General features: G+C 38.9%; 2 protein-coding genes across 9 annotated transcripts; both read right to left on the bottom strand.

The window, feature by feature from the left end:
• Positions 1-22250: 22250 nt before the first annotated feature.
• On the bottom strand, positions 22251-27219 carry LOC5569120 (eukaryotic translation elongation factor 1 epsilon-1). The gene is made up of 4 exons (XM_001652673.2): positions 27003-27219; positions 26729-26941; positions 22518-22613; positions 22251-22452 (listed from the first exon to the last, which is right to left on the bottom strand). The coding sequence occupies exons 1-4, from the start codon at positions 27081-27083 to the stop codon at positions 22300-22302; spliced, it is 543 nt and encodes a 180-aa protein (XP_001652723.2). The 5' UTR covers positions 27084-27219; the 3' UTR covers positions 22251-22299.
• An 11531-nt stretch (positions 27220-38750) lies between these two features.
• On the bottom strand, positions 38751-128401 carry LOC5569121 (mucin-17). 8 transcript variants are annotated; one of them, XM_001652674.2, is made up of 14 exons: positions 128013-128401; positions 118276-118546; positions 64258-66007; positions 52934-53048; positions 52101-52738; positions 51915-52038; positions 46721-48143; positions 46492-46659; positions 46018-46429; positions 45788-45956; positions 45497-45723; positions 44639-45414; positions 44311-44550; positions 38751-39440 (listed from the first exon to the last, which is right to left on the bottom strand). In XM_001652674.2, exons 3-14 carry the CDS (start codon positions 65724-65726, stop codon positions 39367-39369), a joined length of 5835 nt encoding a protein of 1944 aa, XP_001652724.2. In that variant the 5' UTR covers positions 65727-66007; positions 118276-118546; positions 128013-128401; the 3' UTR covers positions 38751-39366. The 8 variants fall into 8 exon arrangements, with proteins under 8 accessions (XP_001652724.2, XP_021700153.1, XP_021700158.1 ...); XM_021844461.1 differs by having other exon boundaries at positions 38938-39440; positions 118276-118563; XM_021844466.1 differs by having other exon boundaries at positions 38938-39440; positions 52101-52696.
• Positions 128402-130086: the final 1685 nt, after the last annotated feature.

Below are 130086 nucleotides of genomic sequence, written 5' to 3'. Positions count from 1 at the left end.
GCATCGGTACGTGTGAATTTCGTCTAGGGGAAAGTGGGGCAATTTGGCCATCTTAAGAAAAGTCGTTAGAATTGCAATTTTTAGATCAATACACTAGATATGCACGATTCCCGTTGTCTTAAAAAAACCACGAATGAATTTTTCGTCGATTTTTTTGTCGATGGGGTGATATGAGCACCCTATTTTATGTTGTGAAATTATCTCATAGAATCTAACAAATTAAATTATATTATTCACTAAACTGGAAAGTTTAGAAATGCAATACTCTTTCGAAATCTACTGAGCTCATATTTAGCTTAAATATGTTTCTTATTGCATAGTTTTAGAAAATTCGAAAAACGGAAATCGAACCCAGACACCTTCAGCATGGCTTTGCTTTGTAGCCGCGGACTCTAATGTCTCTGCTAAGGAAGGCCCCTGTAAAACGCCCATGCCAATGTGAATCATTCCACCCCATTGGCGAAACCGCCCCGACTACCCCTATTTGTATTCTGCACTGTTCATACAATACAAGGGCTAGTTCGCATTATTGCTTGGAATCAATAAGTTTTAAGCAAATCAATTAATGGTATCCACTAATGCCACGGGTAACTGAAACTTATGTTTTTTTAAGCAAAAAAGAAACCTCAGAAGAACCTAAGGGTCATCCATAAATTACATCACACAAAATATGGCCATTTTCAATCCCTCTCCTCCGTACTATCATACTTTTTGTCTGGAGGCTTCGTAAATTATGTAGGGATCGTAACGTTTCCGTGAATCATTTCCCGAGAATGTGTCGTAATTTGTGGGGTCTTCTACAAATTACGACATATGTTGTTTTTCCAATAATTCTATATGGATTGTATAATATAAATTTGAATCATAAACAAGTGTACATTGGCAATGTTATGTGTGGTTCATTATGCTAAGTCAATTTTGTGCGCACAAATGTATAGACTATTTTTTGGGGCTGTGCATAAACCACGTGGTATTTGCCCCGTAAGGGATCGTCCATAAATGACGTAGCATTTTAGGGGGAGGGGGAAGTTTACGATTTTGCTACGAACTATGTATTAAGTATGGAAAAATAGGCTACGAAGGAGGAGGGGGTGTCAAAACTTGGTCAAAAAAATGCTACGTCATTTATGGACGCTGCCTAAGTGGGCTTTCCTGATATTCCGCTTGTACATGAAACGTATGTATGCATGAAGTTACTTTTCAGAGAAATAGACAAATGTGAAGACGGACATAGCATGATTTATTTGTCTGTTGTTATACGAAGAACAGTGCGCGGAATTAGGGCATTATGAAAAAAAGACGTAGCCTAATTCCGCGCAATACTTTTTTGAATAAAACTAAAAAATTATGCTAATATTTGATAAGATTTCATAGAAGCACCATGAAACATATCTGTAGCAAGTAGTTGCATATCATACTTGGTAAGTAGGCCTTGACCAGGCAACACGGTTTTTTTCTTCGCTTGTCATTTTTTCTCCAATTTCAGATTCAAGATTTTCCGAGGATTTCAATTTGGGACGTTGATGTTGGTTACGTTGTTTCCTGTTTTCAACTTACTTTCAAGAGTTGGTGTTCAGAAACCGGGACTCAAAAATTTCAAGAATTTCTTTATTTGTGGAATTATTCATCGGAGGACCGTCTTTAAAAATCTAAGTATCGTTTGTATTTGTTTTGTTCCTTACGTTATTTCTTATTCTATTCTGTTCATTACTGTTTTTATTTAGTTTATATTATGGAAACTGACGGAGGGGAAGGAGATTCGAATGATAAATCTCATTCTAAAGAGTCTCCTCCTTCAAAACCATTTCAGATAAAAAATTATCCTTCTACTTTTTCGGGTCCATTTGTTGTTTACTTTCGTAAAAAAGAAAGACCCATTAATGTTTTATTGATTTCTTCAGAGGTTTATAAAATATATAAATCTGTGAAAGAAATCAAAAAAATTTCTTTAGATAAATTAAGAGTTGTTTTTGGATCTAGAGAGGATGCCAATGCCCTCTTAGAATCTAAATTGTTTGTAAATTCATATCGTGTATATGCTCCATGTGATTCTTGTGAAATCAATGGAGTTATATACGATGAAGATTTAAACTGTGATGACATTAAAAATCATGGTTTAGGTGTTTTCAGAAACAAATCCATTGCACCAGTTCAGATTTTGGAATGCAATCGATTATCCAAATTATTTTTTAATGGTAGTGATTCTAAATATATTTTTTCAAATTGCATAAAAATTACATTTTCTGGTTCTGTGTTACCAGATTATGTAATGATTGATAATGTAATTTTTCATGTCAGGCTTTACTATCCAAAGATAATGCACTGTGAGCGTTGTCTCCTATCGGTCATACTGCTAGTTTTTGTTCAAACAAATTAAAATGTTCTAAATGCGGAGATGGGCATCCGACCTCAGATTGTAAGGAAAATTCTGGTGTTTGCATTCATTGTAGAAAAAACATATTTCTTTTGAACAATGTCCAGTTTATATTGAAAACCAATTCAAATTGAATCAAAAAATTAAAAACAAAAATCTCTTATCATATGCAGATATTATGAAATCATCAGACAATATTAATTCTCCAAATACTTATGAAATTTTACCAGATAATGATGATAATGATTTTGGAAAACAACAGAATTTCACTTACAATCCTCCCATTAAAAGAAAAAGAACACATAATAATTCATCAAAAACTAATTCGTTTAGTTTTGAACCTCAACCATCATCATCTTATAATACAAATTTTCCAGTACTTAAAAATTGTAGTCAGCAAAAAAATATTCCTGGTTTTAAAAAAAATAATACTTCTTTTGATGAACAATTTAAACAAACCGATAAGATCAATGATAATGAAAATTCTGACAATTCAATTTTGAAAATATTAGAAGAATTAGTTGATTTTTTGGAACTTAGTGAATTCTGGAAAAAAATAATTAAAATGATTCTACCTTTCTTGGCTTCTATTTTAAATAAATTGAATGCAGTTGGACCCATCATTTCATCTCAATATTGAATTTAAATATTTAGATTTATCGGTGGAATCTCAAATTGAATATGTAGCTGTTTCAATTACAAAAAATGGTTTTACTTTTTGTATAATTTGTTTCTATATTCCTCCTAATGCTTCTTTTTCAGTATCCCAAATTAAAAACATTTTAGATTTGATTCCTTTCCCTTTCTATATTTTGGGAGATTTTAATGCTCATAATATAGCATGGGGTAGTCACAAATCTGATGGTAGAGGTTCATTAATAATGAATTTGATTGATGAATTAAACTTGAATATTTTGAATGATGGATCTTTCACTAGAATTGCAGTTCCTCCTAGTAATCCTTCATGTATTGACTTATCCCTTTGTTCAAATAGTTTATCCTTGATGTCTTCTTGGAAAACTATTAATGATCCAAATAATAGTGATCATTTACCTATTTTGATTGAATTCCAAAATAATAGATGTGACAAATTTACACAAGAGACTGTTGTATTTGATCTATGTAAAAATGTAGACTGGACTAAATTTGCGGATTTGATGTCAATTTCAATTATAAGGAGTGATATTTCTCTTTCTGCAATTGAAAAATATAATCTTTTTTCAAAATTGTTGTTTGAATGCTTACATAAATCTCAGGAAAAGAAGGTTATTACAGGAAACTTAAAGAAAAATCGGCCTTCCTTCTGGTGGGATGATGAATGTTCAAATGCTTTGAAAAAAAAAAAATCTGTTGCATTTAAATTATTTCGTAGATCAGGTCGTAGAGAAGATTATTTTTTGTATTGTAAAGCTGAAGCTTTATTTACAAGAATTACCAAATTTAAGAAAAGAAATTTTTGGAGACATTTTGTTGAAAGTCTTGATAAAGAAACTTCTTTATGGTCTGTGGCAAGAAATTTGCGAAATTATGATTCTTCAGATCCGAATGTATTGGAATACTCTGAAGCTTGGATTGAACAATTTGCATCTAAAATATGTCCTGATTTTGTTCCTTGTGTTGTTAATTTTAAAAATCAAACTGTTAATTATTTTCCTGAGCTTTGTGTTCCTTTTTCTTTAGAGGAATTACATTTGGCTTTATCACTCACTAAAAATACTGCCCCAGGTATTGATAATATTAAATTCATAGTTCTTAAAAAATTACCAGAGGATTGTAAGGAATTTTTACTTTCAATATATAATTTATTCCTTTCTCAAAATATTATTCCTTTTGAATGGCGTTTCGTGAAAGTAGTAAGTATTCTTAAACCTGGTAAAGATCCTTCATTAGCTGATAGTCGAAGACCTATCAGTTTATTATCATGTTTACGTAAACTCATGGAACGTATGCTTTTAAATCGGTTAGAATTATGGGCAGAGAAAAATAATATTTTTTCATCTTCCCAATATGGATTCAGAAAAGGTCGAGGTACTCGTGATTGTACCGCTCTTTTAGCATCTCAAATACAACTTTCATTTAATAAAAAACAAGATGTAGTTTCTACTTTTCTTGATGTTTCTGGTGCATACGATTCTGTTTTGATTGATTTGCTTTTCAAGAAAATGAACAATTTAAAAATTCCTAATTTAATTTCAAATTTCTTGTATAACTTATTTTCTTTGAAGATAATGCATTTTTTCCATAATGGGTCATCTAAAATTATTCGTCATAGTTGTTTTGGGTTACCTCAAGGATCAAGTTTGAGTCCATTTTTGTATAATTTATTCACATCAGATATGATGAATATTATTCCTAATGGATGTGTTTTAATACAGTTTGCTGATGATAATGTTTTATCTATTAGTGGTAAAAATAGAGAAATTATCAGACATTTCATGCAATCTGCGTTAGACAATATTGATACCTGGGCATTTGATAATGGTTTTACATTTTCAGTTCAAAAAACTAAATTTATGATTTTTTCAAGAAAGCATTCAACAATTAGTATTAATTTATATCTAAATGGATATGAAATTGAACAAGTTTTTGATTATAAATACCTTGGTATATGGTTTGATTCTAAATTAAATTGGGCAAGTCATATTTTATATATTCAAAAAGTTTGTTCGAAAAGAATAAACTTTCTTCGATCAATTACTGGTACTTGGTGGGGTGCTCATCCGTCTGATTTAATAACGCTTTACAAAACAACTATTCGCTCTGTGATGGAATATGGATGTTTTACATTTGGTAATGCTGTTCAAACTCATTTTTCAAAACTTGAAAAATTGCAATTTCGTTGTTTAAGAATTTGTTTGAAGCTTCTGAATTCAACTCATACTCAATCTATTGAAGTGTTGGCTGGAATTGAACCTCTCAAAATTCGATTTCAAAAATTAAATTGTAAATTTCTATTGCAATGTGTTTCATATAAACATCCGATTATTGATAATTTAAAATCGTTATATGAAATCAACCCGTCAAGTAAAATATTAAGCTCCTTTTTATATTGTTTAAATGAGAATTTAACGCCAATTTCTTCCTCTGGATTCCAAAATTACAATATTAGTATTCATACTTTTCGACCCCTTATTGATTTATCTTTATATGAAGAATTGAAACAAATTCCAAAAATTGAACATCCGCGTTTTGCAAATTATTTATTTAAACGTAAATTTGAAGGTATCAGTCGTGATCAATTTTATTTCACTGATGGATCTTTAATTCAAAATGTTGCTGGATTTGGAGTATTTAATAATTTTTTGGCTCACTTTTTTAAATTAAAAAATCCTTGTTCTATATTCATAGCTGAGATAACTGCTTTATATTTTGCATGTAACTTGATTAGACTTTTTACTCCGAACTTATTTATAATATGTTCTGATAGTTTGAGTTCTCTTCATGCTTTGAATTCCATAAACTTTAATTCAAAAACTCATCACATTCTTTTGGAGCTTAAACATCTTTTGTATGATTTATATACTCAAGGGTTTTTAATTAAATTTTTGTGGGTTCCTGCTCATTGTAATATTTATGGCAATGAACAAGCTGATTCTTTGGCCAAATTAGGGATTACTCGTGGAATTATTTACAATAGAGAAATTTGTGCTTCAGAATATCATTCAAAACTTAATAAATATTGTATTGATAATTGGCAACATTTTTGGAATTCGAGTGATAAAGGACGTTGGTGTCATTCCATTTGTCCGTTTGTTGATAAATTCCCCTGGTTTAAAAACATATCTGTAAATAGAAATTTTATTTGCACTTTTTCACGAATAATGTCGAATCATTATATATGCAACAGTTATTTATATCGCGTTGATATGAAGGATTCAAACTTATACGATTGTGGGGAATTTTATGAAGATATTGATCATATTGTGTTTGTATGCACCAAATTTATGATACCTAGAAATAAATTCATTAAAAGTTTGGAAATCTTATACCAAACTCCTCCTACATCTGTTCGTGACATACTTGGAAGTAAATTTTACCCCACTTTGAAACTATTATATAATTATCTAAATGAGATATCATATATTGTTTGATTTGTATCCGCCTTAATTTTCTTTGTTTTTTTTTTCAGGATTGAAATATGAAACATGTACCAAGAGAGATTTTTTCCCTTTTTTCTGATTGAACGTTTCAGAAGATCAAGAATCTGGCTCTGTTATGGTTCAATCCGAGTGAGCCTTTAGTTTATAAGATATTTATTATAACGTTTTAAAAAAAGATGAAGAGGTTTTGTGCCTTTTTGAGAAGATCTAATTAAGTGATCACTCAAAGGGGTTTTTCCCTCTTTCAAAATTTTAGTTAAAATAAATAAATAAATAAATAAGTAGTTGCATGGAATATTGCATAAAAATAAAACATTTTTGATAAAGAAATCGCGTTTGTTGTTGTCCTACAGTCTTAGCACGGACGCTAAGAAAATTAGAAAAATGACGTTTACTCCGACGGGCCTTCACTGATTATTTTTTTATGCCGCGAAAAAATGCCTTATTTGTTTTTATTTTTGATTCAAACTTATGCTAAATCAAAGTAGCCTCGAATAGCATTAAAAGTTGCTAAAATATTAATGTGTATTTCCATATATAAATAATTTTGTATGAAATGCGCGGAATTAGGCACTGCGCTGAATTAGGGCACTAAATTAAACTAAATTTAAACTTCATTGTAAATGAGTGGTATGAAATAACATAATGTGTTCTTTCAATGAATATGGATATAATGGTATGTAAATATTGTTTTGTTTTACAAGGGGGGAATCTGCAAACAGAACCCCCTAAGAAGGTAACTCAGGGAGTGTGGAGATGTCGCACCAACGACGACCCACTAAAACCAGCCCATGCACTTCTTGTTGAATTGCTCAAGCGCTGTACAGTATACCGACATAATCCTTGGCCACAGCCCCTTATCTCCCGGAAGCAGCTTACAGTATTTCTTCGGAGAGGGGCCAGCTCATATAGCACAACACATGTAGCAGAAGTAGCCTAGGCTGCTTCTCCTGCCGAGTTAAAAAATGTCACAAAGGACTAACATAATGTGAGTGACAGCCGCAGTTACTGCATTCCAGCACTCGGCATCCGCACACATTCTTTCTAATATATTATCGAGAAACGTGTCCCCTCCGCATGTAGCGATCTCTCACAACAATGAAACGGGGGCAATCGAACACGACATGCTCCGCTGTTTTCTCCACACCAGCACAATGGGGGCACGCAGGAGATTCTGAGTGCCCGAACCTATGCAGGTACTGTCTATAGCAACCATGTCCTGCCAGAAACTGCGTCAGGTGGAAGTTCAAGGTGCTAGCGAAGCAGAGCTTGTTATCGATCATTACCCTAAGATGCCTAAGGGATCGCTTGGACTCTATGATGCAATCACCTACCGAGATAAGCGCCCGTTGCTCGGACTTGCGGTTGTTGACCACCACCACCTCAGTCTTGTGACCTGCCAGTTTTAGTTTCCTAGACTTCATCCATTCCTATGGCCTTCGGCGCCGCATTTTCTGCACATCATACTTCTGTCAGGACCATTGCAATTCCACGACTTATGGCCCTTCCCGAAACAACTTCAGGAGGCTGTTGTATGCTCAGTTACCAAACCGACCAGCCTACCTTAAGTATACCCAAGTTTTTCACTTTGTTGGCCTCTACAACCGGCAGCCTGTTCGCCGCCACCTGGGTACCCTGAGGGCCTTTTCTAAGGTGGATTTTATACCACAAAACATCAAAGAAAACTGGTCAAAGTGGTTCATCCCGAACAGAAACAAAGGTGGATGGCCTTACTGGCTACGTCGATGTCACACTGCTCTTTGAGGGCAGCCGAGACCTCCGCTGAATCGGCCCACTTCAGAGCTGGATTGACGATGGCAGCTTCCCAGACTTCAGTGTAGTTCCGGCGGATAGAATAGAACTACGGACGACCTGTTCCGGTGGTAAGAGTCCACCAAACGGGGTAACCCCAATTCAAGGTGTGATGCGAAAAACCGTGCTGAGGAATGAATGGTCGATGGGGTGAAAAAGATGTTCGGCCATTAACGGAGCCTGTGGGGCACCTGGGCACCCCTCACAGTATTTTGTCCCTTACCGCGTTAATGCAGGGCTCTGGCGTGGTGGACCTCTTTTCCCGTGCTACTCGTGGGATTCAAAAATGAGTACAATATTTAATCAAAACAATAGTAGTAGTGCAGGTAGTAGCAGTAGTAGGGAAGCGAACCCCTTCGCAAGAAGTGGGTTAGCTAGGTCTCCGTTGAGGAGAGTGGAAGCAGGAGGAGTGCACGTAGTGCCAGTGCTGGAAACCATATTTCATCCCCGGCTAACGCATCGGGTGAAGTTATGGATGGAGCGTGGTTGATGAGGGCCATCAATAAAAGTAGAGAAGGGCTCTCTGCGATGGAAGTGGCTGCACAGCAGCTCGACTCCATAATTGACTTTGCGTCCTCGAAGTCTAACATCAGCAAGGACCTCAAGCAGGCCTTGTTCAGACTTCGTAAGTCAATGTTGGCGGCCAAGCAGAACCATGCTGAACCCATGGTGACTGTGGCTGCGGCAGAACCCGTGGAATTGAAGGTGCCGAAGTCTACCCAGACGGAGCCCTTCGTCTTCGCGGGTAGCCCCAAAAGCGCCGAAGCGAATGCTTACAACAAGCAATCGCAGAAGCGCGCGAGGCAGCCGTCAGGGGAGGAGCTACCCGGCGGCGCTCGCAAGGCCAGGTGGATATTGACCCCGAAAACCGGCAGAAGTGCCGGAAAATCGGACCCCAGCCAGGTGTCCCGGAAAGCCGAGAAGGGTGGGCCCAAAAAGGCTGGCCCCTCACGGAATGATGGGAACAGGGGGTTCGACCTTTGAGAGGCCCTCAATCACCACAGGTTAGAGCGGATCAGGGGGGGACGCCCTCTGGACAACCGTAGTGAAAAAGAAGAAGAAGAAGAAGCAGGAGGTTCTTCAGCAGGTTCAGGAGCGCAGGGATACCAGGCCTAAGAAAGGCAGGAGGGTAGGTACCAAGCGCGAAAAGGGTGATGCGATCATCATCAAGACAGAAGAGTCCAAGTATTCGGAAGTCCTGAAGGCGATGCGCAGTGACGCCAAGCTCGTAGATCTAGGAGCCGACGTACGCAGTGTCAGACGCACTCGTACAGGTGAAATGATCCTCGAGCTTAAGCGCGACAAGGAGCGCAAGGGCGCCGCCTACAAAAGTTTGGCGGAAGAGGTCCTTGGCGAAGGTGTTGAAGTGAGGGCTCTGACGCATTCAGTGACTCTGAAGGTGATGAACCTTGACGAGATCACCAACGCAGAAGAGCTCGTCACGGCACTGCGGCAACAGTGCGAAGTTCAGGTGCCCACCGCCGCCGTTCAGCTACGGAAAGGTCCGGCAGGTACTCAGGTGGCCTTAGTACACCTACCTGTGGCGGACGCAAATAAGTCCGCTAAGGTAGGTAAGATCAAGGTTGGTTGGTCAGTATGTTCACTGAACATACATGAGCAACCGGTGATCTGCTTTAGGTGTAGGGAACCTGGACACAAGTCCTGGGGCTGTAAAGGCCCTGATAGGACCAAGTTGTGCAGGCGTTGTGGTGAGGAAGGTCATAAGGCACTAGGCTGCAAGAACCCTCCCAAGTGCTTGATTTGTTCCGGCAAGTCCGTGAACAACAATCATCCAACGGGAGGCTCAAGGTGCCCGTCCTTCAAACGAGCCATAAACGAAAAGTCACAGTGCAGGTAACGCAGCTGAACCTGAACCACTGTGACGCAGCTCAGCAACTGCTGTATCAGTCAGTTGCTGAGTGGGGGACGGACATCGCCATCATATCGGACCCATACCGAGTACCCGCCGGCAACGGCAACTGGGTCGTGGATGGATCCGGAAAAATGGCGGCGATATGGACAACGGGTAAATACCCTGTCCAGCAGTTGGTGTCTACTACCTACGAGGGCTTCGTGATCGCCAAGGTAAACGGGGTCCTCTTCTGTAGCTGCTATGCGCCTCCGAGTTGGTCGACCGAGCGGTTCACGCAGATGCTGGACTGCATGACGACCGTCCTCTTCTGTAGCTGCTATGCGCCTCCGGGGTCCTGGACTGCATGACGACCGTGCTGACAGGGCGAAGGCCAGTAGTAATAGCGGGTGACTTCAATGCCTGGGCCGTGGAATGGGGAAGCCGTTTCACAAACCAGCGAGGTCAAATCCTGCTAGAGGCACTGGCCGTGCTAGATGTCGATCTGGCTAATGTTGGTACCAAAAGTACCTTCAGCCGAAACGGAGCGGAGTCAATTATCGACGTTACTTTTTGTAGTCCTGGCCTAACGAGTAGTTCGAACTGGAGGGTAGACAATGCCTACACTCACAGCGACCACCTGGCGGTTCGCTACAGTATCGACTACAACAACAGCAAGCAGCGGGTTGAGGAAGCGGCTAGGTCAAGGCCAAGCCCTCGTAGGTGGAAGACATCGTACTTCAATGATGAAGTACTTAGGGAGGCGCTCCGCCGTGAGCGTAACCTACTCGGCCTAAGCGGGGACGAACTGGTAGCGGTGCTTACGCGTGCATGCGATGCGACCATGCCTAGAAAAGTCCACCCTAGGAATGGGAGACCACCGACGTACTGGTGGACTCAAGCTATTGCGAACCTGCGCCGTGCCTGCCTACGGGCCAGGAGACGGATGCAGCGAGCACGTACCGAGCAGGAGCGTGAAGAACGACGGGCGGTGTTCACCGCTGCCAAAGTCGCGCTGAAGTCCGAGATAAGGGCAAGCAAAAAGGCCTGCTTTGAGGGACTCTGTCAGAGAGCCAACGCGAACCCGTGGGGTGATGCCTACAGGATCGTTATGGCGAAGACAAGAGGTGCAATTGCTCCTACTGTGGGGTTTAGAATTCATCGTGGCAAACGGGAGCTCCATCGAAAGCTCGACGCGCAGCATCTGGCGGTCGGATGTCATCTTCATATTCTATGGCTACTAGGTTGTCTCTTAGGGTTATCAGAACGTCACAGAAAGCATAGGTTTACAACAATGCGGATCAATACTACACATCCTCCCTCTTCTCAGGAATAAAAAATGTTTGAAATCCATGATCATGAGCAACAAATCAGCATTTATTTTATTTTAATTTTCACAAAAATATATATTACCAGTGGTCCTGGCCCACTTCATTTTGCCATCAAGTATGATGTTGAAAATGACATGCAATCTTTCATACAAAACTATTATAAGCAAAGGCATCAATTTGCAGGATGGTGTAGTTTGAATCGCCTAGTGGTGAAGCCTTAAAAAAAAGTATTGTTTCCTCATTCTCTCGTACTTTCTATTTTGAAAACCAATTGTTTGTAAAAAACGAGTTGATTCACGTGAAGGATTTGGGTATCATTCTGGATTCTTAACTAACACGCATGCATTATAAGTCCTACGTGACCGTGAATGCTTCTAGGATTTAAGGACTTGTATACTGGCTCAAATCTCTCTACAGTCCACTTGTATATGTGATTTTGCAATATTGTTCTGCTGTTTCGTTGCTACAGTATCAGGAACGGTATTGAAATGATTCGATCGGTTAAAAGTTGCTTCGCACTTCGTCAACTTCCTTGACGCGATTTACATTGATTACCAAGCTATAATTTTAGATACCTTGAAGAGCGACACTCATGCCGAGACATAAGTGCAAGTGTATGAAATGCACGCTTCCGGACCATGAGAGCTTTTTTTTTGTCCATTACTTCCACCTCTAGGAGGAAATAATTTTTGACAAAATATTTCTTTTTTATGGACAGCAAAGCATGTACAACAAAGTAGCATCAGCGTTTGACTTTCATTTTTCTAGACATAAAATCCGCAGTAATTTAATGGAAATACTTACTCAAAGAACTGTTTCACTTTTTTTTTGCTTGTTTTGATTTATTATATCTTTAACTATTTAATTGTATACTTAACAACAAATCTGCGAGCACTAGCCGTGATAGAAAATGTCCACCACCATTTCATGGAACTAATATGCGACCACCAGTCGCGTTAACAACTTCAATAACTCTCACTTGAACAAATTTTGCGACCACCAGTCGTGCAAACAACGTTAATAACACTTTTTAGGAACTAATTTGCGACCACCAGTCGCGTTAACAACTTCAATAACTCTCGCTTGAACAAATTTTGCGACCACCAGTCGCGGTAGCAAGTGTACACCACCTTTGCTTGAAAAAATATGCGACCACCAGTCGCGCTAGCAACGACTATATTACTTGCTAAGAACACATTTTACGACCACCAGTCGCGGTAGCTAGTGTACACCACCATTGCTTGGAACAAATATGCGCCACCAGTCGTGCCAACAACGTTAATAACACTTGTTAGGAACTAATTTGCGACCACCAGTCACGGTAGCAAACGTACACCACCATTGCTTGGAACAAATGTGCGACCACTAGTCGTACTAACAACGTCAATACTATTCGCTTGAAACTAATTCTGCGACCACCAGCCGCAGTAGTAAATGTACACCACCTTTGCTTTAAAAAATGCGACCACCAGTCGCACTAGCAACGTCAATAATACTTGCTACGAACAAATTTACGACCACTTGTCGTGGTAATAAATGGTAATATTATTTTCCACAAAAATAATCCATATTTTTATCTATTTTGTTTATTGAAAATGTATATCTCATCAACTATAACTGTTGTTAACAAATGTAACAATTTGCAACTTATATCAGTTTTTTTTTTATACCGAACCAGCTATCGTTTTCTTCTTAATTGATATTATAAATTCTGGAAATATTCATGAAAAGAAAGCAAACATAATATAATACGTTGTTTATTTGCTTGTTTTGCAGGAAACCATTATCATGGTGCACACTTAAAATACTTCACATAAAGCTTTTACAGTTTGATGCAGGCAATAAGTCCAATAAATCAGCTGAATCGGATAGTTTCTGACCGTATTTTAGTTTAAAATATATTTCACAAATATCTGAAAAAAAACATGCGCATCAATAAGACCAAGTAGAACGTTCCTTCAACACTTGTAAAAGTTGATGGTTTTTGTGTCACGTAAAATGTATATTTTTCTTAGCGTTGCGAAGTAATGACCGCACACTCCTAGGCATAATCGGATCATTTTAATGAAAATTTAGGCTTGACAGCATCCTGACTGCTTGTTGATATCCAGTTCGCACCCCCTAGATTTGCATGTTTCTGTTCTTTAAGCTCAAGAGTGACAGATCATACAAGATTATGAAATTTTGTCGATAAAAATTCCTCATGCCAAAGTGAACCATGGACGTGCCCAAGTAGTTCTGTACCCTATAATAACATCCAATATCCATTTTTAAGGGAATGAAAGCGGATTATAAGTAAAAGTTAATTCGATCCATTGAAATTACAGTGTAATCTATTTTATCTGCTATTTCCAACCGTGCATTTTAGTGAATTTTGCTAACACGTACCATTGTCATGCCGTGTTCAAAAAATAAACGCATCCAAGTAGGCCACTCGCACGTACGGGTACCTGTAGCGTATTTGTTTTTTTTTTTAGCAATTATGGCACGCAAATAAAAATGTACTTCAGCGACCAAAACTATTCGCAACCCAATAAATTCGCGAAATAATCGCCGAAATATAATGATAATTTTTTTTTTTTAATTTCAGAGGCACGTGGTATACGTACTGCGGTGAATTCTGGTGAGCCTTGGAAAATGATCACAATTCGTGAAATGCAAAATGCTTTGCGTTTTCATCTTAAAAGCTTCTCAGGAAAAAACGGAAAACAAAGCTTCTATTATTTAGTTAGCACTCTGTCTTCTAACACACAAATAAGAAGATGTTTTTTTCTACTTACAGAAAACAGCTTCCACATTCCGATTTGTCTGCCATAGCCTACCCGGAGTGAAAATATTGGCAGCCAATCTTCAGTAGCGTGTTGGCAGTAGATCAATCAAACACTGTGCTAATATTCCTGAATTAACACATAACTGCACTCCGAAAGACTTCACTCACACACTTTTTTCACTGTTTAATTCTTGTTTAAAACATCACTCACTTTTCTTTCCACAAACTATTATATTTTTTTTTATTTGAAGGCAGCGTCAGCAAAAAATAGTGGACACTCCCGTTTGCTCATAGATGATAATTAGGGTTCCGTAGAAAACACTAAAATTTGTTACTGTAACAAAATGACTGGCAGGATTCGCCAAATGTGGGGTTTAGAATTCATCATGGCAAACGGGAGCTCCATCGAAAGCTCGACGCGCAGCATCTGACGTTACTGGAAGAGTGAGGTGTTCGTTTCCGCTATGCCTACTTGATTGCCTGATTGGCGGTCGGATGTCATCTTCATATTCTATGGCTACTAGGTTGTCTCTTAGGGTTATCAGAACGTCACAGAAAGCATAGGTTTACAACAATGCGGATCAATACTACACACCTACGGAGCAATCTCCACAGATGCTGGAGGGGATCATCGAGGGGCTCTTTCCGCGTCACAACCCTAGCCCATGGCCTCCTTTTGTAGGACAGCCGGGGATTGGGGCTGGCGATGAGGATAGAGTAACCGATGAGGAACTTGTAGGGATTGCAAAATCCCTAAGCATGGGGAAGGCACCAGGTCCGGACGGAGTTCCAAACCTGGCCCTCAAAGTCGCAATCTTGGAGGCTCCCGGTATGTTCAGATCTGCTATGCAGATATGCCTGGACGAGGGAGTATTTCCAGATGCGTGGAAGAGGCAGAGCCTGGTACTATTGCCAAAGGCGCGGAAACCACCCGGTGACCCGTCGGCGTATAGACCAATATGCTTGATTGACATGGTGGGGAAGGTGCTCGAGAAGATCATCCTCAACAGACTGTCGAGGTACACCGAGGGTGTAAATGGTCTCTCAAGCAACCAGTTCGGCTTCCGGAAAGGGAGGTCCACCGTAGACGCTATTCTGATGGTTAAGAAAACCGCTGAGATAGCACTCCAGCGTAAGAGGAGGGGTATTCGCTACTGCGCAGTAGTGACTCTGGATGTAAGGAACGCATTTAATAGTGCCAGTTTTGCGGCTATTGCTGATGCGCTCCTGCGTCTGGGAATACCCGAGTACCTGTACAAAATTCTCGGAAGTTACTTCCAGAATCGGGTATTAGTCTATGACACAGAGGTGGGTCGGAAGTGCTTCACATAGCCTCAGGAGTCCCGCAAGGTTCCATCCTGGGTCCGGTGTTATGGAATGTCATGTACGACGAGGTGTTGAGATTAAAATTCCCGGCGGGTGTGGTCATCGTTGGCTTTACCGACGATATTACGCTTGAGGTCTACGGTGAATCGATCGAAGAAGTGGAATTGACTGCAGCCCACTCGATCGCAATTGTGGAGGAGTGGATGAGCTCCAGGAAACTGGAATTAGCTCACCACAAAACTGAGGCGGTTGTTGTCAACAACCGAAAGTCGGTGCAGCAAGCGGTGATCAGTGTAGGCGACTGCACGATCACTTCGAAGCGCTCCGTCAAACACTTGGGGGTGATGATCGACGACAAGCTTATCTTCGGTAGCCATGTCGATTATGCCTGCAAGAGAGCCTCCACAGCTATTGTGGCACTGTCCCGGATGATGTCCAATAGCTCTGCGGTGTACGCCAGTAATCGCAAGCTTCTGGCCAGTGTCGCCTCGTCCATACTGAGGTATGGTGGCCCGGCTTGGGGCACGGCTTTGAGTACCAATAGCTACCGTAGCAAGCTAGAGAGTACTTATAGGCTAATGTGCCTGAGGGTTGCGAGCGCGTACCGTACCGTGTCACACGATGCACTCTGTGTCATCACCGGTATGATGCCTATTGGTATCCTTGTCATGGAAGATATAGAGTGCTTCGAAATGCGCGGCACAAGAGGCATACGCAGGACTGCCAGACTGGCCTCCATGGTCAAATGGCCGCGTGCGTGGGACAGTTCCACCAAAGGAGTGTGGACTCACAGGTTGATTCCGAGGTTGGATATCTGGGTCAATAGGCGCCATGGAGAACTAACATTCCACCTAACACAGGTCCTTTCAGGCCATGGATGCTTTAGACAGTATCTACACCGTTTCGGTCATGCGGGTTCTCCCGAATGTCCAGTTTGTGCAGGTTTAGAGGAAACGGCGGAACACGTTTTGTTCGTGTGCCCGCGATTCCGCACAATGCGCGACCGCATGTTTGCCACATGCGGTCGGGACACGACTCCGGACAATTTGGTCCAGAGGATGTGCGAAGACGAGTTTGGCTGGAATGCCGTTTCATCGGCTATCACCCACATCGTCTCGGAACTCCAAAGGAGGTGGCGCGTGGACTCGAGGAGTAACTAGTGCAGACGCTAAACAACAGGTGGTCCAATGGTTCGCAGTCGGCTACGTAGGTCATACCGGTGCCCTACGGTCGAAATCGACCCTTACAGCGATTAAGTGGCCGCGGGGAGAACATCCTGGTAGCGCTGCTGTCGTGGCGTCGGCCTACTGGGTTGGATACGAGCCTCTGGTTGTTCGGGGCAGGTGGAGGCCCCTTCGTCAGCAATCCCAGCTGGTGCTAGCTGATAGGGCCTGAGCCTTCAGTAGGTCAAATTGCGAAGCCCGCAGTATCAGTTCTTGATACCTGCGGTGCAGCTGGGCGCGGGCTTAGTGGTCGACCCTGCCCGCTTTCAGCGGACAACGGGAGGTGAGGACCACCCGGGAAGCTGGCAATGCGCCAGCATGCTACCTTGGTGGACCCCCATAAGCGTGTCATCGATGTTCGTTGCTGCATGGCTACGCAGCTAACCTGGAGGATGCGATGTGCAATAGCCCCTCTCCGAAGCAATGCCTTCTTGGTGGTCCCGGAGAGACGAAGGGTTTGGCGGCAATGGAAATGGTTTAGTGGGTCGGGGGTGTAGTCCTGTTTACTGCTTGCATGTAGTAAATGGTCCCCAACCCCACACTCCCGGACCTCGGTCCGGAGTCTGTTGAGCAGATTATCCCCCCATTGCACAGTGGGCAAAAACCGACCCAAAATCGCACTTATTTCGTGCCGCTGATTTCAGGAGGTGGGAAGTAGCTATTTTCATTGAAAAACATGCGAGGAATCGAATGGCGCCATTTTCATTCACCGCACGCCATCGGAAGTACCTCATTTTGCCCCATTTTCCCCTTTCTGCTATGAAAACTAGAGTTTTTAGGAGTTTATTTGCTTCTGCTGATTAAAATCGATGAATTATGTAATTGAAAACCCATCGGAAAACCAAATATGTATATGAAAAATAATATTTTTGTACCAGTTTACCCTTTTTTCCCCTATAATTTAGACATTTTGATAGTTTCAATAAATTCCTCAAAACTGACACTTGATTTACAATTCATAACTCGCAAACCCTTCCATTAAAAGTTTGCGAAATGGACTGAGAGATAAATCGAACTATGCGGACCACGACGAATAGCTCATTTTACCCCTTTTCCCCTAACATTTCTTCATATATGGCAGTTTTACGATATTTCATATTACTGCCGCCAGATTTTCAATTCAAACCGACAAATCCTATTGTAAAACAGTAGTATGTGAAAGCAACATATGCGTGAATCATGATTTACGAACCATGATAAATAGCTCATTTTGCCCCATTCCCCCTATAATTAGCTTTATACGAAGATTCACTATTCTTCTGAATACTGAAGTTAGATTTTAAACTTTAAACATATAATTTATTTTGTAAAATAGTATGGGAATTTGACAGATACATATGTCAAGTTTAGCGTACCATGGTGAATAGCCCATTTTACCCCTTTTCCCCTACACTTCGATACATATGAAAGTTTAACGATATTTCAAATTACTGCGGCTAGATTTTCAACTCAAACTACCAAATCCTTTTGCAATACAGTAAGTAGAAGCAACATATGCGTAAATGGTTTACGAACCATGGTAAATAGCTCATTTTCCCCTTCTCCCCTATAATTAGCTATATAAGCTCTCCTATAATTAGCTATATAGCTTCTCCCCTATTATTAGCTATATAGCATATATGAGGATTATGAGGGGAAAAGGTCAAAATGAGCTATTTTCCTTTACTGGTTAAATAGGATATATGTATATGTCGCTTTTACTTACTGTGTTGCGAAAGGATTTGGTAGTTTGAGTTGAAAATCTAGCGGCAGTAATGTGAAATATCGTAAAATTTCCATATATTCCGAAGTATAGTGTAAAAGGGGTAAAATGGGCTATTCACCGTGCTACGTTAAGCTTGATATGTGCATCTGTCAATTTTCCATACTATTTTACAAAATAAATTATATGTTTAAAGTTTAAAATCGAACTGCAGTATTCAGAAAAACCGTAAAACCTTCGTATATAGCTAATTATAGGGGAGAAGGGGGAAAATGAGCTATTTACCATGGTTCGTAAACCATGATTTACGCATATGTTGCTTCTACTTACTGTATTGCGAAAGGATTTGGTAGTTTGAGTTGAAAATCTGGCGGCAGTAATATGAAATATCGTAAAATTGCCCTATATGAAGATAAAACAAAAAAAAAATGAGCTATTCGTCGTGGTCCGCATAGTTCGATATATCCCTCAGTGTATTTCGCAAACTTTTAATGGAAGGGTTTGCGAGTTATGAATTGTAAATCAAGTGTCAGTTTTGAGGAATTTATTGGGCTCCATCCCATTACCCCGAACGCCATTACCCCGAACGCCAGTACCCCGAACGCCACTACCCCGAATGGGTCACTACCCCGAAAGCCATTACCCCGAATGGGTCATTACCCCGAACGCCACTACCCCGAATGAGCCATTTCCCCGAATAGTATGAGATACAGTACAGTATCTTGTTTTGCGTGCAAAAATGCATCTCTAATGAAGGCTGGAAATTAATGGCACGTAAAATTCGTCGGTAAAATGTTCATCATATATTTTCCCTTCTTTTATATACCAGCTATTCTTTCGAAATATCTTGATGGCAACTATATTCTTCTCATTCTTTCTGAGACAGTGCCTGTTTATCAGCTCAGTGGACACCTTCGCAATTCAAGGGGTCATTCACAAATTTCATTTCGCCAAAAATTTCCATTTTTAACAACTACCCACCCCCTCGTACTTTTTTTGTATGGAAATTCTACATATTGTGAATGGGCTGTAACATTTTGAGGACAACCACCCACAAGCTCTTTTGCTCCCCTCAGCGTTACGAAATTTGTGAATGGGCTTTAACAAAATAAGCCTTTTATTGACTGAAAGGAATTGGAATCCATAACCCTCAATATGGTGTTGCTTAACAGATGCGTAATCACCGGTATTTGGACTTATTGGTGGTGTTCATATTTCAATTTTGTTTTTGAACAAATATTTTTCTTTCTTATGAATAAAGGTTGTGTCATAGCATCACGTTGTTACAGTGATCATTCACGTCATAGCTGCAAACATTTCACCAGAAATTTGCCCTTCTTTTTTAAATAGGCTGCTCTTTCACGTTTTTGTTGGATAAGCTAGTCACTAATATTTCCATATAGAACAGCTTTTTATAAAGGAGTATATCTTGAAGGCATTCACTAAAGTGATTCCTGCTATAATTCTAATCGGAAATTTTCCCTTTCTTTTATCTTCTTGTATTAAAACAGACAGGTCTCTTGTGGATTAACTCATAACTTTTCTGCCATCATTATTTCTTAATTATCTTGAATCAAAAAAATATTTTTTTTGTGGTTATCTCACAAAAATTCAAATTAATGACCCCACAAATCAACAAAAGTTCTTACTGTAGCGTCAATCAGAGGCCGCCGATTTTTCTAACATGTACAAGTGTACAAGTGCGATAGCGGAACGGTCGTCTATTAGGTTGGTTTTTAGGCGGGTTCCATAGAACAACACTTGCAGCGACTATCTCAGGGTGAACTTCCATTACCATCGTTTACGAAACAAAATCTTTAAGAAGATCTTAATCTTAATGCCCGACACCTATAAAAATGAGTAAAGGAAGTGGCTACCGAGTTCCAATAAGAGACTTTACTACATCCTAAATTTGTGCATATTATAGCTATCCTTCTCATAATAAATTCACCCTTCTTTTCGAAATAGGCTGTTCTCCAGAGCATTGCAATGTGGCTGTGTGAATCTTCCCAAAATTAGAGGACAAAACTTAGTGTGTAAAAATTATTTGCTGAACAACTAGCTGCTTTTTTATCTTCTAATATTTGAAAAATACATTTTTGAGCCAAACTCGTGAAATACTCATAAAGAATCGTACCATTATCTCCCCACTCTCTAACTAGAATATGTCTCAAAATGTTATCCATTCGGGGTAATGGCGTTCGGGGTAGTGACCCATTCGGGGTATTGGCGTTCGGGGTAATGACCCATTCGGGGTAATGGCTTTCGGGGTAATGGCGTTCGGGGTAGTGGCGTTCGGGGTAGTGGCATTCGGGGTAGTGTCATAGAATCATTTATTGAAACTATCAAAATGTCTAAATTATAGGGGAAAAAGGGGTAAACTGGTACATTGGTCAAGTTTGTCCAAAAATATTATTTTTCATATACATATTTGGTTTGCCAATGGGTTTTCAATTATATAATTCATCGATTTTAATCAGCAGAAGCAAATAAACTCCTAAAAACTCTAGTTTTCATATCAGAAAGGGGAAAATGGGGCAAAATGAGGTACTTCCGATGGCGTGCGGTGAATGAAAATGGCGCCATTCGATTCCTCGCATGTTTTTCAATGAAAATAGCTACTTCCCACCTCCTGAAATCAGCGGCACGAAATAAGTGCGATTTTGGGTCGGTTTTTGCCCACTGTGCATTGCTTAGAAGGAAAAAAAAAAAAAAAAAAAGACTTCAGTGAGCGACAAAAGTTGATACTACTGCCAAAGCCGTAGAAACCACCGGCGTATAAGCCGATATGCTTGCTGGATACGTAATCCTGAACAGGCTTACGAAACACGCGGAGAGCGAGAACGGTCTGTCGAATACGCAGCTCGGCTTTCGTAAAGGAAGGTCTACTGTGGACGCCATCCAAACAGTTGCGGAAACCATGGAGACAGTTCATAAGCAAAAAAGGCAAAGAAACCGTTATGGACCTATGCACAGGTTCACTATTTGACGTTTTAGAGGTGCCGAAGAAATACTGTAAGGTGGTTCCGGGAGATAAGGGTCTGAGTCCAAGGGTCATGTCAATACACTGTACACCACTTGAGCAATTCAAAAATAATTGCTCAGGTACAGTGCATGGGCTGGTTTTAGCGGGTCGTCGTTGGTGCGTCATCCCCGCATTCCCTGAGTTACCTACTCAGTGGATCTGCTTGCAGATTTCCCCCTTGTGAAAAACAAAAAAAAGAGGTGCCGTGTAGTGGAAAGCGATGAACCGGATCGCCGAAGCGTCAACGAAACGGAAGTCATCCTAAAACCGAAATTGTCGGCTTCGGCCCTTGGATGTCAGCCTGACGATCAAAGAAGAAGAAATGAGTGCGATATGGCCTTGGGTCGTTGGGGCGCCGATGAACCGGAAGTCGTTCCCCAATCGAATCGTCGGACCAACCTCAGCGCACGACAAGCCAGCCGAAGAAGAATGAAGAGGTGCTTTGGGTAAGCAGGGAAACCGATAGTGCGTCATCCTCAAACCGGAACTGTCGGACCACTTCTGCAACTCGAAGACGAAGAATGCGCATAGCGTGTAATTTCCCAGGACAGAAAAAAAAACGCGACGGAACTTACTTAGAAAATGCTGGAAGAATACGTTAGGCGGATCAGGTTTATGGAACGCAGATGAAGAGAGGCAGCTAAGCATCGAAACGAATGACGTGGAACTTCATATTGAGCTTACGGGAATCTCGCTATTACCGTTGAGGATATTTTGTATCAAGAGGTCGTTGTGAAATTATTTCTTCAAGTCGTGTCTATCTTTATTGATTTAAATTCGCATAGTTTTAAACATGGGTGCCAGTAGCCCAGCCTAGTAAATGTAAGGTTGAGAAATTAATCAAACTCTCGTCCTGACGTATCGCCTTTTGCTGCTGTAAGTGATCGAACCAACGAGAGATGTTCAAATAATGCTCCTTGTCCAATGGTTGTAGGTTGACCTGCACATAGAACAATAGGTGATTAGTGAAATGTTTAACAATTTATATGTATAAGATATATTTACCATTGTGTCTTGAATAGCGTAGAAAACCACAACGTCTGCCAAGGTTAATGTGTGTTTCACCAGGTAGGAACGGCTTTCCAGATATTTGTTAAGTTCCTTTATTGAAAAAAACATCAAATATTAAGAAATTTCTATGAATAAATGATAATAAACACAAATCAGTTACACGCTACCGTAATCCGGGGTATCATTGATCAGCGGGGTAACATTGATCGGAATGACTCATCTGGTGAAATGTTCGTATCATCATTTTTTGATGGCACATTTCTAAATCATGAATGGTGCTTCTCTTTCTTATATTTATGAGCTAATAAAAGTGAAAATTTTTGCGAAAATTGCGTTTACTTTATGCGTAAATTTGTCACCTTTTTGAAACAATGATTTAAATGGGTAAGGATGACGCTACCGAAGATTCATGTCTCTCATAAGTTCTGCAAACGATATGAGCAACGAAAATGCGGTTCTTACTAAAAATGGCATCGCCAAAAACGATTCCGTTGTCAAAATTTTCATAAGTATGCACAATTAGGCAACATTGACGAATTACTGTAAACAATATAGAATTTCCTTAGGAAATTGCCTACCTTGAGGCGTATTCCGTGGTTCGAGGTGTTTTTAATTTTATAATAACTCAAAAAGTAAATGACTTGTAAGCGTTTGGCCTTCATATTCGGCTTCAGGGACCATGATTTAAGTAAGTAACGACATTTTCAATGTCACCGAACGTAGTTTACACAGGTGATCAATGTTACCCCATATCAGCTAAATAAAAAAATCACTCAAAACATTTTTTTAAACATACTCAAATCTTTCAAAAAACAAAATGCAGTATATAGTCACGAGCTATAGGTGGCAGTACTTGTTTTAAAAATATAAAACTTGCAACATTTTCATTTTCAAACGAAATATTTAAGAAATATTCAAAAAAATGATCAATGTTACCCCGGATTACGGTACCAGGAAACCTCAAATTCGTATACTGCCCCTATTCGAATAACTGTCCCATGTGTATAGGAAATATCACAGACTATGGGACACTTACGCGAATTTGGGCAGTATAGGAATTTTGATGGACATTTTATAGTAGATATTCTTAGTACTTAGTAAGGATTCAACTTAATTAGGAATCCCTCCACTGAAGTTTCCCACGAATTTCCTCTTGAGTTTTCTTTAGAGAGTTCTCTCTCATTTTACCCAGGGATTACTCCAGAATTCCTTATTCCAGCAATCCTCCAAATTTCTCCAAATATTAATTTCATAGATACTTGCAGGACTCGTTTGTTCAGAAATTACTTCAAGTTTTCTTTCCAAAAATAACTACCGGTTTTTTTGTCGGGATTATTTCCAATAAGTTCTGAGAAAAATCTTGTTAATTCATAGATGAAAACTTCCATGGGAAATTTCTTAAATAGATTTTACGAAGCCCCGGAGGCACCTGTAGAATTGTTATTAGAGGTTATCTTGGAAAAAATCTTTGACATATTCTGAACGAACATTTGGAAGAAATGTCCGTAGAAGATACACTGGATACATTTATAGATAAATCGCAGGAAGAGTTCTTGGTTAACAAAATTCTAATCAATTTGTCAATTATTTTTTGGAAACCTGTAGAATTGTTATTAAAGGTTATCTTGAAAAAAATCTTTGGCATATTCTGAACGAACATTTGAGAAAAATGTCCGTAGAAGATACACTGGATACATTTATAGAGATATCGCAGGAAGAATTCTTGGTAAACAAAATCCCGATCATTTTGTCAATGAATTTTTGGAAAAAAATCTTATGATAATCAAGAAACCTCTGGAGTTATTTCTTAAGAAAAGCGAGAAACTACTAGTTAAATTCTTGGAAAAGCCTTGACCAAAAATCTCGTGATGATATTTTAGGAAAAGCCATGGAATAATTTTTGATTGAACCTTCTGAAAAATCATTGAGACAGGGTGTCTATTAGATGGGAAAAAAAACCTGAAAAACCTGGAATTATCAGGGAATTGTATTCAACCTAGAATTATCGGGGAATTTCGGCCGCAATCAGGAAAATTATTTTGAATTGGTAATACATAGTAGAATATGTCCTTTTTGTGATACCGAAATTTTTAAAACGATGTTCTGTACTTTAATTTTATAGTCATTTTTATTTATTCAACATCAAATATTTTTGAACAATAAAGTACAACTTAAGATTTCCAAGTTGGTAAATGCAAGTACAGTTCCCAGTTCCAGTTAGTTGTCCATTTTTTAGGAAAAATATTTTCGCCTATTCAACAAAATTAACAAACTTTGTAGAAAAATTTGTCTTAGATCCCGAGGAAAGCCTAAGAAGTTTTAGTGATTTCTTCAGATATTCGTTCTCAAATTCTTTCAGGAAGTTTTCCAGGAACGCTACCAGCGATTTCTCAAGTGATGCTTAGGAGAATTTCTTTGAAATTACGACTTCTAATAATTTTTACAGAGATCGCTATGAAAAAAATCCAAGTTATTATCCCACGATTTCCTGCAGATGTTTTCTTACTGTTTCTTTCGTCGATTTCTCCAGCTGTTACTTCTAGGAGATTTCCCACAGATCCTATAGGAGTTCTTACATATTTATTACAATCGTTCCAATGTTTTTCCTAGAAACGTTGATTATTTTTCTTTTATGCCAGGCATTTTCATGCGGATTATTTTAAAAATTCATCTACGATTACTCTCAGGAATTGCTAAAAAAATCGGCATTTCTCCAGCATTATTTTGAAATACTATTGCAGCGATTCGAATATTTCTCAAATATTTTTTTAAATAAAAATTCCAAATCTCCATGGATTCTTAACAACTTAATTTAAAGTTCAATTTCTTTAGAAATTCTTCAAGGAATTTTTGAAAAAAATCTTGTGCGACATAATTCAGTTATTTGATTTTTTTAAGATGACTTAGTAATTTATCAAGAAAATCCTAGAAAGAACTTCATCAAGAATCCAGGAGTTCAAAGATCATTATAGAAATTCATCGAGGCATATTTAGAAGTTACATAAGTTTCATAAGCGATTACTCTAGATTTTTTCTAAACAATTCCTCGCGATTTTTTTTTTCAAAGTTTTTTTCCCAAAAAATCTGAACAAAATTTTTGCCATTTCCCTTGAAACATCCTTTGATGAATGATTGGAAAATTCTTTGAAGACTTCATTGAAAAAATTAAAACAATGGAGGAATTCCTGAAGAAATTTCGAATTTTTAAAGATGCTCTAAACGGGAAGGTTAGAGAAAATCGAAGAATCAATGGATAAAATTGCTTAAAAACTAGGAATTTTCTTGAAGAATGAAACGAACTTTGGAGGAATCCTGATACCTAGAAAAAATCCAGCTTAATTCATAAAGAGAAAATCATGAAAAAATTACTTAGAAATCTCGTGAAATAGCACCAATCAAACTTCTGAAGAGATCTTTGGAGTAATATGTGAAAGAAATCTACAGCAAAACGAGCAGTTATACTTGTCGTAATGTCACGAGGAATTTTAAAAAGAGCCTTAGAAATGTTCTTAAATGATTGCCTCAAATGAGTAATCAAACTCTCATGTCGTGGTTTGTGTTAGGTTTATTTTTTCAGTTAAGAAATCTCTAAAGTTGTTTTTTCCAAGGCGGCCAGTCACTACCAGTCCTGATTACCAAGATATCATCTATGCAAAAATACAAAACGGCTTTTAAATTAAATTTAAAGAAAATCGCAATTTTTTCTTCAAATGCTTACACATTTTTTTATTGCAGTGACAAATATTTTGAAATTTATAATAATTTGTTAAAGTATTTCGAAGCCAGAATCTTTGAAAATACATTTTTAGTCTTCTAAAATTAAAAATTTGTCAATACCTAGTTTATATATTTCGAAGAATTTCCTGTACCTGGATTTTTTTTCAAAACCTGGAAATATCAGGGAATTTCATTTCTGTAAATGAGTAGACACCCTGAGAAATCTCTAGAAGAATGGAGGTATCCTTAGAGAAAATCAAGTATAAGTTTTGGAAGAAATCCGGAATAAATATCACGAAGGAATTCTTAGGAAAATAGAAGAAATTCGTTGATGAAGAAACATCAATGAAAGAACAATTTGCTAAATTTGTGGAACAAGCTTTGGAGTCATTTGTTTTTGAATGCCTTATGCTGCATAACATAGCTATGAAGCTCATAGCGTCATTCCTCCTACTACACTTATTTCCATTATGGTTCAATTAACTCACCTCTAACAATGCTTTCGCAACGTGCTTGTCTTTAGCGGCCGGCGAAACATACATCACTGAATAATCAACCCATTGAGACACCTGAAGTTCTGTTTCGATATCTGAAAAACTATCGCGTATGACATCGTTCTTGCTTTCTCGGGCCAATGATTGAATAATAGTTGAAAATCCGGAGATACTTTCATTAGTTTTCGGTGCGGTTCTTGTTATGATCTGTAAAGAAATTGTATTGATTTTTATGCCTTAAAAGGAAGAAAAAAAATCAAACACGCACTTTTTCCGAATTGTATCCTATTTTTCCTGGAGCGACCTTCATAAAGCTGGCGGCTTTTGCGACCTGTTCCACACTAGCCATTTCCACTATTTATAAGTTACGATTGATTGAACTTTTTAATTGGGCAAATAGCTTCTAAAGTTTAAATTATTTCTTTATTGCGTGGAACACGCCTGACAACCTTATGTTTGTAACTATACAATATAATAGAAAGGAACTGACACATATAGACGTCAATCAATGTTTGGTACCTACGTATATTCTTTGTGGTTATGCGTTAGCGTTAACGTTCAGGGTTTTCCCGGTTTCCCTCCCAACATTGTGTTTTACGTGTTATTTAATTTGACTGTTTCTACTCGGGTAGCGTGCATATGAATATTAAGTTATATTATTAAAATAAAGTATTTGAATTGGAATTTGTATCTAGTGATTGAATTTGTATTTGTATCTGGTGATTGATTTTTTTATCTAAGTTTGCGTGTCAGAAAAACTGGAAATATGTATTTGATAACAAATTAATATAAAAAGCAAATCAATCATACTAACAGTTGAATTAATCATGAACTGCATACCTACTACATTTGCAACTGAAGTATTCAGTTATCTGGATCTGGATGATAATAGCTAAGAAATAGTAGCTCACGCAACAAGTTACAGAATGATGATTTTTACTTTACGAGTCGTACACTTACACTGTTCGACAAAAAAAGTCGATCTGAATGCACAGAGACCGGACACCCCGGGCTTGAAAGTATAAAAATAAACAAAAATAATGGCGTTTTCAGAATGTTCGTGTCTGCCCCAGGTCATTTTTTAAATATACTTGAACTTTTTGGATTTTTTATTTAAAAATATAATCTAATCAATAAACCGACACAGTGTTTTATATTCAGGACAGCGGAATTCATGTGCCATATAATGTTTTCAACTTTAAATACAATATGAAGTGTTGTAATAAGATTTGCTGGGAGCCCTCCCCCTTTTTTGTACCCCCCCCCCCATTTTCAAAGTATCGCAAATGATGGAATATTTGATATACAGGGGGTTGTCTAAATAACTGGGACAGGCAAAAATTGGGCCAAATTTGGAATGCTGTAACTTTGACAAAAATTGACCGATTTCAATTCTTAAAGAAGTAATGGACGGGTCAACTAATCTAGTTTTGAGGTGCATCCATGGAGATGAACTATGACCACCGGATACCGGTGATAATCCGGATTTCCGGAAGCATGTCTTATGCAGTAAAAGTGGCCCAAAAGTGGCCACGGTAGTCAATTATCCATTTCAGGTCTACAATAGCCCTATTTAGCACGAGACTTGAAAAATGAATCGTCGCACGATATGTATTGGAGTTCAATTTCAATTGTCCCTAATTACAGGTTCCCTCGGGGACATCCGGTGGTCCCGGAAGTAGTCACTGTAGTCAACTATCCATTTTGAGCCTACAGTTGCCCTATTTACGACAAGACATGAAGAATGAGCCGTCGCATGATATGCTTTGGTGTCAAAATCGAAATGTCCCCTATGCAAGGTTCCCCCGGGGCACTTGGCGGCGCCATGAGTGGCCAAATCTGTACAAGACTCATTTTCAACTTATAATAGGGTATTTTATGATAAGCTAGGGAGAAAACAATATTGCGCGACATATTTTGAGTTAATAAATTGTTTGATCCCAATTCGGATCCACTACCGGCACCGATTCCGGGGAAATGGCCATATCTTGGTTGTTTCTGGACCGATCTTAATACTTGGCGCACCAATCGCTTCTGAATTTCATCTTCTATCTTCATGTGTAGTAAAATTTTGATTTTTTAGCCGAGACCTTTGCTAAAAATTCGTCATAATTTTACTCTTCTGATGGTCCCATAGGAGTTTTAACTTTCGAACTCCTCCTCCACCCCATACGCTTCTTGCAAAGGGGAGGCTTACAAGACTTGGTTTATCAATTTGATATTTGATTCGTAGTGTCCTCATGTGTCATCGTCTTCAATCCGTTATTTTATTCGTCTGGCTCCCGCGTATGTCCATCGTCTTGTTTTCTTAAGTTTCCATCAGATTTTTTATTAATGGTTTACATTTCCGCTTGAATCGATTTTCATTAGCCTCATACTTTACTTCATCTGGAAGTGAATTGAAAAGTCTAAATCCTTTGAAAAATAATGAATTTTGTGTTCCCGTCATTGTCAAATTTGGTAGTCGAAAGTCATTTGCTCTTCGTGTCGCATATCGATGCACGTCTGATCCGTATTGCACGTTCTCGGTCAAATATTTCGGTGTCAATCCATTTCTTATCTTAAAAACAAGAGTCAGTGTTCGAAAGGTTATTCTCTCTGATACTGACATCCATTGTAGAACTTCTCTCATTAGTCGACTTGAAGTCATTCTGTCACATCCTAATATTAATCTCATTGTCCGATTCTGCACAGTTTGCATCCTTCTCATTTGTCGTTTTGAAGCCAGAAACAGTATCGAAGCGCAGTATTCAAAATGTGGGGCGATTAGAGTTTTATATAGCATTATTTTGTTATCGAACGTCAGATATTTGTTGATTTTACATAACATTCCATACTTTGATGCTGCTTTACGTATTATGTAGTCAATATGTTCGTTGAAATTTAGTTTCTCGTCAACTATTACTCCTAAGTATTTCACCAGTTTTACTTGCTCCACAACCTCACCATCAATAGACAATGTATCCAAATATCCGTTCCTAGATTTGTTTGTTATTACCATATACTTAGTTTTTGTTACATTTAACTTCAATTTCTTGATCTTCAACCATTCCGTTAACTTATTTAGTTCAACCCTCATTACCGCATATGCTGCTTCAATGCTGTCTGCAATTACAAACAATACTGTGTCATCAGCAAACAAATTCAAATTACCCAACGTTACTACATCCTTGACATCGTTTATGTATAAAATAAAAAGAATTGGCCCTAGCACGCTACCTTGTGGAACCCCTAAGTCAACTCTTTTGCACTCCGATTCTTGTCCTCTATATAAAGTACACTGCATTCTCATAGTCAAATAACTTCTAAACCATTCAATAACCGTTCCACCAATTCCAAGTTTTCCTAGAGTATTGATCATTTTTTTCCTGTCAATTGTTTCAAAGGCTCTTTTTAAATTTCATAATTTTACTGCATAAGACATGCTTCCGGAAATCCGGATTATCACCGGTATCCGGTGGTCATAGTTCATTTCCGTGGGTGCACCTCAAAACTAGATTAGTTGACCCGTCCATTACTTCTTAAAGAATTGAAATCGGTCAATTTTTGTCAAAGTTACAGCATTCCAAATTTGGCCCAATTTTTGCATGTCCCAGTTATTTAGACAACCCCCTGTATATCAAATATTCCATCATTTGCGATACTTTGAAAATGGGGGGGGGGGTACAAAAAAGGGAGGAAGGCTCCCTGCAAATCTTATTACAACTCTTCATATTGTATTTAAAGTTGAAAACATTATATGGCACATGAATTCCGCTGTCCTGAATATAAAACACTGTGTCGGTTTATTGATTAGATTAGATTTTTAAATAAAAAATGCAAAAAGTTCAAGTACATTTTAAAAATGACCTGGGGCAGACACGAACATTCTGAAAACGCCATTATTTTTGTTTATTTTTATACTTTCAAGCCCGGGGTGTCCGGTCTCTGTGCATTCAGATCGACTGTTTTTGTCGAACAGTGTTATCTAACGAAGCTTGTCGAGTTGGATGACTACGATGAGTGCTATAAACATCGACTTCTGAAATGAGTTGCTTACATTTTTTTGCAAAAGGCTACTTGAGGGTATCAGATATCATATCGAGATGCGTTTGTCATTATTTTGACATTTATAAAATAGTTGTGTATTGATAAATTCGTAACTCAAAACATTTGCGTATTAGAAAAGAATTGCATAATGAGTTATTACGCCATAGAAATCAGTTACGCAATGACTAATCAAGTCAAAAAAATACGTTTAGTATATAAGTGCATCGCACAGGCGATTTTCATAAGATTCGATCGACAAAAACTCCCCATGCCCCCCATGAATTCAAATTGTACAAACTATGATTAAAAATAATCTTTAAAATACATAGTGCCGCACAAAACCAAATACATAAAACTACTATTATTTTGAGGGATTCCACTTGGGTCTTGTCTGTTTTAGGCTTATCATACATCCAGATTTACCAGGACAAGTCCTGATTTTGAGTTTGTTTTAAAGCGTCTCTGACTATTCAAACTGAAATAAAAAAGTTTTATAATTTATTCGACGTGGACCTAAAAATAACTAAATTACAACACCGTCAATTTTCTAACCACGTGGCGCAAGTGAAAAGTTTCTTATTAGAGATTGAATTTGTGTTTGTTCTCTAAGCAGCTATAAAAAAAGGTAACGATCTCATTTATTTTAATTTAAAGTCGTTATGATGTGAAGAATCTCAACTATACGATTTCCATTACCCACTTGCCCCACTTAGACAGTTTCGCAAAAATCAAAATGTCTGGGATTCAACCAGTCACCCCCTAGTCCTAGTTGCAATACTAAAACAAACTACCAGACAAACTTTCATCCAATTTGGAGAAGATTAGGAGGAGCCTCAAGTCGAATTTGTGTTTTTTGGCTATTTTTTACATTCAAAAAATTCTAACGAGAATTTGGAAAAATGAAAATCAAAATAAATACCACTAGGGTAGGTGTACCAATTACGGATGCAATATGTCTACAGGATGGATAAAAATCAAGCTTTAACCGCGTTTCTAAAACGTAAACATGTCCTTAGCCTCTTGCCCAGCAACTCCTATCCCTACCTTCTCGTAACCTTGGGGAATATCGGGTGGGACGCCCGGTGGGAACTTTGGTCGTATGCTGACAGGGAAGGGGGGTTTGCTTTTGCTTCTGCATACCTGGAGCGTCTTTACTCCATGTTAGGAGCGGCTCACAACAGCGTCTGTTCCCCATGTCAGGGGCGGCTGATCATCGTCCGAGTGCCAGAGAAGGACTCTAAGCTAAACTGCGCACTATGGTTCTCCGAAGACTTAAGGGGAATGGTTCTCCGGAAATCTAGGGGGTTGGTGTCAGGCCCTGCAAGCCAACCGTAAAAACACATCAGCACAGGAACGTCAACGAGGGAATACGGACCGGAACAATCGGCAAATACCACAGCGGCGGAAATGGACTAGCGATTGGAAACTCGGTACGTGAAACTGCAAATCTCTCAACTTCATCGGGAGCACACGCATACTCTCCGATGTACTGAGGATCCGCGGTTTCGGCATCGTAGCGCTGCAGGAGGTGTGCTGGACAGGTTCGATGGTGCGAACGTTTAGAGGTAATCATACCATCTACCAGAGCTGCGGCAACACACGTGAGTTGGGAACAGCTTTTATAGTGATGGGTGATATGCAAAGGCGCGTCATCGGGTGGTAGCCGATCAATGAAAGAATGTGCAAGTTAAGAATCAAAGGCCGATTCTTTAACTTCAGCATAATCAACGTGCATAGCCCACACTCCGGAAGCACTGATGATGAAAAGGACGCATTTTACGCGCAGCTCGAACGCGAGTACGACCGCTGCCCAAGCCACGATGTCAAGATTATCATAGGAGATTTGAACGCTCAGGTTGGCCAGGAGGAGGAGTTCAGATCGACGATTGGAAAGTTCAGAGCCCACCGGCTGACGAACGAGAACGGCATACGACTGATAGATTTTACCGCCTCCAAGAACATGGCCATTCGTAGCACCTATTTCCAGCACAGCCTCCCGTATCGGTACACCTGGAGATCACCTCAGCAGACAGAATCGCAAATCGACCACGTTTTCATCGATGGACAGCACTTCTCCGACATAACCGACGTCAGAACCTATCGTGGCGCTAGCATTGACTCCGACCACTACCTGGTCATGGTGAAACTGCGCCCAAAACTATCCGTCATCAATGATGTACGGTACCGACGCCCGCCCGGTACAATCTCGAGCGACTGAAACAACCATATGTCGCCAATGCGTACGCGCAGCATCTTGAGGCAGCGTTGCCGGATGAGGGCGAGCTCGATAGGGCTCCTCTTGAGGACTGCTAGAGGACAGTCAAAGCAGCCATTAACGACGCTGCCGAAAGTATTGTCGGATATGTGGAACGGAGCTCAAGAAACGATTGGTTCGACGAAGAGTGCCAGGAGGTTCTAGAGGAGAGGAATGCAGCGCGGGCTGCAATGCTGCAGCATGGTACGCGGTAAAACGTGGAACGATACAGACTGAAGCGGAAACAGCAAACCCGCCTATTCCGGGACAAAAAGCGTCGCCTGGAAGAGGTGGAATACCAAGAGATGGAGTTGCTGTACCGTTCTCAAGAAACGCGGAAGTACTATCAGACGCTCAACACATCCCGCAAAAGCTTCGTGCCGGGATAAGGATGGGAGCATCTTGACGGACGGACGCGAGGTGATCGAAAGGTGGAAGCAGCACTACGATGAACACCTGAATGGCGCAGAGAACACAGGCACAGAAGGTCAAGACAGCGAAAGCGATGGCTACGTCAGCACAGCGGACAGTGGAAACCAACCAGCTCCCACGATGGGGGAAGTTAAGGATGCCATTCAACAGCTCAAGAACAACAAGGCCGCTGGCAAGGATGGTATCGGAGCCGAACTCATAGAGATGGACCCGGACAGGTTGGCCGCTTGTCTGCATCGGCTGAGTGGAAGCAAGGCGTTTTATGCCCTATCTACAAAAAGGGCGACAAACTGGAGTGTGAAAATTATCGTGCAATCACCATCCTAAACGACGCCACCTACAAAGTGCTATCCCAGATTCTCTTCCGTCGTCTATCACCTATAGCAAACGAGTTCGAGGGAAGTTATCAAGCAGGTTTCATCGACGGCCGCTCGACAACGGACCAGATCTTTTCCGTGCGGCAAATCCTCCAGAAATGCCGTGAGTACCAGGTCCCTACGCACCATCTGTTCATCGATTTCAAGGCGGCATACGACAGTATCGACCGTGTAGAGCTATGGAAGATCATGGACGCGAACAGCTTTCCCGGGAAGCTCACAAGATTGATTAGAGCAACGATAGACGGTGTACAAAACTGCGTGAAGATCTCGGGCGAACACTCCAGTTCGTTCGAGTCTCGGTGGGGACTACGACAGGGCGATGGACTTTCGTGCCTGTTGTTCAATATTGCGCTTGAAGGTGTCATGCGGAGAGCCGGACTGAACAGTCGAGGCACGATTTTCACGAGATCCGGCCAATTTGTTTGCTTCGCGGACGTCCATGTCATGTCCATTATTGGGAGAAAATTCGAAACGGTGGCAGATTTGTTCAACCGCCTTAAACGCGAAGCAACAAGAGTCGGTGTGATGGTGAATGCGTCGAAAACAAAGTACATGCTGGTAGGCGAAACTGAGCGCGACAGGGCCCGCCTAGGAAGCAGTGTCACGATAGACGGGGATACCTTCGAGGTGGTGGACGAGTTCGTCTACCTTGGATCCTTGTTGACGGCTGACAACAACGTTAGTCGGGAAATACGAAAGCGCATCATCAGTACAAGTCGTGCCTACAATGGGCTCCAGAAGAAACTGCGGTCAAGAAAGATTCACCCCTGCACCAAAAGCACAATGTACAAAACGCTCATAAGACCGGTACTCCTCTACGGGCATGAGACGTGGACTATGCTCGAGGAGGACTTGCAAGCTCTTGGGGTTTTCGAACGCTGAGTGGTAAGGACAATCTTCGGCGGCGTGCAGGACAACGGCGTGTGGCGGCGAAGGATGAACCACGAGCTCGCTCAACTCTACGGCGAACCCAGTATCGTGAAAGCACTGAGCCCTATGGGACACCCGATGTAACTGCGTATTAACCAGACAAATGTTGGGTTAATTTCAGGTTGATGGCAGACAAATGTTGGTTAAATGTCAAGTTAAAGTCTGGCAAATTCCAGGGTAATGCCAAACAAATGTAAAAATAATGTCCGGGTAATGTCAGGCAAATGTTAGATAAATGTCAGGCAAATTGTAATATTTTCTTTATAGTTCGCAGACGATTCAAAACGAATCTATATCGATCGATATCGACAATCACTGACTGGTGGATCGGCATGTGGCCAACTACCATATAATATAAAAAATGAACGCTATAATTTGCTATACGATGAAATAAAGTCGAGTGTTATGTTTGTTTGTATGTGCTCTAGTAGCTCCACCAAATGCCGCAAAATGAAAATGTAATTGGAAAATCTAGAATGATAGTGCAATGTCACGATATTGTGAAAGCAGTCTGCCTGGATGGATGGATTTATAGAAGAAAATAAACTATTAGATGTTGTATTTTTAGAATTGTTTATTTTATATTTTTTCACCAATGTTTATGCTTTAATACAAGGAATGTATTTCTATATATAATAGCATTAAGTGTAATTATAGATTTTGCTTTACTTTATTTTTATACATGTACTTTACGATAGTTAATCTCTGCAGTTAATTTTACTGTCCAAACACACTTTTGCCGCGCGTACCAGCCTTGAGAAGAGACGCCTCATTCCTTTTTTTTTTAGAAAACACTTTTAACTTGTTTTTCTAATAGTTGATATCGGCCCATGATACCGATACGACCGTTTGATTAAGGAAGAATTTTTCAAGATTACCCTCTCATGGTATGCTTAACAATAAATTTCAATCTTTTAATTCCGGTATATTTTTTTATTTTACCTCACTGTAATTATTAGTTCGACATCTAAAGCTTTGTTTGCAATTCGTTTTTTTTTTCTTCTACATCCCCGTCCTTGTTGTCCTTAAGTTTTCTGATAAGTCGTAACCATTATGCAATTCGTAAATAATTTAGCCTAATCCGATAGGCTGACAATGACGCGCGATGATTATTGATTCTCTTCGCGTAGGTGTGAATCTCCTTCGTGATTCCGGCTAAAACATTATGACATCTATTAGCTGTTCTAGGAGAAAATATGTACAGTGCACTTTTAACACGCATTAAGAGTTCCTTTGCAGTGATTATGTTAACAAATTACCCTTTCGATCAGCGCGTCGTTCAAGCTGATTCATTCTGTGTGACTATATGTACAGCAACATATCTATTGTTTTGAGACTGCTCAGACTCTTTGTTTTTTTTTTTACTATTGTAAAAGATCATCAGCTTTTATTGGAAAAGCTTCGCTTAGAGCAATGCACCTACTACAATCAGTAAATATCAGTCATGTGAACTTTTTGAATGTTTCCGAGCTGTGTTCTACCGAAAAAAAAACTAAATGGCTGTAAAACTTACCACATTTTGAAGACGATTGCCTTAGGTAGGAGGTTTGCAAATGAATTTCGGCCCGAGATTCCGGAAATCATAAATCGTTCAAGAGAAGTAGGTACTAAATTCAAATAAAGTTCGATAAAATTTGCGCAGTAGAATGGAGCACTGGAAACTGGAACATTCAAGGAGTAGACTAAATTATTGGTTTGTTTTTAAACTAATATATTTACATATCATATACTGATGCTTTTTTACATTGTATCCTTCCAAATGAAGGGTGGTATTTGATTAGGTTCTCACATTGGAAAACACCGAATGACAAAGTAAACGATCCGGAGCGTACAAAGATCAGATCATTGGTTTCTCATTACACAGTATCGGACAAAAGTTTACACAAAAATCGTTACTCTATCCAAACTATATTAAACATCCTAATTTTTTTTGTTTGAAATTATGGTGCACTTTTCCTACGAAAAGTTTTAAGTATATTCTGAGGTAAGTTTTTTTGAATTTAGCTTTTTAGAAAATTCCTTCCTCTTTTTTCTGGCATTACGTCTCTACTGGGACAGAGTATGCTTCTCAGCTGAGTGTTCTTATGAGTACTTCTACAATTAATAAATGAGGGATTTTTTTTACCGATTGACCATTTTTGCATTCGTATATCTTGTGGCAAGCACGATGATACTCTATGCCCTGGGATGTCACGACCCTCAGTTTTCGCGTTTTGCTATTTGGTTCCTGATAAATATCAAAAAAAAAATCTATTGCTTCTTTAATTTTATTCAGTTTCTGGGCTGTTAAGAAAACTTTAATATCTTCCGCGACTTCCAAAATTTGATCCGTGATAAAAACAAACCTTCAATTAAATTATCAAATTAAATTCTTTGTGTATTTTCTGCTTTGTTTGAAAATGCCTAATATTAAAGAAAATATACGAAAATTGAAATACGCGTTACTTCAAAATAGAAATATAGACGGAATCAAACGATGACCATCAACGAATCCCATGTGGACACAAAGTTTACATGAAGTATATTGAACTGTTAAAGGGTAAAGACTTTCATATATATGATTAGTAGCAAATGAATATCTTAAACGAGATAAGCCACTCTCGGGCTACAAATCTCTTTTGAAAGATAATAATAATAATGAATGTCTTAAAAAACGACATTCAGAGCCTCTTGTCTGAAAAAAGAGACTAAACACGAACCAAGAAAAAACAAACTGTATGAATTAGAAGAAAACGTTTGATTTCTTCTATAATCTGACCATATAGTTTTGGGAGTTTTTCGTGACATTACGATAAGTGTAATTGCTGGTGTTACTGTATGAAGATTTTCTGGAAAAAAATTCATCAGAAAATAATTCAGGTACATATTTGTGCAAAATTTCCTACAGATATTACTTCAAATAATTCTTCAAGAGTTCAGGGTGCAGAGCTACTTGGGCACTTCCATAATTCACTTTGGCATGGGGGATTTTTTAGGCCGAATTGTCTGAAATTTTGCAATACAATGCGCTTTAGTACGACGCAAATTGTGGCAAAATATAAGCTTTGTAGCTATCAAAAAACCCCACTGCCGAAGTGAATCAAAAGTGCCAAGAATAAGATCCGGCTCCCTCATTTAGTGTTTTTTTACGAACTTCCCTAGAAACATCTCCAAGAATTTTGTTTTATGTATTTCAGCCGGGAATTTTACTAAAAATAATCACGGAAACTACCTCTGGGATTACATCAGGAATCCCAAGAAAAAATCTTTTAGAATCAGTGGAAATATATCTTCAATAAAGAAGTCCCAAGAATTACTGGAGGTAGCAGCGTTGGAGTTCTCAAATTCTGGAGAGATGCTCGAAATATCTCATGAAAAATCACTACAGAAATTTCTAGAGGAATGCTTAAAATCACTACAAGAATTCCTGAAGCATTTCCTCTAGGAATAAATTGCTGAAAAATCTGTGGAATAATTGCTTAATTGTCTCTGAAGTCTCTTATTGTTTGGAGTCTCTAGAATTTCGCATCGGGATTCACTGCAATCAGAATAAGGAAAAAAGTGGCTTTATAGATCACTTTGATTCAATCAGGTAATATAGTGATCTAATATAACCTTCCATTAAAAAAAGACTTTTAGGAACTTGAATTAAAAAGTTCTTCAATTTTACTCACTATCCAAATGCAATTTAACGGTTAAATTGGAGTTTGCCTAAAAAAAATTAATTGGGGACGTGACAAATTAAAGATAGGATTCTAGGAAATTCAAGTCTGAAGCGATCCGTTGAAAAGCAAATTTAACAAGAAAACTAGAGGATTCGGCATCCAAATGGAAGCCGTCAACTTTTAAGCTACCTTTCTCATTCAAATCATCCGACGTGGAACTTGTGTAATAAGTGAGATAAGAACGATCTGAGTTCTTTGTACAACTCCAGAGCATCGACCTAGTCAAACGATGAGTTGATGAAATGATTCTGCTGCTGTCGATTGTTTCCACACTGACATCGCGCTTATTCAGCTTTTAAAACGATACATCCACTATATTTACAATTTTCAGCATACATACTACCAACTAACAACTAGTAATCAAAATTACCTAATGTTTTGTTCATTCACCTTGACGACGTTGCGTTACTAGTAAAATTGTATTTTTTGCTTATTTTTTATATTTTTTGTACAAAAATAGATATTTTTCCTCTAAACTATCGACTACGCTTATTCTAACAATACTAAAGCTACATTTTTAATATTAAGTCCTTTCCAATAGAATATTCCTTCTCCTGTTAAAACCTCGTCCATAGTACACAAATAAAAAAAAACTCATTTTACTCTTTTCTATTTGTTCTCTCACATGGTCTAGTCCGTGTTTTACTTTGCCATTTTAAAGAAGCTGGCTACCCGTCAATGCATTATGATTGATCGGTGAAAATAAAGTATTACTATCACACTTTCGCTTCTACTGTTTCATGGTTACTGCTTCTTCAGTCCCAAATGGCGGACTCCGTCAATCGTCTCGTCTCTCGACTTTTCGCATATCATTTGTATCCGGCGGACACCTAATGATCAGGTCTGGGTTCGTTTCGTATGGGTGATGGTGGCTGTATCAATTTCCACTTTCGGCTCGAATCTTTACTTGGTTGGCGGTCCAGCCTGGAATGGACTTATCACAGTGACAGCGGCTGCTGCTGCTTGTTGGCTTAGCACTGAAATTACGTACAAAAATAATAGAATTCATTACATATTGCAAAACTTGTAGGGAAATGAGTATATGAGAAAATCAAGTAATACATTCAATCGGTCATAGATTTTGCTCACATGCCTCTGAGGGTTAATATTGTGCAGATATTGAGAAAGAGTATTTCTATTTTTATATCATTGCTGGGAGTCTATAGCTCACAGCGGGTTAAGAATAACAGAATATCCTGAAGATTCAGGCTTCCGAAATCAGTTTCTCCTAATAAGTGTTTACCAAGTAATCGGAATCGCAGTTAAGCATAAGAAGAAGCATTGATGACCGTACAATTCGTAGTTGCTACTCCGTGATTGATCGGAACAATCAAAGTTGTACAGGGAACCAACAGATGTAGCTTACCATCTTCAATGTACAATTTCGAGGACTCCAAACTCAGTAATGTCAATAACGGCGCCGGCCACGTCCTTACGGTCATCGGGGGAAAGGGCAGGAATGTAAGTATGGCATCCCCTGCTACTAGAGACCGAGATCACCTCTGCATCTCCATGGTTTTCACAGGAAGGAGTTTTGTCAGTGGGAGGGATCAAAAGCTACATGATCAGGATTCACCTTGGTAAATGATGCGATTCATGCAGTCTCAAATTACAATGAATTATCTATCAGTGCGTCGACAATTTTAAAGTCGAACTATTCAAAGGTTATTTTTTAGTAATTGCGACTGTTAGCGCGTCAGATTTAACTGATTACCCTATGAGATGTATTTTATGATAAATAAGGTTGATTAAAAGAAAAAGGAATTTGAATATACTGTAACGCGCGATCAGATCGCAGGAGTGCTTGAAGCAGAATTATTAGTCTATATTAACCTTTCAGTCGTCGCGCGGTTTGCCACCGTCAGAACCACCACGCTGGTGTTGTGAACGAAAAGCGAGGTTTTTTCAACAGTGTTGTACAAAATACAACAGCGCGACGACTGAAGTGTTAAGTGAAGTTCAGGGTTTTGAAACCGGTTGAAAGTGCAGTTGAATCACTGAAGATTGTAAGAGTTGATCTTAATTAATATGTGTATTTTTATGAAATAAGCTGAGCATAACGAACAAAAGCCTTGATCTGCTCTAAAACCCAGTGTCGCACGCTATGTCTGAACCAGACGATTATAAAAATTGAATGTACATCGGATTTTTTCTCGCTAGAGGTCAGTATTTGGTCTATATTTTCATAATCGGAGGGTTTCAAAATATTCTATCTATATCTATGTCTGAACCAAAAGACATAGCGTGTGTCGTCGCTGCAACGGCGACAAATAAATAAAATAATATGTACGTGTAGATCAATTTTGTTTTATAAAACTGGAATAAGGGCTTATGCCGACACTAGAAGTGACGAACCATCAATAGTTTGTTTTTACAAATAAATGAAACATTGCCACGATCAAAAAAAGTGTGTTTTCACAAGCATGAAACGAACTCACCACTTCAATCCAGCTTGAAGGTAGATCCGCCAATTGAATTCAGCAGAAAATCGTCTCAGAAACGTAGCTTTAAGAAATCTTCAATAAATCTTCTGGAAATCACATAACAGGCGTTACGAAAACCTCAAGCGCTTCAAACTTGCACAGCCACTTCCCATCGAAAATTAAACGATCCAAATTCAACGATTCTTGAAATCCTCGAAAATTTTCGCTCCTGAAACGAGGAAAAACTGTCAGACGCAGAAAAAACAGCTTCTTGCCTTGTCAAGGCCTACAACAGCTCCTGCCCAAGTAATCGGAATCGCTGTTGTGCGAAAAAAAAACTGGACAGTTAAGTATATCAGATGATACGAAGTCTATAATCGGAATCACAACTGTTACGCACAAATAAGTCAGCACGTTGAATATTTGTCATGTGATAGTGATAGTTGAGTCGGCAGTGGCCAGTCAACGCTTTGACCAAGAGACTGCAATTCTGCTTTGACAGATTTGTTAACTACTTCGCCACCCTTGAAGATGGCTCAGTAATGAACAATTTTGTTTGACGACACGACTCCAAACTATTCCAATATTGCTTGTACTGAGTTGCCGCCCATGAATTTATCTGATGCTTCACCCAGCACTTTGAAATCGGAATAGCTGGCTCAGGGCCAATGAAGTCATGCGATGCTCCATTGCGAGAGTTCGACATGCGATAACAAGCTTCGATCTCAATTTGGTCGAAGCAAGAGCTTTCATAGCAGCCTGACTATCTGACACACTTCTTTACAAACAGCCAAACGTCTACCCAAGTAACCACTAGCCCGCTAATTCGCCTTTTTGGGCTTATACGGCTTTTATACTGCTAGTGTAGGGATTGTCAGCTCTGTAATAGCACTATATTGGCACGCAGGGCGAATTAAAGTGCTATTTGGTTACTTGGGTATTCTTCCTGTGAAGGGAGTTGTGTGGAAAGTGACAAGTAATTGTGAGATCACTCGGAGCAAAGACATTTGTGTCCCAATTCACCAGAAGTGGAAACATTCAAATCACTAGGATTTCTAATGAATGGATAGAATCCAGTGTTGATACACTCACACTCAAATCTCAATCAATACGCTCTCCCGTGAGAGCAAACTCTTTAGAGATCTGCTTCGCAAATCTCACGCTTGAGATTTTGACGCAAAATCAACTCAATCAACTCAAACCGTAAAAAATGATTCAGTTGTTGTTTACGTTAGAAAGGATTACTATAATTTTATCAGACTAACAAGAAAATATTGCCGTGTGAGAGTAAACTGTGGAAATACGAGGCAATGAGTCAAAAAGGTGAGCCAATTCATCCATGATTTTTTGACTGCTGAGTTGCGTGATTAAAAACTCACGCATGAAAAATCTCAAGCGTGAGTTGTGAGAAATTGAGTTTTTCACAACACTGATAAAATCCATGAAATTGGTCACAATCAACTGTGGAGTATAAAAATGCAGTCTGCGAATTTACATTAAAATGCCCAAAGTAGCGATGATCAGATCATCATCTGATGCATGCCAATTAGTCAACTCGTGATACTGTTCGAACAGAGCGTTATGTCTAACACTTGTTCTCTAGCAGATACCAGGAAGGTGTGATTACCTATAATAAGTTATCCAAGATCTGTACTACTTAAGTATTCGATCAGACTGGAGCTTCTCAAATTGGTATCTGAGCTGCTTCAGATGATGTGCATCACTGCCCACAATCAGCAGAACGCCTTTTGTTAGGCAGTGTACGACAATTCGTTTGAAATCATCCGTTGGGGATGGTTCATCATGTGGTAAATACACCAAACAATAGACTTATTTTCTATGGAGGTCACCATCAGAAACATCGATTGTGACAGTACATGCATCTCTGGTTGTTAGCTCAGAAATGAGTGTAGCAACGATTGCTTTATTAAGAACACGCATGCACGAGACATGGCACGAAAGTTCACCATTTCATGTTTACTGAAAATAGCAAAAACTAGGTCCACAAGGTTACCAAAATAGAAGTTCTTCTTACGAAAGTAAGGTTCTTGAATAAACGCCACTTGGGCTGTAGTATTTTGCATGGGTCTGCAAAATAAAAATATTGATGTTGTTTTTTTATGCTGATGATCAATCCGAGCTATCCTAACCGTACCCACTACCCAAACTAGGCAGGATTACGCTTTTTACAATCCCAGCACGAAAAAAACAGATCGCTATCTCTCAAAAGTCGCCAAAGGCGAAAATTCTCGACTCGAGTGAAGTGACTCGCCGTGTAAATCACTTGAGTTGAATGTGCTTATTCTGCGCGGCGTGTGAGTCGAGACGACTCGCTCTCACCGCGAGTGACGTGAGACGACTAATCGTGTCTATTCTGCGCGGCGTGTGAGTCGAGACGAGTCGCTCTCACCGCGAGTGACGTGAGACGACTAATGTTAATCAAATGAGAGCGAGTCGACAATTGTCACCTCATTCGAGTCGTCTCACCTCACACGCCGCGCAGAATAAGCACGAATGTTAATCAAATGGGAGCGAATCGACAATTGTCACCCCATTCGACTCGTGTCACCTCACACGCCGCGCAGAATAGGCACGGAATATTTGGGCTTATTCTGCGCGGCGTGCGAGGTGAGACGAGTCGAGTGAGGTGACAATTGTCGACTCACTCTCATTTGATTAACATTAGTCGTCTCACGTCACTCGCGGCGAGATCGACTCGTTTCGACTCACACGCCGCGCAAAATAAGCACAATTGTCACCTCGCTATACGAGACCGACAATTCTCACCTCACGCCACTCGTAGAATTAAACCAAATGTAATCCATAAGGTGTGTGCGACCAAGAGTCGGCTGCAGCGGGTTAACCCTGCCGAGACGGGGCCATCGGTACAATCGGGTTTATTCTACGCGTGACGTGATGTGAGTGAAGTGACTCGCCGTGTAAGTAAAATGGAGTCACTTCACTCGAGTCGAGTATTGTCACCTCGCTATACGACACCGACAATTGTCACCTCACGCCACTCGTAGAATTAACCCAAATGTTTAAGCCGACTAGGAGAAGAGTTTGCCGAGGCTACTTTTGATACCGTAAGGTGATTCTGGGCAGAAAAGAGTGAGGCCAAGAGAAGTGTCTGTACTTTAAGAGCATGGGTTAGTTCGGTGGTGCGACAACCCCACATTCTCTGAGTTATCTACTCAGTGGTCTGGTTGACTTGACTACGTACAAGGAAAGTATCTTAAAATTCTAGACAACATGCTACAAAAAATCTGATAAAAGCTACGCATGCTGGGTTGCTTTGAGACAGCTTCTTGGAGATCACGTCGCCGGCCACCTGCTTGATCTTATCAGTGTCAAGTCAAGTCAAGTCAGACCCCTTGTAATAAAAAAATGCAAAGAACTGTAAACTAATGATAGGCATGCTTACCTCCGTAAGGGCTCTGGAACATTGGGTAGCCAAGGCCGACGTGCGTGTGATGGTGTGTGTGCACGTGACGTTGCGGCGGCGGACTCCGACTCGGTGGTTGTCCTGGCTGAGGCGGCGGCGGTGCTCCCACAGCCACCGGTCCTGGACCCAACACATTCGGACCCCCAGGATCCTTCTGCATTTCGGGCCCTCCAGGTCCTGCACTTCCACCAGGCCCACTACCAGCATTGGGACCTCCGACTGGCAAAAGAATTAGGAAAATGTAACGTTATTGTTTCTTTGGAAAATGGGTTTTGCGAGATGACAATTGCTTTTCCGGGCTAGCTACCTTGAGAGGGTTGTAGAGATGCCCCTGGTTGCTGTGGCTGTTGTGGATGTGAAGATGGCGGTGCTTGTTGTTGTTGCTGTTGTAAGCTACTGATGCTACTATTTGATGGAGGAATGCACATGTTAGGATTCTGACTGGATTGCTGAGAAAGATTGGGACTAGATACGCTTACTTTAACGTTGCTGGTAGGACTTTTTAGAGCGCCCTCTCTAAGCTCGTGAATCTTATGCGAGTTATAGTATTGACTGGCATGATGTTGTAGTAAGTCTAGAGCTTTTGTACTAGTGTTTCGTGACAAGTCCTCAGGCGGTGCGTACCGTGGTATTTGTATGTGATATGGAGGTGCACTGTAGGACGCCGCTGGTACTAACATATTCCGGTACATTTGATGGTTCGGGTCGAATCCGAATGGACCTGTACTCATGTATAGTGAATGCGGATAGTACTGAGAAGTGGGAGGCGGTGGTGGTCCTTGCGTTTCCATAGTTGGTTTCTGACCCTCTTGTTTAACCTTCAGCATCTCTTTGTCTTCCGTTTTAATATCCTTTTGCTGTTTCATTGCAGGCTGGGGCGGAGGTTGATTCTTAGAACCTTTAGATTGCTGTGCAGATTGGGGAACGTTTGCCGAAGACTGTGCCATTGGAGGACCATGTCCCTGACTAGGATGCCCCGGAGGTGGTTGAGAGGGTGATGGAGGTTCATCTTTCGTGTTCATATTTGAAGCCGAAGAATTACTAGACGTACTGGATCTTCTTTGGTCGGAATAGTTGAACAACCTAGTTATGAATGATTACCGTGCAGATATAAATGTGTATATAAAAAAATAAATAAATATAACAATTGCAATGGCTAACGTACCGTCTTAAATCGTCTTCTCGATTCATGTGCGGCGATGGCTGTGGCGGCTGTGGTGGTCCAACATTAAGACCATGCCTTTGGAACATCCCGCTGTAGGCACTGATGGGCGGTTGTCCCTGTTGTTGTACCTGCGGTGGTTGATCCTTCGGGTGCATCGGATGTCCGCCTTCAGTCTTGATGTCCTTCACGGCGATTGGTTCAGATTTTATCAACTTTGTGGGTATCATCTACAATTTTGCATTAAGATTAGTTGAAGATCAGGTGCTAGAAAAAATAAAGTCATCCCCATACCTGTGGACCCATTTTGGCGTACTCGTTAGGACTGGAACTTTCCTTTATCCGTTCTTCTTTGATTTGTCCTTGTGGTTGTTGCTGCTGAGACATTTTGCCTTCTTCGGACATCATCGAAACTGGACCATAGTTTGGATCTAGATTATAGCTGAATCCCGTTGGCATATATCTGTGGTCATGAAGAACAGTGTTAGAAACGATTAAGACCAGTTCCAAATCACCAGACTTACCCATAAGGATAGAAGTGCTGCATTAGTTTCCCGGTCCCTCCGTGTGCCGGTGGACCGCTTGGACAGTCTTTGTTCTGTTGAGGTCCGGAATCTCCTGGTGGAATTTGCTGGGGATGAGGAGGTTGTCCCGGTTGTGGTGGAGGTGGAGGTTGTTGCTGATGTGGATTGGGTTTATTCATAAGATCAAGCGGCGGCTCTTTACTCTTGTAGTCTACAGCAGTGTTAGGACCCAATGGAGAATGACCCAAACCCGGAGGTTTTCCTGTATGATCCGAAGAATAGTATGGAGACTGATGAGGCATAGCGGGATAGTAAGGATACATTCCATAACCGGACAATGGACCCAGCTGGCCTGGAACACCCTCGTTTGGCTTCTTCGTCGCGTCTGGTAGAGGTGGACCCTTGGATTTATCTGTTCCGTGAGGAATGCAACATATATTAAGGTTCAAGAAACACAAACCGCATGCATCTTACCTAAATCGGTAGCATCCACCACCGGCGCAGAATCATCGCTGATGTCACTGTAGGCGGGGCTTTGGACATCCTCCGCTCGATTCGCTGCCGCGACGTCGAACTCCGAAGGCCCAGGAGATTTGCGATTTTTCTTTTGCTTAGAACAATTCTGAGACTTCATATTCAGTCCTAAAAAAGGAAAATATTTTATTTGTAAATGCGTCCTAAACCTTCCTTGAAGAAATCTTACCATCAGGTGTGCCAGGAGTTGTCGGTTGTATGCTAAGCAGTCCACTGGCGACCCCTATATTCGAGCCCCTTCCCGGAGTACCGGGTGGGATTGGTGGACCAGTAGTTCCCGGTAAATTGGAAGCGCCTTGAGCAATCGGCGTGAGCCGCGCGTTGTGGTCAACTTCTCCAGGAAGTGGCCCAAACCGCAAAACACCGGGCTTCGTTTTTGCACTGGGATCGATTCTACTGGGATTTGCAGCGACGCCATTATTGCTAGCCTGTGGCACCGACGTCGATTGTTGCTGAACAGAAGACGGGGGTTGTACTTGACCGGATTGTAGTTGTGACGAAAGCGATGTCGAAGTGGCTGATCCATTTTGATTACCGCTCAGTGCAGAGCTAAGCAAGGTTGAACTGCCTCCTGGAATTGCATGTGGCTGGGGTTGTCCTGCAACTCCAGTCGTAATGCTACCTCCAGCAGCGGCGGGTGTTGTGATGGTAGGCTGAGAGGTGACAGGAGATGTCGCCGACAATGCCTGGGGTGTGGTAGAGAGTAGCGAATGTGACGATGGTAAGGGCGTTGAAACGGTCGATACATTCACCGTCATCAGTAAACTCGGAGAGGGTACGGAGTTTGACGAATTTACCGTTGTGCTACTGCTAGTGGTAGTGGTTGCTGTTGCGATAGGATTTTGACTAGTGTTCAACGTCACCGCTACAGAAACGGCCACCGGAGGTGTACTACCCGTTGGAGTGGTTGCAGCTGGTGCAGGACTGCTGGTAGCTGTGGTAACGGTTGATGAGGCTGCTACCGTTGGAAGATTTGTGGACTGTACTGTAGGCAAAGGTGACGGTGTAGTTGGCGGTGCTATCCGCTGCGGTGATTCTGGTGGTTGTGAAGAGTCTTCATCCATTGACGAAACACTACCATGGGCATGGCTTTGATGATACCGTAGACCATTGGCATGTTTATACTTTTTGCTACAGTCTTGCTCAGGACATTCCAACAACACTGGTGATATCGCACACGGCGATGCAGAGCTCTTGCATTTCTTTGTGGAAATTTGCACATTCAGTCCTGTCATAGGATTGACTACACTTTGTGTTCCTGGATTGCCATTATTGACGATACCACTCGCATTAGCATTATTTACACTACTAGTATTTATCACATTGCCGCTTGTACTGCCACTCGTACTTCCACTGCCACCATTCACCGGTGAGGGACATTCATCTTTTGATTTGCGTTTCTCAGGCCGCGGCGGCAAAAAGGCGACCGGAGACGTTGAAGGAGTATTTGAACTAACGCTTGTGCTTGTGCCACTCGATGTACTCGCCGTGGTGGTTGTTGAGGTGGTTGTCGTCTTCGACGAGCTTGATTCAGCAGTCGTTGTAGTACGACCACGACCTTTCGTCCCACCATTCCGTAGTTTGCTATGCATCTGAAAGATAATTGAAAATGTGTAAAAATTAGTTCATGTAAGCTAGACGATACAATACATGTAGGTGTTTCTAATGACGGAAATACGATTCGTCTTGCATTTATGGAATGAATTTTATTATAGCCTGATCAGCATCGATGCGCCAACGAACGATAAGTCCGATGATATGGAAGCCAAGAAAAGGTCTATGGAAGAGTGACCATAACAAGAAGAATAGTCATCGACAAAGCAAATGTACAGATTGGAAAAGATAACTTCTTCCAAACTGTTATTAGAACGGAAAGCCAGCATTCCATTACATTCGGGCGCGATGATCTAATGTCACGAGTTCCAGATATAACAGAATGATGCGCTTCATATCCAAAACTTGTCAACGGATGGGGTAGCTGCACAGCAACGCCAGTAGTTAGCCGTGCAGTTGGTAATAATCAATGTTTATGGAGATTTCAGTAGCTTGAAGGACCCTACCTGTGTAATTGTCACGGGTCAACGACGAAAACGAAAGGGCAGGTTTGATTAAGAATGCCAAAAAATAGACAGACGTGAAGAATGCCGCCAAGAGTTGCATTTCAGTGGCTACTCGGCTGAAAAGAGAAGCCTGCATGACAGCGAGAGCTGTGAAAAACGAATCCAACGCAGAAAGAAAAGGCAGTACGAAGGAAATGTGATATTTGAAGCACAAGTATCAAAACGATATGCGGAGATTTAACCCTTCAGTCGTCGCGCGGTTTGTCACCGTCAGAACCACCACGGTGATGCAGTGTACGATAAGCGAGGTTTTTTCACCACTGTTGTACAAAATACAACAGCGCGACGAAGTGTTAACACAACGATAAACGTAACGCGGTACAATACCGCCGTTACTGAACGGTGAAAATGGAAATGCAGGAACTGATAGTTGTACACCCACCGACCATAGGACAGGCAGGCTACAAGCAAGCTGGAAAACTGTAAGGCTGCTGGAAAGGACGAGATCACCGGAGAGTCTTACCCCAAACGTCGTTGTCAACGTATGATACCGAAGTCCGTCTCGCAATGGCTTTGAGCGACTGATGCAGCTTACCCCTAAACGTCGTTAACAACGTATGGTACCGAAGTCTACCTCACTATGAGCGACCGAAGCAGCCAAATGTTGCTACAGCATACGCCCAGCATTTACGAAGAATTTTGAGTGATTCTAGAGGAAAAGAATGCAGTGCGGACAATTCAATGCAGCAACAAGCAAACGTAGAGTGTTTTAGACAGAAACGAAAGCAGCAGAATCACCTGTTTCAGGAGTGAAGACGTCGACTGGAAAAAGTGAAGTGTCTAGAAATGGAGCGGCTCGAAGTGTACGGTAAAATTTCCAAAATGTTGTATCAAACCACAGAGAACATTTTGCCGGCGGATGTAATTCTCGATTGGGAGCGGCTTGAAGGCTCTTTGACTCAACTGCTTCAGAATCGGTAAGCTCACCTAAATGTTCTGCAGACAGGAGCTTTTGACACCGACACGTTAATGCTTCCAGTGGACGATTTGCCCTTTGAAGGAAGCACCACACTAGACAACGGACTAACATGCAACGCCCAGTGGCACAGTCGAAATACTTTCCTGACGAAAAGTTTTCCGAACTGAAGCGGGAATCGAACCCACACTTCTTGACACGATGCGGCTAAATGCTTGGTAACACTAATCGCACGGCCACGAATCCCACAACTTATCGTTCCAGAAACACAGGAAACCCCGACCACTTCTCTACTGAATCTTCTACTTTATTTCCTTCTAAGCTTGATGCGGACACTATCTTCTACCTGTTTATTTCCTAATATTTTCTTATTGGCTAATTAAACCTGTTCACTTTGGAGTCCCTCCTTCTTCCAGCTATAACTGGATAGCTATAACCTGTCCATGTCTTTCTGGCTCTTCTGGTTACGGCCTGCGTCGTGCTTCTACTGCCCTTTCAGACTTCGGCTACGCTCTAGTAGGGTTGAATTGGTGGAGTTTTCAGGGACCCTCCTACGCGTCCTGGACTACTTATTTCCACTCGAAATTGTAACTACAATATCTTTGGAAAATAAACTTTCGACTTGCTGCTTTAACAGTTGCTGTGTAAGTGAATAACACGTGGTTTAAATTGTGCCTTTCAGGTTCTTGACCTGCATCGCTGGTCATTACCCATTCATTCGAGTTTTATCAACGATGGCCCCCATTACGCCACCTAACCTCTCAGTGCCCATTCAATGAAAGTAATAACTAGCTCGGAATGTTGGACAATATCAACTATTAGCTCCCACTTTTAGCTTAACCCCTAATAACCTTAATAAAGCAGCTGGGAAGGATGGTATTGAGCGGAACTAAACAATATGGGCCCGAAGTAGTTGGCTGCTTGTCTGCATAGGCTGATAGTCAGAATCTGGTGACAGAACAGCAATCGACCGTTAACAAGCATGAGGTTGTATTCCATATTTACAAAAAGAGCGACCAACTGTAATGTGAGTATTATTCCAGGTCATCTTCTGTTATCTGTCACAAATAGCGAATAACTTCGAGGGTTAGCCTTGTGAACGGGCGCTCGAGGACGGACCAAGTCGTTACAGTTACAGCTGTGGAAGATCATTGACAAACATAATTTTCACGGAAAGCTCATGAGAATAATAGTTTGAGCGACAATGAACAACTTCGGACAAGCTTTCCAGTTCGTCCAGTTCTCGCTGGAGGCTATGACAAGGTTAATGAAAAGGAGTTTCGGGTCGTTGTTCACCATATAATCAATATAACATTTGGAACGATGGTAGAAATGTTAGTACACTCGCCTACAGCACGAAGCATAAAGTAGGACTAGAGTTGAATGCATCAAAAATAACATATTGGTGGACGGGACCGAACACGAAAGAACTCGCCTAGAAACCAGCGTCACGATTGACGGGGAACCTTCGAGGTGGTGGAGAAGTTCGTTTATCTCGGATCCTTGATGACGGCGGACAACAACCTTAATCGTGAAATAAATGGTGCATTATCTATAGAAGTCGTGCTTACTATCAGTGTTGATAGACTCACACTCAAAATCTCAATCAGTACGCTCTCCCGTGAGAGCAAACTCATTAGAGATCTGCTTCGCAAATCTCACGCTTGAGATGTTGATGCAAAATCAACTCAATCAACTCAAACCGTAAAAAATGATTCAGTCGCAAAACCCGGCAAAAACTCGTGAAACCCGAATGTTGTTGTTTACGTTAGAAAGGATTAACATAATTTTACCAGACTAACAAGAAATTATTGCCGTGTGTGAGTAAACTGTGGAAATACGAGACAATGAGTTAAAAAGGTGAGCCATATCATCCATGATTTTTTGACTGCTGAGTTGCATGATTGACAACTCACGCATGAAAAATCTCAAGCGTGAGTTGTGAGAAATTGAGTTTTTCACAACACTGCTTACGATGGGCCCCAGAAGAACCTGCGGTCTAAAAAGATTCGTCCTCACACAAAATTAATAGGTACAAAACCTCATAACAATGGTAGTGCTCGTAAGGGAACATTAATTAGGGAAAGGGGGGTCTACAAAAGTGTGATACGGGAGATTCCAGAAAAACAATGAACGTCATATTTAAATCTTCTCTAAGGGCATGACGTGGACTATGCTCTAGAAAGACCTACAAGCAATTGGTGTTTATGAACGTCGGATGCTCAGGACGATTTGAGTGCTAGAAGAACGTGTTATCTATAGTAAATGTGATATTGTGAAGGTACAATATAATCTATAAGTAAATAAAACTGTTACTCAAGACTCACAGAACTTCGGGTTTCGGTGAAATTGCTAAGGTCGTTCACAGGAAACAGTGCCGATCCGCGATTGCGTTTAGCTCTGCCCTTCGGTGTTCGCGAATCCAACTCTTCAGTTGGTGAATCACAAAATCTGAAATGATTGAAATAACGTTAGAGAAAAACTCAACGGCAGCATAAAAGCGTTGTACGTACCGTGGTGGTGCCCAGTCATGTTTTGTACAGTCTATTAGAGTACCGACGTAGGTTTTACCTCGCCATGTAACATTAACAACTAAAACTCCTCCTTCGGTCTCATGCCAAACAATACCTTCCAAAGTTACGGACGTTCCAGGCTCACACGGCCCAAGACAGTCTGGCTCGGTAATGGTACCAACCGAGGTTCCCACGCACACATCCACCATATCTTTTGGATCACATTTATGGCGTTTTGCCGGCGGTGGACTAGTGCTGTTCTTATCGTCCTTGAGCAACGTTGAATTCGCATCACCACTCATGTGTGAACTGGAGGAAGTAGCAGACGACACATTGCCAGATGATGACGAGCCAGTCGCTGAAGATGATCCCGACGACAACGCATTCAATAGACTTGATGGAGGCGCCGTGGATTGGAGTTGCGACTTTAACACATTGTTCGCTGAACTACTATTGCTGCCGCTAGAACTGGAACTGTTGGTGCTACTGCTGGAACTGTTACTGTTACCACTGCCGCCACTACTGCTACCACTAGATGAGGTAGAGTGTTGGAGGTTCGATAACTGGGAATTGTTGGCGGCCGCCGCGGAAGAGATCTGTGACGATGAATGGATTATGATTGGTACTACAGCTTTACTCTGTTGCATAGTTTTGCAAAAATGTTAGTGACGAGAAAAAGAAGAAATAGCCAAAAATTTACACAATTGTTACGAATATTAAAATAATTGAGTTTACGAAACGTTACAAACAATTTCAAAAGCAAAATTTCGTTTTTTTAACAAACAGGTTAACACAGACAGAAAATTGAGTTTTATTGTAAATTTGAGTATTACCTTACTGCTGTCCTTTAAGGACGGTGGGCCAGGAGCGTTTGGAGTATTACTACTACTACTTAACGAAGAACCCGTATTTGAATTCGAAGAGAATAAACTATTTGAAGTGGTTGTACTGAAATGAGAAAAAAAAGGTTTGTGGGTGTTATGAAATTGAGTAGTAAATTAAGTGATTTCAATAAAAACAAGATATGAAATTAGTTGGCAATGCCAATGATTTTCTTTTTTTTGTCAGTAGCGATAGGGGTAGTACTGGCACTTTTAATCTGCCCTAAGCTCCTTCCCAGCATTTGTTTTGATAAGCCTCTATTGCATTCATCACACAGGCGTTCCTAAGCAATGTTGCTCAAATGGTCACTGTATACCCTAGCAGCAATCAGCCCTTACCGTACTTTTGCAGTCTAGCAGTTTAAACTACTGTCAAACTATGACAAGGCCTGAAATGCTACTAGAGTGGTTAAAGTGAAGAACGAAATAGTTTTATTAAAAGGTCCTCATTCCCCATTTTATTTTATCATTTACTGTCACATAATTGCCACACTTTTGCTGTCGACACTTTTGTTTTTGAGACTATCACTTCTATTACCGATTATCATTCATGAACTTTCGTAATCACTTTCCACTATCACAGCTAAAAGATTCACCAATACTACATCACGCCACTTTCATACCAATTTATTTTATTACCAATAATTGAAAGATGTTTACATTTATTTATTTTTTACTATTAATTTGAACTACGAATTATCACAACGACCGTAACAAAAAATAAAAAAATACTTCGATCACTTCTATTGCACTTGCTGTCATTGTTATGAACACTGTCATTGTAAAAGTGTAAAGAACTAGGCACTAGTGTTTTTGTTTAAAGAAATAAGTGCAAAATGCATACTGTTATTATTATGTCTGTGGTATTAACGTAACCCTCACAATCACTTCAAATGCAATTTCATGATAAATCATGATCCGTTAGAGGTGTGCCAAACTATGGGGAAGGTGATATGTTATACAGACGGATATTATTTTACGGTGCACCTTCACTTTGGCACCGTCAATCCCCATGATCCAGGCCAGGGCGTTGGCAATGCCAAAGATTTTAAAAATAATACAATATACTCAATAACAATATCAATTAAACAAGAACTAAAACTGTTTCATGTGATATCGACTATTGAGAAATTACATAATGCCGACAGTGATATACCAACAGTGCACCAGATTCCGCTCGTTTGAGACGAATTTTGAGTTCAAATATTTCAAGCGTGTGCTAGAATAAGGGCATAAGTCGCATGATCGATTTCTCTTCATCGATCCTCTCTTCTTTGAATAAAGGTGACAAGATGCGGGTTTGTCAGCATTTGTTCACCTCAGGAAGCAAGATTACATCGGTGCCTAGCTCCCTAAAGTGAAAAAAGTGCTGACAAACCCGCATCTTGTCACCTTTATTCCCAGAAGAGAGGATCGATGAAGAGAAATCGATCATGCGACATACGCCCTTATTCTAGCACACGCTTGATTTATTGAACTCGATTGTTTTTATGTCATAATGTAGCACAAAATGTACGCAGACGTCGGTAAATTTGATAGAATTTGAAAAAATGATTTTATGAAGTGATTATGACTTAGATATTTATCTGATGTTTCCAATCAATAACAATGAATTGCACATAATGATTGCAGACGTACAATGCGCATCATACCTTCGTGCTGTGCGTACACGAATTTTCTCTGCTCTTGGAAGTTTTTTAAAAACTACCTAAAGCAATGAAACAGTACTTTTCAGTGCTACAAAAACAGTACATTTCAGTGCAAAAATTAAAAACGGTACTTTTTAATGCTACTAAAACAATACTTTTCAGTACTATTTCTTCTACTATTGATCCCTTTACGATCCTTGTTTGGACCCGTGCTTTCGATTTTTCGTTGGACCCGTTGGCGAAAGCTAGCGTTGGTAATCCTTCTTGGACACCGTCTTGGGAAAAAACCTCTTAGGAGGTCACGTCTTCTTTCGTTTTTTTTTCACTAAACATGGTTGCAACTACAAATAAAAGGAAGGGTGAATCTCTGAATTCACAACTTCCTTCCAAAAGAGTGGGATTTAAAACTGTCACTAAACGTGGCAAGAATGGAAGAAAGGACGTTTCTCCGGAATGCGAACTTTCTTCCAAGGGTGAAATGAATAATGTTGATAATTGTATCGAAATGAGCAATCAATCAATTCGATGCTCTAGACAAATTGTCCGAACACCAAATCGAAGCAGCCTCTAGCCCAGGCTCTTTGTTTCAAGTGAGGAAGCAAAGAGTGCCGCCTATCGTGGTCAGTTGTTCCGAATTTGGGGGATTTAGGCAGGAGATCTTGAACTCCATTAGGGGAATCAAGGTTTCCTACCAAAGTTCCAAATCGCAAAGAAAGGAGACTGTCGCGTTTTGCCGGAAGCTCTCAAAGATCTCGAACTTCTTCTCAAACATCTTGAAGACAAGAAGCACATTTTTTTTATTTATGAGGACAAAACTGAACGTTTGTTCAAAGTAGTCTTGAAAAGTCTCTCAAGTGACTATAAGTCACCTGAAGAGATCAAAAATGGAATTAATGATTTACTTGGACTTTCCCATTGGCATTGTTCCGGATATTGATGGGTCTGTGCAAAGGAGCATATAATTCATCAAGTCTTTGTTACTGCTAATTCTTGATGACTTTCTGGTAAGTTTCAACCGATTTTCCCAGAACAGCTTATGGGTTGCTTTCAACGCTTCTTTGGATAAATTCCCGATAGCAACAAATCTGTGCGCATCGTACCTTCGTGCAATAATACGTTCACGAATTCTCTCTGCTCTTGGAAGTCCATAAAAACTACCTAAAGCAATAAAACAGTACTTTCAGTGCTAAAAAACAGTACTTTTCAGTGCTAAAAAAATACGATACTTTTCAGTGCTACTAAAACCGTACTTTTCAGTTCTATTTTTTCTACTGTTGATCCCTTTATGATCCTTGTTTAGACCTGGGAAAAAAACCTCTCGAAGGTCACGTCTTCTTTCGTTCATTCACTAAACATGCTTGCAACCACAAACAAAAGGAAGGGTGAATCTCTGAATTCACAACTTCCTTTCAAAAAGTGGGGTTTAAAACTGTCAATAAACGTGGCAAGAATGGAAGATAGAACGTTTCTTCGGAATGCGAACTTTCTTCAGGGTGGCCACCAAAATTCAATTTTCAAATTCCCGCTTTTTTCCCGTTATATTTTTCAGAATTTTCCCGGTTTTTAATTGTGATAGTAAGGAGATTTTTGTCAGTTTTTGTTCGCTTCGGTAGACTTTTTTTCTCAAGCTACTGAACCCATATATTTTTTTTTTGTATGGTATTCAGTTGGAGCTGCCTGACAGCTTAACTTGTCAAGGCTGAACCCTCGGTCTGGCTTTTGCCAAGTTTCCCCTCTACCAGGACCAACACTCAGACGGACTAGGCAATGGCGCCCACATGAACACTGCTTTTTTATTAGTATTGTGACGTGGTAGTTTTTGAAAAGTACCCATATTCCCTTGCTTCTGAGAAAAGGAAGCATTATGAAAATCAGCAGCTCTATCAGAATTTGTTTGAAATAGTAGTGTAGTAGTACCATTACTAATACTGTCTAGTCGAAATGGTTTTGAATAATTTGTCATTCAAGTGCTATTCTGATTACTCCTGTCTTTTACGTAAGATTAGAGTCTTAAATGTCAATTGTCGTCAAGTCTTAACAAAATTAGGCTGTTTAGTAGTAGTTCTAGTTAATTTCATTTTTGTTGTTAAAAGTATTTATTGGTCATTACGTTCATATATCCTTAAAGAAAAAAGTCGCTTTCCTTGTCTGTTCAACAATTTTTCGAAACTAGCAAGTGTACCCTAATGATCGATCGATCTCAGCGTCTTACTTTCCATAGTCATTTTTATAGTGAATATTGAAGAGTAAAGTTACCTTAGGCTTTTATTACAGTCTCCTACAAGATTAACTTTTCGATGGCAAATGCAATGCTTCACAACGCCTACTTTCTACTTGTAAATTTTGCGAAAATGAAGCTGGAATTAGATTATTTATACCGCTGTTACAAAGGAGGTATTTCTTATTATGGCAATGTAAAAACCAAAGACAAATTAAAGACCTCCATGTCCCTTGCAGTTGCCCAAAATTTTATGGCTCATAAGGTAATCTAGAATGCCGTGAAAAGTGTACTGTGATCTGTCAAACTTGGGTACCTTTTGTACTACCGAGGGACCAAATGCAGTACTAGAAGTGGTACCCAATCTGAGCCCGAGTGTGACGGACCTGGTAAAAACCATATTAAAATAAGATTGTCGCCACTTATTTCTACTCAGTGAATCTACTAGTAATTTTCCTAAGAGTTCCTAAGTATTCCCTACGTCGTATATGATAACGATGTATCTAGCTAGCTAATAGTAAGAGTGGCTACGGATCATTCTGGTTAGCAAAAGGCAAACTAAACGTCACCAATAGTATTAATCTGGGAGGGAGAAACCAATACAAAATTTCTGTACGTCATAGTGAGCCGAGATTCCGCTGTGAGCCCAGATCTCAAACATTGGACTAACATGAAAAAAGCGCGTAACTGATTAAAACACATTTTCGCATTTCATCAAAAGTGACAAAAACTGAATGAAAATCAATTCATGCACATAATGCAAGTAATGTCACGTGAGCACCTTTGAACTGATTGAATATAAAGCATTGAAAAACGCATCGTTTTACTTTTTCCAATGAAAATTAATATTTATTGCATAGAAAACTGTGGCCCCCTTTTTCCATGTTTGTCAGGAAAGATCGAAAGTACACAACAAAAGAAAACTAGCAGTTTTCCCCAAGCCTGCCTTGATTGTTGTTGGCAAGCTGGAGTTATCTTGCAGTTCAAACAAACGTTGTTCTATATTTCGTGTGTAGTATCGGTGCCTCCCTCCCAGGTATTAATGTCCACTTCGAATAGATTAATTATTTGAAATGGGCATCAATTCTATCAATGACGCAGAATGTCCGTTGGATCACATCCGAGATATTATTGCGTCTATGCCATATGAATTATGACGCGGCTTTAAGCAAAAAATGCCAAAATGTGATACCACCACTACAGGTTACGCCTTTGGTTTCCATCATATGGGCTAATGGATTATGCCCTCCCATCGCGGCAAGGTCGCATAACCAAGGGGAGGGAACTACTGAACCCATATTTTTCAACAATACGCTTCTTACTTAGGTGCATCTTACTGTCAAGACAATTGGCCAACAAAACCCCAAAAGCCAAAGTAAACCATCCAGGGTCCCAAATAGTTATTTAGGTTGAAGATAATTCCACAACTTCTAATCCTTCGATTCTTTCTTCATGAGAATGAAGGGTTCTCTAAACCAAATAAGTTTAAGATAAAAAACAGGATAGATAAATAACTTTATTCGAGAGATTTACATGCCGAGGGTGGCTCATCTCTTGAAAATGAAATAATACATTGATTGCTTATAGGACCCAGTCCTTCTATCATTTAAATGTATGAAATTACGATTTATTTAAAAATTCCCTGCAAAAACCCATGCACCAATAATAGGAACACTGATCCTTTGGTGGTGGTATGTTTTAAGTATTGATTGCTTATGGGACCCTGCACTATGGGTACGGTTGCAAAAAGCAAACTTTTTGAGCAGAATAAATGTTTTAAATAGCTTAACGAGTAAATTTCGGGGATATTATTCGATTGCTTGCATCATTTTCCCATCGTACATCATAGAAAAATATCATATAATAATTTATTAGAAAGGAACATGTAAAAACATACTACCTCAACTATTGGAGCGTTTGCCCTATTTGTACAAATTCACAGATGCTTCATTACAATGCAATCAAACATAACAGCTTTAAATAAACAATTTTGATTTTGATTTGTAAGTTATGTGCTCAACGATGTTCGTTCATAATCGATTTTCCCGGTGATCAACTCAAATTCCCGGTTTTTCCCGTCTTTTTCCCGGTGGATTCAAATTCCCGTCTTTTTCCCGCTTTTCCCGTTTTTCCCGGTTCGGTGGCCACCCTGTTTCTTCCAAGAGTGATAAATAAATAAATAAATAAATAAAAGATATCTAGACAAATTTTCGAAACACCAAATCGAAGCAGTCTCTAGCCCAGGCTCTTTGATTCAAGTGAGAAAGCAAAGAGTGCCGCCTATCGTGGTCAGTTGTTCCGAATTTGGGGGATTTAGGTAGGAGATCTTGAACTCCATTAGGGGAATCAAGGTTTCCTTCCAAATCGCAAAGAAAGGAGACTATCGCGTTTTGCCGGAAGCTCTCAAAGATCTCGAACTTCTTCTCAAACATCTTGAAGAGAAGAAGCACATTTTTTTTACTTATGACGACAAAACCGAACGTTTGTTCAAAGTAGTCTTGAAAAGTCTCTCAAGTGATTATAGGTCACCTGAAGAGATCAAATATGGAATTAACGATTTACTTGGAGTTTCCACAGTCCAAGTAATCATTATGAAAAAGAGAACACAATCTGGCATTGTTCGGAAAGGGCTTTCTCAAGAATATTATTTAGTTCAATTTAACAAAAAAAGATCTAAAAAGCTATGCAGTTTGAAAGCGCGCACAATTTTAATTTGGGACCAGTCCAATTGAAAATCAAGTTAAGTTACTCAGGACTTAGAAAATATTCTCAATCAAGAGAACGTGTTCGAAAATTCCTGGGAGACTGATTTGGAAGAAGTGAGAACTATTATTAAAAAAATCAAAAATATGAAAGCTCCTGGCGATGATGGAATTTTCTACATCCTCATCAAGAAACTTCCAGAAAGTAGCTTATCATTCTTAGTTGATATATTTAACAAATGTTTTCAATTAGCATATTTTCCTGACAAATGGAAAAATGCTAAGGTTGTACCAATTTTAAAACCAGACAAAAATCCTGCAGAAGCTTCTAGCTATCATCCAATCAGTTTGCTTTCCTCCATCAGTAACCTTTTGAAAAGGTTATTTTGAACAGAATGATGGTCCGCATCAACGAAAATTCAATTTATTGCCAATGAACAGTTCGGATTCCGCCATGGACATTCGACCACTCATCAACTTTTACGTGTAACAAATTTAATCTGTTCCAACAAAACTGAAGGCTATTCTACTGGTCTTGTTCTTCTGGATATAGAAAAAGCATTCAACAGTGTTTGGCATGAAGGCTTGATTGTAAAATTAAAAAAACTTTAATTTTCCAACAAACATTGTTAGAATAATTCAAAGTTATCTGTTAAATCGTACACTTCAGGTTAATTATCAGAACTCCAGGTCTGAAAGAATTCCTGTAAGAGCTGGTGTTCCTCAAGGCAGCATTTTGGGACCAATGTTATACAATATTTTCACATCTGACTTACCTGAGTTATCTCAGGGATGTCAAAAATCTTTGCTGATGACACAGGCCTCTGCGCCAAAGGACGAAGCCTGCGTGTCATCTGTAGTCGATTGCAAAAAAGTTTGTATATTTTTTCTTCATACTTGCAAAAATGGAAGATTGCTTCTAATGCTTCCAAAACTCAACTAATAATATTCCCACATAAACAGCTCTTTATTTGAAACCTTCAAGTAGACATGTTGTCACGATGAAAGGGGTTCCGATAAATTGGTCAGATGAAGTTAAGTATCTAGGGCTCATGCTAGATAAGAATTTAACTTTCAAAAATCACATTGAGGGCATTCAAGCCAAATGTAACAAATATGTAAAATGTCTCTATCAATAGAAAATCAAAACTTTGTCTGTTCTTAAGTTAAGCTTTTGATATTCAAACAAATTTTCAGGCCAGCCATGTTGTATGCTGTACCAATATGGACTAGCTGTTGTAATACCAGGAAGAAAGCTCTGCAGAGAATTCAAAATAAAATTTTGAAAATGATTCTGAGGCTTCCTCCCTGGTATAGTACCAATGAGTTACATAGAATATCCAATGTTGAAACATTGGAACAAATGTCAAATAAAATAATCAATAATTTCAGGCAAAAATCGTTACAATCTTCTATTGCCACGATTAATGCATTATATGTTTAGGTTAAGTATATTGAAAACGTTTTTTTTTTCTCTTAGGCAGCGTCCATTTATTACGTAACGCTAAAATTGAAAATTTTTTTTATAAGAAATAATGAATGTAATGTTTGGAATAATACTAATAAAGAAATTAAAAAAAACTACGGCTGCCACTCAGATTATACTGGAATTGCAGAGACTATGGCGTGCCGCTCGACTGCAGAGGGTTAGCCCTGCCGAAGTTGGTTCCCTGTAACAATGTATATACACTGGTCCCTCTCCGAAGTAATACCATAGAGCGCTTCCGGGGGCAGGGACAAAAGGGCCCGATCTCGACAAAATAGGGAACCCATATCCGGGTGGTCGAACACGAACCGGTTGAAATTTGACCCATCTGGGACAGTACTATAGGCCTTTCATGTGACAGGGCGTCATTTCCATAAAAGAACTGTCAAAATGGAGGGGCCCAGATAGCCGTAGCGGTAACCGCGCAGGTATTCCGCATGACCATGCTGAGGGTCGTGGGTTCGAATCCCGCTGGTCGAGGATCTTTTCGTAAAGGAAATTTTCTCGATTCCCAGGGCATAGAGATCTTCGTACCTGCCACACGATATAGGGAAAGTGTACCAGTTATGGCTATAATGATTCCCTATTTGGCCATACGTGCTTTTTCGAAAACTTTCACATATTGGATATTTTTGCACGTTTCAACATCCAGATATATTTGATGTCCAACAACTTAAACACACAGAATGATTAAAAAATTGAAGATAATGAAATTATCCTGTATGGCGAAATAGGGAACCATTATGTCCATAACTGGTACATCTACCCTACACATGCAAAAATGGTCAATCGGCAAAGAAAGCTCTCAGTTAATAACTGTGGAAGTGCTCATAAGAACTCTAATCTGAGAAGCAGGCTTGGTCCCAGTTGGGACGTAACGCCAGAAAGAAGAAGAAGAATTGTCAAAATGCTTCAAGATCAACTGATTTGAAACGTCTCGTGAAAAGGCCTAAGTCGATATAAACCGATATAGTCGATGTCCAGGCGGCATCCACAAATTACGTAACGCTCTAGGGGGAGGGGGGGAGTAGGCTCAAAATTTTCATACAAAAAGCGTTACGGAGGGGGGGGAGGTGGTCAAAAATTTGCAATTTTAGCGTTACGTAATAAATGGATGCTGCCTAATTGAGATAGAGGTTACTGTAAAATCAGAGGCGTCGCGTGGCCTCATTGTCAACCTGTGCACTTCTAAATTAGTATCATTTTATTTTTGTCATTATTAGGTATACCTTGGATTCAAACTATTTTTAATAAAAATGTGTGTTCAAATATAATTTTCTTCTAATTTTTCAGTTGTTTGAAAACGTTTGAGATAATATATGCAATTGATTTATCAATTGCACCAATAGTTATTCTATTTTAACAATTTTTCATGATTATGGGCAAATTGTAAATTTGAACATAAAAATAATTCAAATTATGCAGGTCATCAGTAACGATTTCAGTAACGATCAGTATTTTTACACTATACGGAGCGAAACGGTCCTCAATACGGGGCAATATAAGCCACAATACTAAATCTTATTATTTTAATTGTAAAACCGTTCGCAATGCTTAATTTAGAAGAAAGCAATATGTATGAGAGTTTTATACAAAAACTCGGCTGAAACCTGATTTGAATCATGAAATTGTATGTTTTGCTGACAGTCCAATAAATCATGGTTCTAAGAGCTTCATTTGTCAGCAACATTGTCGTTGAAATGAGTTTACCTAGTTAAAAATAATAGTTATAATTCAAATCACGTGCAGCAACGTTATTGCAATGAAACTGCAAAAATGGCATGTATTGATTGCATATTTTTGAGCTTTGACCGGCTATAACCATATTGCCCCGTTCCTAGATGTTCCATATAAATTCTGTTTTATTGAAAATTTGTTTCAGAATTTCGTGCATATAATGCCTATAGATAGTGGAAGAACGAACTGCTGTTAAAAATTAGAAACTATAAATGAAACTTTATACAAAGCTTATTTATACATCCAAAATCATATAAGATTTTCGTAGTAGCATCAACGCTTTAGATTTTCATGAATATATGAAGTACAAAATCAGATTTCCGCACGGTTTTTACGTTGATGGCTAATTTAAGTATACTTTATGAGGTCCCAAGGTTATCAGGATGAAAATCGGGTTTTTACGTTCAAATGAAAGGTGGCTCATATTACCCCGTAAGACCATACTGCCCCTCCTTACCCTACTCAGTGCACGCATCATGAAATATGCTGACTTTTAAAACATACTAGTTAGTTTTCTGGTTGTCATCTGATTGGCCACCGTAAGTACCACCGTGCTGATGCTGCATGTTATCGGCGCGGGTTTTAACCAGTAGACAACAAAAAGCAACAGCGTGAGTACTGAGTGCCAAGCCAACTAGCAAAAACTTCCTACCGCCAGAAAAATCACGCTTGCACTTCACACCACAAGCGTGAGAGCAAGCAAAATGGAATTCTCTCGTGGACTGATTTCTCTCTTGTCTCGCCATCCGCACGCTCGAACTGATCAAATTTGTTGATGTAGCAAAACTGTGCACCGGCCAGAGTTGACGCTTTGGCTACTAACACACGGGCATTTGTAGTTCAAAAAGCTTTCTTCCACATATGCAGGATTGCGTGTACGATACTAGACAGCGCGTTTCCCGATGAGAGTGCACGCGTTGGTTTCCATCGTCACAGCAGCAAAGTGTAGCATGGAACAAAATGTTGCGGAGCATACATCGCGCGAAGCGCGTTAGGAAAATTAGGTCTCAGATCGCATGAACCAGCTATTGCATTTCATTTGCTTAGCAAAAATTTAATAATTGATAGGTGAAAATTGTGTTGCAACCTATCAGCAATAGAAATAATTTAAATGGGCTAATAGCAATAGAAAAAACATGAAATGGGATAAATTTTGTTGGAAGAATTATTATATTGAACATCAAAAGCAGTACATATTGTAGGTGGTTTGGATGAACGAGTTGCCACCTGTGCAGTGCACATGTTGCACATGCGGACGCGACGCCTCTGTGTAAAATCTAAATTTGTAGTTTTTTTTTCGTTTGGTGAAAGGTTGTATCCAGTAATCCTCCTAAACAATAAATACGTTAACTTGTAAGCAACTGCACTGCCTATAAACGCATGTCGGTCCCATGTTTTCTGAATTTCCTGTTCACATGGGACAATTATGCGTTTATGAGTAGTGCAACAAAAAAAAAGATTAGCTTTTAAGCTGGTTTGCTTACCTCGAGTTATTTTGATTTGATAACCGCTGCGCCAGCGGATTAATTTGTTGATCTGAGGTTCTACTCCTTATACAGGATGCACTAGAGCAAGGTTGTTGGATTCCATTCACTTGCATCTCGTGCGTACAGCTACAACCCCGGTCAGTCGCTGATGTTGAGCTATTGCTACTGCTACTAGTACTATTGTGCTCATTTTTGTCCCGTTGATTGTGATGTGTGGCCTTTTCTTTCGTTTTATCGCGACGATGTCCGCTACTTCCCCGTTTTGTCCCTTGTTGCTGCTGCTGCTGCTGTTGCACGGTGGGACTTGCCACTTGTTGCGCTTGGGACTGTGACTGTGACGAATGTTTCTTGTTACTTGAGTTGGAACTACTGTTGCTATTACCATTGTTCTCATCCGCAGATGACGATAGTGAACTAGTACCGTTTTGTTCAGCTTTCACGATTTCATGTTTAGCTTCCGAAGTTTTCGTGCCCGGTTTAGTACGTTTGATCTTCATTTTCAATCCTTTGTCAAGCGTGGCTTGGTGATCTACGGCTAGTTTGGTGGCTGATTTACCACCCGAACTACTGTTCGTGGAGGACATGTTGCTCAAACTGCTACTATCACCGCTAGAACTGTGGTGGTGCTTCAAACCAGTTATTTCAAGGGTTGAAGAACTAGGATTTTTGGTGCTATTAAGTTGACTAAGCAACACTGAATGTTTGGAAAGGTTGTTCGTGCTGCCGCGATTTTGAGAGTCTACGTTGCTGTTTGATTTGTGATGATGATGGTGGTGGTGATGGTGATGATGATGATGATGATGTCCCGATGGAAACGATGACAATGATGGTAAGGATGAGGAAGAGGAAGAGGAGGAATGATATTTGGATGATGTCGAAGACGTGGTTCCTCCTTTTACAGACGTGGTTGCCGAAATCGAGGGTTTTGCACTGCCTGCTTGAAGTTTTGTTTTGTCCAAACCAACTCCAGGCGGTTTGCTCTCTTTCGAGGACGTTGTTACAGGATGTGCTTTCTTCGAATCCGTTGTAAGATCTTCTTCACTAAGCACGTTCAAAGCATCAGCAGATATTGATGGAATGGTTGGATCCGGCGTCGGTGAGGAAGGATTTTCGCCAATCAATACTGTTCCGGACTGAACGGATGATTTTTCTATATCTGCGTCTAGGTCGATGATTAGATCACCTATACCAACATCCCACTCGTTATCGTCGTATTCAAAATTTGAATCCTTGTTAATATCACCGGCTGCTGGCGTCGTCGATGAAGTTGATGTGTTTGGCAGCGTGGACGCTTGATTTGGATTCAATGGAGCCGATTGGTTTTGCTGCTTGTTACTTACAGTATTATTGTTCAGATTACTACCGCTAAGATTTACTTTGTTATTGCTGTCTGTTCCTTGGTTCGTTAAAACCACCTTACTTTGGTGGTGGCTGTTACTCGCCTCGCTACGTTTCATTGAATCCATGCAGAAAGAGCGAGAAGGGCTTCCGCTGCTGGCGGGCCCTCGAATGACGGTAGTTTTTCTTCGCTAAAGTTAAAAAACAATGACGAAGAAAAATCAAAGCGTACTAACAAGTCTTCGGAGGCAATTCCTGACGTTAGCTGGACTTGATGTTTGTTGTAAACGTTGGACAGAACAGAACTTTTGTTGTGTTTCACGAACTCGACGTTGTTACGGCTGCAGTCACAAACGACACGGCGGGAGACGAAGGGCCCCGGCCCTTGGGCCAAAAAGACCATTTTAAGCTGCAAGAAAGACGGAAAAAATAAGTTCTATTAGTTTTTTTTCTAAAGAAATGTGAGCGATAACTTGAAAGGTGGACGACATGAAGGCATCGATTCAATGATACATAGGACTGCGTATAACTAGAGACAAATAAAACTCATACAATTCGTGATTTCAACGAAAATAGCTTCAACTGGAGCTTTTATTGTATTGATAAAGTCAAAGGGCTATCCATCATAAAACCATTCAATATTTGTAAAGTGTTGAAAGGGGTGCTAACAAAAAACCATGACAAACAATGAATAAAGTAAGTAATCAAGGGACTTTTTCATTTTAGTCTAAACGGCAAGTGACTAAGTGGTCTGCAAATTTGCGTAACTTATGAAACTGAATAACTTTGCCGAACAAACCAACCACCAAGAACTAACCATTTTTAATTGAAAAAAATCTAGATTAGGGGTCATGCACAAATTACGTCACGCTCCAAGGGGGGGGAGGGGGTCAAGCCGAACGTGACAAGCCTTACAAAATTATCGAAGGACTCATACAAAAAACGTGACAAAGGGGGGGGGGGGAGAGGTGATCGAAAAAGTCGAAATTTAGCGTGACATAATTTGTGTACCATCCCTTACTTACAAAAGCAATGTCTTGGCCCCCGGTTTTGAACAACTTGATTTGCTACAGGATATCATTGCTATTTCATCACCAATGCTTTAAATTACATTTATTTTTCATTGTTCTTGACGATCATGCCATGGTATAGTACATTTGATCTATTGCTGTATATCCGTGTCTTTTGTTTAGTCATACTTTGTCACAATCGAGAAGTGATAAAGTATTCGGTTTTCTTACAGTTGTCATTCCTAACTTAACTCAGGAAAGGGATCCAATTGAAAGATTCCGCTATAAATAGTCTTCGGAGAGTGCGAACACACTTTACCTTTATCGGTAAAATCAAAAGCGGATCCCTTGATAAAGTCAAGAAATGACACCGAAATTGTCCATGCATCCGAATCTTAGTCTTTATTTCTAATAAATCAAGCATAACTCTTCAATCCGACGTATATACAAGCATAAACAAATCGATATTTGCTTTGCATGTGCTCGACAAACGCATAATCTACATATTGAGTCTACAAAAGTATTGCTAAAACCATTATTTATTTATTTGATTATTAAATCCTTATTATTTTCTATGTACACCGTACATACACCGTATGTTTTGAAAAGTGACTCAACTGTCAAAATTGTTGATGCTAGCGCATGAACCGTACATACGCTCATAGTAAACGACTTATGTGCAGAATCAAACCTTAAATTTCGTTTAGTAGATACGTCATACTGTTTCTGAATCACTAAACATATGCAAAATCGAAAGATTCAGATTTCACACAGCTGGCGAATCGGCAAACTTATGAGGGTATCAGGTATCAGAAGGCCGGCTCCAAAGGCACGTTCCCCACCAGTTAGGAGATTTGTGCCATCGCCATATTTGAGCCTATTTCATTATCTACCCGATGGGAGAGGAAAGGGAAGGGTAAGATGGTAGGAAATAGGAGTGGGGTCCCTTGAAGAGGGAAGATCGCATAAGCGAAATGAGAGCATGTAGCTCCATACCACAATGGGTTCGAACAGCGCCCTAAAAAGGGCACTGCAAAACGCATGAGCGTAAAGAGAGCCTATAGCTCATTACCACAGCGGGTTAAGAATAACAGAATGTCCTGAAGATTTAGGCTTCTGAATTCAGTTCACTTGGTAAACTAATTAGAATCATATTATATCAGGTTATACGAAGTTCCATAATCGGAGTCACAACTACCACACACAAACGAGTCAGCACGCTGAATATTTGCCATGTGAAAGTTTAGTCGGCAGTGGCTTCTCAACAAACATTTTTGCTGATTAAGAGTTGAACAAATCACGCTCAAGATTATTTCAGTTTAATAAACTATTGTTCAGCTACTAATGTTACTTGGGCTGTCAACGCTCTGATCAAGAGACTGCAATTCTGCTTTGACAGATTTGTTAAATACTTCGCCACCCTTGGAGATGGCTCAGTAATATACAATTTTGTTTGACGACACGACTCCAAACTATTCCATTATTGCTTGTACTGAGTTGCTGCCCAAGAATTTATCTGAAGCTTCACCCAGCACTTCGAAATTGGAATAGCCGGCTCAGGGCCAATGAAGTGCGATGGTCCATCGCGAGCAAGCTCATCAGCCAATTCATTTCCAGCGATGGAAGACTGGCCAGGTACCCATACAAGGTTTACAGAGTTGACTGAATTCAGTTCCTCAATTTGAGTTAGACATGCGATTATAAACTTCGACCTTGAGTTGGCCGAAGCAAGAGCTTGTATAGCAGCCTGACTATCTGAACAGAAGTATATGACTTTACCCATTACGCGCTGTTTAAGTGCTGATTGCACTCCACACATAAGAGCAAACATTTCTGCTTGAAAAATGGTGCAGTTTCTACCAAGTGAGTAAAACTGATTCAGCCTTAGCTCACGAGAATATACCCCAGCACCAGCTCTACGTTCAAGAAGGGAACCATCAGAGTAACATACTACACACTCAGTTGAACTCGGCTAATTTTCATTCTTTTACCGAGATCCGCACAGCCGAGCGATCAGCAACATAATTTTAACTGATATGTCAGCAAAAAATCAAGTTCGTTTATAGCAGCACCTTTGGGTGCCGCTGACATCAAACGTCACTTTTGCTGAGATATCAGCAAACGAACTTTAACCGAGATTTGCACAGCTGATCTCGGCATTCTGATTTAAGTGTGTATATTGTTTAATATACTTATTTCCAAATAGCCAGACGTCCACTCTTCCCGTGAAGGGAATTTAGTGGTAAATGTCCTGTAAGGAAAGTGACAAGCAATTGTGAGATCACTTGGAGCATGGACAATTTAGTCCCAATTCATCAAAAGTGGAAACAACGAAGTGTGTGTAGATTCACTGGATTTTCTCCAGTAGATCCAGTATCCATAAACGGTAAGAGCAAGAAAGTGCTTCTTGTTTAAGATGTGTAGTGGCGCAACGTCGAAAAGGGCCTCGAGCGCTGCTGTGGGAGTCGTAGAGAACGCACCAGACATCGCCATCAAGCACATCCTTTGGAGATGGCCCAATTTTGATTGGATTGTTCTCACTTCGCCCATTTGCCACCACACAAGACATCTATATGCCAATATTGATCGAACAACTGTTGTGTAAATCCATTTGATATACTTGGATTGAGGCCCCAAGTTTTACCAAAGGTTCGCCGGCATTGACCGAAGGCCATGCAAGCTTTTTTGACTCTGAAATCAATGTGAGGTGTCCAAGAAAGTTTGGAATCTAGAACGACTCCGACTTACTTTACCTGATCAGTTACACTAATATCAGTGCCAAAAAGACGTAAAGGTCGAATTCCATCGCGTTTTCGTCTTTCCGTAAAAAGAACAATAGATGTCTTATTCGGAATAACCGAAAGGCCATATTGGAGCCACCAACTCTCGACTACCTGAAGAGCACTTTGCATCAGGTCGAATAGGGTGCTTATGCGCATACCAACTATCAAAAATAGATAGTCGTCGGCAAATCCATAAGTTGGAAAACCGCAATTATTGATTTGCCTCAATAGCGTATCTGCTACGAGATTCCACAAAAGTGGTGATAGGACTCCCCCTTGGGGGCATCCGCAAACACTCAATTTTCGATTCGCTGCTTGACGCAATGTCGAGAAGAGATGTCGGTTTTGAGCATTTGATAAATCCAATTGGTAATCATTGTAGGTAGCCCATGGTTTCGCGCGGCTTCCACTATGGCATCGAAAGACACGTTATCAAAGGCACCCTCTATATCTAAGAAAACACCCAAGAAGGATTGCTTCTGAGCGAATGCTTTTTCGATATCGTATACAACTTTATGTAAAAGAGTCACAGTGTACTTTCCAAATTGGTAAGCATGTTGATTCACATGAAGAGGCATGTTTGCCAAATAAACACACGGATGTGATGATCGATAATGCGTTCCAGACATTTCAGAAGAAAAGAGCTCAGACTGATTGGTCTAAAACTCTTCGCTTCTTCATACGACGCACGTCCTCCCTTCGGGATAAACTTTACAGTAATATCACGCCAGGATCTGGGAATATACTCGGTAGCAAAACTGCTTACAAGTAGCTTTTTCAAAACATGTTTGATAAACTCAAATCCCTTTTGGAGCAGAACAGGATAAATCCCATCCGCTCCTGGAGATTTGAAAGGAGCAAAACTATTAAGTGCCCATTGAATCGATTCAGTAGTTACGATACTGCGAGCCGAGGCCAGAGACTCGTAACTACATGAAAAGACATTTGGTTCATCCGTAGATGCTATGTGCACACATCCGGGGAAGTGTGTATTGAATAAACATTCTAAAACTTCTTCATCGGAAGAAGTAAAGTCACCATTAGGTAAGCGAATTTCGTTCACTTGGAAATCCTTAGATTTTGCAAGGATTTTGTTCAGCCGACTGACTTCACTCAAACTGGAAACATTTGTACAAAGGTTTTTCCAGCCGGATCGTTCAGCAGAGCGAAGAGCCTTCTTGTAAGCCTTGCGAGCCGACTTGAACGACTCTGATCCAGCTGAACGGCGTCTGTTCCAACTCCTTCTACATTGTTTCCTGAGTCTAGTCAGATCGGAATTCCACCATGGGGTCCCTCTTGTAGTCTTTACAGACCGCAGAGGACATGCTTCTTCAAAAGCTTCCATAATGTAGGATGTTGTAGTTTCAACTGCATCATCCAGATCACTTGGATTTTCAATGGACGGAGAATATCCATGAAATTTGGTCGCAACCAATTCAATATAGAGTTCCCAGTTTGTTGACCGGGGATTCCTAAAACGCAAAGTCTGTGCAGTTACATTTGAATGTTCAAAGAAGATGTAGCGATGATCAGATAATGATTCCTCATCTGATACATGCCAATTCGTCAACTCGTGACTGATTCTATTCGAGCAGAGCGTTATGTCTAACACTTCTTCTCTATTAGAAACCATGAAGGTTGGGCGATTGCCTATGTTAAGTAATCCAAGGTCTGTACTACTTAAGTATTCCATCAGACTGGAGCCTCTCAAATTGATATCTGAGCTGCCCCAGATGATGTGATGAGCATTAGCATCACTGCCCACAATCAGCGGAAGGCCTTTTGTTACGCAGTGTACGACAACTCGTTTGAAGTCATCCGTTGGGGATGGTTCATCATGTGGTAAATATACCGAACAATAGACGTATTTTCTGTTGAGGTCACCAACAGAAACATCGATTGTGACAGCACATACATCTCTAGTAGTTAACTCAGAAATGAGTGTAGCAACGATTGCTTTATTAACGAGCACGCATGTGCTTCCAAGATTACAGATGCCTCATGGCAATATCATCAATCATATCAACTTTCTACAACTTATTTTTGGTGGTTTGCAGATTTAGAACTTGAATATGTTCATTCAAAACGGTTTTCCCGGTGACATCTCAAATTCCAGGTTCTTCCCGTTTTTTTTTTTCAAATTCCCGTCTTTTTTTCGCTTTTCCCGGTTTGGTGGCCACCCTGTACATTGCAATTTAAAACAATAATACCTAAGGAATACGTTTTTCATACCAAATAGTATAAAAAATCTAACTCCTGTTTCATTTTCGCAAAATTTAGTTACACTAGGCTTTGTGAATCATTACTTTTCTTACGAAAAGTGAATCTTGTAGGACACTATGATTTATGTCAAAGCTTAAAGTTACACTAGGCTAACTTTACTCTTAATTTTTCTCTTCTATCTTAATGACTATGAAAAGAAAGATGCTGAGATTGACCATTAAGGTACACCCACACAAGCTTATTGCGAGAAATTGTTGAACAGGCAAAAGATTTGACTAATTTATTGACATTTGAGCATAGTGACCAAACAAGAATATGTTCCTATATTCTATGATTTTTATTCATGTACAGGTAAAATTTATGACATAATATGAAATTACTAAAAATCAGTTATTTGATAGTTTAAATAACTTGGAGATCAGATCAGTACTATCAGTTGTCAACATAGACTATAATTTGGTTCTGTGTGTTATTTCAAATAAGTAGGTACATAATATCAAAATAAACACGAGCATTCATGTCACTTCTAAATGCGTGAACGAGAATCCTGCTACGAAACATACAAGACAATCATGGACTAATGATCTACTAGATCAGTAGGGCAAACGTTCCCTTAGTGGAGGTAGTGTGTTTTGGCCTGTTTCGCGCTAATAAATGATTATGTGATATTTTTCTATTATGTACGATGCGAAAATGATGCAAGTAATCGAATAATATTCATGAAATTTAACCATGAAACTATTTAAAACAATTATTTTGCTTAAAATTTTTGCTCCTTTGCACCTATAGTGGTGCAACAGTACCCATAGTGGAGGGTCCCATAAGAAATCAATGGATTGCGCCACTAAATGAACCATTCTTAAAACATACCTCCACTAAAGGAACAGTGTTCCTATTATTAGTGCAAGGCTTTTTGCAGAAAAATTTCAAATGAATCGTGATTTTTATACATTTGAGTGATAGAAGGATTTGAGATCTATCGAATGATACGTTGAAATCAATTATTTCATGATTTTATCACCATGTTTTAGTAGTTTTCCCTTAGGTGCACCACTAATGGTACACTTGCCCTAGGACTGCGGGAGGAAAACTGCAAAAAGTATTTTTTTTTATAAAACTACTTCTGCACAATACACAGAAAATAGTGTTAAAGCGGGCAACATAGCCTGTTCAGTCTAATTATTGACAAAAGTAGAGGTCAAACTTGCAATAAATGTTGTCACATATTTCGTAGCATTTAGTCACAAATGATGATACCCCCCTTGGAAAATACGTACACACCAAATTTTCGATGAATCTTCCAGCAATTTCGTTTGCTGAAACAAATCCAGCAATACATTATTTTGCTGATGTACAGCATTTCTGAAATTGTTTACTGGAATTCAGCAATCTAACTTGCTGGATACTTGTCATCACCATCAGTTTTACTGATTTTCAGTAATTCATGTGACACTTGATTAAAAATTAGCAATCCATTTGAAATTTTTCTGGAAACCAGTAAACATAATTACTGAACTCGTATCAGCATTTTTTATAGCCGAAAGTCAGCAAACAGTTTTATCTGTCAAACGATAAATTTGAAACTTGAAAAATTTTCTACCGCTTGTTTCACTTACAATATTAGCAGCTACCCGACTAATCATTTTTTATGTATATTTTTCGAAACATTGTATTTGGTAAGTACTAAATATGCAGTGTGATATTGATTGTTTAATAAATATTAAAATGTTTATTTCTAGGTGGCGACAATACCGTTATGGTAGACGGTGCTTTGCCTTTATGTACATTGTACATCCATTTTCGATCAAAGCGCAGAACATTGTGTTTATTGTTTTATAAAAATAAATGTTTATGGCATGCAAGGTATTCGCATTTTCTATTGTTTTTATGATAACATAAACGAATATTACCTGAAATTTTTCATCAACCGGGAGCTGGCGACCCGAAATTGCTGGAAAACAGCAAGAAATCCCACGAGAATAACAAATAACCAAGTGCTGATTAATCAGCAAATTGAAATTTACATTGCTGAATGATCAGTAAACCAGCTGTCATTTGAATGAGAATTTGCTTTGCTGATCAGATCAGCAAATTTTATTTTGCTGGATCGATTGCTGAATTTACAGCACAAAAAAAATCAGCAAAAATTTGCTGGATAACAGCAATAAAAATTTGGTGTGTAGCATATCAAGCACCCCCTCAATCCTAAATTTTTAATTTGTTTTCTCCAGCGATTGGGATAAAATGAAACATTAAAATCCAGAAATTTCTACACAAACATAGAGATTAATTGATGTTAAACACTGAAACATAGAATAAAGGGGGGCCCAGATAGCCGTAGCGGTAAACGCGCAGCTATTCAGCATGACCATGCTGAGGGTTGTGGGTTCGAATCCCGCTGGTCGAGGATCTTTTCGTAAAGGAAATTTTCTCGATTCCCAGGGCATAGAGTATCTTCGTACCTGCCACACGATATACACATGCAAAAATGGTCATTGGGCAAAGAAAGCTCTCAGTTAATAACTGTGGAAGTGCTCATAAGAACACTAATCTGAGAAGCAGGCTTTGTCCCAGTTGGGACGTAACGCCAGAAAGAAGAAGAAGAGATATAATCTGACGAATGATAGTTCGATATACCGTAACGCTAAAAAAATACTTAGAAAAATAGTTTAAACAAGCATATTTCCTGTTTAAGTTACATAATTTTGATTCCCAGTAATTTCATTTGTAGTACTTTTGCTGTTGTTAAAACTTAAACAGTTTAAAGCTGAAAATGTAGAAGAAAGCTTAAAATCTTGCTCGGATTGATAAAGCTAACAGCACTCAGGGGTTAGGGTTCATAAATTTTTATAATATATTGAATAGAAATTTTGTTGCATTTTTTAAATTATTCGTGGTTGAGAAACAGATTTCAGTGAATATGATCAATAAAATAATTTATTTTGGAATAGATCTTCGTCATTATTCTATAAATTCAAATGCATTCAGGAAACAGTGGCCAGATAGAGAAAAAATAGCAATTGTTATATTTGGAATTAGAGTGTCCATTTCCCGGCCATTTTGCTCGTCCCGGGATTCGGGACAAAAATCTATGCTTGTCCCGGGAAATCCCGGGATCCCGGGATGTATCAAATTTTCAATAAAACTTGCATTTCGGTTGAAATGGAAGTACAAATTTAACAATGCATTTTTTTTAATTTAAATTAACAAATAATGTAACTTTTTAAAATAATATGTTAGTTATAGCAAATCACATTTCAGATAAGACTTTCTTATTTTGATGAAGTAACCTAACAATAATCAAAATTTAACTTGACTAATTAAGGGTTTGCTATGGATTTTCTCAAATTCTGTATAACAATTATGAAAGGAAGTATAATAAAAACTTAAGTCATAACTTTTAAGCAATTTACTTCAAACATTTGCAAAGTCATAATATCTTTAAAACAAAAGAAACGATTAAATATCATTGAAGGTATTGTAGATCATGCTAAAAGTTAATTACTGAAAATTATTGACTGAAGTTTACTGTCGTGGATTGCAAGTCAGTCCCATCTGCATTTTGGTCAAAATTGAGTTGATATCAGTTTTCATTATATCTTCTAATTATCTTTCAGCTGCACTAACAAGTAATCACTTTTTGTTTAGTAAAATTGGAAAAAAAACATCAAGTCGAATTGTCCCATAATGAAAAGTAAACGCATTTCAGTCCCACTGCAGATTTTCGCATCGTGTAATACAAAAATGAATCGTTATTTGGTTATCTTTATATTTTTCTTGGAAAGGTAACGAAGTAAAAAGCAAATTATGAAATTTTCATTGAGATCGAAACATGTTCCAATCTCCTAGATTTTTTGAATTTTTGTATGGAAAACGAGATTTAAAACTTCTCAGTCAATTTTCTCAATGCCTATTTTTTATAAATGGTACTGACATGCGATTTCCGGCACTTTAGGTGTACTTTCAAATTTGTTATCTCAGCATAGGCTTATGAAAACGGCTAATGTTGAAAAGAAAAGCATTAAAACTTTGCAATTATACAAACAAAAATATGTGTTTCTTACTTGGAAAATTGATCTTTTCATGAAAATAATTACTCGTGTATTATTCTTTTTGATTATGCTTTTCTACTTTATCAAATAAGGTTGACAGTGAGGAAAAATGTCATTGTTTTTCATTGAAACTTAGTGGTTTTCATCAAATTTTACGTACATTTCGGGAATCTCGGGATTCCCGGGATGTCAGACATAAAATCCCGGGAAACGGGAAATCCCGAAATTTGTCAAATCCCGGGATTTTTTGTCCCGGGATGTCCCGGGATGGACACTCTATTTGGAATGTATCAAAATTGGCGATTTTTATGCAACCACCATTTTTAATAGTTCAGCTAAAGTTCATCATCGTTCCCCATACTGAAATATTCTTACTCAACTCATAACGAAACAATGAAATATTAAAAATGCTCTTTCGTTGAATTACCAAGTGATTTAGAAACCTGATCGATAGGACAATTTTGATAAAACTCCAATTTGCAGTCCTCATTATTATCCAGGGATGATTTGACTGAGTGGAGATCTCCTGCAACATTCAACGCACTGAATAAAATTCTTGTTTTACGTGTTTTACTATTATAACGTTAGAGTAAGGTGGGGCAAAAGTTCGACCTTAGTGGTATCATCAAAGTTTCCAGACAAACAATAGCAATTGAAACAAAATAATTACCATACAGTGAACCTTCAACATATTGGGCCGTATGAATAAAATGTAGTAAAGTTGAGTTTACTACATTCTCGGTAGTAAACGCTATATGTGGAATATGTTTGTGTCATTTTCTATTCTACACCTTTCGAACATACTACAAACAAGGAATTGCTATGAATAAAGGTAGCATTTACTACAAAGCTACTGGTAGTAAGCTTCAGAGGTTGCTACACATGCTTTGAGATTGCGGAATTGAATGGAGTAATTTACTTTTGAGTAAAAATCATGGGAAAACGATATGAGCTTTGATATTTCGGAAGGTATTTTGAGTTTTGCTTAGGAATTCTGAGGTTAGGATGTCGGTAGGAATTCAGATATTTATGATGTAATTCTGAATTTTACGTGTAAATTCTGACATCTCAGATTCTCTGATTTCCTTTGGAATTCCGGAATTACCGTAGAAACTTTAGGATTCCGATAGGGATGTCGGATTTTTTATGATAATTCTGGAAGTTTAAATACCATTCTAGGAATATTGCGGAAATATTAGAAATCTGGTAAAAGCTCTAGAATTGGGGTGGGAATGGGATTCCGGATATGAATCTCTTGGACCGAAAACCATCCAGAAAATTCTTTGATGTACCATCATCATAAAATCATAGACATAAAGAGAATACCAGACTAATCGCAAAATTACACTGCAAATCTTGTCAAATTACAGCACCTTCATGATTTTGTGCAAATTGTCGCGTAACCGATTATATTCCATGCATTTCCTTCATATGCATGATTGTATTAATTTTAAGCGTCACTCTGAATAGATTGTTCTTTACGTGCAGAATCACTGCACTCTGAATGGAAATTTTTTAACGTGCAGCTTCAGTCACTGCTCATGTTCGAAAGTAGTAAATACCACATGTTCGAAAAGTTTTTTATTCATACCAAAAGTGTAGTAAACTTAAGTTCAACGTTTTTTATTCATATCACCCATTGGCTATAATTTTGCAGAACAAACTTGTGTCAAAATATTTACCCACTTTTAGTTATAACAGTTTCAAAATTGATTGTCTTGAACGAACTTTTGAACACCGGTGAGGCAAGAGTTCGAATCCAGTGTGGGGCAAAAGTTCGCTGGCAAAAAATTAAATATTGATACTTTCATGACAGGCATACTTTATACCAGCCGTAAACTCATGTTCGCCGAAAAATACACACTTAATTTTCATTAAAAAATTGCTCAAAACAGGGTTAATTGTAATATACCGAAAAATAGCAGTTTTTCGCCAAACTAAATGAAAATATAAAATTTTGGTGACATTTTACGCTCGATCAGGAAAATTTCGCTAAATTTGAAGATAATATGTGGGTTTTAGGAAATTTGCATTTTTTCCGTTAGTTTATACATGGGTCGAACTTTTGCCTCGCTGATTCGAACTTTTGCCCCACTATGAGCCAAAAATTGTTTCCAACCATTTATGCAAAAACTAATACACCTCACCAAGCATCCTTATTATAGGCCTAGAAACGCCCTTACATAAAATATTGAAAAAGATTTTATCTTTCTTTGATTCCATGCAACGAAAGTTTGACCAAAAATTACAATATTTACGTCGAAAAACAACAAATAGCTATAACTTTTCCAAATCTCAATCGATTTGAACAATATTTGGAATTACTTGAATAGCATTCGAACCACCATAACATTTATAAGTTTTGTTTTGAATTGAGTTAGAAATCTTGAAAAGAAACTCTTACCCCACACGAACTTTTGCCCCACTTCACTCTAATATATGTCTAAATGAGCATATTGTATTCTTTTGAAGAATTAAAGCTTCAACAGAAAATATGAATAAAACCAAAAACGATTGATTCTATGTCTTGTAAATGGTAAAACAATATTTTCCAAGTCGATAAAGCATTTATTTTTTTTTTAACTTATTAAGTTTATAAAAAAAATAGTTTAGACACGAATACAATATAACTATTTAAAGCTTCGTTAAATATGTTTAATTGTATTTATCAGAAAAAATTGAAATTTCTTAGAAGTTTTCAACCTGTTTTGAAGTTAAATCATTATTTCATAACCCAATTTTAATAAGTCAGGCAATGAAAATTGATAAAAAAAACTGTTTGTCAGTTTTTTCAGTGCTATTCTTTTTACCAGTTATTCAAAATGCTACGTCCACTAGTTGGGACCCCTCCCTCCCCCTCGTCACACATAGTCACAAATCCGTGAAGACCCCCCTCCCCCCCTAAAATGCTACGTCATTTATGGACGACCCCTTTCCAAAAATGCAAATAAGTAAATATGTAAGTTATTTGCATATAGCCGAGAAAATAACAAGAAAGACAGTATTAAACTTCGATAGAATGACTAATGGAAGTTTTATAATTTGCTTGATAGAAGGAAAGGCAACATTTCAGAATATTGCACTACTCAAAAATAAAGTAAAACCAATCAAACTACTTGACTTACTGAGCTACTTCTTACTTTCCAACACAATTCTATTTTTAACTAACCATCGTGGAGTTCCGTAGCACTGCTGGTCGTTGGACGTTTCCCCTAGCCGTTTGGTCTGGGTAGATTATTCTTCCCATATTAAACACATAATAAATACATGCCATGCCGGTCTTTCATGTTCACCCGTTGTTGTTTTTATCTTTTTTTATTTTCCCTTTTAGCTATCTACACACACAGCGTTTCACATAGATGCTTACATTAACACGAGTGTGAGCGAGACAAATCAAACGGGCTAAGTGCAATGGAAAATTCTGAAAGCACAGCAGACAGGCATAGTGGAATGATTCAAGAAGAATTACGTGTATCGCGTGGTCTCATAACACATCCTTTATGCGAAACCGTTTTGAAGAAATAATCCGAACGGAAAAAAGCGTAAAATGTTGATTCTTGTTTATAGCCACTAGAGAGCCGTAAAGTGTGGACGTCGTACTATCAGTGAGAAAAACAGTGCTCGCCCAAGAGTCAGCAATCAATTAAGAAAATCGGAGTAAGCTTTTAATGTTTGTTACCGCATTCATCGTAGGGTCAGTGTTCCCTTAGTGGACAGTCCCCTATAGTCGCAAGCCACTAGTTTTTACGGCCGTTTTTCTATAAATCTTTTCAAAATATTTTTTTGACATGAAGGTCAGGAGCTATTCATCTGAGTACCATTGATATACAGCTTTATTTTGTTAGAAAAACGATCGAAATAATTAGTTTTGCTTAAAATTTGAGCTCCCTTGCGCCTATAGTAAACCTATTGTTCCTATAGTAGCACTGCTTAGAGAAACTATTTTTTATTATACGAAATAATTAATGAATTAAGAACTTTTTTTACATCAAACAAAAGCTTTTGATCCACACTTTGAAGGTAAAATATGAAAGCTTTGTAAAAATATGGTTTTGATTAGTATTTTGCCAACGCCGTGATGCTAGTGCTACTATAGGAACAGAAATTAGAAATAGTGCTACTATAGGCACATGTATTCCTATAGTGGCACAAGCGATAATAAATACAAACATATGAGTTTTCGTAGTTTCCATATTTTTCCCACAAAACCAAGATAAAAAGCTTTCAGATGATGTAAAAATAATGACGCTAGTGTTATTTTTCGATTTTATACGAATATTTGTTCTTAGCTATGCGAGTAATGGTACATCGACCCTACTATGCACCGCACAGTGCTTCGAACGTATAGCACTAGGGGACAAAAGTCATAACTTGATATTTTACGCGGTTTTGCCCTACGATGTTGACGAGGAACTCGTTATACACAAAAAAAATCACCATCATTATTGGTATGAATGACACATATTACATCAGTAATGGCATATGTGGCTTAATCAGCAAGTTTTACATTTGACAACATAGAACAGTGCTCGCTTTGGAATGAACGTTCAATATAAAAATGCATGAGAAAGTACTTGAGTCGTTTGCCCAAAACTATGCGGTATGTGTAGCCATAAAGGTGTCTCAAAAACCAACTTTTAATAAAAAATATTGAAGTACGGATTATTCCAACAAATAAAATGAAACTCAGTAAAAAAATGTTATATTAAATGTCTTCTTATTAGCAATACAATTCATTTGCCAGCTATTAATCATCTGAGAACAGAATAATCGAATCATTATCTTCTTTTACTACAAATAAAATTGAAATGTCGTGGGTTTCTGTTTGATGATTATTAGAAATATTTTTTCTGTTTCCGGATATTGATGGGTCTGTGCAAAGGAGCATATAATTCATCAAGTCCTTGTTACTGCTAATTCTTGATGGCTTTCTCGTAAGTTTCAACCGATTTTCCCTGAACAGCTTATGGGTTGCTTTCAACGCTTCTTTGGATAAATTCCCGATAGCAAAAATCAGTGCGCATCGTACCTTCGTGCAATAATTCGTACACGAATTCTCTCTGCTCTTGAAAGTTTATAAAAACTACCTAAAGCAATTAAACAGTACTTTTCTGTGCTAAAAAACTGTGCTTTTCACTTTTCAGTGCTAAAATAAAAAACGGTACCTTTCAGTGCTACTAAAACCGTACTGTTCAGTACTTTTTTTCTACTGTTGATCCCTGTACGATCCTTGTTTGGACTCGGGAAAAAACCTCTCGAAGGTCACGTCTTCTTTCGTTTATTCACTAAACATGCTTGCAACAACAAACAAAAGGAAGGGTAAATCTCTGAATTCACAACTTCCTTCCAAAAAGTGGGGTTTAAAACTGTCACTAAACGTGGCAAGAATGGAAGAAAGGACGCTTCCCCGGAATGCGAACTTTCTTCCAAGGGTGAAATGGATAATGTTGATAATTGAATCGAAATAAGCAATCAGTTCGATGCTCTAGACAAATTTTCGGAACACCAAATCGAAGCAGTCTCTAGCCCAGGCTCTTTGATTCAAGTGAGGAAGCAAAGAGTGCCGCCTATCGTGGGCAGTTGTTCCGAATTTGGAGGATTTAGGCAGGAGATCTTGAACTCCATTAGGGGAATCAAGGTTTCCTTCCAAATCGCAAAGAAATGAGACATCTTGAAGGACAAAAAACACTTTTTTTACTTATGACGACAAAACTGAACGTTTGTCCAAAGTCGTCTTGAAAGGTCTCTCAAGTGACTATAAGTCACCTGAAGAGATCAAAAATGGAATAAATGATTTACTTGGATTTTCCCCAGTCCAAGTAATCATTATGAAAAAGAGAACCCAATCTGGCATTGTTCGGAAAGGGCTTCCACAAGAATATTATTTAGTTCACTTTAATAAAAAAGATTTAAATAATATTAAAGCTTTAGAAAAAGCAAGACTTATGTTCGATGTCCGTGTGACATGGGAACATTTCCAGAAACCTGGAGGAAATTTCCAGAACCCACTCAGTGCCGTCGGTGCCAAAAGTGGAGTCATGGAAAAAAACATTGCCGCATGGATGCTAAATGCATGATTTGCGGAAGTTCTTCTCATACTAGAGCAGGCTTCAAATTTATCCCTATCATTTATCATTATCACGTCTATCTTTTGATACTATCAAATGATACTATCCCTATGGGTAGTGATAGGGATACTATCACTTCTTGAAAAATGATGGATAGAAGATAGACTATATTATCTCTATCTATTGATAGACGGATGGAGATACTATCAGCATTTTTTCATCACTGATGGATCAAGCATATCTTTATCATCTATCTTTGGGGAAAAAGATACTATCAGCAAATTTCCATAGCTATCCCTATCTATCCTATCATTGAAACAAAGCGAAACAAAAATCTTGCGCATAATGGGAAAGAGCTAATAGAAATAACTTAAAGTATGTTCTCATGGGTATTTTCGGAATGGGCGCGACGAGGGGATGACGAAAATCGATGTCCGGCGCCATTTTGAAATCCAAGATGGCGGCCTCCGGATAAGTAAAATCATTGGAAACCCATGCAACATGGGTATTTTCGGAACGGGCGCGACGAGGGGATGACGAAAATCGATGTCCGATGCCATTTTGAAATCCAAGATGGCGGCCTTCGGATTAGTGAACTTATTGGAAACCCATGCATTATGGGTATTTTCGGGACGGGCACGACGAGGGGATGACGAAAATCGATGACCGACGCCATTTTTAAATCCAAGATGGCGGCCTCCAAATTAGTGAAATCATTGGAAACCCATGCAATATGGGTATTTTCGGAACGGGCGCGACGAGGGGATGACGAAAATCGATGTCCGACGCCATTTTGAAATCCAAGATGGCGGCCTCCTGATTAGTGAACTCATTGTAAACCCATGCAATATGGGTATTTTCGGAACGGGCGCGACGAGGGGATGACGAAAATCGATGTCCAACGCCATTTTGAAATCCAAGATGGCGGCCCACGGATATGTAAAATCATTGAAAACCCATGCATTATGGGTATTTTCGGGACGGGCACGACGAGGGGATGACGAAAATCGATGACCGACGCCATTTTGAAATCCAAGATGGCGGCCTCCAAATTAGTGAAATCATTGGAAACCCATGCAACATGGGTATTTTCGGAACGGGCGCGACGAGGGGATGACGAAAATCGATGTCCGACGCCATTTTGAAATCCAAGATGGCGGCCTCCTGATTAGTGAACTCATTGTAAACCCATGCAATATGGGTATTTTCGGAACGGACGCGACGAGGGGATGACGAAAATCGATGTCCAACGCCATTTTGAAATCCAAGATGGCGGCCCACGGATATGTAAAATCATTGAAAACCCATGCATTATGGGTATTTTCGGGACGGGCACGACGAGGGGATGACGAAAATCGATGTCCGACGCCATTTTGAAATCCAAGATGGCGGCCTCCTGATTAGTGAACTCATTGTAAACCCATGCAATATGGGTATTTTCGGAACGGGCGCGACGAGGGGATGACGAAAATCGATGACCGACGCCATTTTGAAATCCAAGATGGCGGCCTCCACATTAGTGAACTCATTGGAAACCCGTGCAACATGGGTATTTCCGGAACGGGCACGACGAGGGGATGACGAAAATCGATGTCCGACGCCATTTTGAAATCCAAGATTTTCTTCTTCTTGGCATTGACATGCCCACTGGGACAGAGCCGGCTACTCAGCTTAGTGTTCTTATGAGCACTTCCCCAGTTATTAACTGAGAGCTTTTTTTTGCCTAAGTTGCCATTTTCGCATTCGTATATCGTGTGGCAAGTACGATGATACTATATGCCCAGGGAAGTCAAGGAAATTTCCATTACGAAAAGATCCTGGACTGACCGGGAATTGAACCCGGACACCTTCAGCATGGCTTTGCTTTGTAGCCACGGACTCTAACCACTCGGCTCAGGAAGGCCCCTTAATCCAAGATTTTATCCACCCCGATTTAAGCTATGCTATGATTTCATTTATAAACGATATTGTTTCTCATAAAGTTGATTCACCAGAATTATTATCTAAATTAAACTTTTATGTATCATCAAGACGTTTACGCCATCGAGAACTACTTGCAATCAACTATCACCGTACTAATTATGCAAAATTTGGGCCAATGAACCAAATGATGACTACTTATAATAAACATTATGATTTAATTGACTTAACTTGGTCCAAAGCGAAGCTAAAACAATACTTCCGCACATTATCTTAAGTAGGAAAATTGAATGTATTAGTGAAACTAGCACATAAGAAATTCTATGTAACGGTCTACAAACATGATTGACGACAATAAATAAATAAATTAAGCACCCTTTTTGACCCGATATTAGCATGCTTTGTTCCTGATTTTGTCAGCCTCAAATTTATATTTAATTTAATTAGACTAAACACGTCTATACTGGCAATATTGGGTGCATAAAGTCAATTATGACTTTGACTACGTCAACATAATCATCTAAAGATCGAATGTTTCAAATATGAAATTTTTAATAATTATCCGAAAAACTTGTCAATATTACCTTGGATTACGATACATAGAAAATGGAAGTAAAAAAACAATGTTAATATAAACAAAATCTTTAAACTAAGTCCTTAAGTTAATATAAAACTTGAAACCAGTTGAAAAAATTTATCCCGATTTGAGCTACAGTGAAACCTCCATGAGTCGATATTGAAGGGACCATCGACTCATGGAAATATCGAGTCATGGAACAGCAATTCTTTGGAAAGCTGCTTCTAGGGACCATCATAGTAACCATGAAATTATGTTTTTAGTATGGTTCCATGAGTCGATATCGAGTCATGGAACATCGACTCATGGAGGTATCACTGTATTTCCCGATTTTGTCAACCCTAAATGCAGCATGGGGCAGACAAAATCGGGACATAACTGTAATGCATGGGTTTCCAATGATTTCACTAACTCGGATGCCGCCATCTTGGATTTCAAAATGGCGTCGGACATCGATTTTCGTCATCCCCTCGTCGTGCCCGTTCCGGAAATACCCATGTTGCACGGGTTTCCAATGAGTTCACTAATGTGGAGGCCGCCATCTTGGATTTCAAAATGGCGTCGGTCATCGATTTTCGTCATCCCCTCGTCGTGCCCGTTCCGAAAATACCCATATTGCATGGGTTTCCTATGAGTTCACTAATCCGGAGGCCGCCATCTTGGATTTCAAAATGGCGTCGGACATCGATTTTCGTCATCCCCTCGTCGCGCCCGTTCCGAAAATACCCATATTGCATGGGTTTACAATGAGTTCACTAATCCGAAGGCCGCCATCTTGGATTTCAAAATGGCGTCGGACATCGATTTTCGTCATCCCCTCGTCGCGCCCGTTCCGAAAATACCCATGTTGCATGGGTTTCCAATGATTTCACTAATTTGGAGGCCGCCATCTTGGATTTCAAAATGGCGTCGGTCATCGATTTTCGTCATCCCCTCGTCGTGCCCGTCCCGAAAATACCCATAATGCATGGGTTTACAATGAGTTCACTAATCAGGAGCCCACCATCTTGGATTTCAAAATGGCGTCAGACATCGATTTTCGTCATCCCCTCGTCGTGCCCGTTCCGAAAATACCCATATTACATGGGTTTACAATGAGTTCACTAATCCGGAGGCCGCCATCTTGGATTTCAAAATGGCGTTGGACATCGATTTTCGTCATCCCCTCGTCGTGCCCGTTCCGAAAATACCCATATTGCATGGGTTTCCAATGATTTCACTAATCCGAAGGCCGCCATCTTGAATTTCAAAATGGCGTCGGACATCGATTTTCGTCATCCCCTCGTCGCACCCGTTCCGAAAATACCCATATTGCATGGGTTTCCAATGATTTGACATATCTGGTGGCCGCCATCTTGGATTTCAAAATGGCGCTTGACATCGATTTTCGTCATCTCCTCGTCGTGCCCGTTCCGAAAATACCTATATTGCATGGGTTTCCAATGATTTCACAAATCCAAAGGCCGCCATCTTGGATTTTAAAATGGCGTCAGACATCGATTTCCGTCATCCCCTCGTCGCGCCCGTTCCGAAAATACCCATATTGCATGGGTTTCCAATGAGTTCATTAGTCCGGAGGCCGCCATCTTGGATTTCAAAATAGTGTCGGACATCGATTTTCATCATTCCCTCGTCGCGCCCGTTCCGAAAATACCCATATTGCATGGGATTCCAATGATTTCACTAATCCGAAGGCCGCCATCTTGGATTTCAAAATGGCGTCGGACATCGATTTTCGTCATCCTCTCGTCGTGCCCGTTCCGAAAATACCCATATTGCATGGGTTTCCAATGATTTTACTTATCCGGAAGCCGCCATCTTGGGTTTCAAAATGGCGCCGGACATCGATTTTCGTCATTCCCTCGTCGCACCCGTTCCGAAAATACCCATATTGCATGGGTTTCCAATGATTTTACATATCTGGAGGCCGCCATCTTGGATTTCAAAATGGCGCCGGACATCGATTTTCGTCATCTCTTCGTCGCGCCCGTTCCGAAAATACCCATATTGCATGGGTTTACAATGATTTTACATATCTGGAGGCCGCCATCTTGGATTTCAAAATGGCGCCGGACATCGATTTTCGTCATCTCCTCGTCTTGCCCGTTCCGAAAATACCTATATTGCATGGGTTTCCAATGATTTCACAAATCCGGAGGCCGCCATCTTGGATTTTAAAATGGCGTCAGACATCGATTTCCGTCATCCCCTCGTCGCGCCCGTTCCGAAAATACCCATATTGCATGGGTTTACAATGAGTTCATTAATCCGGAGGCCGCCATCTTGGATTTCAAAATAGTGTCGGACATCGATTTTCATCATTTCCTCGTCGCGCCCGTTCCGAAAATACCCATATTTCATGGGTTTCCAATGATTTTACTTATCTGGAGGCCGCCATCTTGGATTTCAAAATGGCGCCGGACATCGATTTTCGTCATCTCCTCGTCGCGCCCGTTCCGAAAATATCCATATTGCATGGGTTTCCAATGAGTTCACTAATCCGGAGGCCGCCATCTTGGATTTCAAAATGGCGTCGGACATCGATTTCCGTCATACCCTCGTCGCGCCCGTTCCGAAAATACCCATAGTGCATGGGTTTCCAATGAGTTCATTAATCCGGAGGCCGCCATCTTGGATTTCAAAATGGTGTCGGACATCGATTTTCATCATTCCCTCGTCGCGCCCGTTCCGAAAATAAAATATTTTACATGGGTTTCCAACAGTTCTTACACTCCTGAAGCCGTTAAATATGGAATTTAGTTAATTTTCTATGCCCATAGTCCAACAATTTTTATTCTATAATATTATCAATTGATAGAGATAGAACCTCTATCATTATTTATTGAGAGATGTTGTTCTGATAGTATCATGATGAGAAAGTTTTGGGATAGGGATACTATCTCTCTATCCTCTATCTCTGATAGAAACCGTTCTCTCAGTGATACTATCAGAGATAGACAAGAAGTGATAGTATCATCTGGCTGAACTGATAGTATCAGTTGTCTATCAGATAGATGATAGTATCATCGTCTATCTGATAATTTTGATGCCTGTACTAGAGACGTCTGTTCTGTGAAGGATGATACCACAAAATTCATATGCTCGATTTGCGGGGGCACTCATAAGTCAAACTATTGGGATTGCCCTTCGCGTAGGCTCGTCGAGGTTCGTGCCAGGCAGATGAACGGAAATGTCCGTTACGATAACGATCGTTTCCGGAATTCCCCTGGTAGAGTATCGAACACTGCTTATTTTTCAGTTAAAGATCGCTTGATCATGAATCATACCCATCAGGTGGATGATAATCATGCTCATTCACGAACTTTTTTGTTGTAGCCGTTCGAATCTTTTAATTTCGAATGGATCTACCCTATGTGGATATCGTAGCAGGTAATTTAAACTCCTCCCCTTTTCATACTACGAGTAACCGTTCTAATTGTTTCAAATCCAATGGAAAAAAACCCTGCCGCCACAGGAAACATCTACTCCGCCTCTTCGGCTACCGAAAATTCTAACAGAAAAAACATCAGATAATGCAATCACTTCAAGTGATATGTCTCCCTCTGATTTTATTTTTTTAACTGAACAATTGAATCAAATGATTGATGCAATGTTCAAAGCCACCACTATGACTGAAGCAGTCCAAGTTGGTGTAAAATTGACTGATTAAATAAATTGTTATTGGATTACGTTTTTCTAATGGATCAAATAAAAAATAATTTGAATATTTTAAATTGGAATGCTCGTTCTTTGAATGGTAAAGAGGACGAGCCGTTGAATTTTCTAGCAGTTATTACTGAAACATATTTAAAACCTGGATCCAAGCTAAAAATAGATCCTAACTTTTTTGTTTATCGTAATGATCGACTTGATGGGGCATGTGGGGGAGTTGCAATCATCATTCATAGGCGTATAAAACATCAACTGTTTTCGTCATTTGAAACTGAAGTTTTTGAAACTTCAGTTGTTTCTGTTGAAACACAGCTTGGTAAATATACTTTCATAGCTGCCTATTTGCCTTTTCAATGCTCTGGACAGCAAATTATATTGCTCCAAACTGACTTGCGAAAATTGACTCGCAATGAGTCAATTTTTTTTGTCATTTGTGACTTTAATGCCAAACATCGGTCATGGAATAATTCTCAAAGTAATTCCAACGGCAGAATTTTATTTGATGAGTGCTCTTCAGAATATTTCTCAATTCAATAACCTGATAGCCCTACATGTGTTTCCTCTTCTAGAAATCCATCTACGATTGACTTGGTCCTAACCGACTCTAGTCATCCTTGTAGCCAATTAGTTACTCATGCTGATTTTGATTCTGATCATGTCCCTGTTACATTTCAAATATCCCATGAAGCGATTCTCCATCTTATCAGCTCAACTTTCAATTATTTTCGAGCCGACTGGAATACATATGAGACATATATTGACTTTAATCTTGATGTTAACATTTATTTACAAACAAATCTTGATATTGACAATGCTCTTGAAACTTTAACAAATTCCATTTTTGAAGCCAGGAGCATTGCAATTCCAAAATGTGAAGTAAAATTTGAATCCGTGATTATAGATGATGATCTTAAACTCTTGATCCGCCTTAAAAACGTGCGGCAATTTCAACGCACTCGCGATCCTGCTATGAAAATTATATGGCAGGATTTGCAGAAAGAAATCAAAAAACGTTTTTCACAACTAAGAAACAAAAATTTTGAAAATAAATTTTTTCAATTGGACCCTGGCACTAAGCCCTTTTGAAAATTATCTCAAATTTTGAAAAAAACCTCAGAAGGCAATACCGGCATTGAAAAAGGAAAACAAATTGTTACAAACTAATTGCGAAAAAGCTCAAAAACTCGCTCTGCAGTTTGAAAGCGCGCACAATTTCAATTTAGGACTTACTAGTGCAATAGAAAATCAAGTTAAGTTACTCAGGACTTCGAAAATATTCTAAATCAAGAGAACGTTTTCGAAAATTCCTGGGAAAGTGATTTGGAAGAAGTGAGAACTATTATTAAAAAACTAGCTTACCCGACGTGGCTAGCAACGTTCCAATGAAATTTTAAGGATGTGAGCCGTTTCACCGATTCGTTTAACTTTTATTTAAAATTTGACAGCTCGATAGTTATTTCCCCTCCGGTTGAAAGTAACCCTGCTCTGAAGCATGATTAAACTTGACAGTTCGAAAGTTATTTTCCGCTCCCGAGAATTTGAGAATAACTAATTGCGAAGTTCAATTTAACCATTTGAGGGAAAATAACTATCGAAATGTCAATTTTTAACTAATAGTTAAACGAATTGGTGAAACGGTTCACAACCTAATGCGAAAAGCTACCTATAATCTTTCAAACCGCATGATACTGATGACATCAAAATCGCCTAAATTTATGCTCAGGCAATACTCCATCGAGCACGTGGCCTCAATACTGCTGTAGTGTTCTAATCTGAAATAATTATAGCCTTATATGCTGTTCTAGTGTTTCTTATGTTGTGAAATATTTCAAAAGTTCCAGAAGATTCTATGAATTGGAGAGTAGAATCGTACCAAATAATCTAGCATATCTTCCCAAATAGCTGCTGTAGTGTAGTATGATTCATTGTCATTTTTCAAAATTACAGTTGTGAAAAGACCATCGACTCAGAGAAATACCATGTCATGGAACGGGAATGTTTTAAGTAATCATCATAGTAAGCATAAAATTTTGTTTTAAGTTTGCATCCATGAGTCGATATCGAGTCATTGAGCATCGACTCTTGGAGGTTTCAATGTAAATTAATAAAACTCGAATATTTGGCGCACATTCATCTCATTTATGTTTATCCTGCTTTTACATATGTCGAACTCGTTTTTGAACGTGAGATGGAACTGGAGAAAGTGTTTCACATTTTCAACTCACACCCGATTCAAGTTCGACTAAACTGCAATTTGCTTGAAGTTGATTAATGACGTTTTGATAACCAACCAAATTTCAAATCAGACGACAATGATGAAATGTTGGAGAATATTCTACGATTTGGAATGAACAAAGTTCCAGAAAACTCTAGAATGTTCTGCCAAAGAGCTATTGTAGTACTCCACAATTTTCAATTGTTATGTTCTAATATTAAAATGTACCGTTGTAGTGCTCTTAAATTGCTGTTGTTATGCTCAACGAAACTTTTCGATGAAGCATTTCAAAGCGTTACTGACAGACAGACAACTCTGGGATTTTATATATATACTAGCTTACCCGACGTGGCTAGCCACGCTCCAACGAAATTTTAAAGCGAATAGCTATGTAGAATCTTTCAAATCGCATGATACTGATGACCACCAAATCGCCTAAATTTATGCTCGGGCAATACTCCTTTTTACACATGGCCTCAATACTGTTGTAGTGTTCTGATCTGAAATAAATATTGCTTTATTTGCTGTTATAGTGTTTCTGTTGTTGTGAAATATTTCAAAAGTTCCAGAATGTTCTATGAATTAGAGAATAGAATCTTCCCAAAATTTCTATCATATTCTCCTGAATAGCTGTTGCAGTGTAGTATGATTAATTGTTATATTTTAATATAACAGTTGTGATGAAAAAACTATCGGCTCAGGGAAATAACGAATCATGGAACAGGAATGTTTTGGAAAACTATTTTAAGGGATCATCATAGTAAGCATAAAATTTTGTTTTGAGTACGCATCCATGAATCGATATCGAGTCATTGAAAGTCGACTCATGGAGCATTCACTGTAAATTAATAACACTCGGATATTTGGCGCACATTTATCTCATTCATGTTTATCTTGCTTTTTCAAATGGCGAATTCGTTTTTGAACCTGAGTTGGAACTGAAGAAACCCGTTTCGCATTTTCATCTCCTACCCGATTCAAATTCGACCGAACTAAAATTTGCTTGATGTTGATTTGTTTAAGTTTTAGTCACCAAACAAATTCCTGAACAAACGACATTGATGAAGGGTTCGAGAATTTTCTACGAACTGTGATAAACAGTAGCCTGGGACACGGTTATATGAAAAAATTAGATTCTCGCTCCAGTCCACTTTTTGGATTGCATTTAGGTCCCATACCTACTGGTCAAAATTTCAGCTCGATCGGAAAAAACTATATTTTAGCGCCAGCCGTTCAAAGTTTGTATGGGATTTACTATGGTAAAACTTACTTTTGCAAAGAAAAATCGCCAGAGTTCGCTCATTGACGTCTATAAAAATTCTGAACACAGATCTCGATGAGTATTTCTACGATGAACAACATTGCCGAAGACCGCAAAGCAATCCGATGCTTGTGTAAAAAGTTATTAAGCATAGACTATTTGGAAATTTCGCCCGATTTTGTTATTATTGTTATTCCTTTACGTGTTAATCAACGACGACATGCCAATAGGTTTTCATTGAATAACTTTTTTCACAAGTGTCGGATTGTTTCGCGGTCTTCGGCAATATTCTTCATCGTAAAAATACCTATCGAGGTATGTGTTCAGAATTTTTATAGAGGTCAACGGGCGACCTCTGGCGATTTTTCTTTGCAAAATTAAGTTTTCCCATAGAAAATCCCATACAAACTTTGAGCGGCTGGCGCTAAAATATAGTTTCTCAGATCGAGCTGAAATTTTGCATAGTTGATATGGGACCTAAATGGAATCCAAAAAGTGGACTGGAGCGAGAATCTAAATTTTGTCCCACACTAAGAAACAGTGTTCCAGAAAACTCCAGAATATTCTGTCAAAGAGCTATTGTAGTGCCCCACAATTTGCAATTTTTAAGGGTGCCCTTGCAGTGCTCTTAAATTGCTGTTGTAGTGCTCTATGAAACTTTTCGATGAAACATTTCAAAGCGTTACTGACAGACAGACAACTCTGGGATTTTATATATATGACTAGCTTACCCGACGTGGCTAGCCACGTTCCAATGAAATTTTAAAATCGCTCAAATTCAAATCGCTTGATACTGATGACCGCAAAATCGCCTAAATTTATGCTCTGGCCATACTCAATCGAGCACGTGGCCTCAAAACTGTTGTAGTGTTCTGATCTGAAATAATTATAGCCTTATGCGCTGTTGTAACGTTCCTTATGTTGTGAAATATTTTCAAAAGTTCCAGAAGATTCTATGAATTAGAGAGTAGAATCTTATCAAAAATTCTAGCATATTCTCCCGAATAGCTGATGTCAATGTCATTTTTCAAAATCTCCGTTGTGGTGAAAAGACCATCGACTCAGGGAAATATCGAGTCACTAGCTTATCCAACGTGGCTAGCCACGTTCCTACGAAATTTTAGAGCGAAAAGCTTTGTATAATCTTTCAAAGCGCATGATACTGATGACCGCAAAATCGCCTAAATTTATGCTCTGACCATACTCTATCAAGGACATGGCTTTGATGCTGTTGTTATGGTCTAATCTGAAATATTTGCTGTTGTAGTGTTTCTTCTGTTGTAAAACATTTCAAAAGTTCCAGAAGATTCCATGATATAGGGAGTAGACTCTTACCGAAAATTCTAGAATATTCTGCTGAATAGCGTTTGCAGTGAGCCATAATATATTTTCATCTTTCAAAATTACAGTTGTGAAAAAGGGACCATCAATTTTTGGAAATATCGAGTCATGGAACAGGAAAGCTTTGGAAAGCTGTTTCAGGAGACCATCATAGTAAAATTTTGTTTTAAGTTTGCATCCATGAACCGATATCGAGTCATGGAGCATCGACTGATTGAGGTTTCACTTTAAATTAATATTTTTCTCTCAAGGCGAATGGCTTTGTAGTTAAAAGCTCCTTAACAAATAATAATAATAATAACTTTAAATTAATAAAACTCGAATATTTGGCACTAATATCATTCGTGTTTTTCTTGCTTTTACATTCGTCGAATTCGTTTCTGAACCTGAGTTGGATTCTGGCGAAACCCGTTCTAAATCACATTTTCCACCCTAGAACGATTCAAGTTCGATCAAACTAAAATTTTCTTGAAGTTATTTGATTACGTTTTAATCACTGACCAAGTTCCTATACACCAGGCAGGGCTGTTAAATGTCATGAATATCACGTGACTTTGACAATTGAGTATTGCTAATATCATTGCTCCCCATGGATAAAACCATCGGAAAATGTTTTTCCCGATGACCTTTTCCGAATTGCTATCGGTTGGCAGTATTTGTAGATGCTATATTTCGCATAGAAGGGTGCTATAAGCACTTCAATTTTTCCAAAATTTTGACATTTAACAGCACTGCTATAAACACGACAAAAATGAAAAGTTCGAGAATATTCTACGAATTGGAAACAGCGGTGTTCTCTGCGGAAATCTCTAGAATATTCCATCAAATAGCTGATGTAGTGCTCCACAATTTTCAATTATAATGTTCTATACTAAGATTAACCATTGTAGTGCTCTTAAATTGCTGTTGTAGTGCTCAATGAAACTTTTCGATGAAACAGTTCAAAGCGTTACTGACAGACAGACAACTCTGGGATTTTATATATATGATGATTAGAAAATATGAAAGCTCCTGGTGATGATGGAATTTTCTACATCCTCATCAAGAAACTTCCGTAATGTAGCTTATCATTCTTAGTTGATATATTTAACAAATATTTTCAATTAGCATATTTTCCTAACAAATGGAAAAATGCTAAGGTTGTACCAATTTTAAAACCAGACAAAAATCCTGCAGAAGCTTCTAGCTATCGTCCAATCAGTTTGCTTTTCTCCATCAGTAAACTTTTTGAAAAGGTCATTTGAACAGAATGATGGTCCACATCAACGAAAATTCAATTTTTGCCAATGAACAGTTTAGATTCCGCCATGTGTGGGACCAATATTATACAATATTTTCACATCTGACTTACCTGAGTTACCTCAGGGATGTCAAAAATCCTTGTTTGCGGATGACACAGGCCTTTCCGCCAAAGGACGAAGTCTGCGTGTCATCTGTAGTCGATTGCAAAAAAGTTTGGATATTTTTTCTTCATACTTGCAAAAATGGAAGATTTCTCCTAATGCTTCCAAAACTCAACTAATAATATTCCCACATAAACCAAAAGCTCTTTATTTGAAATCTTCCAGTATGCTGTACCAATATGAATTAGCTGTTGTTATACCAGAAAGAAAGCTCTGCAAAGAATTCAATATAAAATTTTGAAAATGATTCCGATGCTTCCTCCCTGGTATAGTACCAATGAGTTACATAGAATATCCAATGTTGAAACATTGGAACAAATGTCAAATAAAATAATTAATAATTTCAGGCAAAAATCGTTACAATCTTCTATTGCCACGATTAATGCGTTATATACTTAGGTTAAGTCAATTGAAAACGTGTTTTTTTTTCTCTTATAGGCAGGTGAAATCAACTCAACTGTAAATAATCTGAACTGTTACGGCAAAGAAAATGTAATATGTTGTTAACAAAATGGTAATAAAATCTTAAATTTGTTTTACCAAATTAGGGTGAGAGTGTTGTCTAACAACACAGAACACCTAGATATAAGAAATGAATACTAATAAAAATATTAAAAAATATATATATTGTTCTGAATTGTCAACAATCGACAAGACGAGAAATCAACTATTGTTTGAAATAATTGAAATTTCTCTAGTTTTAAACGAATGTTTGTTTTCAGTACAATAACAGTCAAAAATATAACTGTCATTGGATTGAAACAATACTTTAGTATTTCAATGTAGCAGTGGAAATGTTGACAAAATCAGTTGTGTGGCAATCTGAACAAATATTCCGGTCACAATTACCGCGAACGTCTTTTCGACTTATAGCTTTGCCATCGGCATTCATCAGCTATGTGTTTTTTTTTCTTTGCGTTACATCCCAAATAGAGCATTCTTCTTCTCAGCATGGCAGTAACATGGCCGCTTCAACAAGTCATTATTGTTATTATTTATCTTTATTATAGTGGTTATTCGCCCTCAGCGGCTTCACCACTTTTCAACCAGTTATCAACTGAGAACTTTCTTTGCCAGCACCAAATACCATTTTTTGCATTCGTGAAGAGTTGTACACTACTACTGCACCCCTTCAATTTTCTTATTTACGAGTAGTTTTCGTCAGTCAATATATCTTTGGATAGTATGATATGCCGACTGCAATAAAAATAAAAAGAAAACAGCGATTGACGATGAAGAAAAGGTGGCCCTTTATATTTGTGTTCTTCAGAAGAATCATACTAGATTTGCAACTATACACATCCGGAACATGCGCATGGATTAAAATGTATGATAATAGTTGATGTTTTTCACAATTCTTAAACCTACAGATCACAGTCGTTCAATTATAATTAACTGCTTATGCGCAATGATGAACAAATTTTGGTATACTGCACATTAATAGTACTAGTTTTATAAACTTACCAATTTGATTACAAGCTGACACTAGTTTCGAATTTATAATTCCTCTACAAGTTCAAATCTTAATCCTTTTAGATCCAGGGTGGTAAATAATCCGATTACAAAGAAACGCAAATCCGCAATTCTAGCGTTCTTTTTTTCTTCAGCATTTATTTTAATTCCTTCTTTTTTTAAGAGACATGAAGAAATACTGCGACATGATTTGCATTTGGCTTGCTCTATTGGGCACTTCTTTCATATTTTTCCGCACTCAATATTGCTATGACAATTATGCCCGTCGGAACATTGAATCATAATATCATTCACTTAATCATTTCCGAACATTTTTTAAATCACCATAGGTACTGCATCACCATCATTGAATTAGGATCACTATCATTCGATTATTCTTTTCTTCTTACACCATCATACAATTTAAATACAGCCCCGATCACATCAACACTTTTCTCTCCCAAATGCGAATTTTCCTTTTCAGACAGCTTCTCGGGCAGTAGAAATAAACCAATCAAAGATGAACAAATTGCCACCTTTTTCTCGGTTCGTCTGTTTTGCGACTCCTTTCGCTTAAGCGCTGGTTATCCAAATATTTACACTGAAAATAGATCCTGAATCCAATGACCTATGCCATCTTTATGCATGCACATATTTTCCTTATTTTGCAGGAATAATTTTTCAAAAGCTATATTTTTTCCATTTTCATTTTTTCTACTATAAACACAGAATGCTACATGGCACATACACTGTCATATTCTTCGCAATGATCAAAGCCCCATTTCACTAATACAAACAAATGATCACTACTTCATCCTCTTTTTCGGTGCATGCTGCTCCCATATGTGTGTTGTTGTTGTTGCTGTTGTTATTGGTTTGGCTCTTATATTATGAGGAATCACTACACTGAATGCAGCCTTACTTTACTTCCAATTTCCTCTGTTAACGAAAAATTAATTTGCCTTTTTTCAATTTTCAAGCTCTCTTTCACCTTAACAGCTACACTGATATAAATCACAACTCTTTTGTTTGTTGTTTTCCCCCCACAAATCAATCATCAAATCCATATAGCATCCACAATAGCAAAAGTTTTATGTTATGGAAAAACATCAATTATTATTTCAAACCCAACACTCAAAGTGACGCGTTAAACTGCGTTGTAACAAAAATGGCTACCGAGTACAAGCTGTCTCTCTTGTCTCAACATTTTACGTTCGATTCACGTCTACATCGGTGCTTACCTTGCAACGTACACATTGATGTTGGCTCTCAAAACCTTCTCGCTACAGCCACCAGTCTGCTGTATAACCAACCATTCATGTTAAATGGAAGTATGAACGAAAGCGAGCCATTCATAACAGTGCTGCTGGTGCAGCTATGAACATAGTTGATACATACGCATGGAAATCAAGCACCTACTTTGAGGAATTAGAGGTAATTATTCCATTATATTGTCCAAGGTAGTTGTGGAAGATCCAAAAAAAAAAAAACAATCTGAACAGAATCTGTAACCTAAATATTATCAAATAATATAAGCAGAACATATTGATAATTTGTTTTAATGTTTGTTTCTCATGTCAATATAAATTTAATATAATCATTTCAATACGAAGACAAAAGCCCTAATAATCTTTTTTTTATTTCTACAATGCAGATGACAAATTGATTGGTAACTCTAAAATAAAAAAAAAACTTGATAATTTTTGCTTACTATTCAAAATTGGCAATCGTCTTAATGAGTTAAGAACTATTCTCATTTATTACAGACCTAATCCGATTTGCAAATCGTTTAGACACTTACCTTACAAATCAAGCTAAGGCCTCTGCTGTACGTAGGAGACGTCTTCATTCGACTCGGTCCATGGCTGCCCGTCGCCAGCCACGCATTCTTCGAAGGGTCGTCTTCAATTTGATCGACCCATTTTGCCCTCTGCGCACCACGTCGCCTTGTTCCGGTCGGATTGTCTTCGAGAACCATTTTCACCTGGTTGATATCCGAAATTCTGGTAACATGCTCGGCCCACCGCAAACTCCCAATTTTTTGTTCTCCCAGCATCTGGCGCAATTCATGGTTCATCCGCCTTCTCCACGTTCCGTCTTCTATCTGTACTCCGCCGTAGATGGTCCGCAACACCTTCCGTCCGAAAACACCAAGGGCGCGTTGATCCTCTGCACGTAGAGACAATGTTTCGTGCCCATAAAGGAGTACCGGTATAATCAACGTCTTGTAGATGGTTAACTTCGTGCGATGGCAATCTTTGCTCGGCTGAAGAGTTCTGCGGAGTCCATAGTAGGCATGATTTGCAGTCACGATGCATCTCTGGATTTCTCTGATGGTGTCGTTGTCGGCGATCAACAGGGAGCCCAAGTACACGAATTCTTCGACCACCTCGATTTCATTATTGTCAATATCGAAGGGGGGCGTGCCGTATCCTCTCTTGAGCCCCTCGCTATCATGTACTTTGTCTTCGACACATTGATGTTCAGTCCGATTCGCCTAGCTTCAGCCGTTAGTCGGATGTACGTATTCGCCATCGTTTCAAAGTGCCGTGTTACAATATCAATGTCGTCGGCGAAACCAAGTAGTTGAACGGATTTTGCCACTCGTGTCTAATCCCACTCTTCTTATCACACCCTCTAACGCAATTTTGAACAGTAACACGAAAGCCCATCACCTTGCCGTAACCTTCTGCGAGATTCGAAGGGACTCGAGAGTGTTTCTGATACTCATGCTACGCACATCACTCGCTCCATCGTTTTCTTGATCCATCTTATCGGTTTATCCGGGAAACCGTATTCGTGCATAATCTGCCATAGCTGTTCTAATCGTTTAGGTTGTTCATCGAAATTAAACAGTTCTTCAACAGCCGTAAACGCACGAATAAAGGTAGTTATTATAGGTTCATTATACCCAAAAACGATTCGGTGAAATATTGACCGCAGCAACGTCGTAGGGATCGGGTCGGTACTCGGAAATTTATCAACGCGACAGCAGTTCTGGACTATGACTTTCACCGGTCAAAACTTTTGCCATAAGTAATAATTGCTGGATTTTTCTTCGATGTTCCAGAGTATCCAGCCCAAGCAGCCTACATCTATCTAAATATGACGGTAAGCTTTCGGGATCTCACAAACGGCAAGCGGTAGAGCGAATGAATCGTTTTTGAATCCTTCCTATTCTCACAATCCACGCTATTTGGTACGGATTCCAAAGAACGGAGACATTTTCGAGTATTGGACAAACGATTTCCAACAATTAGGATCCGAAAGATCTCTCGCCCTTTTGGAGATGAATTTTAACTGGCGCGTTGCATTCGACATAATCATTGAACGGTGTGAGCAGAATATTAGTCTTGAGTTAAACTGAATCCCCAGATCATTCGGACGAGAGTATTAATTGTTTCATCTGTTACGTCTGTTTGTCTGTGGAATAAGGGTTGATTCACAAATTTCATTACGCGGAACATTGTCATTTTTAGCACCCACACTCCCCCTTGTAACACTTTTTGTAGAGATGATCTCCAAATTATGTACGGGCTGTAACTTGAGGCCATCCATGTATACCCTTCAGCGTTATGAAATTTGAGAACGAGCCCTAAGCATTTGGTCATGTGTTTATTAGAGTCTATATTCACAGAGTTGCGTAAATGGTTGTTGATATTGTCAGCAAACGCAATTCACGCAATAAACTGATCTTATAATGATATAGGATAATTTACGACTTCGGCCCTATTCGACTATTATCGATAATCAAAACTAAAACGCCAAATCTATAGTATATTCTATAAAAAGACACCAAGGGAAACATTCAGATGATTCTTTAAGTCAGCTTTTTCCTGACGAGATTTACAAGACTCAACAAACAATTTCGCCAGAGAAGTCATTAATTAAAATAATGCGGCTGATTTACAGTTTCCAAAAAGTTTTTAACAAGTCTGTCCGTGTAATCCGATGAAGGTTTGAGTAGCGCATAAATGTAAACAGACAGACAGGTAATTTGTGTGCGTAAGTCCGAGAAAATTACAAAAGATGAGCGGCATCGGCTTAGACTGCCGAGAATACGTAAATTCCTCTAAATCGGCAACACTGAATACTACAGAGCTATGCGAAAGAGAGCTACTCCATAACATCAACGGAGACCACATAATCTCTCACCGATGAAACAGTCTCACCACTGAACGAAAACCAGGCATCAACTGAACTTCTACTAGCATGTCTCTATCAATCGTACGACAGACTCCGATGACAGAGGTTCTATGACAGACCGCAGTGAAATTATGTATCGAGTAGCAGCCGGCGTTGGGCTACCGTACGGATTTAAATATTGGTAGCGTTTGTATTTTTTGACACAACCACTCAACAATGTATCATAACATTTATAAAGTTAACAAGTGTTTATATGAATATTTCTCATATGTTTGTACTTTATCAGTGTTTTTTACAATAGGGAAATAATTAAGAGATGTGCATCCTTCGTTAATCAGAACTTAAAAAATATATTATGATTTGGATGCAAAGGAAACTTGTGTCAGTGAATTTTCTAGAAGTTTTTTTTAATACCTAATAATTTTGACAGTTAAAAACGACAATTCAAAATACTAAGTCGCACATCAAATTAAAATGGTCTCGAATCCTCGTACCTCTCAGTAGTACGACTCCGCACGGTACGATAAGTTCTACATTGGTTACCTGCGTTCAACATTAATTTTCGAGGGTATGAGCCGTTACCGTGGTCGGCGGCAAATGAAGAACAGATTCACTCTCCTCTCGTTCAACATGAAGTAGAATTGTAGAAGCGGTCGGAAACATTTTTGGTCGAACAACCTTTACTATCTGTACACGGATAGATGTCACTGTGTGCAATTCTCGCTGCACAAGTATAGGGCAGAATTTCCTTTCTTTGGGTTTCCTTTTCCTGAGCAGGGCGAGCACGACTGCCTATTTCATTTTGCTCCTCTCGATTTATGTATACCCAACAAGAGTAAAGCATATTCCCACCCAAAAGCATTGCCGTGGACATCGTACCGGTATGTTGAGAGCCGTGTGAAATTACTTGGATGAAGAAATTGAGTGTAGAAGATGTAGCGATCAGTGTACAAGACTTAATTATTTAAATGACATTAGTCGCTTTGATATACACCGCATCGTTTTATACTCTCTTTCTTGGTCGTTGTACTATTTCGTTCAATTTGTCTATCTACCGTCGATCATAAAGGACATTAATATATCGATGATGATATAATTATAAGCAAAGATTTACCGCCTGACCACAGCTTACAAGAATTATTGAATTTCATACTTTGAACAACTTATTGAACAATGCATAGCATAATAAGATTAGTACTTCTTTTGACTATTGACACAACGACCCGATTGTAGTATGATATTTTTATAATATGCTGAACTGTCATTACTAACATATCGTTGTCTTCCTTAAGAATTGTCTTTAGTTTCCATAAGCTCATATGTGGGGACAATAGAAATATTAGTAGTAGAACGCTAATGGCGTTGTTTTCACAAAACTGATTTTAATTATTATTACCTTAAATTATGGATTTCCATTATTTGTTCAATACCATGTCGTTGTTTTGGCTTCTAAAATTAATCTGACACTTTGAGGCCCGGTACTCAAGCTGTCAGTTCGTGACAAACTAGATGTTGGTAACACGAACAGCAGCGACATTAGCATTCTTAGGTAATGCTTCTACTGTGGGGACCTTCCTTAGTCTTCCAGTAGAGTCAGCAGCTTCAAAACAAAGCCATGCTGAGTGTCGATTCAGGATATTTTCTTTTTTCTAAGTAGCAAGAGGGGTAGTACTAGGACTTTTAATCTGTCCAATGCGCTTTCCCATCATTTGTGTTGAAATCCTCTATTACGTTCATCACACTGACGTTTTGCTAAAATGGTCACTGTGTACTTCAGCAATCAACCTTTATCGTAGTTTTGCAGTTTAGTGGTCCAGACTACTATCAAACTATGATAAGACTTGAAACGCTACTAGATTGGTTAAAATGAGGACCTGAAACAGTTTTACTAAAAGGTCTACATTCCCGATTTAATTTAATCAGTCACTGTCACATAATTGCCACACTTTTTCTGTCGACACCATTGATTTTGACTTATATCGCCGATTATCCATCATTAAGGGACAATGATCCGTCATCAAATTTAGAATTTTCAAAAGGATTTTTTTTTTGTTTAAAATCAAGTATGTTTTAATAAAAATGTGTTTATTGTATTCCATTTTTCAACTGAAACACAGTGAACATATTTTCAAAGAATAAATTTCCGGTTTGAGGGAAAAAACTGCTTTTGAAGCTCCGACGATGACGGTGATGGATTCTTGAACTTTAACGTTATCCATCATAAACATCTTTCCATCATCAAATGGTGGTTCATTCGTTCAAAGTATACATTCTCGACTCCCTCAGTTTCCATAAACACTATTTCAAAAGACATCTTCAAACAGCTATGGACCAAATATGTTGATCTTCATGCCGGCGTAACGACTCAACTGGGACAAAACCTGCTTCTCAGCTGTTCTAGGAGCATTTCAACAGTTAATAGCTGAGAGCCTATCTATATCAACCGACCATTGTTGCATTCGTTCATAGTTTGACAAGTATGTAAGTACCCTAGCTCTGAAACGTTGTCAAATTTGTCATTCAGAAATAATTTTGAACCGGCGGTATTCAATTCTACCAACCTCAACTTGATCTTTCTGAATAAATTCACTTTGCCGCAACGTAAGCCTTAAACTATGAACGAATATCACGATACCAAAATTTGATTGAACATGTAATTTTATTGGCGACCTAATTAGGAAAGAATCGCCTGATATAGATCGAAAAACTATGTCTTCAAACTTAGGCTATAAAACTAAATATTACAGGCAAGGATAGAAAGAATGAAAAGATTTTTTTTGTCCGAGACCACTTGGAAGGTACCATTATTATAAATCGAAATCGAAAAAAGCCTTACAAATAAGGTAGATTGCATTTGAGTAAATGGAACATCTTAGCATTTAAAAATGTTTGGAGTTATGATGTTTTTTTTTGTTCCTTTACGTTAAAACAGATCAGAATCCAATTTCAATATTGTATTAAAATATAAAAAAAAAACACTTATCTTGCGAGGGAAGCAACATACAACAGTTCAATTCTCATGTCAGCTTTATGGTTTGGGGAAAGCTAAAAAAATAGAGACTAAAACTAAGAGTGCCTTGGTGATTGAGAGTAGGGACACTATTCGCCATTGTAACGTCCAGAACCTCAATAGATCTACTTTTCCTTTGAATTTGATTTTTTGTGCTATTTTTCTCCAAATGTCTGTACCCCGAATTCAATGCCAATGTAATAAACAAGAAAGAACAATAAGCAATCAAAATAATAAGATATTTGGTCATTTTCGACTAAACACATTTTGCCAAAAATGCCGAATCGGTGGAACTCGAAAGAACCGCCAACCAAATAAAGAAGGGTGAATATCAGATGACCCGAAATGGGTCATTCTAGGAAAACGAATATACTGGGGATTAACAATCGGTTGATTGACGCTTGCGGAAACGACATTCGGCGAATTGGCTTGTTTAGAGGTATCCCGTTTTTAACATATTCTGATTCTACGTTAAAAACTGAACCAGAATCCAAAGTTTCATAATTTTAAGTGCCCTGGAACTATTTTTAAAACACGTTTGTATTTAGTATGGAAATCGCGTTTGAATCACCCCTCGGCAAAATTTACTACGGGACGAGCTGTCATTGTGTAAAATGAAATGTCATTCAGTCAACGAAATGAAATCTGTTTTAATCATTTACTATATCAAAATTAAAATATTAAAGCGCAATAAAATCGTGTTACACTTATTAAAATGTGCTCTTTCGATCAAGCTACAAAAAACTATGAATTTTTCATCACTAAACAACCCAATTGCCACTCGGCGAAAAGTATTAAAAATTCTAATCATTGCTTATTTATTAACTTTTGGTGAATCGACGGTCGAATATTAAACGTAAAGTTACATAGTTGTAGCCAAATTAGGCCAGTTCAGCCAAGACAAGCTGAAAAGATAAGTTGAAAGAACGGCGTATTTTAAAAAAAAGGGTGAATCATTTATGAAATGCAAATATATGAAGATGGTGCATATTGACATGATCAAGTATAAAGATATCTTAGACTCCTCTCTGGTGCTTATGTATTTTGAACTAAGAACCTTATCCTTGGTGGTCATTTTATATAGGTTTAAGTCAACATACTGACATGAATGACCATAAAACGGTTTAGAGGACGTGAATGAAAAAAGTCGAGAAATGGAGATATAATTTTCCGGTACATGGTCCTTCCGGGTAATGGCTTTCCGGTAAATGGTTCATTCCGGTAAATGGTTTTCCGGGTAATGGTCTTCCGGTAAATTGCATTCCGGGTAATGGTATTCCGGGTAATGTCGGAGAACCAATTATTATTTATTGCGTTATTGCAAAGTTATTGCGAAAAATCTCAAAAACTTGCTATGCAGTTTGAAAGCGCGCACAATTTTTATTTAGGACATATTAGTCCAATTGAAAATTAAGTTACTCAGGACTTCGAAAATATTCTCAATCAAGAGAACATTTTCGAAAATTCCTGGGATACTAATTTGGAAGAAATGAGAACTATTATTAAAAAATCAAAAATATGAGAGCTCCTGGCGATGATGGAATGTTCTACATCACTGTTTCCCGAACTTTTTTGACTTTCGCCCCCTTGAGGCCAACATGTTTTTGAAATCGCACCTGATATGGTTTTGAAAAAAACTCTCCATATCTCGATATTAAAGGGACCATCGACTTACAGGACATAATATCAGTGTAATTACGAACCAAGAGACCATCGAGTTAGCCATGAGAACCAACTTTTACTATGGTTCTTGAACTCGATATCGAGATAAAGAATATCAAGTAATTAGTGTTCGACGACTTTGAAACGTCAAAACTTTAAAAAACCATTAGAAAATTCTGCAAGTTGTTTGTATGTAATTTAAAAAGGTGTTTGTTTGTTAAAAAAAATGCAGATTGCTCTCTGTAGCTTTCGAGGTTTCAATCAGATATTTCTTCAAATCTTTTTTTAGTTACATGATTTTGGTAATTGATAGATTAATGGCTCTTAATTTTGGCTCATCATTTTTTATTTTTTAAATAGTTTATAAAATAGTGTGTACCATAAGTAATAATAAATATGTTCAACAAAATATCAAAATCATTGCCTTTGTGGACCCGGATATCAAATATAATAAAATAAGCTGTCCGAATTAAGTTCTTTTACAAATAAAACACAAACTATTTATTTTACGTTTTCGAACCAGTTTAAAAAAAATATCTAATAATCACTTTAAAAAAATATAATTATTATCTAACGTGAATCTGTGGTCTTATCTAACGTAAATCTGAATACGTTATCTTTTGGGAACATAAAAGTTGCCATTTTATAATTCAAAGTAAACACTGAATACCGAATTCTCATGCAACATATTTCGTTTTTGCAATGTTTGTCGAAGTTTTGTTTATGTGATTATAGAATGAGCATGAAAAGAAGTACAAACAAATATGTGGAGGGAAAAAGTTAATTGTGTAATCAGTTAATCTTTTCATTATTAGAGTATAATCGTCTATTGACTTGAGTGTCTTATTTTTTGTTAAGTATCGTTACTCTCAGTTTCTCACACTTTCGCCCCCTTTCTAGTTTTTTCGCTGCCTGCCCATAGCTGCATATTTGAAACATTCTACAAAAGTAGACATTGAGTAAACGGAAAACCAGTAGTATGGGAAGAAACTTTTTTTTTTTTTTTTGAAAATTATCAAGAGCTCAAAAGTGCTTATTTGAAACTAAAATTTTGTACAGCCCATATTGCATATTGATTGAATAGTCATTACGGGGCTCATGTATAATCGTAATATGACTGTTATGCGGTTACAATTACCAATGTGACAAAACAACTTGGTATTTTTTTCGAATTTTCTAGAATAACCTCCCAGATTTCGGTAAGTTGATCGAAAGTGTTTATCATTTGATGACTGTTCATGGTGTTAATTAAAAAATTGTCAAAAATTTCGAATGTGACGAATATGCGGCTATTACAGCACTGCCGTTATTGCCAGCAAACGCAAGCTCCTGGCAGGCGTGGCGCTAAAGCGGTTGGAACCCGACCAGAACCACATAACAAGATCATATCACATTCCTATCAGCAGCAGTTAAAAATAACAGAAGTTGATAAAATGTTGTTATCGAGATGGCTTTGTTCTCAACTTGTTATATTGTTAGTAACACATTTATAACAACATTTGTTATATTTTTGACATCGCATTTGTAAGTTTGTTGCAAATAACATCCGACGTCATAAACAGTAACATAGTTTGCGATAATTTTGTTATTTTGTAACATCCTTGCAACACATTCTGTAATAATTTTGATATAATTGTAACAGGGTTTATTATATTTTAGTTTAATTTGGTGCAAATTTTGTTAGAATTTTTGTTATTTTAACTACTAACGGTACATGTTAAATAACAACCGGTGATATAAAAAAATCATATCAGGGGAACACATTCTGTTATAATCTTGTTTCTTCCGTCTGGTCGGGAAAGTACTATATTATCATGTGCTGAAGAGTAGCAAGTGCATACCGATGGTTTCTAAAGAGGCCGTGTGGATCACAGCCGGGTTGACGCCTATCGGGCTCATCATCAAGGAAGATGTTCAATGTTTTAACCAAAGATACCAGAGGAGTCTGCAACGCGTGTAAAAAGACAACGTTCATAGGTTGATAGCACGAATGGGATACTCCACTAAATGTAGATGAAATTTGAAAAAAATAGCATGAAGTCATGTAAAATCTTTTGATCTGAGCATGTGGTTTTTTTGGATCTTAGAGGATAGAGTCCGCGGCTACAAAGCAAAGCCATCACAGATAAAAATATTTAAATTCCAATGTAGTGTAAACTGAGGCAAAGAGTAAAAATAAACCAAATTCATCTATTTTTACGGCATTTCGTTTAGTTTTCAACCAAAGATGCTTGAATGTTACATGATCGTGTAAATTTAAAGTGCATTTGATTTAAAAATTAAGCCATTTGTCGTTGACATTTCAGTTTATTTTGATGCTCCAAATATGTGCATGAATATAAACTTAAATTTACAACATATTTTTAGCTGTGATGCTAAAGGTGCATGGGTTCAATTCCCTAACTTCCCTGGGCATAGAGTATCATCGTACTTGCCACACGATATACTAATGCGAAAATAGCAACTTTGGCAAAAATAGCTCTCAGTTTATAACTTTGAAAGTGCTCATTGAACACTAAGCTGAGAAGCAGGTTCGGTTCCAGTGAGGACGTAATGCCAAGAAGAAGAATGTGTTGAAATTACACACATGGTGTGTTGGTCCAGAAGAGCCCGATTTTGTCTTATTTGGTTTTAGAGTGAGAAATTCTAACTTTGTTTTAGAATTAGAATATTCATGGTTTAAAAAATATGTTGCAAAATGTAAAGAACACTGGCACAAGCCACGTGCTATCAAAACTTACAATGTTATGTTGACTGTAAGAAAAAAAAAACTAGAACTCTTACTCACTCCAATACCCCCGCCTTTAGACGGGGAACACTTTTGTGTACACACTTAAATTCGGAAATCGACCTCAGTAAACGCATTCGCCGAGAATCCAACAGCTGATATCTCGGTGATTATTTGCCGAATCTCTGTAAAACTTTTACCGAGATCTCAGTAAACGTCTACCGGTAACGTTCGCCGAGCTCTCGATAAAAAATAAGGTTTGCCGAAATCTCGGTTAAATAAGTACAGGGATTCGAAATCTCGGCTGTGGGGTTCTCAGCAAAACGTTTTGCTGAGGTCAGCGAAATAATATAGGGGGAGATCCCCCAGTACCGGACACTTAAGCCACTAAATTCATAATTCGAAAAATATTGATTTGATGGGCTCGTGTTACCCATTTATGATAAATATTATCATTTTTATAGTGTACAAAAATAATTTTGAAAATATAAATATGAATTTTGACATTGAGTTTTGCTGATGTATTTTAGTACCAAATTGATCGATCTTGAAAGGTGGCACCCAATACCGGACACGATCTGGAAATGCCTCGAATTCTGTAAATTTGAACATCATTGAATGTGTACACTACAGGAATAGTTTATAATTACCAATTCAATGCAATTGCAACAATTACAAAAATAATTTGAGTTTTTCTTAGTTTGCAAGATGCCTATCAAAAACCTCTTTCATATATGATGAAAAATAGCACATTTTACGATGTTGTTATGAATGTTCATTCTTCTTAATTTTATTGCATGTTTGATACCATGGTCGACGGAACCCATGAAAAATGAAAGTATTTTGAGACACTGATGCAATAATTACAAAGATATCATATAACAAATCAAGCTGTCCGAAACTGAGGGACAGGAGGTGCTTAACCAAAATTGTAATTTGTCCATATTTACTTCAATTATGGTACAAAATACATTTATACTATTAAATTAGGATTGTAATCGATCATGCTCGCGGGATCGAAAGTATTTTTTCATATTCAAAATAATTACTAAATAGGCTCAAAATTAAGAAGATACGTCAATTTTTTAAAGATTTTCAAACTTTTCTACTTTTTTAAAAAGGGGTGCATATTTCAAGGATGTGTTATTCTACGCAAACATTAGTCTACATAATAGCTTTCTTTTCTACTAATACACCATCTTGATTGGACCATGATTTCTCAATGTTTCGACTTTGTCCGGTATTGGGTGCTGTCCGGCACTGGGGGATCTCCCCCTAAGTGTGTTTTTCGTAGCTTTGAAATCAAAATGATTTCATTTTTGGCTTATACCTTGTACCATAATAGGCATATGAGGAAAGTTTATTATAACTTTTGAATTTTTTTTGTTTATTTGAAAAATGTTGGAAAATTTTTATTTTTATTACCTACCAATTCTTGTGTTTCATTTGATATACAATACAGAAAATCGTATCTTTCATATTTTTCTACAATCAACCTTTCACAGAAGAAGAGCCATTAATTATTGCCAAAAATTAGTAACCAGAAGAGGCTTCAAAAAAATAAAAAATGCTATCCTTTTTCAAAAAAATTTTTTTTTAATTGGTCAAAAATAAAAATTGTAAAAACCAAAATTTATAAATTTACGAATATAAATGAATCATTGCCAAAAACGTGTTTAGAATGATTTTCGATAACAAAAAATGATATCTAGATCGAAAATAAAAATTTGGGTATTAGAGGGTTAACGGATTTCAATAATTTTGATTCAGTATACTTTTACGCATTTTTAAGGCAAGAAAAAGTTAGAAAAACTTTTTTTCCTTAAAAGTGCCCGTCTTGCGATGTGTGGACAGCTGATAATAAACATTACCTATTATTGAAATTTGAAAGGGTGCTGCCCACATCTGTTCGAGTTGGTGCGGAATACGTTCGTTATAACATTTCACTATAATCTCTTTCCATGTTATGTTACACTGAGAATAATCAGCATCTAGTTTCTATGTACCGTAATATTTGCAATCAAACTTTGCATTTGCATCCTAAGAGTTCAGCACTCTCTATTCTTGCTTATTCTTGCTATTAAGGACTGTTCATTTTATAAAGTGGACACTTTGTTTATGCAATTTCTTTTTTATTTATTGATAAAATCGTAATCGGTTTTCTGTGTATCGTTCAACTATTATTCTACAATGCTATGAAAGTATAAGATCTTAGAAAATGTTTTTAGTTAAAGAGCTCAATAGTTTTTCCAAAAACTCCTAAGAAAAGCTGATCGTCAATGTTTAACATTATTTTTTGCAAAACAAAAATCCTCATCTTAATGAACAAATTGTATGTTTGTATCCTTTACTATTCTACTGAAGGTATAGCTTTAAAAAAATCAATTATATTCCACCATTCTCTGGCATTAGGTAACTTTAGTGATTTATCCATTTATGGCCAAATTTGCTGATAAACCATCTTTTCACTCCCAGCAAAAGAGAAAAGTAAAAAGCGTGTTCAAAACTAGTTTAGATCACAAACGAAACTATGTTTGTGTAAACGAGTGCTAAATCGTGACTTTAAACCGCAGTCTTAAGTTTAAATTTTACTCTTTATGGTCGTTTTACTAAAAAGTCTCACACTTTTAAAATCTTGTACACATATTTATCGATCTACAGCAAATTGTAAGCGTTTTTCTTCGAATGTTTCAATTGGTTATCTCAGAATAACATATTATGAAACTAATATGTGGAAAATAAAATCGATTTTATCACAGCAGAGTTGCCAATTTTGATGATTGTTATTGTATTTTAAAAAGTCTTCTAAAAATAAAGCAATCATTTTTCTGTTGTGCTTTACATGTGACATGGGGACTAAATAAGTAACTCTCTGAAGGCGTAAATTGTTTTTCATATTAATACTATGTTAGTACTTCCGTCAGGACGTACTTTATACCAAAAAATTCTACTCATATCAGTTCACTTCAAATTTAAAATATTTTCCTCTAAAAATATCGAGGAAAAATGATTTTATTATATCTGTAAAATTGTTGCTCCAAAAATAACTTGATTTCTTCCATCAGGCTCCTGATTGATGGTGCTTTCGAAGAACAAGCCTTTTTTGAAAATAAAAAATATATATTGTCGAATTTTCCAGCCATTTTCTAACAATGATTGATTTTGATAACTTCCAAAAATCGACCGTTCTTAACGTTGTTCCATATTCGTGTGAAATTTAATTATTTTGGATTTTTTTTATTATCACGACATTATACAATACTAGTCGAACGATGTACAGAAAACCGATTGAAATTTCATGGATAAATTAAAAAGATACATCATACACAAGATGTCCACTTTATAAAATGAACAGTCCTTATATGTGCTACCGCACATATTTCCTATTTAGATATTATATTTTAACACATCAGTCGCCGCGTTGTTGTATTTTGTCCAACACTGCTGAAAAAAACCTCGCTTTTCATTCACAACAGCTGCGCGGTGGTTCTTACGCAGGGCTGGTAGCAGTCAGACAGTAAAATAATAGTGACTTTAGTGACCAAAATGATAGAAATAGTGACCAAAAAGTGACCAAATAGTGACCTAAAAGTGACTTCAAAACTACATGTAATAGTCATAAAAATGACTATAAATGAAAATACGGATATTAACCATACATGTTGGGTGAATTTAGAGTGTAGAGAAGTGCACTGCCCATGTTCGCATAGTCGACGTAAGCGCCAATATGATCAAAATGCATATTTTCGTTGCTATGCATTCTTTGCCTAATAATATACTCGTCGGACGTGCGAACAGCACTTGTTAGCACATACACCTCCTTATGCGAACATTCACACGTTTTGTCTAGTGTTTGTTCGGATAGTTCGGCGTATAAACCAGTCTGCTATGATCATGATTGAAACTTACTGTTGGTCGCATAAAATACCAAGCGAATAAGGGCAATGCAGTAGTTCGGGTTTCCATTCAAAATCAGTTTTTCAATTCCCGGATGCCCGAAAAATTAAAAAAAAAACTTGACGTTTTAGTTTTTTATATACGAAATAGTCAAAATCGGAAGACTTGAGATTATAAATTAAATTAATTTTGATCAACACTGCGATCTGAATATGATTTGAATTTCAAAAGAGTTTTGGACAAACTTATGTGAACTTATTTGTTGAAATATCTAAAAGCTCGTCCACCTTCTTGAAGTCATTGGAATTTAAGAGATTTTGTAATTATATAAACAAATTTTTGCTCTATGTAATTTATACTGATTTTCCTGAAAACTGCAAAGCTCAATAACAAGCCTTCTAAGAGTGCCTTCGAAATTATGCGTTAGCCATAGACCATGACTGATTCATGGACAAAATCTTAATCTGGTGAAACTTATGTTGGATCTTTTTAACAGAAACGGTATCTTCGAAAATATTTTATTTTTCTCCTTTGAAGCTGGCTAAATTTTTGACATAAATCTAAAATTGCATCTTACAAGCAATCTATCAAAAATTTGGCTAAGAATTACGTCAAAAACTTAACAAAAATCTGACTAAGACTATCTTAAGGACCTCGCTTTTTATTTACTTTAAATGATTTTTGCATGAATTTTGTTGGGAATGATTGGAAAAATACATTGTAAATACAAAATATGGTGAGAGGTCTCATAAGAGCTTTATCAAGGAATAACTAATAGGTAATCCAGGCTTCATCAAAAATCAGTATCGTCTCAGAAATCCGCCAATCGTACTTCTGAATTAATCGGTCCAAGATTTCAGTGGATGTCCCATGAAATTTGTTAAATATTAATTTGGCTCAGGTTTTCGTAAATGGCAATATCATCAACCATAACAACTTTCTACAACTTATTTTGGTGGTTTGTAGGTTTAGTGCTTGGAGATGTTCGTTCAAAATTATTTTCCCGGTGACCACCTCAAATTTCCTGTGCCAAGCTTTTAGCGGAAAGCTTCTTTGTCACTATTGATAAGTTGGACAGATTCTGAAGAAGATAGTCGATTATCAATTACTGAAACATAATATTTTTTTTTTTGTTGGTAGCGATAGGGGTAGTACTGGTACTCTTAATCTGCCCTAAGCTCCTTCCCAGCATTTGCTTTTATAAGCCTCTATTGCGTTCATCACACAGACGTTCCTAAGCAATGTTGCTCAAATGGTCACTGTGTACCCTAGCAGCAATCAGCCCTTACCGTAGTTTTGCAGTCTAGTAGTTTAGACTACTATCAAACTATGATAAGGCCTGAAATGCTACTAGAGTTGTTAAAGTGAAGAACGAAATAGTTTTATTAAAAGGTCCCCATTCCCCATTTCATTTCATCACTCACTATCGTCACTTTTATTTTCGACACTATCACGTTTATCACCGATTATCACTCATCAACTTTCGTAATACACTTCAGATATACTTCCCATTATATCACTTTTTACATCACACCATTTTCATATAAATTCATTGTTATTACCATTTCCCATCTGTTAGCGTTACTAAGTAATTAAAAGATATTCAATTTAAATGTTTCATTATTTTTGTTGCTGTATAGTCATTACTATTCAAACTACAATTTAGCACTATCAACAAAGTTACAGTAAAACAAAATCACTTCGATCCTTTCTTCTGCACTCGCTGTCATTATTAACACTTTTATCATGCATGTTTGAAGAACTAGGCAATAATGTATATATTCAGAGAAATGATTGCAAAATGTATTATGGCCTTTATTAAATTAGTAGAGTTCACATCATTATACATCATCATTATTATATTTTTAACAAAACTATCAGAATCACATCCAATTTCATTTTCAAATTTTCATCACCATAGATTTTATTACAAAATCACTTAGCACCCTCACAATCACTAAATTTAATAACAACGAGTGTTACGCGCAGTTCCACCAAACACCCATTCTTATGTTGCACCATAAAACGATTGATCACACGTTAGCTTCGAAACTTAACAACCATTACTGATTAGTACAAAGGATGCTACAGCTCGTGGTAAACGAACTGAACCATCAACAACCAGCACTGGTTTATAAGTAACTAATGAGCCCTGGCGGTCCCTCCGTTCGAAGAGGACCTGATAATATGCCGAAACATATTAACAGATCCTCTGCCTGAATGCAGCCGTTTCATGATAAATCATGAACCGTTAGAGGTGTGCCAAAGTATTGGGAAGGTGATATGTTTCACAGACGGGTATTATTATGGTGCACCTTCTACTTTGGCACCGTCAAACCCTGTGATCGTGGCCACTATTGATAAGTTGGACAGATTCTGAAGAAGATAGTCGATTATCAATTACTGAAACATAATATTAAACCTAATAAACAAACTCACGTTTTCGATGCCACGCTCAAAAAAACTTCGTATTTCCATTCTGTTGCCATTGCACGAGACAAAGTTTAGCCCGAGCCGCCATATTTGCTCCACTCTACATAGAATTATCGATATTAAAAAATGAATTTGAATAGTATTCTTTTACTATTTACCTCTAAACATACCCATCGTTTTCACCAGAACTTTAAAACTCGCGAGCTTCATTTGTTCAAACGCCATTTTGATTCGTTTTGATGCTCGGTTCATAAGAAAAACGTATGATATTTTTCAAACCAGGGTTGCTTTGGATTTCATAAGCACATCGTATGAAATGTTATAAGACCGCGTATGAATCTTGAATCTAATTCGTATGTTCTTCAAAAGCGAGTTATGAAAATCATACGCGTCGTATGAAATGTTTTTCAGCTAAGAAAATACTGTTTCATACAAAAGGTATTATGAATAACATAACTTCAGTTTCCTCAGTGTACGAAATATTCAGGAATCCCTATCTTTTGGACTCTTAAATTTCCAAATCACACTTATAATAATAAGTATCTATTTCTTGCTGTTTGTGTTTGAAAAGATAACCCAGCCTTAAATTTCAATACCGTTATATCACGAAAATAGTGACTTTAGTGACCAATTTTCTGAAAAAAGTGACTTTAGTGACTTGTTGTTGGAAATAGTGACTTTTTAGTGACCATGTCGAAAAAAGTGACCAAGTCACTAAAAAGTGACTTGCTACCAGCCCTGCTTACGGTGGCAAACCGCGAGGCGACTGAAGGGTTAAATTCAATCTTGTATGGAGAATATTTATGGTGAACACTGATAGATGTTATCTATACAAAAAAATTGGATTTCTACTAATTACTACGTGCGGCTTATTTTAGGTGTACCCAAACCGTTTCAAACTGCTGCGGTATCATTTATATAAAATCCCGAGTTGTCTGTCTGTCAGTAACGCTTTGAAATGTTTCATTGAGCGCTTCAACAGTAAATTCGAGTGTTAAAACATTACAATTGCAAATTGTGGAAACATTGTTCTTTCTTGCAATTTTATCGAACTTTCCAACATTGTCGTTTTTGGTTGTACCAACTTGGTCGCTAAAACATAAACAAACCAACTCAAGCAAATTGTAGTTCGATCAAACTTGAATCGGGATGAGGCTTAAAATGTAAGTCAGAACGTGTTTCGCCATTTTCAATATGCACCAAATATACGTTTTTTTTAATATTATTACAGTGATGTTCCATGACTCATGAGGGCATACAAAATCTAAGATTTTATGGTTATCGCAATCTGGGGCAAATTAATCACTACTTTACAATTTTTGTAATTAAAACCACCTTGAGTCTATGTTCCAAAGCATTTTTGTTCGATGACTCGATATTTCCTGAGTCGATAGTCCCTTAATTACAACTGTGATTTCGAAAGATGACAATAAATTATAGAACACTGCTATAGCTATTCAGCAGAATATTCGAAAATTTTCGGAAATACTCTAATTTATAGAATCTTCTGGAACTTTTGAAATGCTTCACAAAAAGAGAAACACTACAACAGTTTTAAGGATGCTTTTTAGCACAGAACATTACAACAGCAATAAGGCCACGTGATCGATGTAGTACGCTCAGAGTGTAAATTTAGACAATTTAGCGTTCATTAGTAGGGAGTCGATGCCGGTTATGGACCCTTTGCGTATTATGGACCCCCTACAGAAAAAACATAAAATTAACACTCAAAGCAACTTTATTCCTATGAAAATCCACCGGGGGAACTTCGATTACATTGTTAGTCAGCAGTTTCAGGCAAAATATTTGGTTTGAGACGCATAAATACAGATATTTGAACAGTTTTGTAAATGAAACCACACAAGAGGGTCCATAATACGCATTTCCAGGTGGGTCCATAATAGGCTCGTCGGCAGCGAGCCGGATTACATGGGAATCAAATGGAGGGTCCATAATACGCAACGTCAAATTTGTAAACAATCTGTGGCGTAACACAGCTATGCTCCTAAATCATACCACTCACACTCCAAATCATTCCACTCATTCTCACAATATGTGATACACTCATCTCTTTTAGAGGCTCATTAAAGAGCATATGATCGATCTAATGTAAATTATATTTTAGTAATAAATTGACCATAGTACCGACCACACGCATCCCTTTCAATCGGAAAGCTAAGGAATACCCCAAATTTTGGTGACCCCGACGTGATCGGTACCATAAAGCCGCGAGTTTCTTCTGCCCCGTAGCAGAAAGTTTGTTAAATCCGCCGCGTTTGCGAAAATTCAGAACCACTTTTGTGAACCAAAATCCACTAGTGTGAACTTTTTGCCGTCGTCGAACAATGTCTGAAGACGATAAACAAAGCCTTCCCGGTTCGTCGTCGGTCGCGACCAAAGTGAGTGAACCCACTATAATCGCGAAAATCGGTTATCCAGAATTCGACGCCGATGACATCGACACCTGGTTCATGTGCTTAGAAGCGGCCTTCAGCGTCAACCAAGTGAAAGTGGACAAACAAAAATTCAACGCCGTCATTGTTGCACTCGGGCCGCGCGCCAAGTTTGTGTATAGCACAATAGCGCAGTGTAATGACGCCAACAACAACGATCGCTATGAAACATTAAAAGCCGCGGTCATCGCTCACTTCCAACCATCGGAAGCACAAAGGTTAACCAGCTTGCTATCTGGAATCACACTCGGTGATCAAAAGCCCAGCATCCTTTTGTCTGAAATGCGTCGACTTGGCGGGAAAGGATGTACTGATAGCGTGCTGATGAATTTGTGGTTACGTGCTTTGCCTACAACAGTGCGTTCTATCATCGCCGCCATGCCAACCGCCACCCTGGACGAACAAGCGAAGGTTGCCGACAAAATCATGGAAGCCCCGAGGAATGAAATTTCGGCAGTCCAGTCACCTACCACCCCGCAACGTGCCGACCTGGAGCAGCGCATCGAAGCATTATCGCAACGCTTGGAACAAGTCCTTTCTGGAAACATCCATCATCGTCAGCGAAACCGAAATCGCTCACACAGCCGATCCTCTGGACGCCATAGATCCTCGACGCCATCGCAGCCGAAGAATCGACGATGGATTTGTTGGTTCCACTATCGTCATGGCGCCCAGGCCAAGAAATGTGAGAAACAAAAAGGCGATAACCCAAATGTTGCCTGCATTTTTTATGACGGAAAAATCCCTGTGTATGTTCGCCAAGAAAAAAATTAAAGTGCGTGCGATCCCCTGATTGCACGGAAAAGCCCAAACCCCTGTTTGAATCATCTATCCCTGAAGAACCCAGCTTTGATCTGAACCACCCCTCGCACATACGTCGCATCCACGTTCACGACCAAAAATCGACCCAGTCCTTCCTCGTCGACACCGGTGCGGACATTTCCGTGATTCCTCCCTCGCCTAGAGAAAAGTTCCACCCTGTTAAATCGAGACAGCTCTTTGCTGCAAATGGAAGCCCGATCCCAACCTATGGAACTAAACGCCTCACCATTAACATTGGCCTTCGTCGCCCCTTCGAGTGGATTTTCACGATCGCCGATGTGAAGTCGCCAATAATAGGTGCAGACTTTCGCAGACTTTCTCAAACACTACGATTTGCTTGTGGATCTGCGAAACGGCAAACTAGTGGATAACACCACGCGCTTGTGTATCAACACCATCAAAGCAGATTCCGAATCAATCCCCATCTCCACTTTCAACGTGAACAATCCCTTTGCCGCAATATTGAAGGAATTCCAGGATATAACTGTGTTGAACATGCGTCATCAACCAACCCAAACGAAAACTCTCCACCACATCATCACTACAGGCCCGCCAGTTTTTTGCCGTCCCCGAAGACTTCCGATGGACAAATTGAACGAAGCCAAAGCCGAATTCAAATTCCTGATGGAGCAAGGGATTTGCCAGCCCTCCAAAAGCTGCTGGGCCAGCCCATTGCACATGGTGCGAAAAAGCAACGGGAAGTGGAGACCCTGCGGAGATTATCGGGCACTGAATGCTATCACTGTTCCCGATCGTTACCCTATTCCGCACATCCAGGACTTTTCTACGGTTCTACACGGTAAGAAGATTTTTTCGTGTATCGACCTGCAACGCGCGTACCATCAGATCCCTGTCGCGCCGGAGGACATCCCCAAAACAGCGATAACAACCCCGTTTGGCCTTTTTGAATTTAAGTTCATGACTTTCGGCCTGCGGAATGCCGGCACGAAATATTTTATAATTTAATTTTATAATTATATTTTAGTAATAAATTGACCATAGTACCGACCACACGCATCCCTTTCAATCGGAAAGCTAAGGAATACCCCAAAAATCCTATTATGGACCCCGGGAGGGTCCATAATAGGCATTCGGACAACAGTTTTTCAAATGCACATTTCGCTGGAAAAATCGAATGATTTTGTATGTTTCACAGACGTACTATAAAGTAAAGACATTGAATTTGTTGTTAGACTCCACAAAACGTATATGCGTCTGAGATATCATTGCGAAAAAGCGTATAGAATGAATTTCAGCTACTAAGGGGTCCATTACTAGCATTGAAACCCTATTAAGCGAGTCGATGTCGGGTCATATTTTTAAAATTGTAACCATTATTCTCTACATTTGACATTGCATCTCCACTAGAACAGAGTCTGCTTCTCAGCTTAGTATTAATATACCACTTACATAGTTATCAACGTTCATGTTGTCATTGATTATACATAGCTTTTCGCTTTAAAATTTCGTTGGAACGTGGCTAGCCACGTCGGGTAATCTAGTAGCTAAATGATAATGTAAAAACATATCAAAAAGTTTTTCCACTTACCTATTTCGAACAATACCGAGGATGAGGGCAGTAGCAGTGTGCAAGACATTCAGCAAATTATTCCACACCCATTCAATGAAAAGCAATATCCATAATCAAGTTCCAAACACTTTTTCACTTGCACGCACTATCGTTGTTTGATACGTTCACTTGGTTTATTTTCCGCTGGTATGTATGTATGTAGCTCCTAATCTCAATTCACATTTGCACAACGATTATCGGTAAGTAATATACTCTGTCAAATAGTCTCGCACAATTCAGCCACGATAATCTGCGGAAACGATGTTTCTGATTAAAACGAATTAAGGTATACGACACTGTGGTCGAAGCCGGGACACCGTGAACACGATTTCAGTATCGCATTTTAAATCGGATTATTATTACACCACAACATATTTCGTAGCTAATGTCATACTTTTATCATGATAAATTTTAGTCAATGTCCAAAAATGTACAGTATGCGTATAAAAATAAACGGAAACATCTATTTTACATATACACTACCCACCATAAGTATGGAATCGCATCACCTAGTATTGCAACACCACAGTTGAACATTGCAGCACCCCGAAAAGTTTAGCATCACTTTGGAATTATAATATTTATGATTCAGTATCTCGGAATCCTTACTTCCTGCAAAATTGCGGTCTTCAGCAAAGTCGTTCAGCAGCTTTATGGCGTTGGCTATGTGTTATTATAAGTAAAGCCAAATAAATCTAAGGAAAAAAGCTTTATGGCGTTCATTAGGTGAAATTTTTAATGCGCAATTTTGCTGCTACGTGGCGCTAGTGTTTCCAGTAGACTCTAGCTCTTGATCCTGACCACCCGGCAAGTTCGTATCTTCGGCAAAGTTATTCAGAAGCTTGAAAGCAATTTGAGAGAGCACCGTTTAGTTAGCAATTTTGCCGCTACGAGGCGCTAGTGTGCATGTAATGGGGTCATATTTCAATTGATTCTAGCTCATGATCCTGACCACCTAGGAAGTTCGTGTCTTCGGCAAAGTTGTTCACAAGCTTGAAAGCAATTCGAGAGAGCACTGTTTAGTTAGCAATTTTGCCGATACGTGGAGCTAGTGCGGATGTTATTTGGTTATACAGTAGTTTCTCGATTTTATCACTACTCGTTTTAATATCGCTTCATTATATCATTCTCGATTTTAGCACGGGTTTCTGTTCGATTTTATCACGCCACAATAATTGTATGAAGTTCATACATTTTCCATTGAAAATTACCCCTAAGCAATTATCACATATAAATTTGACCCATCTTTTACGTGCTTCTTATTTCATCCGCTCCATTTCTGCAACATAAATCTCAAATTTTGATGAAAATTATAAAACAGAAGCATACATGTGGGGCGAATTGGTTATCCCCCTACCCCGAAATAAAGAAAAACTTTTTACTGTGTTTTTGCTACTTCCGTTATGATCAGTTCTTAGTTTGACGAGATCGCTCGCGCCGTGCGTCACTTTCTATCGCTATGTAAAAGTTATTAAATAAATCGATTTGAAGAGATTTCTGGCGTTATTTCACTTACTCCGACCAAGACTTTCTACATGGGGGCTCAACCGGGATGGAGTTTTCGTGAAATCTGCGCGAATAAATAGTAAAATCGGTCGTTGAACGTTGTGAAAAAGTTGATCCGAAAAAGCAAGATGGCTGATCCGGTGGTGAACTTGTGTTCCACATTTACGAGAGTCGGACTAGAGCGCGAGTGTAAAAAGTTGGGCCTTACGACGAGAGGCAGCAAAGCAGAGATGGCGAAGAGAATTGTTGCTCATAACACCAATACACCTGTAAACGATGATCGTCAGAACACCAACGATGAGGTGCACGACGGCAGCCTTGGTGACGGTGAGAACGATCCTAGAGACGACGCTTCCAGCAACGACGACGCTGCTGACGACGGTGCATCCGACGACGCGGGTAATCACCACATCGACGACGAAAACGACGAAGTGAACAGTAGCAGCGACGCCGGAAGAGTTTTCCACACAGCTTTGCACTCAACACCGAAAAGCAAGAAGATTTCAAGCAAAGCTTCCCGGCCGTATTCTTTCCGCGATGTCGAGGACAGTATTGAATCTTTCGGTGCTGAAGACGGCCAAGACGTAAAAGTGTGGATCCGCCAGTTTGAGGAAATATCAGCTGCTGCATATTGGACCGACGAGCAAAGGTTAATTATGCTCCGGAAAAGGTTGTCCGGAAACGCGAGACGATTTGTGTTCACCCAGCGCGACGTGGGCACATTTGCGAAGTTGAAAAGAGCCCTAATTGCCGAGTTTGCACCTCTCGTGAGAGCGTGCGACGTGCATCGGCAGCTAGCAGCGCGTAAGAAGAAGCCGACCGAGCCGACCAGAGATTACATCTATGAGATGCAGCGGATTGCTCTTGCTATCGAGCTCGACGAAGCGAGCATCTGTGAATACATCGTCGACGGCGTGACAGATGACGAGTACCATCGCTCAATGTTGTACGAGGCACACACCATCAAACAGCTGAAGGAAAAGTTGCTCACATACGAAAAAGCACAGGCGAAATCGGTCAAGAAATACCGATCCGACGATCGATTCAGCGCCGGCCAGAAACGAGAGCGCCGTGAGAAAGGAGAGGAGAAAAACACGAAGGCGAAATCCGAAGCAAAACGGCACTGCTTCAACTGTGGCGATCCAACGCATGTTGCCAGCGATTGTCCGCAGAAAGGCGACGGACCAAAATGTTTTTCGTGTAACGGTTTCGGGCATCTATCGAAAGAGTGTGCCAAGAAAGGCGAAGAGCAGAGCACGAAAAAGAAGAGTGCGAAAGTAAACACGATCGAAAAAGTGAATAAATCTCAACCGGCCGTCAGTGTGAAAATAAACGGCTACGAAGTGCCGGCCATTGTTGATACGGGAAGTGAAATCACATTGATGCGGAAGGATTTGTGGTTGGATATTGAGAAGAGTGGCTGGGACGATCCGATATGAAAGTGCGCGGATACGGTGGGAAGGTGGAAATCGTTTGCGGAGAGGTAGTGTTGGATGCGAAAATCGAAGATGAAGATTTTTAAATTCGTTTTTACGTTGTGCCTCAAAATGCAATCGACATGCAAGTGCTGATCGGTATGGACTTTCTCGATGGTGTAAATTACTCGATCACCCCGGATGGTGTGCGTGTCCGAAAATATCCGCCCAAAGCCACGGAAGAAGAAGATGTGAAGTGGATCCGACGGATCGAAGAGTACGATGAGAATGAACTAACGGTACCCTATGGGCCCATTCACAAATTTCATAACGCCGGAGGGGGTAGGTGGGTGTCCTAACGATGTTACGGACCATACAAAAACTGAATGATATTCATACAAAAAGCGTTACAAAGGGATGGGTGGGTGTCCAAAATGGCCAATTTCAGCGTTATGAAATAAATGAATGAACCCTATCAGTATCGATCGGACGTGATGAAGATTATCGAACAGTACAAACCGGATACCACTGTGACCGCGAAAAATCCTCTGTCGATCAAGCTGGCAGATAACGATGTAGTGCGTGAATGCCCCCGACGTCTTGCTCCGTTGGAAAAGGAGATTGTGCGAAAGCAAATACGCGAGTGGCTCGATAACGGTATCATTCAACCGTCTGAAAGCGAATATGCCAGTGCAGTGGTAGTAGTTCCGAAGAAGGACGGTTCGCGTCGCGTTTGTGTTGACTTTCGCGAAGTGAACAAAAAGGTGATCCGTGACAATTTCCCGATGCCGAATGTTGAAGAGCAAATTGATCAGTTGGCAAACGCTCGAGTTTACACAACGCTGGATTTGAAAAACTCCTACTTTCACGTGCCAGTGGAAGAGAGTAGCAGGAAGTACACTGCCTTCGTCACTAGTGAAGGGCAGTACGAATTTCTGCGTGCACCGTTCGGTTTGTGCACAAGCGGCAGTGCGTTTGGACGGTTCATCAGTGAAGTGTTTAAAGACTTGATAAACGATGGCACGATAGTAGTGTTCGTGGACGATGTGATTATTCCCTCCAAGACGGAGGAAGAAGGACTCGAACTGTTGAAGAAAGTGATGAGTGTTGCGGAAAAAGGCGGACTGGTGTTCAACTGGAAAAAGTGTGTGTTTCTCCAACGTCGAGTTGAATACATCGGCTATACTGTGTACGATGGGCAAGTAGAGCCCGCTCCAGGAAAAATCGAGAAGGTGAAGCATTTTCCCCAACCGATTAACGTGAAGCAGCTGCAACGTTTCTACGGGTTGGCAAGCTATTTTAGAAAGTTCGTCCCGTGTTTTGCCGACATTGCGCGTCCGCTGTCCAACCTAATGAAGAAAGAGAGTGTTTTTGTTTTCGACGAGAAAGCTGTAGCGTCTTTCGACAGGATAAAGAATATCCTTGCTAGTTATCCAGTTCTACGAATCTTCCAACCGGATGCGGAGACGGAGGTCCACACAGACGCTAGCAAGATGGCCCTAGCAGGTATTTTGATGCAACGTTGCAACGATGACGGTAAGTTTCACCCATGCTACTACTACAGTCGTTTGACGATCCCGGCTGAACAAAATTATCACTCGTACGATTTGGAAGCTTTAGCAGTGATCGAATCTGTTAAAAAGTTCCGTTGCTATTTGTTGGGTCGTAAATTTAAAATCGTGACCGATTGCATGGCGTTCAAGGATTCCATGCTGAAGAAGAGGGTGAATGCTAGAGTTGCAAGATGGGCAGGAATCTTGGCAGAATTTGATTACAATGTCGAACACCGATCTGGAGACAAGATGCCCCACGTTGATGCGCTGTCGAGGGCAAACGTTATGCCTATATCTGCTGCTGTGAGTGCGAAGATGCGTGCTGCTCAAGACGACGACGACGAGATGGTGAAAGCGATCAAAATAGCTCTGGAACAGGAAGGAACCGTTGAGGGCTACTCTGTGTCGAATGGGGTACTCTACAAGGAGAAGAATGGAAACCGACGTGTGTTCGTACCAGAAGCTATGGAGATGGAGGTGATTCGATCGGCGCACGAGAAGGGGCACTTTGGTGTGAAGAAGACGACAGAGAGGATTGATGCCGATTACTACATTCCAAGCATCGAGGAGAAGATCAGACGGTGCATCGCGGCGTGCGTTCCCTGCATCGTTGGCGAAAAGAAGAGAGGAAAGCCCGAAGGTGAGCTGCAACCGATTCCCAAAGGTGACGTACCGATGGATACGTTCCACATTGATCATCTAGGTCCAATGCCGTCCACCAGAAAATCGTATAATTACATCCTGACCGTGATCGATGCTTTTTCAAAGTTTGTTTGGTTGTTCGCCACAAAGTCGACGTCTGCTGATGAGGTGATCAAGAAACTCCGTATCATTACCGACGTTTTTGGAAACCCAAGGCGTATTATTTGTGACCGCGGAGCTGCGTTCACATCGACACAGTTCAACAAGTTTTGCGATGAAGAGGGCATTGAATTGCACACGATCGTTACGGGTGTCCCTCGAGGAAACGGTCAAGTTGAGAGGGTGCACCGAATCATAATACCGATGTTGACCAAGCTGTCTGTGGCGAAACCTGATGAATGGTTCAAACACGTCGTTCCTGTGCAGAAATGTCTCAACAACAGCTGGCAACGAGCAATACAGACGACTCCATTCCAGTTACTGCTCGGAGTGAAAATGCGAACGAAGGAGGATGAAGTCCTCTATGAGTTGCTCAACAAGGAGATCCAGGATCAGTTTGAAGAGGAGCGATACGAATTGCGACAGATGGCTAACATCCAGCAAATCCAGCAAGAGCATCTCGCAAGAAAATCGGAAGTATTACAATTTCCGTCGTAAGCCGGCAGGAGGATATAGGAAGGGCGACATCGTTGCAATCCCGAGGACCCAGTTCGGAGTCGGCCAAAAGGTGAAGCACCGGTACTTTGGCCCACACGAAATAGTTGGCGTTTTGCCAAACGACCGGTATGAAGTTCGGAAGCTCGACGATGAAGCGGAAGGCCCGAAGAGAACAACAACCGCTGGAGATTGTGTGAAGCCGTGGGCACTTCCGGGCCGGAAGTGAAGTCAGGAAAGGCCGTGTGGGGCGAATGGGTTATCCCCCTACCCCGAAATAAAGAAAAACTTTTTACTGTGTTTTTGCTACTTCCGTTATGATCAGTTCTTAGTTTGACGAGATCGCTCGCGCCGTGCGTCACTTTCTATCGCTATGTAAAAGTTATTAAATAAATCGATTTGAAGAGATTTCGGGCGTTATTTTACTTACTCCGACCAAGACTTTCTACATACATAGAAAGAAAAATTCATGTAAATTTCAGCGTAAAATCATGCACATAAAGGGAATGCCAGATTTGTCGAAAATTTACACAACACATCGTGTAAAATGACATCAACATCATGTAAATTTATGCGAATTGTCGCGTAATCGGTTAGAGTTCATGATAGATTACACGATACATAGCGAAAACTTACATGATGTTATTGTAATTTTACACCATGTGACGTGTAAATTTGTGACAAATCTGGCATTCCTTTCATGTGCATAATTTTACACTAAACTTTACATGGATTTTTCTTTCTGTGTATATTTTCAATTTATCACGCTTCGGTTTATCACACCATTTTTTTTTGGATCCGTGATATAATCGAGAAAATACTGTATTATAGCAAGTTCTAGCCCATGATCCCGACCTGAGAGAGACTCGCGGAGGAAAAATATCAACGCCATATGCAGCCCAGATTGCGCTGTCACGAAACGTCAAATGCAGCCCGTCGTTTTTATGGCTGAAAAAGTGAAAAGTATTGTATTCAAAAAATAACTATTATTAAAACCCTCAGTCAGCGGAGCAGTTTTTCCATAGATGCTGATAAATCTAAACACAAGACTAGTTATTTATAATGTCTGCTTCGTTTGTTGGCATGAAATTTCACTCAAAATGCCGTTTATGCTTTGGTGTGATGCAAACGCAATAGTTTTTTGCTGAGCTAGTTATGTGAGAGTTTGAACGGCTTGCGCAAGATCGATGTTCACACTGAGTCGAATAAGAAAAAAAAACTCAGCAATCGCAGAAAAAGAAGACCGTCTCCGCGAGTCTCGTCTCAGATCCCGACCACCTAGAAAGTTCGTGTCTTCGGCAAAGTTGTTCAGAAGCTGGAACGCAACTTCGGCAGCACTGTTTAGTTAGTAATTTTGCAGTTAGCATCACAGGGTGTTATAAAATATCATTTTGAGAGAAATTACAAAAATATTCGAATAGAAATACGTGGTCTAATTCTGGTTTAGAGGTGAATAAATACTTTCAAGTTGTGAAAAAAGTTGAAAAAGATGAAAATAAAAAAAAATATTATCAGTATAAATAACGTGATTTTTCGAGCATTCCAAAAGAGATAATAATAATAGTTTATTAAATACTATCAACAAAATGAAATTGATTTCTTATAAAAGTGATCATAATGTATTGGAAATACAGAAATTTGTTCCTTCGATTTAGTGAATTTTTGCGTCGGTATATTCTATAAGTCGATGGTCCCTTGAATATCGAGTTATGGAGAGTCGACTGTATTTTTGAACTACGAATGTTGAGAAGAAGGTATGTTTCTACAAACTTCTACAATAAGGAAACAAATCGAAACTAGGCGAAATATAATATAATACATTATGAAATGATTCTCTCTCTTCTTCTTGGCATTACTTCCTCGCTGGGACAAAACCTGCTTCTCAGCTTAGTGTTCTTATGAGCACTTCCACAGTTATTAACTGAGAACTTTCTTTGCCAAAGTTGCCATTTTTGCATTCGTACATCGTATGGCAGGTACGATGGTACTCTATGCCCAGGGAAGTCAGGGAAATTTCCATTGCGAAAAGATCCTGGACCGACCGAGAATTGAACCCAGGCACCTTCAGCATGGCTTTGCTTTGTAGCCGCGAACGCTAACCACTCGGCTAAGGAAGGTCCCGGAAGGCAGCAGATATATCAGCTCATAATGGATGTAGTTACATGATAGTTGTTGAATTTTGAAGAAAATGTCTATACTTTTGAGAAAAAGCATATACAGCAACAATAGGACAATGAAAATAGCTTTTTGCCTATTATTGCGGTATCTGTTAATCGCAGTCAAAAATTCGAAATTTCAATAGTCATGTTAAATGGAATTGCTAGAAACATTTTTTTTTTACTAAGATACTATTTCTCGAAAACTTTAATCCAAACAATCAGTAAAGTAAATAAACTTTCTTTATCGATCCTATGTGTTTCGCAAACGAAACTCTACACGTTCCGGTCTGAAACAACTCGATTTTTCACTTTTAGAACTTTTAATATCCGGATTTAGAAAAAAGGGCGTAAGTAAGATTTTCGCAACCTATCCGCTATTTTCACCGCTTCGTTGTATGGAGAGACAAAGTAACTTAACCACGAATCAAAACAAAACAGATTCTTCCTAATTATTTTTTTTTTTCTCAAAACTGTATGAAAGCGTCGATTTGAAAAAGTAATCGAGATTTTGTAAAATTATTTTGAGTAATTCATGCTTTTAACAAAAGATTTCTTTTTATCTTCACTCTGTAGTTTCTCCGATTTCAAATAAACACAAAAGGAGACGAAACCGGCAAAAAATCATTCGATTCTGTTGATTTGTTTTCGAATCGTGACATAAAATAATCGATTAGTTTCTTTATAGATAATCCCAAAGTCACAAACTGACAGCACCACGCAGTGTCATTGACATGAAGAGAGCATAAATTCAATGCTCGAACATCGTGTGACATTGGATGTATACTGAATATAATAAAATATATATTTTTAGTACACCGCAGTTTTATGTTAGAAAAATGTATGTTTGACTTCATTTTTTTTTACCTCGCTATACTCCAGATAAAGGAGTATTATGAAAATATTTAGGTTTCGGACACTGAAATACGGTTTAAATTTCAACACAGTGCATATGTCCTCCATAATAGGACGGATACCCTATTTTAAAATCAATAGGTTTTAGAATGATGAAGAAAACAATAAATTTAGGGATGGTACACAAATTATGTCACGCTAAAATTCGACTTTTTCGAAAAACTTCACCCCCCCACACGTCACGTTTTTTTTTGTATGAGACCTTCTAAAATGTTGTAAGGCTTGTTACGCTTGGCATGATACCCCCTCCCCCCTGGAGCGTGACGTAAGTTGTGCATGACCCCTTATATAATAATTAAAAAATTAAACGAACCTTTGCAAAACGCATATACCTATTATCGAAATGAAATACAGATCAATGTTTTACCTAATGGTTATAATCAATATTAAATTTGTAATTTGTAATTTGTTTATTTATTCTTACGGTAACTTGTTAGTTTACACTTTTTATCAAGTCAAGGAAATTTTAAGGAAACTACATATTGAAGTCGAAACTAACAAAATTACTTAATGATGCAAAACAAAATGACTAAAGGAAACAAAAAATATAACATAATTGCAAAAAAGGAACAAAGAAAGTTTGAAGTTAAATTAAATTTTTCATCGCGCTTTTAAAAGACGATAGTGTTGGTTTTTGTTTTGTTTCGACCGGCAATCCGTTCCATCACATCACATCACATAATCACAAGGAATCAAAATGTTTCGTATTTTTTCTACGCACACTGTACATGGAGTTGATTGAATGACTGACAGTGGTTGATGGTAAAGATGATGGACTGTGTCATGTCCGACAAGGACATTGCCCACAACTATGAAATGGCCTCAAATAGTAATCCGTTTTCCCGTGCACTCGAACATAATATCGCAAACCATACCCGTCACTCCAGTGTTCAAACACTTTTTTGTCGGTAAATCCGTTTTCCGTCACGAATCCTTTTTCTTCTTGTTTCAGAGAACATCACACTCTCGATTCAAATGCTGATCGATTTTGTCAAGCCAATCCCCATTAACAGGAAGAAGTTTACACGCGCACCATTTTCAGCTCGAAGGTTTTCCTCGTCGCGTAGTTTTACGCACTAAATTTCACTATTTCCCGAACCGATAACGATTCCACAGTATCGAGCACACGACACAAATAGTCTCCAGCAACTAATTTTTCACAAATTGTCCTTTTATCTCGAAATAATCAAACTATTTCAGCATTATTAAACATTTTTCCATCCGTTTTGACAGAGACTGACCGAAAGAAAACGCACACATAAACAGATTGAAGGAGCGAGACGAACGAACACAAAAGCAGGATCAGAAGGCACCAAAACAAACATGGCCGATCCGTCAAAACACGCCAAGATGTTTAAAGATGCGAGGATTTTTAATTTTCTGGTCACCATGAAGATGGATTCTTCAGGAGCTCCCGGAGAAAAATGAAATATCCACCTAAATGTTCAGCTTTTGAGTTTACCACAGATAACAGATGTTTATGCTAGAACAAAAATCTTCTGAAAACTTGTGTAAATATTCATATTAAAACACGTTGAAAACACTAGCGCCGCCACACAACATATTGCTGCAATCAGTGGTGAATATAAGTATCTTGAAATGTTTCATATTCACCAAAGACATCACCATGGGAACTTAGCGACAACAGCGCCACCACGATGTTGCTACTTGTGTTGCTACTTAAAATCACCATTAATTGTCTTACACAGTTCTACAATCGGACTTAAACATCTGTTATCTGTGAGTTTACTATACACTGAAAATAGCGATCGAATTTACCACGATGATTTAAATAATTATTTATATCTGACACGTTTAAATGCACACCACTATATTTTTTGCAGATTAAACACCATGTCTATCTCAAACGGATTTTGTAGCATAAAGGCTGGTTTGCTACTGACAAGAAAAGGAATCGCCTATCTCAATGCTTGGAAAATTTCTTCCGAGGAATGGTCCAGAAAATCACATTTTTTTGATCGCAGTACGCAGCTGAGAAGAAATGTCATTTCAAAGGGGGCTTTCTGTAGGCTATTTCTTGACCCATTCAGTCGAGGAATTTCTTTACTTTTCTTGAGCGAAACAGCATACTTAGCTAAAGCCTGATTCGCTGCTGACAAGTAATTTTTCGGCCTATCTTGATGCATGGGATTTGATTTGATTTGATTTTCTTTATTATAGAGGCTTTCAGCCTTAGGCGGGTTCACCTCTTAATGCATGGGAAATTTCTGCAAGGAATCGATCAAGAATGCGCTTTTTTCTGGTCGCAGTACGCAATTGAAAAGAACTGTCAGCTCAAATGGGTTTGTTCACAAATTTCATAACGCCAAAAATGACCAATTTTGACACCCACTCACCAAAGACAAATTAAAGACCCCCATGTCCCTTGCAGTTGCCCAAAATTTTATGGCTCATAAGGTAATCTAGAATGCCGAGAAAAGTGTACTGCGATCTGTCAAACTTGGGTACCTTTTGCACTACCGAGGCAATGTGATGGATTTTACTAAGGTGGCGCAGATGATTGAAGTGTGCCACTAGTTCTCTCTTTCATTCTCCCATTGTTCTTATGCAGCGCAAATATTGACGTCACTATTTGCGCTGCATAAGAACAGCGGGAGAATGAAAGAAAGAACTAGTGGCACGCTTCAATCATCTGCGCCACCTTAGTAAAATCCATCACATTGCTACCGAGGGACCAAATGCAGTAGGGGAAGGGGTGGTAAAATGAACATCTTGAGGATATCATCTTCTATCGCACAACATCAAACATAGGGATGTTATCTATAGCAGCGACACGAATTGAAACTAAAATAGCTAAATTTTCACATATTTTTATCGCCAACAAAAAACGATGCAAATGTTCATTTTACCAGCACTATGTGGGTAAAATGAACATCATGCAAAAAACGTGAGCTAAACAAATATATCTGAAAATTTTCATTGCCTTAC

Source organism: Aedes aegypti, chromosome 2, assembly GCF_002204515.2.
Source record: "Aedes aegypti strain LVP_AGWG chromosome 2, AaegL5.0 Primary Assembly, whole genome shotgun sequence".
Lineage (NCBI taxonomy): Eukaryota > Metazoa > Arthropoda > Insecta > Diptera > Culicidae > Aedes > Aedes aegypti.
This window is presented reverse-complemented; position numbering and strand designations above follow the sequence as displayed.

What these genes read in the sequence shown, in the direction of transcription:
- LOC5569121 (XM_001652674.2), bottom strand. Translation starts at nt 65,726, where the DNA reads ATGGATTCAATGAAACGTAGCGAGGCGAGTAACAGCCACCACCAAAGT. An exon ending in TCAAATCAAAATAACTCGAG is followed by an intron (nt 53,049 to 64,257) that starts GTAAGCAAACCA and finishes TTCTCATTTCAG; the next exon opens with TACAACCACTTCAAATAGTT. An exon ending in TCACCGAAACCCGAAGTTCT is followed by an intron (nt 48,144 to 51,914) that starts GTGAGTCTTGAG and finishes ATTATCTTTCAG; the next exon opens with ATGCATAGCAAACTACGGAA.
- LOC5569120 (XM_001652673.2), bottom strand. Translation starts at nt 27,083, where the DNA reads ATGGCTAGTGTGGAACAGGTCGCAAAAGCCGCCAGCTTTATGAAGGTC. An exon ending in TAGGATACAATTCGGAAAAA is followed by an intron (nt 26,942 to 27,002) that starts GTGCGTGTTTGA and finishes ATTTCTTTACAG; the next exon opens with ATCATAACAAGAACCGCACC. An exon ending in ACGCTATTCAAGACACAATG is followed by an intron (nt 22,453 to 22,517) that starts GTAAATATATCT and finishes TTCTATGTGCAG; the next exon opens with GTCAACCTACAACCATTGGA.